The sequence below is a fragment of the Gallinula chloropus genome (assembly GCF_964237585.1).
Source record: "Gallinula chloropus genome assembly, chromosome: 13".
Taxonomy (NCBI): Eukaryota; Metazoa; Chordata; class Aves; order Gruiformes; family Rallidae; genus Gallinula; species Gallinula chloropus.
This window is the reverse complement of record NC_140098.1, coordinates 3,096,611-3,240,131: the sequence shown is the minus strand read 5'-3', so window position 1 is coordinate 3,240,131 and position 143,521 is coordinate 3,096,611. Positions and strand designations below refer to the sequence as shown.

At 40.6% G+C, this 143,521-nt stretch overlaps 6 protein-coding genes across 8 annotated transcripts; 4 read left to right on the top strand and 2 right to left on the bottom strand.

Annotated features, from left to right (window-relative positions):
• Nucleotides 1-5,342: 5,342 nt before the first annotated feature.
• Nucleotides 5,343-9,699, bottom strand: PDP2 (pyruvate dehydrogenase phosphatase catalytic subunit 2). The gene is made up of 3 exons (XM_084270221.1): nt 9,686-9,699; nt 9,012-9,066; nt 5,343-7,452 (listed from the first exon to the last, which is right to left on the bottom strand). The coding sequence occupies exon 3, from the start codon at nt 7,391-7,393 to the stop codon at nt 5,792-5,794; it is 1,602 nt and encodes a 533-aa protein (XP_084126347.1). The 5' UTR covers nt 7,394-7,452; nt 9,012-9,066; nt 9,686-9,699; the 3' UTR covers nt 5,343-5,791.
• An 8,696-nt stretch (nt 9,700-18,395) lies between these two features.
• On the bottom strand, nt 18,396-26,521 carry CA7 (carbonic anhydrase 7; the record flags this gene model as incomplete). The annotated part of the gene is made up of 7 exons (XM_084270182.1): nt 18,396-18,518; nt 18,847-19,002; nt 20,419-20,481; nt 20,728-20,823; nt 21,686-21,804; nt 24,294-24,491; nt 26,482-26,521. The coding sequence occupies 7 exons, from the start codon at nt 26,519-26,521 to the stop codon at nt 18,396-18,398; spliced, it is 795 nt and encodes a 264-aa protein (XP_084126308.1).
• Nucleotides 26,522-31,059: 4,538 nt separating this feature from the next.
• On the top strand, nt 31,060-43,856 carry NAE1 (NEDD8 activating enzyme E1 subunit 1). Its single transcript, XM_084270368.1, has 20 exons — nt 31,060-31,131; nt 32,162-32,265; nt 32,345-32,405; nt 33,250-33,280; nt 33,917-33,988; nt 34,285-34,364; nt 35,498-35,607; nt 35,953-36,062; nt 36,601-36,663; nt 36,906-36,969; nt 37,697-37,788; nt 38,990-39,049; nt 39,138-39,271; nt 39,993-40,068; nt 40,255-40,294; nt 40,706-40,792; nt 41,788-41,880; nt 42,279-42,393; nt 42,485-42,534; nt 43,568-43,856. The coding sequence occupies exons 1-20, from the start codon at nt 31,076-31,078 to the stop codon at nt 43,675-43,677; spliced, it is 1,608 nt and encodes a 535-aa protein (XP_084126494.1). The 5' UTR covers nt 31,060-31,075; the 3' UTR covers nt 43,678-43,856.
• A 2,706-nt stretch (nt 43,857-46,562) lies between these two features.
• On the top strand, nt 46,563-65,217 carry TERB1 (telomere repeat binding bouquet formation protein 1; the record flags this gene model as incomplete). The annotated part of the gene is given in 23 exon segments (XM_084270043.1): nt 46,563-46,596; nt 47,357-47,467; nt 47,647-47,775; nt 48,103-48,234; nt 48,689-48,749; nt 48,847-48,962; nt 49,082-49,204; nt 49,747-49,899; nt 51,020-51,151; nt 52,546-52,671; nt 53,694-53,851; nt 54,616-54,974; nt 56,188-56,191; nt 56,193-56,214; nt 56,217-56,282; nt 57,542-57,634; nt 58,932-59,105; nt 59,837-59,917; nt 61,217-61,330; nt 61,711-61,823; nt 62,353-62,565; nt 62,988-63,048; nt 64,913-65,217. Coding segments are annotated over 23 exon segments (2,880 nt in total).
• A 158-nt stretch (nt 65,218-65,375) lies between these two features.
• On the top strand, nt 65,376-91,363 carry DYNC1LI2 (dynein cytoplasmic 1 light intermediate chain 2; the record flags this gene model as incomplete). Of its 3 annotated transcripts, XM_084270136.1 has the most annotated exons (13): nt 65,376-65,485; nt 66,347-66,420; nt 66,822-66,938; nt 72,612-72,842; nt 78,346-78,512; nt 78,847-78,940; nt 79,470-79,605; nt 79,972-80,083; nt 80,681-80,740; nt 81,447-81,488; nt 81,884-82,001; nt 82,975-83,091; nt 88,365-91,363. In XM_084270136.1, the coding sequence occupies 13 exons, from the start codon at nt 65,391-65,393 to the stop codon at nt 88,469-88,471; spliced, it is 1,470 nt and encodes a 489-aa protein (XP_084126262.1). In that variant the 3' UTR covers nt 88,472-91,363. The 3 variants fall into 3 exon arrangements, with proteins under 3 accessions (XP_084126262.1, XP_084126260.1, XP_084126261.1); XM_084270134.1 differs by lacking the exon at nt 66,822-66,938 and having other exon boundaries at nt 65,391-65,485; XM_084270135.1 differs by lacking the exon at nt 72,612-72,842 and having other exon boundaries at nt 65,391-65,485.
• An 11,012-nt stretch (nt 91,364-102,375) lies between these two features.
• Nucleotides 102,376-132,769, top strand: CMTM4 (CKLF like MARVEL transmembrane domain containing 4; the record flags this gene model as incomplete). The annotated part of the gene is made up of 4 exons (XM_084270160.1): nt 102,376-102,561; nt 121,064-121,240; nt 131,580-131,678; nt 132,596-132,769. 4 exons carry the CDS (start codon nt 102,376-102,378, stop codon nt 132,767-132,769), a joined length of 636 nt encoding a protein of 211 aa, XP_084126286.1.
• Between the last annotated feature and the right edge of the window lie 10,752 nt (nt 132,770-143,521).

Sequence of the window (143,521 nt, the reverse complement as noted above, 5' to 3'; positions counted from 1 at the left end):
CAGGGAGGATGCATTACTTCTATCTGTGGCAACAAAGGACAACAAAACTACTCTGTATCACCCAGCACCCAGATCCGTGTTCCTTACCGTGCTAGACGGCATTGGTGTAACAGCAGCAAACAATTGGAAAGGCTTTTCTACAGGACTGCAGGGTCACTTACCTACATGGCTGTCTGAAAGCACATCCTGGCACTCTCCAGAATTCCTTCCCTCACCTGCTGCGTGTGGGAGAAAGCCACATGCCCCTTCTCACGTGGCTCTTAAACACGCCATGTTGCCCCTTTTTCCTTAAAGGAGTTGTCCAGAGCAATAAATAGAAAATGGAACACCATGAAGGCATGGGGAAAAGAGAGAGGGGGTGGAAAGAGCAAGAGTAAGAACATGCAGGAGACGCGAGTTTTGATAAGCTGTGTCCAGTACAAGGATCTATGTCCAGAAGAGCTGCAGTTACAGGCAAAGAAAAAAACAACCAATAAACCAAAGAACCCCCTAGCAAAAAAAAACCAAACCATCAAAAATAACCCACCCCAAAAAGCCCACCAATAAAACAACAAAAGTAATCCAAACTTTAAAATGGAGGAGGACAAAAAAACCTCCACCACTAAATAAACCAAGCTTTGATTTCTCTGTCAAACCCTCATCTTCCTCAAGAATCCCAACTGGCAAAGAGGTTGAACCAAGATACCTCTGTGATCTTCTAGACTGAAGAGCAGATCTCCATTGCCTCACAGCAGCAAGCTCCCCCAGAAATGTTTCAATGTAATTTCCAGACCAGAAATTTGTCCAAATAAAATCAACTAACCTGAGCAGTAGCATAGCATGGGGCAGTTTCTGAGCCACACCACAGCAGGAGATAGACATGTGAGTAACAGCTGGAAGATATCCTCAGTGTAGGAAGAATCTTTTCTTCTTGTGCAATTGAAGAGTTTTCACGAAACTCAGATAGGTGCCTCTTGGCTTCACTTTCATGTTCTTGGGATCCTGGGGTGTATCAGGAGGACTACAGCCAGCAGGTCAAAGGAGGTGATCCTCCCCCTCTACTCTGCCCTGGTCAGGCCCCACCTGGAGTATTGTGTCCAGTTCTGGGCTCCCTGGTATAAAAAGGACAGGGATCTCCTGGAGAGAGTCCAGAGAAGGGCTACGAAGATGATTAAGGGCCTGGAGCATCTCCCCTATGATGAGAGGCTGAATAAGCTGGGGCTGTTCAGCCTTGAGAAGAGAAGACTAAAGGGGGTTCTAATTAATGTGTATAACTATCTGAAGCAGGGGATGCAGGGGGAATCAGCCAGCCCCTTTTCAGTGACTGTGGGGACAGGACAAGGGGCAATGGCTGCAAGTTGGAGCACAGGAAGTTCTGCACCAACATGTGGAAGAACTTTTTCCCAGTGAGGGTGACAGAGCCCTGGGACAGGCTGCCCAGGGAGGTGGTGGATTCTCCTTCACTGGAGATATTCAAGACCCGTCTGGACACCTGTCTGAGTGATATGTCCTAGGGAGCTGCTTTGGCAGGGGGGTTGGACCCGATGATCTCTTGAGGTCCCTTCCAACCCCTGTGATAATGTGATTCTTGTGCCCAGCAGTACCAGGACAAGGAGACTGCTTTCCACAAAGCTGAACCACCTGGGCCATTAAAGCTTGGTTTGGGCAAAAGAATTCATCAAACTCTTGCTCAGATTACCCAATTCCTAAGTTGCAATTGGTGTCTTTTGGGGTTTTTTTCTCCCTCGATTTTTCAACAGCACCCGAAATTTATGTTATGATAAGAGACTGAAGTGATAACACAGCTCTCCTCTTGCAAACCTCACATGACATCTTCTGGCCACCCTTGGTTCTGCAGGCACGAAATCCAAGATGCATCCAGCAACACCACGGAACTGTGAACGTGCAGTAGTGCTGTAAGAGCCACCTGGAAGCAACAAAGGCCATTCCAGGGGAGACGAACCGAAGCACGTGGAACAAAACCAGAAGAGAGCATGTTAAAAGCCCCAACATTTGAGCTCAGGACTCCCCTGAGCTGACTGTAAGCCACTGGCTTCTAACGCACTTCAGCAGCCTGCAGCCAGGAAAAAACATTTCCATAGCGAGCGTCTTTTGGCTGATTTGAGAAGTATGAAGTCACAGTCTAAACTAACCAACCCACTCAAGAACAAGTCCCTCTAGGGTTGGCTCCAAACTTTCAGCAGGGCAGCATGAGAAGTATGCTTTATGACCCACTTAGCTGCTGACTAGGGTTCCAGTACCCTTTTAAGCTCTGTTCATTGACCATATTTTCATCTCTGCAGTCACTAACTCAAAAAACCTTGCCAGAAGGCAAACAAAGAACAAAAAAAAAGATTTTTTTCATCTTTAAGAAATGAAATGCACCTACTTAAGTTGCTTAACCCAACTAGAAACCATAACTCAGTTTCCCTTCCACAGCTGCTTGGCTGTCATTCATCTTCTTTTCTTTCAAATTGTTAAAGATCTTCAGCCAAACTGTGGTTCAGGCTCAAAGTAGATTCCCCACCACTTGTTGGCATGGCACTGTAGTGCAGGCCAATAGGTTGTAGAGTCAGAGAATCTCTGTTCAACTAAAATACCACAAAAAATCATCTCCCTCAAAGAGACAGATCCCAAATGACTTTCTTTTCTCTTCACCACCCCAAAGAGACAAACACTTGGAATTCATGGAAATATGAGCTGCAAAGATTGAGAACAGCATCATTTGTCTTGCTCCTGGTCTGTTGTAATTCAAGGGTTGTAGCAATGCTTCCTTCTAGGGATGTTGTATTTGTAGAGGGGTTTTGCATATTTTTTTTTTGAGAGACAGAACTTGAGTGATTTTTTTACTGTTGCTTCCCTGGGCTGCTATGGAAATAAAGAAAACAAATGTCCAGCAGAACTATCTAAGCTAAACCAAGCAGACTGTCTGCAAAGGTGTCTGTTCAACGTTACAGCACTTGCATCTAAACGTGCTATGAAATCTCCACATCACAGTGCCTGCAGGACCTAATTTGCTGCTGTAAGCTCTGTGGTGTGGAGATTTGATAGAATTCAGTTTGCTCATTTAGAAGTTGATTCTCTAAGTCTCAAAATATTAATATCATGAGTGCCTATTAGCTGTGTTCACAATTAGAGAGGAAAATGTCTATGATCCAATTCAGACAGGTAGAAACATTCTTTTCCTTACCACAGGTTTTGGAAGGTCACCTCCATTGGTGTGCAGTGAATTCCAGGCAGCGTGCAGTTAGGTCCATGATTTGCATTAAAAAACCCAAACCAACCTCTAACTAGTTTAACATTATCCTTTCCCACTGTCAGATAATTATAGCACTGCATGTTAAACTGAGCAAAACTAACATGAAATTAGAAATAGTACTTTTACTTGCTGTCAAACACGTTCCCCAAAACAATCATTATCAATTCCCAGTTACAACAACCCACATGCAATAACAGATCTAGGAGTAACAATTTAGATGACAATGCCACAATGACTCTTTCAAAAGACAACTTAAGATTTCACCACTGGGTGGTAGAAAAACCAAACCAGGTTATTTTTATTTCACAACTAGCTGGTTTGCTATGTTACTTTTGCAGTGGCAGGTTTGCTCTACATCAGAAGTTTTCCTGAATACCTTCATAAAAAAATGCATCACTTCCTATCAGCTCTATGTGTTTTAGCCCCTGTGTTCCTCTAGCTACACAACAGGTCATTTCTCTATTGAGAGGTAGCCTAGAAATGCCTTCTTTTCCAGCTTTCTGTCTAAATAGTAAGCAATGAATCATGTAACTAGCCACACAAAAGTATTCGGAGCAGTAAATGGAAACAGCCCACTCCAAGCCAAATGGGTTCAGGGATATTGTGAAAGAACTCTCCTCTCCTCACTTGGTAGCCTCATAGACAGACCCCTTCCACAGTTAACCAGTTAAAACTGGGCCTGACCTTTGCTGCTTGCCCTTCTCTGGCAGATGAAAGCTCAGTCTCCACAGTCCCAGCCTCAAAGATGAGGGCACACTTTAAAGTGAATTTCAGCAACCTCTGTAACACCTTGCACGTACCTGAAGTCTTCTTGCAGTCCCTGTCACCAAGGTTTAAGTGTCAGGTTTCTTGAGCCAACCCTGTCTTCTTAATATCTAAGAGAAGAGGCCAACTCATTTTATCTGACCAACAGGGCTACCTGCCTCCAGACTGAATTGCTGTAGATAAGCCAGCATGTACTAAATGAAAAAGCCCTTGAGTAAACTGGCTTTCCAGAACAGAGATTTTTCTAAGGATGCAACCAGTGACTGCAGCTGTAGCACTGAATTATAGGTCACTCCTGAAGAGTCAAAATCATTAGTATTTTTTAAACTGCTTAAATTACCTTCTAATCAATCTTTAAAACAAATTCTTTAAATGCCTGGAAAGCACTGAGAAGTTTTTATCTAGAGGATGAGTTCACAAAAAGCCACAGATCCACAGCTGCTACCAGCTTACGGGCCAAGATTTTACCTACTTAAGATCTTGAGAAAAACCTAAGTACTTTTTCATCTGGTGAACTGCAGAAGGAAAACACTTAAGTGAAACTCAGGGGAGAAAAAAAAAAGCAGTATTTGTATCTGCTCTGCTGCACCCACATGAGCTCTTACTCAGTGGAAACAGTAGCAAACAGTCCTATATTCCCAGTAGGCACATTTGTGCAGGCAACAGTTACTGCTGTGCACAAACAAGGAAAAGAGTCACTAGAGAATGCCATATGGAAATATAAAAAAACCCCAACAGTTAATTTGCAAGCTTAGTTCTCTAGAAAGCACGGTATAAAACCACCGTAAAACGCACAGAATATAGGTTCAGAGATTAAAACAGACATTAATTAAATAACTCTGCACCTATAAGGAAAAGCTTATGTTCAAAGGCAGGAATAAAATCAATATTAAACATATTTTGGTAAAATATCAACAGTATTGTGTCTCTCCAAGTTAAATCTGAAGACAGAGAATATTTGAACTTCTGGATCTGTCAAACTTCATTTAAGGTACAGATGGAGGATTTGACGTGCAGTACTTTACAGCTCAACAGTTAATAAAACGGTACATTCTTTAATCAAGTTGGATACTAAAATGCTTAAGTCAAGTACAGTTAATTCCTGAATAGAAAGTCAGGAAGTCCCTCGTGTGTTTGAGCTTAGCTGTCACGAGTCCACACACAGAGTTTAGAGAATATGCACTCACACTTCAAAATCACTGTGGAAGAAAATATGATTGTTTCCTAGCTTTAAAAAAGCAAAGGGAAAAAAAAGTCTGACAATCCCAGGGCTCTTTGAACAGCCTTCTTTGACTTCACCTATTCATTAAAGTATCTGACACTGTTACATCAAATAAAGGTTTAGTAGTTTGTTTATTTAATTCAGTTACAGTGCTTCAGCAGGATGCTAGTCATTTTCCACAAGAGAGGAGCCTTTCTTACACTCTAGGCAGCTACAAGTATTATCAGTCTCTATTAAATTGTACCAGTCAGTGAAATTTGTCTCATTTGTTCATTTGGGGAAGTTTTACTGGTGGGTCCCCTGGAATCAGAACTAGGTCAATCTTAAATTCAGTTACATTTCAGTGATCTTTTATCAAAACATTTTTCTTCAGCATGTACAGACTTGGAAAACCAGGGAACTTGAACTTTCTAGAAGTGAGTTTGGTGAATTTCAAGACTAGCAAGTAACCAAAAGATTTAGGATCTTCCAGACCATAACACTGGTAACAGCTTTACTATCAGAGAACAGTAATAGCTTCAGTACCAAAGTTGGCTAGTGATATAGAACAGCAGCAGTGCCAGACTCTATGCATTGTTTCTGTAGTAACTTTCAATTGTTTCCGAATTGAAATACACCACAGTCACTGTGATATCATCTCTGTACATTCTCGCAAGGTCTTCGGGCAGTGTCAGCATTGCAGCAAGTTTCTCTTGGTCCACCTCCCCATACTCGTTGCTCCCAATCGCATGCCTTATCAAATGAGTAGCTATGTTCTGGTCAAGCGAGGCGATACCTCTGTTTTTCCTCTGAAGCAACAAGCTGTGCATGTAACCCAAGTTAACTGGTTTCTCAAAAGCCAGTTGTGGTTTCTGCATATTCAGCTCTGTGAGGTGTCCAGCAACAAGCTTTACAACTTTCTCATTACTTAACATCTCCCATAGTCCATCTGAAGCAATAACTAGAAACTTATCCTTGCTTCTTAATTTGTGGTATGTGACTTCAGGCTCTGCAGTTAAATAAGGGGGGGTGTGGTAGTTTGGAGGAACATACTGATAAATATTTAAAGCCTCAACATCACAGCTGTTCTCAAGAACACTGTGTTGCAATTCTTTACTCCATTTTAATTGCACATCTCCAAAAGCTCTGGAAGGCATGAGAATTCCCAGTAATCTGTCGTTCACAAACAGGGTTTTCTCCTCAGATCTAGGATGCTCTCTCTTTAACCTTCTAATTTCAAATTCATCAAAGGCATTGTGATCTCGGGTTAGAGGGAGAGTAGACCACGTTCCATCTTCTTCCTGAACCCCTAAAACTGCTCTGCAATCACCAGTATTCGCAACATGTAAGTGAACACCGTCAACGTGAGCGACACAAGCTGTTGCACCAGAAAAAGCTACTTGAAGAGCAATGTTTCTCATCAATTCATTTTCCTGGGGAGCCTGAACTTCCAGCGATATGTCCGAGTCCAACCTCTTGAAAGCACATATCATGGCTTCTTCTAAACTAAATCCTGGCTCACTGTCTAGGTCCAGTAAGTGCTGCCAATAAACCCGAAGGTTTTCAAAATATTGTGAAGTTATTTCGCGATACTCGACATCGTTTGGATGCTTGTGCCACTGCAGAATAGGCAGAGCTGGTTTCATGCACTCCACAGCAAGCTCGATCTCTTCCAAGGTCTGCCGAGACATGAGGGAAACCGCTATGTAATGAAGCAGCCTCTCACTCACTGCCTGGGCGCAGGCAGAACCTGCGTGCCCATCGAAGACTCCAAACATCATCCCTCTGGTCTGCAAGCAAGTGGCTGCACTTCTGCGGTCTTCAATAGGGGTGTTGGATGCCAACTGGTTACTCTCAAACCTCAACACAGAACTTGCATCTTTACTGTTCAACGCCAGTATTTTATGGGATAATTCACCTGCTCTGAGTATATCATTGATCTGCGATGGAGACAGCTGGAAAGAAAAGTGTTCTTCTTCCGTGGAGGTGTGTCGGAATGCTTTCTTTAAGGAGAAAGTATGGTCTAAGCTGCAGCTCCCAGCAGGGTAGAGAGGCGTTTTGGAGAGAACAAGCTTCCATCTTAGCTTGTTTTTATTTGGGATACAGATTGAGTACAGGCGTCCTTTTCCTTGTAAAATGACGCTGTTTCTTGCTGAGTTTAAGATCCAAGATGATACAGTTCTTGACATTGTAAGTGACCCCACAAATAGGAGCACCTTCCTTCAGTAACAGAGAACGTCCTTATAGCCTGGAATATAAGAAGAGGAAAGGTATAAAACTGAGAAGTTTCACAATAAGGTTTTCATACAGCAATACAAAAGGCTCAAAGAAACATTCTAAACTTTTTTCTAAAAAGGTCCACTCTAGATAGAGACATCCCAAAAGTGATACAGTTTTCATCACTTAATTATCACCTTGGTGAATTTAGCCTAGGATATGATTGTCCTCTGGTTAACTAAGGAAGAAATTTAAAATACACAAACCAATAAACCCCAGCTAATCTTTATTTTCCAGACATATTTCTTGTCACTGCACCAAGGCTAAGAGGAAATTCCAAGATTACAGGAATTTTTATCTCAAACTCTTCACTGAAAAGCCTCGTCAAACATGAGACAGAAGAAACAGATCCAATGAGTTAGAAAATATGAACATAAGTAACAACCAACACATAGCTGCTTTAAAAAAAGCCTGCTAGAGTACAACTCCACTACTACACTCTGAATATCAAAACCAAGAGAAGATCAGCAATCAAACTGTACAGGAAAAAAAGATGCAGAAAAAAGAAAAGATGTAGCAAATTAATGCTTTACATGAGTTTCCATGATCCTCATATCTAGAGCAAGCTAATCTATCTTTCCAATTCTGTTCCAGCTTATAAACTCAATTTTTTTTTTTTTACTTTCAAGGTCTTAATCAACTTTCACACAGACAGGATTTTTTACCAACCGAAGGCAGATCCCTCTGCTGGTTAATTACTGCATTTATCACAGCATTGTGCACTTTGATGCAGCAAAAGTTATAGCACAGTTACATGGACAACTATCATAGGTTTACACTTTGGCTTGTTCATTGCTGGTTCAATTAGAACAAGTAGCTGTGAAGAGCTCTACTGCCAACAGCACTAAGACCTAGAGCACCTGAACTGCTGAAGCCCTCCAGTTGCCATGGGGGAGGTCCATCACATTGTCTGTACTTTGAGTAAGTTATTGCAACTGTGGTAAATTGCTAAGTACAACCAGATGCATACTCCACAACAGAGTTTTGCCCAGTGAGTTTAAAAGCTAACTGTATAGTGGCACTTCAAGTACAATTACTCCCAAAAGATCATGTTAGCAGCCAGTTAGAAAAATAGGTTTTGAACTCTGAGCCACTTTCAAATGGCCTGTAGCACTGTGTGCTCTAGGTCTCAGAACAGCAATGTTACATAGTACTGCCATACTGTTTTCTTAGCAGGGCACTTAATGAGAATTAACAACAAGCCAGCCTGGCTAGTTGCATAACGATTGTTTTAAGAAATCATCAGAAACTGAAAACAAACTTCAACTATCCTAACAAAAGGCCAACTGATACAACCCAAGGACTTCACTGAAATCCTGTTTGGAAAACAAAAGCAACAGTGTCACAAAACATTTCTGAAGAGTACCAGCCATTCTCAAAAACAGAAAAGAGCAGACAAACCCTCACTAACAAGGACAACACCGTTGTAATTCCAGGGACTCTTTGATAACAAGGGCAGAGGGTTATTTTACTGGCGATGTCTGGAGAACAGATGGACAAGACAATGCCAGTTCATTGATTGAGGCTTACCTGCAGCCACCTGGGACACCAGCATCTCCCAACACAACCAACAGCTTTTGTTGTACTGCAGGGAGAACACAACCAAAGTAAAGCTAACAGGAAAACGTCTGACACTACTAATTCTAGCATCAGCTAAACCCTAAAGCACCAGCAGTACAAGACAAGCATTTGTGTTTGCCAACCTTTCCCAGGCCACTCCCCATCCTGGTTTTATTTCTTTCTCCTCCCATCCCTCTGAGCCACATGAGATTGAAACAATGACAACTTTCATTTTCTTGACTAAAAGAAGACAGGAGCAGTGTTTCACACAGGCCTGGCCTGCTGGCCTCAGCTGGCCAACAGACACAGCAGCGAACTGGTGTTTTCCAGCGTAACAGCAGAGTTGCCCAATACCGTTTAGACCTGTGTTTGCCTAAGGTCAGGTAGCACAGATCAGCCCTGGAGCACACTGCTGAAGCTCCCTACTCACTGCCCCTGAGCATTCACATCCATCCTCGGGCTCCTGCCCAGTCACGGTGCGCAGAGTCCGCTGCTTCTGCCCAGGACACCCACCCACAGGCATCACCCACTCCAGCCCGGGTCACACTAAAACACGGTGGCAGTGCTAATAAAAGCAATATCCCAAAGCCCATTATGTAAGAGCCAATTACATAAGCCCGACACTCCCCGCGTGGCACACCTACCGCTCCAGCACCGAACGCAGCGCTTCCTCCTCAGGTGGATTCGCGCAATGGGCGAGACGCGAGGCGGCCCGCGGGCGAGGCAGAGCACGCACGGGGGCACCGAGGAACACCTGCTTTGTACAACGAAAGGGCACACATCCACCCATCCATCCATCCACCCACCGCGCCCTGCCGCCTCGCCCCGCGCTCCCCTCACGCATGCTCCCGCCGCTCCCGCCCCACACACCCAAGCCCGTCCCACGCAGACTAACCCCTACCCCACCGCCTCCCCCGCGAGCTGCCCAGCCCCTACCCCGCAGGGCCCCTCGCTGGCCCCTCACGCCCCGCCACACACGCAGCCCTTACCCCGCAGCGACCCCTCACGCAGCCCCCCAGGCCTTTCCTCACAGAGCCGCCTCACGACCTTCCCGCCCCCACGGCTCCGTCCTCCCTCTGCCAAGAGGGCTCGTCGAGTCAAGCCCGGCACCACTCCCGCCGCCGCCCCGCGGCACCGCCCCCTGCCCGGCCCGGCCGGCACCACGGCGGAAGGGCCGGCGGCCACCGCCCAGACGAGCCCCCGGCGGCGCTCCCCTGCGCGACTCACCCGCAGGCGGCCGACGCGCCCCTCGGGCGGCGGCGCTTTCTTCCCGCGCAGGCGGCTGCCTCCGCGTTCCACCCCGAACCGCACCCACGGGCCGCGGCCGCCACGCGACCACCGCCGCCGCCTGCAGGTTCCGGGCTCGCCGGCGCAGCGCGGGCGGGGGGCGCTGACTGACAACCCCGAGACCCAACCCGCGCCTCTGACGCCAGAGCCGCCCTCGGAGCCCCGCCCCGAGTAACTGCCAGGCCGGGGGCGGTGCGAGGGTTCCTGTCAAGACGCGGCCGGGCAGACGAAGCGCATGGAGCCGAGCCCGGCCTCCCTCCCGCCTCTCCGCCATGTTCTCCTCAGCGCCTGCCTGTGCCCGCCTAAGCCCCTCCGCCGGGAGGCTCGGGTACAGCTGCGGAGAGGCGAGGGAAAGCTCGCTCCGGAGCTGCCGCCAGGCCCAGGGTGAGGAGAGATGCCGGGGGCGGGGCCCCGGAGCCTCCCGTCACCTCAGCTGCCCCGCGCTGGGTCAATAGAGCCGTGTCCTTGGCTGCCTCACAGCTCTGGTGAGCTGCTGAGGGAGGGTCAGGCAGCCGCGACCTTCTGCTCCTCGCCTCCCTGCGCATTTTTAAGCAGGAGTAATAACCCGAGGGATAAAAGCAATCAGGAAAATAAAATAAAACTTAAACCCCCCATACCCAGCACCGGCAAAGGGTTTTTTCCTCCATTAATACCGTCACAAAACGTTATTCTGAATGAGCGTCCTCAGGATTTTCGGGTGGTTGGTTTGGGACTTTTAAGTACAATTTCAAGCTCTTCAGTGCTGAGGCCTCCAGCTAATGAGGCTCAAAGTTGCAAAGCCCTTCTGAAAACGCTTGGACACCTAAATTACTGAGAACAGAAATGCTCCTTTTGCTGCCCCCCCATTTTTTTTTGTTAGGTCCATGGGTCTGCTTGTCTTGGTTAAAATTTCCACTGAGTGGTTTTATACTGTGTAGCAAGACAAGGAATGGGCCCAAAGTGCAGGGTGGTTAATCAGTAGGTAATGTGTATTTTGGATTGGTTACTAAGTAGTCCTTGCTTTAACCTGTAATAGTGACTTTACAGAAACAGAGGCTCACGAGTCATAAGGGGCTTTGGTATTACCACTGCATTTTTTATTATTCTTCTGGCTTCTTGTATTGAAGCATTTTCCATTTAAATAATGTGTTGCAGGTATCCTAGATGAGATAAATGTGTTCCCAGATTATTTCAAGTGGAAGGATGTGCCATCATCTTTGTGAGTGTGAGCTTTCATTGTTTCTTGGTTTTAATAACAAAATGAAACATTGTTTCATGTCAAATGGGAGTCCAAACCAAGAAAAAACTAGAATTTCAGTATATTAGTACAAATGAAAACAATTATCTTAAATTTGACACAATTATTTTGTCTGACAAATCTGCTGAACTGGAAGAGGTGGCCTCACCTACCTCTCTCTGCTTTGCTCCACTGTCAGGGTATATCAGCAGGAGTTTCTGGGTCTCAAGGGACTCTCCATTCTGACCTATCATTTTTTCCATCTTTTGTACCATTTACAACAATGATAAAACCTCATACAGCAGCCTGAAAAGTAGCTTGGCTGCTCTCTGAGTTTCCTGTGCTCCCTGAAAGCTATACCTTACTGCATGTGTACATGCAGTAATTTCAGAAAATCCTATGCATAAACTGAGGCTATTTGAAAAATGTGTAAATAAAGGTGAAACAATTAACAGTCCTGCAGAAGAAGGTGTTGCTTTCAAAGCAACAAAGAGGAATACTGTATTTTGAGAAATTTAATGTTTTTCAGTGTGAATATCCAGGACTTGACAGGACTAGATATTAAGTTGAATTGAGATTTAGACTCTGCTTTGTTACACAGATGAACCAAAATTATATATATATAGTTAAAAAAATAGCAATGCTAAACTGATATGATTTCTGGAAAGAAACAGTATTGCTAAGGCTTGCAATATTTTTGCCTTCAGGAATATCTAATTAAAATGGCAAATTTCTGTGGCAACAGTGGCTTGGTTGCCATAGTGCTCTGTCTTGTTAATTTGCATTGAAAAAGATGTAACTCAAGTTTCTCTAAATAAAGCTAAGATTTGGTTTTGACGTCCCTGTTTATAGGTGAGCTAAAGCTCAGAATCAAGTGTCCTTTGCCAGGAGAGAGTTCTTACTGCTATTTATAAGCAATTGAGTGTAATTCCAGGGGCATTGTATTACAGTGCAATGGTAGGTTACAATGCAGCAAATACTATATTTAGGCTTTTTCAAGGTATAATTTTATCTGTTGACTTGTACAATCAACAACGCTGACATTTTCTTTGCAAATATACATTTTTATGCTGCTTGTTTAGGCCATGGTCCAGCTCCCATTAATGTCAATGACAGTTTCAGCAAACTTCAGTAGGTTTCAGGCAAAGTGAAGTGCTTATTTGAGAAGAAAAGGTCAGCCTGAGAAGGGCTGTTGCATGAGACAGGTTGTGATGAGGCCACACGAGTCAGACTGTGCCTCAGGTGGTTTGGGGGAACGACGATTGAACCTGTATCCTTAGGCTGCCCGTTTCTGGATATGGGATACACAGGATGGGAAAATTACTGCCCCCTTCTGCTCCCCCGGTGTATCTTACACAGACTTCTGGAGTTAGGGTACCACTTATTGGATGCCTATTGGAAAATTAGGGTTCCAAGACTGAAGGAAACAGAGATGTATTTTTATAAGCACTTTTGGGGATTACCAAAATATTTTAAAATTGCTTTATTTCTGTTTCTATTGCATACCTGCCATTGCAAACAAAAAACTACCCTATGAACGAGACTGGGAAAAATAAATCTCCTCTAGATCTGTTAAGGGAACTGCATTTCACATTTTCCTAGTTTGGTTGCAGCAAATTCCAGTCTTTGGTCTCCCTGTATAATCTAAAACAAATACTCAAGTGCTAGGAAAGCAAACAAGCTGCAAGAAATGTCAGTGAACAGGGGTAAACACAATGCAAAACCATAGGAAAAATGCCATTCCAGCTCTCCAACTTCATTTAACCCCTGGTGACACAGCTCAGGCTAAGCAGTGTGTGTAGGCAGTTGCAGTGATGCAGTTGATATGACCTAACAGTGATCACATCAACTGAAGTTGCAGGGGTTAAACTGAAGATCCAGTTAAAGTTAATGTAATCAGAATGGTGCAAAGGCCTATCTAGTCCCTGTAATCAGATCTAAACTCCAAATATATCATTTTTACCACAGGTTGCTTACAAACTGCTTTTGAAGTACTTGTTCAGTTAAGGTTCTGTACCAATGTAAAGGTGAGTTTATATTTCTTGGGGACAGCTTATAAGTGCAGGGAAGTCTTCTGGCTTGGTATGAAGAGCTCGTGTAGTAATTCTATTCTTTTTCTCCCTCTCCTCCTTCTACCTTCTTCCCCTCCAAGAGATGAACAGGCTGAGCTGACTCCTAAATTACTGCATTTAATATTCCATTATATTAATGTGAAATGCAATGAAATGCAATGCTGGTTAGTATTACTGTGTTGCTGTTCACAACCTAGAGTGAGGGCCTGTAATTTTACTAAAATTCAAATGTAATGCAAGTGGCAGCATAAATGGAAAATTAGAGGTATAAATTTCTCTGCATTACAGCCATGCAAACTGGGAATAATTCTATTAAAGTCAGTCACATTTCATCAGTATTCTGTAGTTTCCTCAGGGCGAGAAAACCTTTAGACCGTACAGGCAGTGTAGAGCAACGTGCTGTGATACTCAGTGTCTTTGCTAAATGGTCACTTTTGCCTGCAGAGGGGACTCAGAGAGGAAACCAGCTTACCAGAGGTGATATCTAATTTTTTTCAGGGTTATCTCTGCTTTTTTCCTGAAATGCTCCCTTTTATCTTTGACCTTTGAACACCAAAAAAAGTACTGTCTGGTGACAAGGTACCTTTCAACACTTTTCCTGAGTCTTATATTAGGGTTAGTTTACACTCACCATAAAATTTGCCATTATAAATCACTGGTAGATCATATCAACTGCATCACTGAAACTACCTAAAAATCTCTGTTTGCAGAGGATGGTAAAAAAAACCAAAATCCTAAGCTGAACCTTAACTATAGCTATTAAAGTTAAAGTTAAGATAGTACACAGTTTACCAAGCAAAGAATATCTCCATTCTGTCAGTGAAAAGAGGAACAAAAAAATTGTAACTAATTTAATTAGATTCTTTTGTAATAGTGATTTTTGTCTCTTAAAGGAGTTTCAAGGGTGACCTATGTACAGACAGCACGGGGATTTCAATCACACCCATCCATTCCTTCAAAAGTAATGACTGTCAAAGTTAAATTCTCTCATCTGTTGCATTTTGACTGAATTGGCCTTTCAATTGTTTCTAGTGTTGTGGTAAGAAATGGAAACAGACATCCACTAGATGGCATTTTTAGTCCGGCTCACTGTCCTGAGCGAGAGGCACTGTGTTCTCTCAGGACTGCGATCCTATTCCAAGGAGAGGGAATTCCTGCTGGAGTAGTTAGGCTGAACTGCTCTTTTGCCTTCAACATAGTAGAAGATCAGGATAGCACAAGAATTTGGATGACCTTGATGGAGAAGTTTTGATGAGTAATTTGTCTTCAGAGGAAGACAAGGAAAACAGATACAGTTAAGTTTCTGCAGATCTTTGAAGAGTGCTGATGCGTAGCTCAGGTATTTGGCCTTATGAATTGCCTGTGAGTGGGGCACCTGTACCAGAGGCAGCAGCTAGAATATTGTTAGGACTGCAGACAAGCAAGCTGGTAATAATGGATTGGTTCCTACCATCATACAAAACACAGCACTGGGTAAATTTATGGTCATGCCTGTGTTCACAAGCCACAAAGCATAGTTCAGGCCAAAAGTGAAATTATTAAATAGCAAGTTTGTACTCTTATAGCCAGGATCTTCTGAGGGTGTCAAAGCATATTATCACAGCAGTACATAGTCCTTGGGTTTGGTTATCCTTGTGTCATTGATAACAGGATAAAATAATGTTGGTAAAAGAAATAAAGGAGTTCTTACTGTAAGGTTATCAAGATAATTCTGTTTCAACCAATACATTAGCAAGTTAAGAATCTTTATAGCCAATACATATTAATATGGTTTCTTGTACCCCAGAATATTGTTACTAGGAGAACTTTGCTAAATGAAAAAGAATCATCTGTGAAGCTCTTCATGCTACCCTTTCTGAAAAATAGCTTTGGTGGAGAACAATCAGTTTTATGGTTACTATTTCTGCTATGTTTTCCTGGGGTATTATATTTCTAGTTACAGGGAATAGACAGTACAGCAAAGCTTAATCTATCTGAGTTTTATACCTTCATCATACTGTTTACATTACAGCATACAATAAAATTCACTAATTCATACAAGGTTTGATATGTCTTTTTGCAGTTTGTTTTTATACTCTCACAATCAGTGAAGTGCATTAAGTTGTGGAATGTAGTTTATAGCTTTAAAACCATACAAAATGAAGTATTTATGCCTTTTTAGTGAATGGCCAGGGTTTCAAGAAACAAGAAGTTATATTTTGCTTCACCATGGAAAAACTAGATCAGGTTTAGTCCAATAACTGGGAAAATTCTGTACACAAGGTTTCTTTCTGAAGGAAGCAATTGTTCAATTTCTCTTAGGAATGGAACACCTTTAGGGATTCAGCATTTAAAGCTCTTTACAGTAGCTAAGCTTTTACAATAACCTTGTGAGCTAAACATTGTCCTTCTGCTGTTCGTAAGTAAACTACCCTTAAAGAAGCTTAAGTACTGTGTTCAAGGTCACAGAAACAGAGTCTGTGGGTAAGTCTAATACAATAAAAACCTAAGTGGTTGTAGCTGGGGGAAAACTGAATAAAGCTTTGATATACAAGCTGCCTTTACCTTTTGTGGGAGACTGACAGAGCAGATTACATGCCCAGAATGAGATCAGTGACCTTCTCCGAAGGTGTGTAATACTGATGCAGTACTGCGGTAGCTTGATTAAGCCACATACGGTAAGCAATAGTGGTTAATTTTTAGTCAGGAAAGTATTTTAATTTACCCCTAATAAAATATTATTTGGTCTATCCAATATTGAAGGTTCTTTTTAAAGAGTTTTTACATTTCAAAATTAGTCTCTTCATGTAGGTTGAAATTATTAGAATCTTATGTCTCCTAAAATTAAACTGACTGGGCAGCAAGAAGTTTAAAAAAGTTAAAAAAAATCAGAATTCAAGTGAAAGGATGTAAGAGTGTAGTCCCAGAAGATAAGAATTGTGATACAGGTTAAAAAAAAAAAAAAAAAAGAGAGAGGCAGGCTTTCTAGAACTACAAAGAAAGCCCAGGAACTTGGAAAGGATAACTCATCTGTACTTATTCTACTGTACCATAACCATTTTTTCTATGAAAATGAAGGTAAACAATCAAATCATTCCTTCATCCAAAATAGATTAATCAATTGAAGACACCAAACAGCATTACTGTTCATGAAAGTCAAAAGAAAAACAGTGCTGTATGTAGGGAAAGATAGGTCTGTTCAAAATAAAGGACAGAGAAGCACATTTGACTTCAAAGACTCATTTATTTAATCTTTACATTAAATAGATTTTCTGCAGTGCCAGTTCTCATTACTAGCAAAGTTACATTCATAATAGCTAAAACCATTGCATTTTGTAATGATTTTCTGTCTGCTGTGTAAGAATTTCACATCTACGACAGTGTTAAATTAGCCCTCACAACACCCCTGTGAGGTAGGTTAGTGTTACCCTCATTTAAGAGGAAACTGAGGAACAGGAAGTTTTAGTCAATGTACCAGAAGAACTGTAGAAGAGTTAAGTCTAGAATTCTGTCTTCCTTTCCCTGTTCTGTGCCTCACATGTAGTGTTTTCCCTCCCTTACTGAGAGCAGCCCACAGTAGCTACTGCTCTCCCCCTACACACACACACTTTCCTCTACATTGTACATCCTGGATGATTTCTCTATCTAAGCTGATGAAAACTGATAAACATCAGCAATTTCTATCTGAACTATAGAGATGAAGTAGTGTTTGAAGCCCAGAATTGAAGTAACTGAAAATAGACTGTGGGTAGTTGCAGATAACATTGCTATATTTAGTACCAGAGACACGAGTCTGAATTTTGTCACTAAGCTGCAGAAGCAGTAATACCAACACATGCCTTTTCTAAAGCAACTCTTCTCAAGAGGTAAGAGGACTCAGGACTGATGACATCTGGTATCTGCAGGGAGCGTCCCTGACAGACTGCCACAGGGAGGGGGCCATTTGTGCAGCAATGTACACTCAGTGCAATCAAGGTCTGCCCAAGTTAGGTCCCAAGAGTAAACAAAATATCTATTTCAGAGCAGACAGAAGTCTTATATCAGAGCAAGTCACTTAGCTGAGGTAGAATTTGAACAACTGAGAACCACAAAACATACCTGAATTGCTATAGATGGTCTTTTCAACAAACTTGACAAAGGCATTATAGTTGTATATTATATGGGCTGAAATGTCTGTACACTGTGCAATAAAACAGCCTGCTTTTAAACACAGCCTTTATGCTTATTTTAAATTAGTTATCAAATACCATCTTAGTAACCTCACACTACATATATGTATGTAGTTTTCATACCAGTGCCTACTTGAGGTGAATAAAGAACTTTTTTCTAGTGCTACTCATGTGCACTGTGTCACAGTCAGCAAGAACACAGCAAAAGCAGTCTTCAAATCAGAGCTCAGCAAGCACTAAGAAGAGATCAGTAAGGACTACCTAGGTCAAATTTGTACAAAATTCTTGGCTACTGGACCATCATGTATTAAATCAGAGTATTAGAAGTTATCTACTAGCACTGATGACTACTACATAATGTCTTCAGATAAAATAAGCGGAATTTAAATTTCATTTTAAACACTCTAGTTGAGTATCCCTTATATTAAAAGTGCTAGTTAAGGATCCCATGCTCAAAAGAATGAGCAATTAAAATACAAAAATCAAAATATTGTGTGTCCCCCACCCCATAGAGTGTTTATGGAAATTCCCATCTCATGTGTTCCATGAGTGATCTGAAGACCAGAGTTTTTGTTCTTCGTATCCTAGATGTGGAAGCTCTTGGATATCTTGGGGTCATTATCAGTTTTCTTCAGGCTTTGAAGGAAGCTCGAACTACTCGCCCCTTAAGAGGCTGAGGGGGTCGAAAATTATTCACCATTTGGATCCTCTGGTCTTCCTCACCGGTGAAGAGGAGCATGCGGAATTTCTCCAGCTGTAAATCCAGGTGAAATAGTTTACTGCTCAAGAATCACAGAACTGTAGGGGTTGGAAGAGACCTCAAGAGATCGAGTCCAACCCCTAAAGAAGGTAATCAATACTAGTGTTTTTAAAGAAGGACCCAAGGAAAGGATCCAGTACATTTTAATCTGTCAACAGATCCGGTTCAAGCAAAGATTCTGGAGTATTAACAGAAAAAAGAATCCCTGATTATTGAACAGGCTGACTTCTCACAGGCTAATGATCCTTGAACTCACACCATTACAAATCAATTTTTTTCAGTGTTGAATCCTACAAGAACTTGGACAGTATCAAAAGTTTACCTGTTTCTCAGAAATTCCGATGGGTTCTTTCAGAACTATCCATGTTACGCTCTCATTAAGGGGTGGTGTTGTCAAAGAACCAAGGTAGGTCCAGTAATCTAGACTCAGAGGCAGGAGACATTTGGGGTTGAAGCTTCTAAATTGAGCTTTTGATCCCTAAAAAAAAAAAAAGATACTTAAAATAACCTTCACTTAAAAATTAAAAGGTAAATAACTTTTTGAAAGAGAAAAACTTAAAATACTATTAAAAAGTAGGGGAAAGGAAAAGTTAAAGGTTTGGCTGCCTTGTCACAACTTTTATCTAAGAGCATCAGGGCAAGCATGATGCCTGCTGCTAGCTTACTGGACTTTGGTAGAGGCAATGCAGCAAGAACTCAAAGTTCTTATCACAAAAGGTCTAAAAATAATTCAGTAAGTATATTCTGTTTAGAGAATTTAGTATGAGCTACAGTAAGGAATTCTGTCATGCTACTGTCTCATTACTTGCCACTTTCTATGCTTCCCATCTATTTCAGCAGAAAATTTGGAACTACGGAAAACTTGGCCCCAAACAGTCATTGTCTGCTAGTACAAACATTGTCTTTAAAAATCAAATGTTAAGTCTAAAATTAGAGGACGGTAGATCCAGCAAAAAACAGAAATAAAAGGAAGTGCTGCTTGAAATAATGATTGCCGTAACTGCCACAATCTAGGCCAAGATTTTTCAGCCTGTAGAAATACCTGAAAAGTACTTAGTCATTCAGAAAGCATTGTCTAATTGTCTGTGAAATTGCTGGTAAGGAACAGAATGAGCAGCTTATCCCCAGTGGCAAACCTGCAGACCTTCCATCCGTGCAGCTGAGGAGTAGCTACTGCTTTCCTGCAAGTGGAAGAAATCCCTTAAAGTGTCATTCACTGTGCCTGAAGCCTACATATTGCTGTGTAACTGCCTTCACCTCCTGTCTTTTACAAGCATGTATAGAGGAGCAAGGAGTAACATTTCCACTCAATTATTAGTTAGAGTTTGTTTTGCATAGTAGAACGCATGCATGCTATAGAATGCATTAACCTCATGTAAATCCAGTAAGGCTAACACCTGTAGTGGTCCAATCAGTCTGCACTTGAAGTGGAGCAGGTGTAAATCTTCAGCAAAGATCACAGATACATCTGGTTAGAGACCACCTGCAGGTATCACCATAAGAACAGACTAGCTCAAGACTTCATTAAGATGCTCCCCTGACAGACCTGCACAGCAGGAGACTAAAAGCCAACTCCTACTTGTTCAATGCTAAACTCAATGGGAAAGGATGGTTTTGCTGCATCTAGTTCTGAGCCTGAAGGGTCACAGAGCTTTTGATTTTAGATACTCTGGGAAAGGCAGAACCTCTGAATGGCCCATGGGGCCAGCCCAGCCTTGGGAGGCACCTGAGATTAGGCAAATAAACTGATTTTGGAAGAACACTACAGTGATGTTCCAATGATGGAAGGTTTTGTGGTGGGTGATTTTCCATTTTTGTCTCAAACATGTACACAAGCTTGCCTTTTTAAAGGATATCCCAGAAACATTTAAAATATGATGATCTTAAAACTTACTTTGAATTTTACCATGTACAAAGCATCAGTGAGTCTGTTCATATTGGCATGTTCTTTCCCAATCTAAAACAATGGAATAGACAGGTTAAGAATGACTGTAAATATGCTTTGAATAGGTGGTGGGGTTTTTTTTGATCTGAATCTCAACATTCCTACTAGAGCAAGTTTAACAGCAATTGGAAGCAATAACTCATTGCAAATAAGTCATCTGTTTTCCTCAAGCACTTGTTAAATACGTGGCTTGGTTCTCAAACACTTGACAGCAAAATGCTTTTCATCATGTAAACATGCTATTTTTGTGATTCTTACCTCCAAGAACACACCAACTACTGCCAAGCCATCTGGAGCTGCTGCTGCTTCTCCAAATGTTGCATATTTTCTGGCATTCCAGTGAACTAAGTGGAGCTTTAAAAAGAAAAAAAATAAAAAGCAAGAACTAAACAAATCAGCAACAGAAGCAGTGAACATAGGTTGACATATGTTAACGTGCATTAATCATTGTTAGCAACAGAACATGGATTTAACAGCATCTTTGGAAAGATGAGCAAGTTCAATCTTTCAGACCAGCCCTTACATACAAACAAACACTAAAAGGTTTTGTGTGTCAACCTTCACTAGAAGCAAACCAGGCATTATCCTGTGACTCAACTTCCCTGGTATAGCGCTTCACGGGATGAAGGCCCTTGCTCCACTGCTCACTGGTGGAGTCCTGGATGCTACACTACTCCAACATTTGGGATACACCGTGCTGGGAAAGGCCTGTGCCTTGTCCTATCTTTGCAGATGAAGCCATTTCTAAGCTCTGGAGAGCACCAGCATGGTAGCTTGACTGGTGATCATCAGCTGAAGCGTAAGGTGACTGTGCCAGGTAGTACACACGGCTGCACAGCACCATGCTTGCTACTATATCCTTCCCATCCACATAAGCGACAGGATGTAATCAGTTGTGTGCAGCAGCCTGAACCACACAAAGGACTGCAGTGTAAGCACAGCAGCTAAGCTGTGTCCTGTTGACTAGGGTAAGGTGACTGAGAACCTTGGAGAAAGGGCTGCACTGGAGGGATAAATTTTGCATTCTAAGAACAAAGGTGATCAACAGATAATACAACCTCAGTGTTTGGAATAGAATTCTTTAAAGTCTGTGCTGACCCAACCACGGCGAGTGAGCAATTGGAATCCCAGGGGACATGCAGTTCCCACTGTAAACACAGCCATTTTTCAACAGCATTCACATGAATTAATCCCATCTCTAAAGACACATCTTTACCTCACATGGAAAAGGCTTGCCGTCAACTGTATGCTCCGATCCCTCAGTGTGCTTCATCCCCCAGTGAAAGTGAAACTGCTTTAGCCTAAAGGCATTTTCAAAGGGACCACCACTGATTGCTAGGCAGAAAAAAATTTGAAAAAGAGGAAAAAGGTTAAGCATTTTGTCTTTTTTGCTTTCTTTTAGTAAAAACTAGTGATTGGTGGCACAACAGTGGAAAAGAACCTGCAGCATCTTACACTCACCAATACCAAAGATATGCATCATCCATGCACTTAGAAGGGCTGGAATTCTCAAAGGAAAGCATGTGAACTAATGTAAAAGTTTAATTTAAAAAACATGGAGTGGCTACCTGTACATAATTTTGTAGCTCTGTTGGAAAACTATTTGGCATATGAAGATATGGTAGTTATAGTTAAAACACAAGAACTCAAAGTTCAATATTAAAATTTATAACCCCCACAATTCGAAACTCATTTGCCTAAAGCACTGTGACAGTGCTACTTGAGATTTTGTCCAAAGGTATCTACACTCCATGAGCACGAGGTAGACAAGTCAGCTGAGTATTTCTTCTTTAGAGTGTCTTTTCTTCCTGTGGAGGCTATCTATACTCTGCTTCCTTTAAATACCTGATCTCGATGAGGTAATATAATAGTTTGTACTTCACGTGACACCATTCGGCATCAACTCACCTTATAAAGATGAGGAAATGCTACAGAGAAACTTCATACATCATTCAGAAATAACACTTAAGAACAGATGAAGGTTTAAGGTGCCACCTATAGAAGATCCTTTATCAATAGCATCAGTAATTCTCCTGTAATTTCACATGGCAATAAGCCAAATAAGTTTCGCCAAAAAGATGTGAAAATTTTATCAGTCTTATACTAAGAAAATTAAAATTGCATTTAGTATCTGTAAAACACTTATCCTTTGTGTAGTCAATAACATTTGATTAAAAATAGCTAGGGCTTGCACAGTGGTACCACGTGTGCATAGTTCCAGCTGGCCTTTATGCAGGAAATTAGCCCTGCCAAAGCAAAGGTTTTAGTATTAATTAAGAATCTAAGTACCCCCTAATGTGGTTTTCTGAACTTAGCACTGGAATGCACCACCTGTGTCAAACAATTTTAAGAAATTCTGTTGTACCATTTATGCTGAGCTGTGAGTCACCAGATCTATTTCAGCACAACTGAAAACACTTTAAACCATGTTTTCAACTCCTAGCAGTCTTCTTCCTTGAAAGTGTTATTAAAATAAGGCTGTTCTTACTGTAGAAAGGGTGGAGGTCTCATTCCTGCATGTGCTCGGAATCTATATCTCTAAATGCAGAGCAATAGATGTCCTTAACATTATAAAGCTAGACAAAGTTCACTGTTACGCAGCTACAGTTCAGATTAGGATTGCAGGGAAGTCATTAGCAAGCCAAGGCAATACAGCTGATACATTTTCCAGTTTCTCTTTTTAGGGTGACATGCTTAACTTGTACAGTAAGACTTTGGAAAAATGCACATCCAGTTTTTGAATCCAACAAAATTGTTTCAAACCCTGACCATTCAGTTGGGCCATTTTAGATTCATTCCAGAGGACACATTTTAAAACAAAGTGGCTGGAATTTTAATCCCCAGCCCTTATTTAAAAGGGCTACCAGCATACACAAGTCCCTATGAGAAAAAAAACAAGTTAACTTGTTTTGAGTTCTTAGGATATCCTTTTTATCTATGATCAATAAACACATCTAAATGGAAGATGAAATCAGTTCACAGGTTTAAAAATTTAGAGCATTTTTTAAACGCACTCATTCCATTTATCAGCCACATCATCTCCAATTGAATGTTCTTCCTCCGCCCTGAGAGGTAAACACAAGGTCTAGCATGGAAGTAGAATTAACAGAAGTAATCAATCACTTATAGCATTTGTCTTCTCTGCCAAGAAACAAGAATAGTACACAGTTGCAGATAGTTCAACATCCACAGGCTGCTACCAACTCTGAATTAGCTGAAGTTGTGTAATTTCTGAAGAAACTAAACTGCAGTGAGGCAGGGTAGAAAAAATAATGCAAGGTATCAGTTAGTGGCTATTCCAGACACAACTTGCTGTAGGGGATTATGACGACTACACTCTATGACCTGATCTCCCCTAATCCTCTTCTCTTCCCCACTCCTCTGGATGGAAACTGGGAAGTGAGCCAGACAGAGCTGGCTTTGTTAGTATCTCTGATTTGGGTGATCCTGGAAGCAGGGCAGTGAGGAGCATATGTATCTACTCTGCATGCTGGATGTGGTCTAGGAGCACATGGATTCCCAGTCAAACAGTCTGGCTATCCCTATTTCAAAGGGAAGTACTGATAAATTCTGATTTTCCTGATACAAGACCTTTACCTAATGCAGAAACACCATCCTGCTGTGCAGTATTGCATTGCTAGAGACACTTAAATGAAGATAAGAAATGCAAAGCTCAAGACAAAGTGTGAAGAGCTCTGGTCATATGCCTGGTTCAGCACTGAACTGACACATCACACAGAACATAATACAGAATGCACTTCACTGTTTGCCTCACCAAGTCACCAAACAGAATTGCAAGGTAGTTGGCTGTATGTTGTCCTCACCTGTCTTGTCATCAGTATCTTCAAACTCAACCATGACCGAATGGCCATTGTTGGAGATGTTGAGAGATGTACACGATTCATAGGAGATAACAAGTGGCTTCAGATTAGGGTCGTAAATTGCTCTTGAAGAAACTATATCAATAGGTGACTGGCGGTTCCCTTTGGCAACAGGATAAGACTTGTGCCACTCTGAGGGTCCTTCAAAAGGAAGGAAAGAGAAGCACCGTTATTTTCTTCCTTCCATACACAAAATAATCATTGCAGGTTTTCAAGAGGCTTGAAAAAAAGCTTGCTGAAGAGTGACTTGAAAGTTTGGTTTGAGAAGCTCAGTATAATTCTAAGCTGGTGTTTTTATTCGCACAAACAGGCTGCAACAAGCTGGGGAATTCAAATGTCTTGTACAAAACACTGAGCAAGTGACAGCACTTCAGACTGCTGCATCTTCAGTTACTTGTGCCAATGATTTTCTACAGTTTGCAGTTACATTGCTAAGATAGCAAAAGAGGTTTCAAGGTCGATGCAGGTGGAAGCACATATACATTCCCCCAAAGAAACAACATTTAATTATTCCTAGGAAGGATAGTGTAAAAGCTCCAGTGATTCAAATTAGATGATGATGACTCAATTTCTTAGCGACTGACTATGCAGTTATTTTTAAAACCATTTTATGACTGCAGTAAATCTTTGAGGCAGCTTCATTCTATACTCTTGCTCATTATGGTATATCTCTATCCTGAGTAAAGGGTACAGTGTGATAATTAACATTTTTGGACTTCCTGACCCAAATAGGGTGGGGAGAAAGGCCAATTTAATAACACAGCTTTCCGCTGCCAGAGCTGGAACATTCCTATGCTATTTGAGATAAAACCTTATCTGCACAACAGAATTATTATTACCACTAATTTTTCTACTTTGGTATGGTAGTAGAAGAAGCAATTAAATTCCTGTACTGCTCATGTCCGTGAAGTACTAGCAGTAACAATTCCACACTGGGTTTCCAAGAAGCACATTTTTAATTCTGGCATTCTCACATACATTCACAAGTGAAAACTTTAAATCAAGCACAGGTATTTACCCTCAACTTTACATAACAAAAACAGTGATCTATTATACTCTTACTTATTTCTGGCATTTTCTGAAAATGCTAAGCTTATAAAATAGCATCTTTTCTCAGCCTGCCTATAAAGCAGATTTAGGACTTAAACGCTGTTACACAGGCTTAGGCAATATAATTTGTCTCTTACGAGCTTTGTAAGCATATACTTGGCTTTATTGCTACTACCTATATATTCAAACCCAATACTACTAGCATCTGCCAGCTTCACTTAGCGTTCAACTGGCTTTTGGACTCACAGAAACTAAAACAATTGCTAGTGAGACAGAGAGGCTGGCTCCTGAAGGTTATGCAGAAGACTTCTGTTGGCTATTCAGCAGCTAAAACAATTGCTGTCCAAATAAAGAGACTCCTAAAGGTTATGCAAAAGACTGTCATATTGGAACAGCATATGACACTCATCCATCCTTCTCCATAAGGCACGCAGGTGCTATAAAACAGTATTGTGGGAATTTTTCAGTAGCTTCACATATTCTCTCACTCTGTGACACACATTCTTGGAGGTGGGAAGCAAAGGAGGATGACTAAATTAAAATCTGTCAAATCAGAAAGCATAAGTTGTTCTGTAAGAGATCTCTGATACTGATCTGTACAATTTATTGATGTTCTAGAAATATAGAACATATGCCTTATTTTATTCACTTCCATGGAAGCACAGATATCACATTTCAACAGCCACACAGGATCAGAAGATCTATTACTGCTCTACTAAATCCTTACTTTAAAGAATTGCTCTTGGAAAGAGACAGACTCAGTCCTTTTCATAACAGCTTTTTGGAAAGGGACCCATCTGTAATATCTGCAGCCTGAACAAACCCCACTCAGTACTGCTCACCTCAGCTTAGGAACACTGACTGCAACGGTGAAAGGCAGAAGGGAGAAGTTTGCACATCTCTTAAGTGCCACTTTCTGAGTGCTACTTATTATCAAGGAAGTAATTAATTACCTGCTGTATATACTTGACGCTTGCAGATATCAAAATGCAGGCAGCTCTGCAGGGCTCAGGCAACAGTTCTAGAGAGAAAACGAGTGGGGGAAGATAGAGAGATGCAGCATGGAAACGCTGTAACCTACCGTCATCCTGCCCATATCCCCAACTGTGCTGGCCAGTCATTATAGGGGAGCTGCGCCCTGCCTTGCTCTCAGCTCTGTGCCTGGGGCACTGCTGCTTACCTGCCTTTATAACGGCTCACCGTGGGATAGGGTCAGCCCCTTAAAGATACAGAGCAACGAAAGCAGTTTCTACAGGACGAGGGAAGCACCCACGTTCCTCCTGCTCCCAGCTTTGCCGCTCCTGCTGCCGCTCACGCTGTTTGCTAACTCAGCCCAGGAGAAGGAAAAGCTGAAACTGCGATAACTCAAGTCCCAGAACTGAGGGAGGAACCGAGACTATCTACGTAGCAGGGGGACGAAATTTAGGGGGGAAAAGTAGTAGTATTTTTTCATTCTACACCACAAGGAAGCAGAGCTGTAACCTGCTCTGAGCATCGGGGAGCAGTAAGTAACCTGTGCGGTTTGTAACGGGAACGGCACTTCTCGCACTTGTGTTCTGCAGGGGGAAACACCATCTAGTTACTGCCTCTTTCCTTCCTCCAGCTGGGAAAAAAGAAGAAAAAAAAAAAGTTTCCACTTGATTTGTAAGTAAAGCTTCAGCAGCAGTGTTTAGCTGAGATGGGGAACATTCTCACCTCAGAAAAATAAGTAATTGTGCTGTTTTTAAACAAGGTAAAATCACAGCAATTAAGGATAAATTAGCAATCTGATTGTTTGGTTTTTTTTTTTCCCAACTCTAAAGAAACTTTTTCAAAATACAAAAATAAAAGTGTGGTGATGATAGGGAACACAACACAGCAGACTAGAATGAGAAGTGGATCTGTAAGGCCTCAGTTATCTGATATGATCCAGTTGCCTTCACCCCGCTAATCCCATGAAGAAGCTACAATGAGATACCCAATCTGCAGCTGAAAAATGTCCTGAGACATCTTTGTGGCAAGAAAAATGGCCCATTGGTAGTGATTTTGTTAGCTCTGAGGAAGCTACATTTTACAAACATTGATTTTCACAAAGACAACAGCACACAGAAATGAGGATTCTTCCATCAAGAAAATGGAAGGGAAAAAAATCAATGAAAGCATCTTATGCAACTTTTACATCATGGTATTGCCTTGTAGGAATTCATTTCCTTTTTCAGGGGCTTTCCATAGGAGTCAGCTAGAAAACCTTTGAGATTCACTGTTGCAAGCTAAATCACTCAATAAGGGATGTAAAGGGCTGTAAAGGTGTCTGCAGAATAGTTCTACAATGACTTACTCGGGTCAATTTCTCAGTTAATTTCTGTTAAACTGCAGTGATCTGCTCAGGTTCCTGCACAGACCCGATACAGGCACCGGGCACTGGCACAGCAGGTAGGTCTGTGGCCAGACAGTCTGCACACACAGGTCCTGGTGCTGACTCAAATCCTGGAAGTCATACAGCAATGCTGCCATTGGGATAAAATACTTTGCTGCTCAGCAGGAAAAATGAATTATGAGAAGCTGTGATGCTTTGGTTCATATCCCTGTGGGGCTCTGTGCTGTATTTGTAACAAGGAAGCCAGATGTAGGCAGAGTCTGTAAGGTGCAAATAGTCAGGAAAACTCTTCTAGACCATGGGGGAAAGTACAAAAAATACCAACATCAGCTAGTCAAAGGAATTAATGGAAGAAGGATTTTGTATATTAAAAAGAGTGGACTACAGATTGGGGAAAACCGTATGCAAGATAGAGAAGACTAATCAAGTGTTTCCAAGAGAAACTTAAAAACTCTTTCCCAGTCTCAGTATTTAGTTTTATTACTCTTTGACAGTAATGAGGAGTGAACAGAGCAGCAGTCTAGGACAAATACATGGGTTCTTCTGAACCTGTCACTATCTTGTGATGCAGAACTAACAACAAATGACTCTGTTTTTCCATCCCTACAAATGGAATAATTTTCTTTAGTATTTAATTTAAGCTTCCTTTGTTAACATTGCTGCACAAGAAATAACCATTATAGTTAGAAAGCTCCAAGTGAGACTGTAATGCCAAATAGATGTTGAGCCTATTAAGGAAAGGTTTAAGCAAATTCTGTTTTTTAATATCCGAGGCAAGTTGTCGCTATAATGCAGGTCTGGAGTCACTGGGAGGTATTTGACAAGGAGATCATGTCACTTGAGGATAATGCTTTTGGTATATATTGCTACATCACAGTAGAGGGGCAGAGTTGCATTTCAGAAGACATAAAATTAAAGAATATTCATTTGGTTCCAAGGTGTGAATGGCTAAAGGACACTGTAAATATATTTATTTAAGTAACTGAGCAGATATCTTTGCTGAGCATCTTCAATAATGGCAGCATACATTTGAACAGGGTGTCATGTGCCTTCTTTAGGCATATGAGTGCATCTGAGATGTCACTGCCTATTAACAAAAATATGGCAGAAATACAAACGGTTTGGGTACAGGCTGCTCACTCTGGAGTCTCTGAAGTACAACAGATGGGAGCAGACTAAATGTTAAAACATTCATCACTCCAGAGCTTGCCTGCACCTCAGGTTCTTGAAAGAGTATCTGGTTTATCCAGACAGCTCATCTCTCCTCTTACATTGCACTACCAATGCTGGCAATTTCCAAATGGGAGTTACACTAAGGTGACATCTGTGTGTGTGTTAAATAGTTCATAATGAATCCAGAAGATACTTCACAAGGTAAATACAAACAGGAAGGTGTACTGCCAACACTAAACATTAAAAAGCAGATTGATTGCAGATTTATTTTGTGTATTTTTTTATTTTAAAAGTGACTGTCCACATTTGCTGATTGACAACAGAAATTTCAGATTTTATATTCTCAAGTTTTTCTTTGCAAACACAAGATGATGACTGTATATTGAGATTCTCATGCATCCAGTGTGACTTCAGGAGCTGAAAGTAGCAATCCTTCTCCCCCAGCTACATCGTGAGATTCACAAGATTTACAGGGGAAAGAACTAAAGATTTATGTACTGGGAAACTCTTCCTGGCATTAAAAAAACCCAAACAAAACACAACATTTCTAAGTAAAGAAGTGACTGAGAGGAAAAGGACAAAAAGGACATGCAAAAACCGGACAATTTTGCACTAGAAACAATTAAAATAAAATAGGGGCCAGGAGGATAGGAGGAATTTGTTTGGAACATTCCTGGGGAAGTGGGACAGAAAGAGAGGAACTGGGTACCTGGTCCCTTTGAGCTTCCCGGCCTTCACATGCCTTTTTGTGTCATTACCTGGCTTTGGAAGCGAGCCACACCTGGCTGCGTTACACCAGAAACGGGGACTGTTTTTTGGAACTGAGTCTGAAATAGTAATTCTTACAATTGACAGTTCGTCCAGTTGAAACGGTCCAATTGTGGCAGATAGCAAGCACAGGAGGAGACAACAGAACATTCCGACAAATATTGCAGCAGCCACTGACATTTCACCAGCCGGGAGGATTTACTGTGACATAGCGGACACCAAGCCTGCGGAAAGCCGGCTTTGGAGGAGATACTGTGTCTGGGAGAACAGAAGAGGAAGCGTAATACTGTGCTACAGTGTCACCTGCAAGGTATGAAATGCTAAATTGTCATTCACTGTAGTAGGCTGGATTCCAGAAGATGGGTGGCAAGTCAAGTTATCACTAAAGGGAAGCAGATTAAGAGGATAGCACAGCAGCCCTTTGTGGGCTGGATGGGTGCAGACACCTCAGGGCCTGCCTTTCGCTGTTGGAATCTAGTGCCAGGAATGCTGGGTGCAGACCTTTAAAGATGTGAAAGCTTTCCTGCTGTGGACATTTTTATAGTACCAACCGTACTGATCTGATGTGGGAAGTTTTCTTGTAACATGAGTACACAGCTGCAACAGATGTGGGATTCTACTGTCTCCATACCGAGAGAGTAACCGTAGTAAGGAAAGGTACCCAAAGTGGTTTGTCCGAACGTGGGCATCTGCGGGGCTCCTGACTGCTGGGAAAACTCCCTGTCAGGAAGCGTGCTGAGGGGAAGGGAAGTACTGATTTGTAATTAATTTAATTCATACTAATTTGTAATTAATTTCCTGACGGAAACAGCATCCCGCGTTCCCCGCTCGCGTGTCACCCCCAGACAGCAAGGGCTGCCTTCTCGGCAGAACGCTTTCCTATCGTCTTCCAAGCTGCGGGTCAGGCTGTTCCCACACCCCGCCTGCCCCCGGTGAAACCGCGTGACACCCGCTCGAAGCGCCGCCCGCCGCTCGCGCGCGAAGCCGAGGGCGGCTCCCGCAGCCTGAAGCGACCCGCGATACCGGCCGGCAGCCTCAGCTCCGGTGCGGCAGATCGCCCGGCCCCGGCTGGGAGCACTCTGGCAGCCGCAGGACCGCGTTTAATGGCACCACGTAGGGCGCAGGCCGCTGGCCCCGAGCTCCGCGGGCGAGGCGGGGCCCGCAGGGCGCTACCTGAGCCTCGCCGAGGCGGATGCGGGGGAAAGGCAGCGGCGGAGCGCGGGAAGGGCGGGGCCTGACCCAGTCCCGCCCCGCCCACCCGCACGACCCGCGCCTCCGCCTCCCGCCCCCACGGCGCCCCCCAGCGGCCTCGCGGCTCTGCGCTCGCCCCGCGCATGCGTCCGCTTGCGCTGCGCCTGACGCTGGGGCGCGTGCGGCAATGGCGCAGCCGGGCAGAGCCAGCCTCAAGGAGCAGAGATACGACCGGCAGCTGAGGTAGCGCTGTGAGGCGGCTGCGTGCCGCGGGCTCGGGCTGGCGGGGCCGCTCCGAGTTCTGCGGGGCTCCCGCCGTCCTGCCTCGTCCTGGCTGGGCGGAGAGCGGGCGCCTGGCCCTGCCTCTTGCTGCAGGCCGTTCAGGCGGCGGTCTCCTTGTTCTGCGCTTGTCAGCAGCGGCGCGGCGGGCGGCAGAGCCCCCGGCTCCGGCCGCGCATCGCGGCTGCTCGGAGAGGCCCGGCGAGGCCGTGTCGGAGCCGGTCGGGCTGTTCGCCGAGCAGCTGCGGGAGCGTTTGGGCCGGCGTGGGGAAAGGAGGCGGAAAGGGGCGAAGCTAAGTGAGGAAAGGGCGGCTTGTGCTGCAGCCCGGCCGTGTTTGCGGCGCGGCGCGGGTTAATTGTCCTCTGCTTCCGCACACTGGAGAGCCCGAGTAGCGGTCACAGTGGCTTGCTGTGGCTTGAGGAGCTGCCTTTTCTGCAGCTGAAGAGAGTAAGATTACCGCCCATGTGAAGGCGGTGGGGCAGCTGTGGCTGAGTGCTGCCGAGTCCCGACTTCAGCATGTTGCTGTATGGGTGTCTTAAATACGTTGCCAGACTCGTCAAGCCTGATTTCCCCGTGTTCGTGTCCTTACGTGTCTTGCACTGTAAATGACAAAAAACCCCCATTGTGTTATTTATAATAAAAGCTATGAAAAGAGTGCAGTTCTAGGACAAAAATTGCGTAGGGAGTGTTTTGACCCATGCTGATTTTTAAGAGGTTAAATGTGTTTCAGCAGAAAGATGTGCACGTTTGTATGGTGTGAAGATGGGACCCAGTAAACTCAGGTTCCTTTTCAGAAAGTTTCGAGCTTGTCACGGTAAATTTTCTTAAGGAAAGCTTATTTTGCTTAGTGCTATTTAGCCCCTCTCAACAGTAGATGGAGAGTTACACAGTAGCCTCCGTTTCTGATTAAGGGTTTTTTTTCATTTCTTTAAGTTTCCTTTATAATCTGAGATGAAGTAATCTCACGATGTTGTGTTTTCTATCCCAATGTAGACTGTGGGGTGACCATGGACAAGAAGCGTTAGAATCTGCCCATGTTTGTGTGATAAATGCAACTGCAACGGGGACCGAAATACTCAAAAACTTAGTGCTACCAGGTGAGTAGATCCCTCGTCTGTGATGTCTCTCATAACTTCATAATGTCTAGTAATTAATGGTAATTTTCTTCCCTCCAAGGCATTGGTTCATTTACAATCGTCGATGGGAATCGGGTCTCTGGAGAAGATATTGGAAATAAGTAGGTTTGTTACTGATTTCTGTTACAAATTGAAGTAACAGGGTTTTATAAGCACTTCCATTTTTATATTTGTTAAGAAATGCTCTACAGTTCTTTTAGAGGCCTCTGTATGTAATTTCTCTAAGTCCTTTGTGGTTTTGGATGTAGGTGACATACACAGCATGCATTGTCAGTTTGATATTAGCTGCTACATTTGACATATTTGGGTTTTGTTGCTGTTTCTGCCCTTTACAAGTCTACATAAAAGTATTTAAGAACGTTGCTTGCTGTAATTTTGAGATATGACAGTGCCAGACTTTCTTGCCTTTCAGTGTGGCTGAATATATTTTCTGTAGTTCTGTTGACGAAGTAACTTCTCGTTAGTTTATCATTGTGAAACTGCCTGATAGGCATTTATTAGCTTTCATAGCTTTGAAAGGCTGTCTGCAGCAGGGGAAAGGATAAGAAACTCAGGTTCAGGTAGATATCTACAAATACCTGTCTGCTTACAGGGGTTATATGAGGTGAAAGGGTATTCCATTACATGAAGAAATTAGAATTAATGAGTCTTTAATTATCTTAGTGGAAAAGAATCTGCAGTATGATCCTAGAGACTCCTGGTCTCTAGTGGAGTTTGTCCTGCCTTATTTTTCAGATCTGTGACTTGGGCATTGATAAGTTTTCTTAAGAAACTGATCATGAGGAAAATGGAACAGTGTTGGGGAGAAGAAAAGCAGATTTTAAAGGGAACTCAGTTTGTTCTATATGAGAGTCAACAACACATTCTGCAGTACAAAATCTAGCTTTAATGTTGTTCTTCTTCACAATAAAAACTCACATGTAACTCTTTCTCCCTCCTTTTCAGTTTCTTTCTACAAAGAAGTCATATTGGTCAGGTAAAGAGATGATTTCACTTTAGGTGTATTGAAAGCATGAAAGTATTGAGTAACTACTCAAATGTAGTATTATGAGTAAAGCTAAAAACATGCATTTATAGGTTAAAGTCTGTTTATTCTTTGACAAAATTGCCCATCTATAGTTTTTAGTTGCTTGTGAGTGAGGGGTTAAGCTCAATTTTGGCAAGATTGAGTGGGGAATAAAAAAAACAGGATGTGGTTAAGAAAATCTTTGGAAGGATAAGGTGGAAGAGAATTGTGGTTGAAGGAGTAAAGGTAAGAGTAGAGAGGCGAATGGGAAGAGATCAAAACCAGGAGAATACAAAATGCATAGTTAGCTCCTGGATATTCCCCAGTAATGGGGGAAATTAATAGCTGACACATATTATTTGCTTTTAAAATATTACTAAAAATGGTATCAAACCAGTGCCTGATGTTATGGGAATTAATCTTTCTTTAGATTAGCAAGGTTTGGAGTAAGAAGCCCTAGCTATGGTAAAGTTCTGTTGGGTTTTTTGCATGAAGAGTTTGTTGGGTTGAGGTTTGGGTTTTTTGGCATGTGGCATGTGTAGTGCTGATATAATGTATACGTTACATTTCAAGAGGTTAAATGTTGTTTTGATTGTTTTGAAACAGAATCGTGCCCAGAGTGCCACTGAGCTCTTGCAAGAATTGAATAATGATGTTTCTGGAAACTTTGTTGAAGAGGTTTGTTTTCTTAAATTGGTTGTATAGTTCTTGTTATACAATGTGATAAGAATGTGAAATAATTTGTATGTCTCTGCTGTAATGTTGTGGTTTAAGTAGCTTCATGATAAAACAGCATCTGAGGAGAAAAAGCTTAAGTTACTTGCCAGAGGTCAAGTTATGTATTTTGAACATTATTTTGTAACTTCATATTTTTATAACTTTTGCTTAACTCCTTTATATTCAATGTTGAACAGAGTTGCTGTGTAGTCAGAAATTTTCTATGTTTCCTGACTTTTCTTTTTTCTCTTGTTTAGAGTGCAGAAAAACTTCTAGACAATGACCCTTCCTTTTTTAGTCGGTTTAACTTAGTGGTTGCAACACAACTACCAGAAAGGTAAAGAATCATCTAAACTTGTTTGTTTTCTTTCAGTCATAAAAGGAGGTTTCAACTGCAGGCATATTCTTGCATGAAAACTTATGCAAAGCAGAACTCTGACTGCGAAGGAAAGTTAAGAGTAAAGAATGGCATGAGGACGTTTTTCTGTGGACCTTTTCATGGGTTGATATATAGTTTTAAAAGCCTGCCAGATCCATACCTAACTCCCAGGTGCTGTTTCTAGGTGTATTTGTCTATGTCAAGTACTCTTCTGATAGCAAAAATTGCTTCTGATCCAAAATTGCTGTAAGAAGTATCCTCCTTATGTAAGACCTAATGGATAGGTATCTCTGATACCGTATAGATTTTTCTAAATGTATTTTACTTGTATAGCTCTTTCCAGTTTACCCATGTCCATGACTGTATTTCCATCTAAACTGTCAAGACCAGAAGGGGTGTTTTTTTAAATTTTTTACCCTTTTCCTGCTGAGAGGCCTCTTGCATGCTGCCTTCCAATGAGAGGTGCAGATGGAAAAATGTCAGCTCAGTATTGAGAGCATGTGGTTAGAAGAATGTGCTTCAGCTTTAGTAGACAGGCTGCCTCTGCAGAGGCAAGAGGTAGTGGATGGATGAATACTTAAAGCTTACTTTTGTAAGGAAGTAGCTGTTATTCATGCTTCTTATGTATTTCTCCCTCTCCCTACTTAGAGAGGAGATGGAGATACTGTCTCATATAGAAAAGAGAGCTGCTTTGAAGTGGTGATTCCCTTGTGGGTCCTTGAATAGGGTATTTATCATCTGCTGTTCAAAAACCTCCAGTTGGGATTGCCTCTACTGGAACTTACCTCTGTGCAACACAGATTTTTCTTTTTTGCAATTTTTCTTTCTTTCATGAGTCATTGAAAAGTCTGTTTGATTTTAGGAGTATTTGGGAGGATGGAGTGAAATGCGAGTAAGCCAATAGATAGATGTATTTCAAAGCTAATGTATATTAACATACCACATTTTATCTGCTTATACCCACCATAATATTAGAGTTCTCTCAGAAAACTTCTGCTTCATAAGTAACTTCATTAAGAGTTTACTTGCAATTAACTGTTGTCCTCTTGTACATCTGAAAAAAACCAATAAAAAAATGTTTTTCCTAACAGTACGTTGATGCGCTTGGCTGAACTTCTCTGGAATTGTAACGTTCCTCTGCTGGTCTGCAGGACTTATGGACTGGTTGGTTACATGAGAGTCATCATTAAAGAACATACAGGTTAGAGGGTTTTCTGAGAGACTTTCCCAAAAGGTTTAAAGCTTCAATACGCAATGTCACTTTATTTTTTTCTTGGTTTGTTTCTTTCTTTCATGATGTATTTAGTATTTTAAGTCTTGTAGTTTTCAGTTTGTCACCAGGAGCATTTTTTGAGAAATGCATAGAAATTATGGACTGGCAAATAGTAAAATTGGAGATTATGCTGGCATGATTTTGTGTAAGTTAACTTTATTTTGAGAGTCAAGCAGTTAAATGAGCAGGTGATGTGCTGCATTTGATGGATAACTGCTTTGAAGGCTGGATGTAAAAAAACCCTGAAATGCATTGTGTCTTACCCCTTCCCAGTTGTTGAATCTCATCCTGACAATACGTTGGAAGATCTGAGACTGGACAAACCATTTCCAGAACTGAAAGAACATATACAGTCTTATGACTTAGATCATATGGACAAAAAGGTTGGTATGTGGGTTGCACTATGTTCTTGAAGACAGATGCAGACAGGGATTCTATGAAGGTGACTCTTCACAGATAACCATTGGTCCCAAGTCTCATCTGAACAGAGGGAACTGTAGAATCACTTGCGAGGTACTGCTTTTGGCCTCTGCCCCAAATATTTTGCCCTGTATTTAAATTCTAAGCAATTTGAGGCCTTGGGAAGTAAGGAATGTTCTTGGACAACTTGATCTTTTGTAAGCTTGATTTTCCCTGTACCCTCCCCGCTTTGCAGTGTGGGTATCTGTGTACAGCATAAGTTCTACTCCAGAAAAATATTGGAGAATGTGGCTCTGACACCCTTTAAGTGGAGGAATAATAATTCAATAATTTGGTTTATAGCAGTTAGGGAATGTTACTTCTCAATAAAAATTTGGACTATGACCCGTGTCTTTATGATAGTGGAAAGATGTTAAGAGCTAAAAAATGAGACCTATTTTAAATGTACCCTGGTTTATATTTTCTCAACTTGCCAAAGATTTCTTTGCTGTTCAATTACAGGACCACAGCCACACTCCATGGATTGTGATTGTAGCCAAGTATCTGACAAAATGGTTCAGCGAGGTATGCTGGAAAGCTGGATAAGTCATCTGTCTATTACTACTACTTTACATATGTCTTTTCTAAACTAGTTATTTGGGCAATGTGTAATAAACAAGGTGGAATCATAAAAAACCCCAAACAACTAATTGAAATACAAAGAATGTATGTGAGCAATAACAGACCTTAGAGATCAGCAGTCTGAACACAATGAGGTTAGTCATAAGTATTTTAAAGACAAAATCTTTTTGTGCTTTTAAATTTAGAAAAGTGAACAGTTGCCTAAGAGTTACAAAGAAAAAGAAGCCTTCAGACAACTGATTCGGCAAGGTAAGCTATGTCCAAGGAGTCACCCATACTGGCAGAAATAGGGCAGTATTTGAAGAATAATCCCAGTTCTCTCAGGCTTAATTTATGAAAATTTGCTGGCATATGCAGTACATTTCTTCTGCTAAATGATTGTTTCATACAGGTGGATCTTAAGATGCCAGATTTATAAATGCATTTCAGCGGTGTTTTCATACTGTTTAAAACCAAGTGTATGTTTTGATTTGGGTGGAATAGAAAATTCTGTAGAAAATGTTGATATTTAGCCTGGAAGATGTGGTAAAAAGGGAAGCAATTGGCTTTTGACAATGAGATTTTTGTTAAGTACAGTTATTTGATTGGTCAGTTGACACATCAAACTGCTGGTAATCATTACATCTTTAAATGAGCAGTCTAGGGAGAGAAAGGTTTCATTTTTACTGCCATCTACATAAAGTTTCAGAGTTTCACTAAGTTGATTATCTTTTTCTTACACAAGTAAACTGTGGGTTTTGTGATAAATTACTTCTATTTAACATCTCAGGAAAATGAATCATACTGCTGAATATGTATGTAGTTAGATTAACCAGTATATCTTACTGATAATTCCTGGGTTTGCTGATTAGCTATTACCCCACAAATGCATCCAAAGCCAGTTTGCACTGTTGGCAAGACCTAAATGATGAGATGTGATTCAAGGGATTGTGTGGGTTTTGGTGTTTTTTTTCTTTCTTTCTTTCTTTTCAATAAGGTATCTTAAAAAATGAAAATGGGACCCCAGAAGATGAGGAGAACTTTGAAGAAGCTATAAAAAACGTGAACACAGCGTTAAATACTACAGAGGTGAGATGAAATTTATATGCTGAATTTAAAGAAATTTCCATTGTCTCTCTATTTCTGAATGTATTATGCACTTTTAGGACAGGAATTCCATTTGTACTATTTATATTTAGGTAAAACAAGATCAGTACAGTTCTAAAAATTGAAATCATATGTAGTAAAACAGACCTAGAATTGGTAGCACTGCAGTTTATGGAAATCCTTTTTACTTCCTTCCTGAAGCCCTGGATTCGAATACAGAATGAGTTGGTGTCTGGAATTTGTTGGTAGTTAGACTTTTACAGCTCAGTTTGTAGACGATTATCAGTTAAGTGGTTGGTTCAGCTATAAATAATTAGCAGTGACTGGTGTGGATGATGTCTGATCTAATCACATTGCTGTGAGAGAGACTTGGAAAACATTTATTGAAATTGTGCTATATTGAAGCTGGTGGCTGTAGTATTTGTTCTGTATAGAAATGAAAGGCTGCAAGGCACATTGGACTTGGCAAAATCAGTGCTTTCCTCTTGAAGAAACATGCTTAAAGGTCCATAAACTGATCAAGCTTAGAAACAAAAAGTGGACTTAAATAATTGTGAATTAGTAACACAGTTTAGAATTGAGCTCTGATTTTGTAACCTCTCATCCATGGTGAACTGCAAAAAGCTGCTTGGGGCATAAAAGCACGTGCTGTGATTCTTTCTGTATTGCATTCTACTTCTGTTCGAGCTGTGCTTGTCCTTGCTTGCACAGTCATGTTGAGTCTTCCAAGAAAGCAGCAGGTAAAACTTAGTGCTGTCATCAGAGTCACTCCAAGCTGTGTCCCAGGATATTAGTGATTTATTCATGTGCCAGACTGAACTGCAGCAGCTAAGGAGGCAAAACACTCTCAACTTTGCTCTCTGCCTCTAGCAGGTAGGATGGGCAGATGGGGCTTGTACCTTTTGCTGATCCTGCTACAGTTTTTGTTTTGTGGGATTTTTTTAAAATCTTCTATGTAGAAGGTGGAAATAAGGTGAGATTTTGCTTGTAACATTGATCTCTGTGAGAAGCATCTGCCTTGTTCTCAGGCAGTGCTACTACTTGAAATGTGTATGAGAAGCACTATGTAAGATTCAGAGATCTTGGTATGAAACTCTGAGGTCACTTAGAGTTGGCTCAGTGAATGTTGAGTTCATTCAAGAAATTGAAAGTCAAACACAAACTTAGTTTATTCTTTTCATAGATTCCAAGATGCATTGAAGAAATTTTCAATGATGATTGCTGCATAAATCTCACAGAGCAGGTAATGAGCAATTAAGGGTAAGATTTAAAGGTAGCAAAAGCATCATAAGGAATATCTGTGTACCTGACTGTCTCTTCTGCATTTGCAGTCACCCTCCTTCTGGATTTTGGTTCGAGCTGTAAAGGAATTTGTGGCAAATGAGGGGCAAGGAAGCTTGCCTGTCCGGGGCACTATTCCTGATATGATAGCAGACTCCAATAAATTTATCAAATTGCAAAATGTGTAAGTATAATTTTGTTTTCTCCCATGGTTACTTAACAGGCCTTTTGAAGGTGTGGCAGGCTGGGACTTTTCGCTCTCTGTATAGATGCTATCTGCTCTTTGGAACTGGGGCCTGAACCTTCATAGCCTCCCAGTTTCCTAAGGTTGGGTAGTAAGTGGTCATTTTTCCTAATTTCAGACGTAGTAAAGACCTTCCTATAGATAGTACAGGCTTTAACTCAGCTTTTGTGTTTTCTCCTGAATATGTATGTTAGTTCCAGAAATTCTAGTTTCCTAGGTATTTAATTCAAAATACTTAATTCTAATAAATGCCCTTTGAAGGGATTGTTTTGGTAGACAAGGAAAGGTGTGAATGAACTTTTAACTGCAAATTCCAAACAGCATTGGTGAAATGAATATAATATGGCCTTCACTGGGATTATAATATGGCTGTTGCTCTGAAACTGCTTAATATTCTGCCCATGACTGTAGTAGTGTTCATTTTAATTTTAACTGGTTTCTAGAAAACTGCATGTAAGTTTTAAGCCACACGTGTAGTGGGCAGCTCAGCCATGCCAAGCAGTTGTATGGGGAGGTAAGTGCATTCATGGCCTTGAGGTAGCTCACTTGCATTTACATGGCTTGTATTTTGTCTTTATAATATAAAACAAAAGGAAATGGTCTTCACTGTGTATTTGATGGCTTTATGCTGTAATTATTAAGGCTTGTTTATTATTAACAGATACCGTGAAAAGGCCAAGAAGGATATTGCTGCTGTGGGTAACCATGCTGCTAAGTTGTTACAATCCCTAGGCAAGGTAATTACAAACAGACTGCCTTCTGGTTTGGTGATACAAAAGGCATACAGGGACATATTACTTACATTTAAGATCTTTTTTTTTTCTCAATAACGGGTTATTTCACAATGAATATATGAATATCTCTGAAAACATAAATCCTCTGCTCATTGTGTTTAACTTGAATGGGCATATTCTGTCTTGTAGGCGCCCGAGTCTATATCGGAGAGAGAATTAAAATTGCTTTGTGAGTATGCTTTGATTCTGTTGATGTTGTTATGCAAATGAGCAAATAATCAAAGACTTCTGAATGATAATGTAGCTATTAATCAGTAGCTCAGTATTTGAGGTTTTTCGGAGTAAGTGCTTAGTACCTTCAGTGGAAGTAACAAATGTTCAGCATCTCTTGCTAGATACGATCAGACTCTGGAAGTAAATAAGCAGAAAGTGTTCACTCAAATACTTGTGCTTGTAGACCTAAATGTAGTCCAATAGATTATATTGCTCCAAGCCACTGGAAGAAACAAAGAGTGTTAAATGAAATTACAAGTTTTAGTCCTTTTGTGTTTAACACATCAGAGATGAAGACTTACAAAGATTTGGTAATTTGACATGCATTCCAAAAGGTAATGCTATCCTTTTTGCATCTTCTGCTTAGGCAGCAACTCTGCTTTTCTCAGAGTAGTACGATGTAGATCTCTCTCTGAAGAATATGGTTTAAACACTTTTAACAAGGATGAAATAAGTAAGTACTCCTTTTTGGCATATACTTTAATTGCATTTTTGACTTGAAATGGTTTTGTGATCAAAAAGGAATGGTATGTTTGTCTCTATTTCATTAGGCAGTTTTATAATTCCATGTCAGCTAGAAGCATGTTTTTTTAAGTCTAGAATGTTGGATTCAATTTGTTTTTTAAAGTTCTATAGTGAACTTACAGGTCGTATATTTCAGGGTTGGGTATTTTTCATACTTTATTTTTGATGTAAGTAAAACATGGCTTTTTTCAAACTTCTTTTTTCTGTACCTCAGTTATTTCTGACAGAACTGGAAAGGTTCTTTCACCTGACTGAAGGTGAGAGTGAGATTGTCGTCAAACTAATTTTCAAACTGATTTTCAGCAAACTAATTACTTAATACAGCATTTTATTTTTTTCAACTTTCATGAATTTAGAAAAGCTGGAAATACTTTGGTAAAAAGTCTAAGCTTATACTGGTCCTCTGAAGGTTTTGGACAAAATATGTATACATTTTGTGTATACGTATGTTCTGTAATATTTATTACTTAAGTGAAAGCTCCTTTAATTACTTGGTAGTGTGCAAGGTGATTTAAATGGTATCAATATTTAGAAAGACTACTGAGCTGTACGTCAAGGGATTTAAGAGCTGTTGCGTAATTGCAGTTATATATGAAGGATGTGTTTCAAATCCTGAAATCAGAACTAAGGAGTATCCCTTTCAATGTTACAGCAACTGTCAGAGTTGAAATGTCAACATCTTCATTGAGCAGTTGATGCCAAATATGTACTGTGTGTTTTTTTCATACATGATTTTGACTCTAGAGTCTTATCTGACAGGTGACTTGATGAAATCCTCAGTTGCAGGTTGTTTTCATTAAGGTTTATTCTTACTGCAGGTTTTACAGTTCCAGTGTATGGGCAATACTTGATTTGAAGTCATTCCAAGTCTGTCTTTTTTCCATTTCACCTGTACCAGCTAACCAGTTCTCTTCCTGTTTTCAGTTTCCCATATGGACAACCCGGACAGCGAAGTCGTGCTGTACTTGATGCTGCGGGCTGTAGATAGATTTTATAAGCAGCATGGTAGATACCCAGGTATGTTACCTAAAGTCAGAAGAAGAAAATCAAAGACCCAACAGTTACTATAATACTAGTTATAAACTGCAAATAGAACATTAGTTGTGCTTTTATTTTCATATCAATGTAACTATAAGAATGTGAAAACTGAAGTGATAATTTTTAATGTGTTGGGAACTGAAGGAATTGATCTGAATTGGTACCACTGAAATGGGTTGTGTGTTATGAATCAGTTCTGCTATACAGCAATTGGTCATCAGGAATAGCATCAACAGAATATTAGTTTATTATTAGTCTATTATATTAATATATTCATTGGCTTAGAAACTTGACAGAAAAATATGCTGCCATTTAAACCTGTTAACTTTGAATGTGGTGTTACAGTTCTGTGGTGAAATAGTTACCTTATTTTCCAGGTGTCTATAACTACCAGGTAGAAGACGACATCGGAAAACTCAAATCATGCCTTACTGGTTTCTTACAAGAACATGGTCTGTCTGTAGTGGTGAAAGATGACTATGTTCATGAGTTGTAAGTATTGTCTCTTTTGTAACTACTGTCTTAAGTGTGGCTTTGTCGGTAAAACTGACCTGAAAATACTGACTGTTACTTTGCTCTCCAGTTGTCGCTACGGAGCTGCTGAGCCACATGCTATTGCTGCCTTCATGGGAGGTAAGAATGCCACAGTATTTCTAAGGTCTGTGCAAACAAACCAACATGCTGTAGTATATACATGAGTCAGTCTCCATTGTTTAAATTACTTTGTATTGTCAAAGAAAAGGCAGTAATTGCAGACTGTAGTCAAAGACAGTATTAGAAGACAATCCTCCCTCTTCATTCTTAAGATGTGATCTTGTGTGGTATAGAGAAAAAGTGTACTCAGCAAGGGTTTGAAACCAAATAAATTAAAATAATCTCAGTAGATCAGTTCCAGTAGCTTAAAAATGCATTTAAAAATAAAATGCTTGAAAGAGGCTTTGAGTTCCAAAACCAAATAAATAACTGTAGTAATATTAAAAATCACACAGTATGCAGCTGCCTTTAGCACAATACACTTATGTATCGATTACATATAAATAGCCTTGATTGCTTACCTCAATTCATCCTGCTGGTGTCATCACAAGTGTGTTTTAATGGATTCTCAAAATTGTTCTGTCATTTAACTTAACTTCTTTATCTGGCTTCGTACAATGCTAAAGGTAGTTCTGTATTAAATACTATCTGAATGTAGGAATCTTTTCTCATTAACCTAAACTTAGTATGTGCAGTGCTTTAGATTTAAAGGTAACGTGAAGAAATGACTATTTCATACTGCAGGAGAACACAAAGGGACCACAGTGAAATGGCAATTTATTTTACACTTTAACTGTTCACAGTTGTTTCGTTGAACTTTTCAGTTACATTTTAGAGAGGTTCCAACTTGCATGACTGCTCACACTTTATTACACTCTCTGTGTGTATGTACATGGAGAGAGAATGTATATGCAGCATACATACGTATATGTAAAGCTAATGTTTGCAGTAACAGCATTGTGAGTCTCTCTGGAAAGTACTAAAAGGCATTTTTTTTTGCCTAGGAGTTACATCAGGTACTTCCCAAATAAGTCCAACATAGTGAGCTCTAGATAAATAACATTCTTATGCTGGTTTTTAAAACACAGCCTGCTAACTAAAACCTGTGTTGTGTTTTGTTTTCCTTTTACAGGAGCTGCTGCACAGGAGGTTATCAAAGTCATCACAGGGCAGTTTGTAATTTTTAACAACACCTACATATACAGTGGGATGTCACAGACTTCAGCTACTTTCCAGCTGTAATGATTTCCAGTTGCTGCTACCCGGCGCTGCTGCTGCCTTCTGTAAATACTGTGGTGGTCTGCCATCGACTGGACTGTTCTGCATTCCCTGCATTACCTGCAAATTTGAGTTCCTTTATTTGTAATGATTTTATCTTTTTTTTTTCCCCCCTGAGGATAAATAAACCGATAACATCCTGACTTTTTTCAAACAATCTGGGTGTTTCTGTGTTGCGGCAGCGGGCTGTTGGCAGGGTGAGCTGTGTGGACAGCCTGGCTGCCGGGCTTGCAGCAGAGCTGGCTTTGTGTCACTGAAGCAGCTCTTGGGAGCAGGCAGGGCGCGGGGGGCCTGCGGAAGGCTGCAGGCTATGGACCTCTGATGGTCTGAGGCTCTAACGGCGGAAGAGCCAGGGAGAGCTGAGGTAATGCATGTCATTGTGTTCAGGGGCGTTAGGAAGGGGGCTGTGTGCCTGCAGGCGCGGTTCTTTCCGCGGTATCCACCTGCGGGAGGGTCTCTTGGTGCAGCCTTGGTGCCTGGAACCGTCAGTCACTTGGTGACTGGCGCCGTGGCGGTGCCGCTGCCCAAGCGCCGCGTGTGGGGCCTGGGCAGCGTGGCGAGCGCCGTGTGCCCCCCCGCAGCTGGGCCGGGGCCGCGGGTGGCCGCCGAGGGGGCGGGGCAAGGGGCTCAGGGCCGCGCGCCGCGGCTGGGCGGGAAGGGCGCGCGGGCAGGGCGGTGGCGTCTCGTGCGCCTGAGGCCGCGGGAGGGACCGGCGGCGAGGGCGCCTTGGTGGCTGAGCAGAACCGCTCCCGCTGCCGCATCAGCAGGTACCTGGCCGGGGCCCTGCTTCCATCCTCTCGATGTTCCGCCCCCGCCACAAGATGTCAGAAAACGCGCTGGCTGTTTCATCCCCGGGCTGTTGTTTGGGTTGGTTCTTGTTTTTTTAAACCTTTTATCTGGGTTTGTTTTTTGTGTTTGGGATGATCTGTGACGTGCTTCTTAAGGCTTCAAAGTCAAACTCCGATAACGAGCCATAAATCATTCGTGGCTCATCTGAGAGGGAGGAGAGATGGGTTGAATCCTTAAATAGCACCGGGAGACTTCAGAGGTCTCAAAAGCTGGCGGACACTTCCTTGGCTGCTGCTGTGAATTTTGATTTCAGTAGGACACCAGCAGTCCAGGCTTCTTCCAACGTACAGCAACGTACCACTGGGTTTTAAGAGAAAAGTACCCTTGAGGCTGGTTGTTTCTGTCCTGCTGTGGAGGGAGAGTCTGGCAGCACAGGCCCTGACTGACTGACTGACTGACTGACTGACTGACTGGCTGGGGATGTTCCCATCAGCCTCCCTCCATGTGAGCTCCCCTAACCTCCCGTGTCATCATCTTGAACATTCAAACTGTGTGCTCTCATGCTGCCGAACACATCAGTATATCTGTGCTTTTTAAAGAGTGTTTGCTTGGTTTTTTGGTTTGTTTGTTGAGGTTTGCAGGATTGTTACTGGGTTATTTTCCATAACTGAGGGGAAGAAATAATCTATTTGCTTTTATAGGCAGTACTTGCTAGAAGTCTGTTGCAGCAAACCCTGTTACTTATATTTAATCTCTGCCCTGCGATGCAATAAAAGAGCTATTTTCATTTTCATGTAGACTGGCTTGTAAGTATTATTTTTTGTACCTTCTACATCTTGCAAAAGAAAAAGAGTTAAGGCCAAGATATATCTCCCTATAGTGTTCGAAAAACCCTGCTTCTTTTATTAAAGGCTTTCAAATTGTATAAATGTGTATTTAATTAAACTTTGCTCACTCTGTTTTTACAGCCTTTGTGTTGTTCAGGAATACAGGTAGCTTTTGTTTTCTCATAAGTTAGCAAGGTGGTATCAGTTGGGGCGAAGAGAGGTGAGGCATGCTTGCAGCCTTCCCACCCTTGTAGCAGGGTTAGATCAGCAAGAAAACAAAATGCACTTAGATAACCATTTCTGAAAGGTAAAGAAAATGAACAGTTTTTAAACATTCTCTTTCAAAACACATGCTTCACCAATGCTACTGTAAGGATGTATATGGAGCCTTTGAATTCATGGAAGGAGCAAAGGAATATGGGGGAAATCAGTAACTCTAAAAGGAAAGCAGGGCTGGCTGTCCTCGTTAAGATGACACCAGCATTTTTTAGAGACTTTGCTCTACTTTGAGAAGGATAACTAATCCATTATTAAGTAAGTTTCTTCCTGGAGCTACATCAGTTTTGAGAGCTTGAAATAGGTTACTATGATGGTTGCATCAGCCTTTATTTGTGGTTGGGACTTGAGGCATGGTTAAGGGACTGTCTTTCTACTTCCAAACTTGAAATTCATTCTGAATGCTGCTCAACTAACCCTCAGATGCTGAGACATTAGGCTTGTTAGGTAGAATCAATACTGTGGGTTTTTCTGGTTTACATCATGTGATTGTTTATTTGTCAAACTAAAATAAATTATTAGTTTAAGAAATAACATCTCAGTTCATGCTTATTGTCTCTGGTTTTGATCAGTACCAGCAAAACCTCCTAGTTACAGGTTAGTAGCAGGTTTACTGTGATAAATTTCAGAGATAGGTATATTTTCACTGTCTGCTTCATCACAATGGTAACATGGAATCACCTGATTTCTGCAAAATGATAATTTTCAAAGCATAACACAGTAGTTATAAAGCAGTATTACTCTAAAATGCTGTATTTCCAAAGCAAGTCTTTTGCCAGGCAGGATGATGTTAAACTGTGTGTGTCAGATGATAGTGCAAAAACAGAAAATAGGAAAGAGTGGATTTTGAGAAAACAATATTTAATTATACTGCATACAACATTATGAGCATAGCCAGTCTAAACAGAAAGCAATTTTTCTTTGCTATTGTAGCGTAAGAACGGAGATACAACCAAAATGGAAAACCAAGAAGTGCAGAAAAACCAGTGTGGTAAGATACTGAATGCAACTTGGCACTTACTATCTGCATCAATTTTACAGAGTTCTAGTAGACTCTGATAGGCCTGTCATGGGACCTATTGGGAAATGTTCTTTTCCCTTGTTGCCAAATTTTTGGTTCCTGTACTGGATAGCTAAAGGGCAAATCTAATGACAAACTTTCAAATAGTAAATAATGCCACCACAAAGTAATATTTTTTTGCTAACATTTACCTACAGTTTAATTGTATTTTAACTTCTCTAAGAAACTACAATCCTTACAAGTATTTTAAATATACAATATCTGTTGGTACCATTGCAAATAATTATCATTAATAATATTTGATACGTGATTTAAGTATCCCATAGGAAGCCTTGCTTTGTTGATTCACACTGTACATTATCAATTGTGCTTCCACTCAGAATGTTTTCATGGTTCTCTGCTATTCCCTTAAATACAGTTTCTAAATACTTAACTCACAATGGCAAGGTGCATTAATTTACATCACATTTACAAGAGTTACTAGTAAGTAAAGGCCAGAAATATTAAAAGGGGGCTGTTGCTTCAGTAGGGGAAGTCATGCTCAAATAACAAACCATGAAGTAGTATGTTTTTAGGTTAACAATGTTTATTATTTATAGGTGGATGCAGATGATATAACTTTTACATACATATAAATGCTGCATTTTTGACAGGTTTATTGTAATACTAAATAGATTATTATTACAGAAAAGATAATTGTTTTAATGAAGTTTTCTTTGTTTACTCTTAGATGTAAAAACAGATCTGAACTTACTGCTTGAATGCCTTAAATACCAGATGGACTGCCCTGTGTCTCAGAAAGAGGCATTGATCACTATTTATTCAATTTGTCAACAAAACAGTAAGAAATGTTTTTCCTTAGAAACAACACAACCCTTTATGTTCACAATATATGTTAAAAGCTGTCTGTCTCTGTCAAAAAGCTTCTGAAGGATAACTGAGAAGTTATAAAATCTTAGACTGTTTTAATTTTGCAGAGAAACAAAAGCAAAACTTTAATTTTTGTTCTTTTTGTTGCAGGTGAAGCAAGTGAATATTTTCGGGAAATTGGTGGTTTGATGTTTATAAATGACCTCGCCAAGTCGAGTGTTCATTGCATAGTAAAGGAAGCAGCTTTATTTACTTTAGGAATTATAATTGAGAGTAATGGTAATAATAAGTAATATTATTTGTATTTCCAAGTGAATTATGATAGCATGTTATTACTTCTGTTTGTGCTCTGTCTCCATTATTTTTAAAATCAGATTAGTGAGGGGCAGTAAATGTGCCACTGTTTCACTGTCCATCCCCAGATGTTCCAAAGTTTGCCTAGGAGCTGGTTGGTTTAGAACTAACTCAGTTACTTTATAGTCCCATTTTGTCTTCACTAACCACATATTGGATGCAGCTGAGACTCCAGTTGCTAGATTACAAAAATAAGTTAGAGTTAGGAATGGCTTGCTCTAGGACTTAATGATTTTTACTTTCTGGTTTCAGTTTATTGTCAGCAAACTTTATGTACTTCTTCATTCTTTGAAGACCTCATTTTATTTTTAATTAATGAAGATTCTGGTGTGAACTTGAAAAGAATATCTGTTTATGTCATCTTAGTACTCGTTTCAAATAATAGTAAGTTGGGTTTTTCTCCTGTGCTATGACACCAATTTTTTATATTTGCCAGTCTGCAGAACAGAAATTTGGAACACTCAATAAGTAATGTTTTAGTAAAGTTAATTTATATAAAATGAATGGTTATGTGTAACTGAACCTGAATTGTGCAAGTAGATCATTCCTCACTGGGATTTTCTTAAGTAGCAGGAAGTGGTTTAGTTCTAAAAATGAAATTACAGTTTAAGAAAAAAAGAAAACCAGTAGTTTCTGTTGATGTATAGAAAAAAATTAGACATAGAAATAAACATATCATTTTTGTCAAAATGTCAGTGTTATTTAGTATTTGTTTTTTTTGGGGGGATGTATCCTTATGAAATTGAAATAGAATGTAAATATATAACATAAAATTGCCATTAAGATTTTTGTCTCAAGTTGAATGTGTCTTCGGAGTCTTGTATGTGTTCATTTGTAGAAAGTGGGCAAGCCTATGTCAGAGATACAGGCTGCATTAGTCTTCTGCTACAGTTATTCAGGTAAAGCCACAGTTGCAATTCAAACAGAAAAATAATGGACTACTTGGGACTTCAGCTTGCTTGACTACTTGGGATTTGTTTGCATTGTTCCTAACAGAACCACTCTTTCCACATCGGACAGGAATCTGTCAGATGAAAATACTCATCAGTGCTATCAGCTGTGGTCTTCAGTCTGCAGTACTCTCTGTGCCTGTGTGAACAATCCTCAGAATGGTAAGGGTTATGGTTGACATTGTGAAAATGTTTGAACTGATAACAACTTGTTTTCATTTTTACTATTAAACTGGAATTTCATATTGCATTTTGATTTGAGGTTGATTTTACTTTTACAGAAGATAATCAAAACATTTGCTCTTCAGTGTTTCCATATGCCAAAGAGTGGCTTGAAAATTGCACAGAGCCTGAGATAATTCGTCCTATTTGTTCATTTGTTGGTCTCACAGTTGCAAGTAACTGTAAGTGCACCTCAAGCTTTAAACAGTTTTTCTTTAATAAAAGTAAATTTAATATGACAGTTGATCATTTGATTTCTATTTGTCAGTCTCTACAAATTCATTTGCCGTTCTTCCAACTTTTACTCTGAAAACTGCACTTCATCATCTTGAATTACACTGCCTTGTGCTGAAGTTCACAAATAGCCAGAAACTGACTACTTTCAGTAAAGTCAGTAAAAAATGTTTGGAAGCTGTTTTGATTAAAGTATTTTACAAATTCCAAGTCATTGTTACGTGTTTGAAAACAATGACTTAGGTAGAACACAGGCACAATGATTGCTGTTTGTATGCATGTATTAGGGCCATCTGGTTTCTGTGTAACTATTTTATAAGATAATTACTGCATTTTTGAGATGAATATATATCCAACTTCAGTTCTGTTTTATGGGCAGTAACATAATGATTGAGACATGAACAGAAAACTTGTGATGTGCCCAATTGTTAAAATGCTAAAACAATCTGCAACCCGTATTAAAGACCATTTTTTCTTTCTTTTCACTAAGCATATGTGCAGAAATATTTTGTTTCTGTTGGAGGATTGGATACATTAGCTAAAGTTCTCATCAAGCTGATGCATGATTCCTCTGAGAGTCACTCAAGCACAAAACTTGCAGTTGTAGTAACAAAGACTCTAGACGCCTGCATTGCTAATGACTGTGAGTGAAAAGATTGCTACTGTTTTTTACATATGGTAATCTTAAAATGCAACTTTCCAAGTCTGGTTTTGGTGGAGAAGCCATATGGATGCTAAAAGGCAATTATGCCATATACACCACAGTTGATAATGCAGATTTTTGAAAAAATTCAAACCTTAGCTCATCTGTGGTGGGTTACATTCCCATCATTGCTAAAATAAGCATAATGAAATTTAAACTAAACTGAAAATACTAGGGACAGTTTTGTGTAGGTAAAGCTTAGAACTGGGAATGGCAGTCATCTTGGATCCTGGAGTCAGAGCTGTGTTTCTGTAGGCCTATACCTCAGCTAATAAGCTTTGCAAGCTTTAGGAAGATTTACTAACTCAGGTGTGGAGCTGAGCCATTGTGATATGACTGTATAACACATCTTTACTCTGATTTACTGCCTGGACAGTGCTATCCTTATTGAGATGGGTGTGTATTTCAGAAGAAAATTTCAAGAAACCCATGAGCCTGATGAATCTGCTGTTAGCCACAATTATTATACTTTACACTTCTGCCACTGCTCTGAAAGTTAAAAAAAGTTTAAAATTACACACCTGCACTATTTTGGAGCCAAGTTTCAAAGAGATTGGTATGTGACAGGATTAGGTTTCAGCATGTACGTACTAGCAGTGGTGTTCCTAGTTCCACAAAGGGGTTGGCCTCTACCAGAAACATTCCTGGCTCTTTTAGTGGCAGATAGACTATGTATCAAACCTTATTCTGCACTTTCTTTCTGTATTCTTGAACAGTAAAGGATGTGGAGAAATTTGGCAGAGGTCTATAAAGTGTGTACGTTGCAAAGCCCTTGATTATCAGATCTGTGGCCACATCCCTGTACAGCACAGTCTGGGGAAAAGGGTGGTGTTGGACATGGGGAGAGTGGCATGGGCAGAGTTGCTGTGGCAGGGGGTGAGGGGGCAGGGGAGCGGGGTGTGTGTGTGAAATATGGTAATTTTACAGAATAGAAGGACTATGCATGCCTAAGACTTTGAGGGCTGTAGACCTCCCTTGAAAAATGGTGGTTTATGCTTAGTAAGCATACAGGCATCATACATCTACTGACTTATTCTTCAAATTATTTTTAACATAATAGCTACCATGGGTGTTGTCTTGACAAAGTATCACACTGTGTCACAGCTACTGAAGCTGCTGTCCAATGACACTCTGGATATAGGAGAAAAAATTAGTATTATTCTAGCAATTGGACACTGCACTGAAGTTTGCGGTAAGATCTTTTGTTTTTCTTTCAGTTTCTACCACATTCTCATGCACTAACTGCTTCAGCAATGTCATTTCATCAAGACTGGAATATGAGGGATAGTTGTATTAAATAATGTAATAATAAATGTCTTCTATAATGTTCCTTCTTTAAATTTTAAAACCTGTCAACAGATAGTATCTTCATGATCTTAGAAAAAAGTAGACTATTACTTGCAAAAAATCAGAGCTGGGTTTAGGTACCACATGGTAAAATTCATCCAGAGCTGGAAACTACTACAGTACATTCATACATACCAAACATGTCTGAGCTCTACTTGAATGGCCCTTAATACATACAGCTTCTGTCCATTGTTTGCATAGCTATTATTTTTTTTAAAAGGCAATTTAGCAGTATTGTTTTTGAAGTAATATAAGCAGCCGATAACCCTGAAGTGTTTTTGCAAGGCTCCTCAGGGCTCTCCCAAGCACATCTGGTAAAAAGATAACACTTAAGTTGATGTTTTATGGTAGTACAAGCAAACAGAATGGGAAGTTGTGAGGGTACTGATTGTTGTTTGCTTATACTACTGCTTTTTCTCATGTATGTTTAGAAAGGCAAGAAAAAGGGACTAATTTTAAAAGGTCTGATTGATTAGCATTTAAATTTCAATATCTAGTTCAGTAGTTCATAAATCTGATATTTAAAAAGATATTTTTTTACAAAGAAGCAATCAAAACAAAGCCTAATGGAAAATGTCTTTCAAATAGAAATATAATAAAACCAGCAGAATAGAAGTTTCTCTTAAAACGCCATCACTGACAAAAATAATCGTATTTCATCTTCTGTTGATTTGCTTTATCATAAACTTGATAAAAACCAACAAATAAATATTTTTAGAAAGATGTCAGTCTTACAAGTACATACTGCAAATGAGAACACAATTAAAAATTTTAGCTAATTACACAGTTAACGAAGAGGAACAGATTGAATTACTAATTTTACTAGAGTTTTGTCGATTATAAACATCAAGCTTTGATATTTCTGCATCTCAAGCCTTACATAAATGTAGCATATATACTTTCAGAGTATATACCAGAGGAAAAGAAATACAGAAGCCATAATTCAAATATTTTAGGTGACAATTAAATGAGTTTGGATCTCTGTCCTACAATTTGTCACAGTTCTCTTTCAGTTTTTGTACAAGAACTTTGATCTATGTTCAGATCATCTTGTGTGATCTAGAGCCTTTCTGCTGCAAATTGAGTAGTAGGTAATTACAGCAGGCTTGGATCCATTGTGAAAATCTCTTTTTCAGAATTTCCCTGAAAGTTACTAGTATTAGTTTCTAAAATTACTGTATGATTAATTGTCTATGAGGTTGAAACCAATCTATTTTCCTTTACAATGTCCTATTTTAGAAGAAAACCAGTGTGAACTGCTTCAGAACAATGGTCTTCCACTTATGATTCAGGTATTAACCGAATCTCAGGATGAGGAACTAAACAAAGCTGCTACTTTTGTGCTGCAAAACTGCAAACAAATGAGTAAGCTTACTGTTACCACTTTAAAAATCACAAGGATTATTTTAATCTTTAATTTCTGTTGACTTTTTAAATTCTTTTAACTGTAGCAGCTTTGTACTTCTGTGTACTCCAAGGGATGATCGTTTTCTGCACAGAAATTGCCCATTTGCCACCATGGACTGATCATGGCATTTATGCAGGAAAAAAAAGTAAAAAATTCCAACCATGTTGCAATAATGTGTCTGTGAAACCTATATATATAGCCCCAGTTCTTAAAAGCCTTCCCATCTGTGGATCATGTGCAGCACATTTACATTGCCAGTTAATGTGCAATTGGCACTCCCTTCCTGGGGATGCACCATTGGATATAGAGACTAAACCAGTAGATAATCAAGCCTGAAATCACCATGACTGCAATTATTTTGCAATATTAAAATACCTTGATCTTTATTTTTAAAGTAAGGTGTATTTTAAAGTATCCTTGGTTTGGTTTGATTTTTTTAAATTAACTGTATAATACTACCAATGAAAGAGAAAGTCACCTTGTCCTTTAATCTTAAAACATGCAAGGTATTATGCAATTGATAATTAGTAAAAAGCATGTCTCTCCATTTTTTTTTTTTAATTGAAAACATAACTGTGACTTTTGTTTAAAGACTGAGGAGGCATAGTGTGCCCATTAATGTGGAGTGGTTTTTTTAAAAAAAAAAACAAAACAGAGCCCCATATGGGTAAGGGACTTACGGAGTTAGGATGATGTCCATGATAAAAGTAGTTACTTCAGAGCACAGCATCACTGTGTAAACAGATTATAGTAACTGTAATTGCAAGCTGGCCTCTTGTAACTGCAGTCTGTATTTGAAGTATATTAACATTTATGTGTATGCTTAACAACTATATAAAAATTGCTATTAAGAGGCTATATTTTGCATTAAATTACTGTGATGGTGACTAAAACATAATAAATACTTAAGGTGTTCATTTTACTTAAGGTGTTTATTGATAAAATTTGGAATATTAATATAATTTTATATTTTACAAAGCTAAACAATTGTCCCTGAAAATACATGATAATTCATTAAACAAGAACGATGCAGAAGCGATGGATGTGCCAGTCAGAAAAAGAAGTCTCCAAGACTACTGGAAGAAAGCAAAAGAAATTTTATACAGAATAAACTTGATTGAAAAAGAACACAATGAGGTTGGCCTATTTACCAAAGTGGGGTAAAAATAAGTAAATTTTTCCAGAGTTTAGGCGAGAAATAGAAAGTAAACTCTTAAAGTAATTTCAGTGTGAGCTAGAAAACATTGATTGCATGTGAAACTACAATGTGCTGTTTTTACCATTACTGTATATCATACAAAATCAGAACTATGTGGGGCAATCAGAATGCAGGCATCTGTCTTTTTTATGAGAATATTTTAGTTTATTATAAAGCCAGATTTTCTACAAGATTTAGATCAGTTAAATTGGAGAAATAAGAGTTGGATTTTTTTTTTAATTGCCTATCATTTGAGCCTATAATTTTAGTGTTTGCATACACAAAATGCCTGTGATTGTGCAGCTGTGTGGGATTGATGATAATGGAGAAATATGAGCATAAACTGAAATAAAGTTATTTCATGTTTTCCTTGTGCTCTGTAACTACTTTGTATCTCTGGGTGTGGAATAGCAAGTTTCTATTTAGCTGGCTCTTAAGTTAATTCTTTTCATTTCTAGATGTGACTTGTATTAGTAGCAAATCCATAGCTTCAACCTGAACTATCATTTAGTAACTATTCCTTTAACACCTTCAGCAGCATTGCTGTCTTGCTGGCTCTCAACTCAGTCAAGGGTTTTTGAAGCTTCTCTGGATTTGCTTTACCTTTAGAGTTAGACTGGTCTTTCCTAGTTAATCTTGTTACTACATTTATTTAATATTTTAAAAAGCTCATATAGTTGCTAACCAGTATTTTTCAATGCAGGAAGAAGTGCGAGGAAGATTATCTGTAGACAGATTTTCAGAAGCCAATATTGAAGCATCAAAATACCATGAAGTGAATCCTGCTGATCCAAAAAATTATATAGAAAGAATACATAAAAAAGTACATTGTCCACAGTTGACCTCTAAGTTGGATGATCAGGTTCTTGCTCGATCTGTAAATTCTCTACTGAAAAATGAAATAGTGAAAACTATGGATCCAGTAAATGCTTCTACCAGACAAAATTACTGGACTAATATTCCATGTTCAGTTAACAAAATGCAAGCAAGCAGTGCACTTCAAAGTCAGAGTATAAAAGGAAAAACTGCTTGTGTAAAAAATCAGTCTAATCTTCAAGTAAGGTAAGTATCTTATACCAGAGCAATGTACAGTTCCTTTGCTTCAGTAATTTCCAAACAGAAACTCAGCCTTTTAAATTACGATGTTTTTTTCTCCTAGTGAAAAGATACAGCCTTTTGGTGGCTTACTAGTGAGTATTCTGAGGAAGTGTTTTTGACATCACAGATCAAAGATTACAGATGTCATAATAATAGAAGTTTCTGATCTTGTTCTCTGAATGACAGGCTTCTGATGGGTTGTATGGAGAGCCTGTTACAAGCCATGTTCTAATGCCTTCAACATTGTGATTAAAAAGCATCCACAGTTTTTGCCTCAAAATTCTCACTGATTCAGTAGGTCAAGATTTGACCCATAGGTTTGGATGAAATGTCAAAGATGTCTGTAATATTTACTTACTAGGAAAACAGCAGTTACAAAACTGTTCTGCAAAAAATTGGAGTGCCTACCAACTAGAGGAAAAAGCTCCTGGTCATCCCCCTTCACTTTCCTCCCCTCATGTTCAATTGCTTCCCTGCATAGGAAGAAAAAGGCACAGCCTTTTCTAGTCAGTCACTGTTCTCCTCTCGTCCCACTCATACAAATGCTTGTTTTCCTCTTTCTTTTGCTGCTTATGATTATCTTGCCTCTTGATAAAAGAATTAATTATAGGCAACTTGGAAGGATAAGTACAGATTCCATTGTCTTGAATTTATATCTGGAATATCCCTCTAGAGACACAGTGAGAGCATGAACTAAACTTTTTCATTTGAATTCCATGTTTTATTGTGCTTTTTGATGTGGTTGGCTGGGTTATGCTTCTGTGTGGTTTCCTTGCATGCATTACATTGTAAGTCAGGATCAAGAGCACAGAATATTTTCCATGGTTCCTTCAAGTAAAATTTGCATTTCTACTGATTGACATAATTTCACACAGCTTCTTTATTTGAAATCAATTAAAAGAAATCACATTTTAAAAAGTGCTCTCCTTGCTATATGTATCTGTGTACAAACAAAAGCTACTCGAGCATAACCATGGATGAGAATCCTTGCTCCAGCAGCATTCCAAGGTAGCCAGTGACACAAGAAAATGCATGATCACCATAGCACAGGAGTATGTTGATTGCACAGAAGAAAATCAATTACCTTTTAGTGAAATTGCGACATCTTGTAAAGGCTACAGTATTCTGAAGTCTGTGTGGAAGTTTCATATGCACCAAGTAATCCTTAGGTGAACAGGAATTGCAAATGACTCTGGAAACCAGCACCCCATTCCAAATGCTGGAGCAGACATGCTGAACATCACTGGAAGGAATGCCCATCACAGGTGTCTGGTAAACAGATTTCTGACCCTACATTCTACATGCTCAGTAACTTGGGATAATGAGAAATTATTTTTCTTTAGTTTTACATATTGAATGTGGGTTTTGTTTTGCCTTTGGAATGTGTGTATTAATTTGCAGGTAAACGTATGTTGTGAAGCTTGATTTTTATTAATTTGTTCATGTTTTGGTCTTGCCAGTGAACACTTACTTAAACAACCAGCAGAGATTGTTAAAAATAAGAAACAGATATGCACATCAGGTACAAATATCTAAACATATTTCTTTCTTAGATAATTTTTGCTCTAATGAAATTTTAATTAGGCTTGTGTACTTTTATGCTATTTTAAAATCAGAAATTATACATAATTAGATGACAGAGGACATTATACATAATATACTTTAACTGTTTGCATGTGTTGGTTTTTTGGGTTTTTTTACATTACATAGAATTTTACCTGGAGAATATTTATTCTGCCCCTAATAAATATTTTAGCTTTTCAAAATTTATTTTAGTTATTCAAATTCATGTATCACAGATAAATATTGTAAGTTTACTCTGAGTGCAATCTGTACAGAACAATTCAGGCCATTAACAGAAAATGCATAAGGATGCTGCATTTGTTCTGCACCTGTAAGATTGGGGATAGAACCTACCTGAGAGAGTGAGCTTTGCCTGAAGCTATTCCTACATGCTGAAGGTGTGTTTAAGATAAATGTTTTTCAGATTTGTATTCATCTTCTTGGCCTGATATATTTATTGCAGAATTGGCAACTGTATCAAATCTTTAGTCATAATTTAGTTTCCTGTTAATTTATAACATTTATATTTATTTGTTAGATTAGTATTTGCCAGAATGGTAGCTTTACTGGTGACCAAGCTGGTCTCCAGGTTATGCCTATTTAAATGGAGAATAAGTATTATTCCATTACATCATGTTTTTCAGCACCTGATTCCAAATAGAAATAGTGTTTATAGGGTGTAGTTAGGAATGTAAGTTTACAGGGTTATTTTGCTGTGTTGAAGTATTGTGCTTTGGGAGAGTGAAGAAAAAGCACTAAGCTAAATGTAATTATTCTGGATTGAGAAAAATGTAAATACAACCCACTTCAGGAATTTCATTTGGATTTTCTGCTACTATGAAATTTCAACTTTAATAATGTACACCTATATAGGTATACTGGAATATAGGTATGCTGATGCAGGATTGCCAGGGCAAAAGATGTGTTGCGTTTTCTGAAGTCTTTTTTTTTTTTCCTTTCTAATTTAGATCAACACTCATTCTACTCAGAGAGAGCGAGGAAAGAAAAACCTACTTTGACTACATCTGTATCCCCTAAAGCAGCAAATTTAAGGTGTTTGGGTAAATATTATCTTAGGTCTTTCTTTCCTGGGTCCTTCAAAGAAGCCTTGAGGAATCAGCAATGCAGTGAACAGGCATTGCAAGAATTTTAAACATTTATTGGACTACCTATTATGTGATTCTTAACTGCTTCCTTTTCTACTCCTAAAATAAGGCATAAATATTGAAATGAAGCTTACATATTTTGGTCTAAATATCTTTTATTAATATGGTTTTACTAACAGAATATACAACAACTTAAAAGATGACACACTACCTACAAGAATATGTAAGAGCAGATGTTTTCCTACATAGAAATCAGAGAAAGCTCTGGAAACAGGGAGGAAAAACATTTAGCCCTGCCCTACTATTTTGCAGCCCTTCTGTTTTCTCTGCCTTACTGCTATGAAATACAGGCAGTCAGTAATATAGGAATCCATGATTGCAGCCCTCAGTTACCCCATCTATGTTATGGGTATGGTCTGTCAGTAGGTTATAAGAATGCTGCTGAGAGTCAGGGTTTGTATGTAGATTTTGTAATGAAGCCTGTGTCTCTTTTTATTAAACAAACAAACCAACCCCCAAAACTTCCACCAAAAGAAAAAAAAATCATTTAGACTTATGAACTCAAGTTGTCAAGCTAACTTCAACCCAAGCTTTAGCACTGTTTTATCTTGGGCTACAATATTGCAGATATGTATCAGTGCCCTTACAGCTCCTCAAAGTGCAGAATTTCTTCAGCTGACAAGGAACTGTGATAACACCCCAGAGTAAACCATAAATTACCCTGGGGATGTCCTCAGAAGCAGGAAGGCTTCCTTTAAGGAAATTCATACCCAAGCTAGACTTCTTATTTATTCAGGTTTAATACAGATTTAACTGTTACAACACAGAAAACCTTTCAAAGCATAGGAAAGACTTAAGTTATATTTTGGGTCCTGGATAAATGTGCAAAAGGAACTGAGGTCTCTTTCTTTCCATCCCACTTATATTTTTACTTCTGTAGAGTATCTGTGCCTCATTTAGTACAAGTGCAGTATAAGTTGGTCCCACAGGTCAACTAGAAAATACTTTGCGTTGTGGGGGTTGTTTGTTGTTGTTTGGCTTTGAGTTTTTGTTTTGTTTTTTAGAGAGCAATACAAAAGGAATGAGTCTGTTCAAGAAGATTCCTAACAGTGTAGCCTCTTTTGAGATGTGTATATGAAACGCTGGGGGTGAAATTGTAGATCATAGTGTGCAAAATCAAACACTGGAGTTCATGATGGCTTCTGTAGCATTTGTGTTTGCTGTTTCTACAATATCCTGTTCTTTTTTCCAGGTTGTACAGCAGGAGGACTGTCTTTCAATAGTATAACTTTTACTAAGATGTTGCAGAGTTGTCCATACCAGTGTGAGCACCACAAAGTCATTCTGGAGGCTGAAGAAAGATATAAAAAGGAACTTCGCAAATGGGCTGCTTGTAACAACAGTAAATACACAACTCCTATTGAGAGTAATTATAATTATTTGAATTTTTTTTAGTAGTTGCAACTTACAGTTTTAAATTGCATTTAAAATTCTGAACTTTTTTGGTCTGATTCTGATTGTCCTGCTCTTGTAAAGTCACTCATTTAATTTGTTATACCAGCGATTTGTACTATGTCTGATGACAAATAGCCACTTGTGCTTTGAGGATCTTGTGTATTTCTTGTCAGTAGTGATAAATCCTCACTACAGGCTTTGATAAGGCTGTTCTGTTTGCCATGGTTGGTCAAGTGCTAATAGAAGGGAATATATTAAGTTGAAATAATTGCGAATGGATATATGACATCATAAGATAAAGATATTAGGGAGAAGTTCTTTACAGAGAGAGTGGTGAGGTGCTGGAACAGGCTGCCCAGAGAAGTGGTGGATGCCCCATCCCTGGGGGTGTTCAAGGCCAGGTTGGATGGGGCCCTGGGCAGCCTTGTGTAGATCCAGGCCTGGAGGTTGGTGGCCCTGCCTGTGGCAGGGGGGGTTGGAACTCTATGATCCTTGGGATCCCTTCCAACCCAGGCCATTCTATGATTCTATGGTAACAATGTCACTTTGTTCTGGTGTTGCATACTTAAGGATGTTAGAGACTCCTAATTCTTAATGAATTAAAAGTGCATCCTATATTTCTCTGGTTTAAGGGAAGCATTTTGAAAAATAAAAATTAGTAATAACTGACATAAGTACTGGTGTCCATCCTGTATTTTCCAGAAATACTGCTAACCCCAGTGAAGAAAGGAAGGCTGCATACAGAAAAATCAACTTCTGGGATCAAAAAGGATAGTTTCCAAAGTAAGGATTGGTTTGGAACTTAATGCAAAAGGCCTTACTGTTTAAGTAATTCTTTCACTGGGCTTCCCTTATGCACAGCTTTCCATGGCAGTTAAGTGTTTTTTCTGTGAAACATCTGTATAAAAAATGTATATCCTGTAATAATGAAATTTTGTTGGCATATTAGTTCACAGTGATGATATCTGGCACTTGCTTTGTAGATCCTGCTTAGAATCCTGCCAGGGGTACTTTCATGCCATCTGCTATTTTCTCAGTTTTGTGGAATTGATGTTTCAAGTGGAGAGGTATAGTTAGGATCACAACACAGCGTGCTTGCCTGTTCCTGGACTCAGCAATATTAGAGTCACTAGCTGAGAATAACCTATCAGAACATTAAGTAGAGGAGATTTATTTACCTGTCCTGTATTACAACAGGTTGAGTAAGATGTTATTAACCAGGTAGAGATGGAAAAGTGAAGCTTAAGTTCCATCAGTTTCTGCAGTGCAGTTTAGGAACCCGCCGTTGACAGCACCATCAGCTGCATTGTAACACAGAACACTTGTCCATTTGTAAATAGCAGAGTAGATATCTTCTGAAGTATTTTATTCTGTAATATAGCAAAAAAGTTTAATGGTTGTATTTTTTTACTTACACTGCAAATATATGTATTTTATAATTCATAAGGAATTTTCTTCAAAATGTGATGTTAGTGGATACATCCCACAGGGCTCCAAATACAGTCATACACTGCTACATTCATCAACTAGTAACCACTACTGTTTCTTATGAATGATGACCAGAAGTTTTAAAGTAGGCTGAAGCATCTCTCTAAATCAGTATTTATATTCTAAAGCACAATATTACTTTAAAAAACATTCCTTTTTGGAAAGTCAACCCACCTATCAGGAATTGCATTTTCAGTCTCCTATTTCCAAAAACCTCGTTTACATCATTATTTTATTAATTTCTGACAAAAGCTACTAGATTGGGGGTTTTCTTTTATTTTTTTCTCCTTCACATTCAGAAATTAATTAATTTGACTATGATAGACACAGAGGTCTCTTTTTAGAAATAAATCAAACCAACAACAAACCCCAAAACTTTATTTCGTATCAAGATCCCGTTGCGCTGATATATTACCTTTCAGCAAGTGAACACTTTCTGAAGTAACCTGAATTTTCCAGTCTTTCTTCCAAGACCAGATAGAAGCATGGCTCAAAAGATGGTTTTCTCCCTTAAATTTTCATTCCTAAAAGTTTACTTGGTGTTTTTTTAAATGAAAAATACATAATATTGTCATTTTTTTTTGTTTTTTCAAGGTATTCTTCTGACTCCATTTAGAAAAAGCAAATCTAATATTTTAAATAGAGATGAACATAATACAAATACTAGGTTGACTGATGACTATAACTTGATACCTACGTATGCAAAGTGTGAGTATAACCAGAAAATTAATTCTGTAATAAGGATAATGGAGAGATCAAGTTTTGCATTGAGAAAAGCACCTGTGCTTGCTTTTACAGAGAAATGGGTAAGAATTTAGGGAGAGATGTTCTTGTACCTTTAATCATAGTAGTACTGATGTTTGAGTTAATTCACCTTATTTGCTAGTTGCTCCCAATGCACAAATAGTCATCATATGCTGGTGTAAATGATGAGAAAAAGATCTGATGAAAAGGAGATATTACCAATAAAATGACATTTACATATTCAAGCTCGTTAGAAAAAAATGTTCCTTGACAACAGTATATTGAGTTTTATAGTAGATTTCAGTTGAGCAAGGCTGCTTCTTAATTGGTTTATGATTTTATAGCTTTCCAGAAAAAACAAAATGTGAACTTGAAGAAACAAAGACTTGAAGAAATGTGCAACCAGCAACCTCAGTGCTTAAAAGAAAAATGCATACACTCACTTGACACAGATGAGGTTAGTTACACAAACCCTAATCTCACGCTTGCATATTTATCAATGTCCAAATCACTATGAATTGCATCATTTCTTTTAAAGTCACTTTTAACAAGAGCCTAGTAGCAAAGTGACTCTTACCAAAAAGATATTACTCTGTTGATCCTACTCTAGTTGAACTAATTTATCCCTGAAATGAGTTAAGCATTTTTCAACTGACAGTCCTTTCTGAACAATTGATGTGGAGGTACACTTTCTCTTGCACTTGTGAAAATTTGTATAATATAGAAATAACAGAAAGGAATTCCTAAAGGAATAAACAAACTAAAGGTATAAAGTGGGTAGGCAGAAAAATTAAGGTAAGGGCTGTGCAAAGAAAGTAAGTGAGCGACAGTGAAGGAATCTTTAAGAACCATTGTTATCTTCTCAAAGAAGTAACTTCTTTAGTACAACCTCAGATTGTGTTGTCAGTAGTAATGCATGACTTCCAAATGTGAAATAGTATGTGAATTTACAAAATTTTTAATTATACCAAAATAAATACTTGCAGAATAATGAAAGATGTTCCCTGGACATGAACACAAGAACTTTAAACAAGAGAAGAAGGATCCGAAAGGATTTCACAGCTGAAGAAGTTAACTACCTTTTGAGTGGAGTAAAAAAAATGGGTAACCACTGGAATTTAATTTTGTGGTCTTATCCATTTCAGAAAGGACGGACAGGTGTAGATCTCTCCAAGAAATACTACCGGTTACAGCTGCAAGTAATCATCATTTTATTTTCTACTGTTCTTATATTCTGTTATCAGCTCAGTTATCAGCTTTTGCCTCTGTACTGGCTTGCAAAAAAAAAAAAAAAGCCTTCAGAACATGCAGATTGTGCTTTGTGTCAGTTCAGTGCTGTGCACTCTAAGCACTGCAGTGGTCTCCAATGTCATTTAATCAGGGCTTGTGCTCAGAGAGACAGAACCAAACCGGGTAAGTATTAGAGACCCTTTGAACCTGCCAGTGCTGCCACCTGACAGGATACAGAAAGGGTTAACATTTCAGTTGGTGTGGACTCTAAATCAATCCCGACACTTATTAGGAACTTGGTGTTTTCTCTGTTCAGGCTCCTTCCCCATGATGGTTTGTGACAACCTCTCTGGCAGTTTTCACTGGTTTAACTGTTATGCTCCTTACACAGAGATGCTCCTTGGAGGGAGTAGATGCTGCTGTGCTCGGGGTACAAGTGGGAGTGGTTAGTGGCTAGGGTTTTCCTGCAGAAGTGTTTGCTAAAATTGTGTAGTGTTTTGTGCCACTGTTTGTCTTGATACTTTCTCTTTTATCTCTATTTTATCAAGGCAAGAAAAAACCAAAGATGATCAATAACATCTTTCAAGAGTATTTGGATTTTGTTGCGGAATGTTGAACAACAGCATTTTTAACAGTGAGGTATTGTCACAACAGTATGAGCATTTGGAGAATCTAGATTGTCCTGGACTCATGGGTTTCAGTGATAACATTTACTGACAGCTATGTTTTGTAAATCTAGATTACATGCAGTTTGATAGTTTGGGGTTTTTTTAAATAAAGCTAACATAGCCAAGAATCAGTAAAATTTACAGGGTTGTCTTTAACTTCATTTAACCTTGAGCATGATTTATGTAACATTTGGTTTGGCTTTCTGTTTGCATCTTAGGCTTTGCTTTATGTACCATTTGTCAGAAAAGGCTATATTGCTAGAATTACTATTTTATGTCTGAGAATGAGAAATGTTAATGCTGGACACTTCCTCTCAATCAGTGAAATGTTTAAGGCAGGTTTTTTCATGTATTTATTGTGCTGTATGGGCAGAAAAACGTATCTATGACAGAAACCACCAAATGTATGGTTGAACGCTGCTGCATGTAGGCAAATCTTACGTTGGTACAGGAAGTAAATTGAAACAGAAAGCTTGTGGAAATGTCAGAACTTCTGGGGAGAAAACTTAGCCTGTGGTTCAGGTGCATCACTGTGTTTCTTGACTGGCATCAATGACAGAGAAAACAGTCCTGGACCTACATGAAATACTTTGGTGTGAAACCATGTTGAACACAGGTACTGTTCAAACTTGGCTTCTCTTTAGAGTTGAACATGTTTTGGTGTATTATTCCAGTAAGCAAGTAGAACCACTATTTCTGCTAATTACACAATTTTTAGAGAAAGCTTTAGTTGAAAGCCTTAGTAACTTGTTTTTTTCAGTGATAACCTTAGAATTTAATTTGTATTTATCTCTTCTGAGAAAGGAATGCTTGATGGTTAATTTATTATGGAAAAAGTGTAGTTATCTTATTAGCACTAGGTTTTCACTATGATGTAGCTTAAATGCTTAAAAACAGGCACAATGACAAAAACATGAGAGCTTTCAGTAAAGAGGATGCCAATGGTATAACAAATAGGTTCTCTAGTATTTTCAGCTGTTGCAATTTAACTTTTTAACTATTAAAATCTTCTGGCATTGATGTTCAAAGCAGTGTAGTTCAATGTTGGCTTCTGTATTTGCAGAGTCTGAGCCAAAAGAGCTACCGAGGGCCAGGATGACAACGGGGAGCTGTTGTCTGGTACACACTTTGCATTTTTCCAAGGGGTCAAAAATTGGTTGGGACCAGCTGGTGTGTCAGTATTCCATATTATACCGGCCTAAACATATTTCCAAGGCAGAGAATTTGTAAGGCATAGATCTTTACTTGACGTGATATCAGAATGTCACAGTAGTGACAGTTTACCTAATCTTAGGTGTAACTTGGGCTGGAAAGGACCTCTTGAGGTCCAAGTTGGTCAAGTTGCTCAGTGCCTTGTCAGGGTCTGGGAATCTTCCTTTGCCAGTGAAAGTCTGGCAGCCTCTTCTGGTGCTCTAACTACTCGCAATGCGAGTTGCTGCTCAAGACATGGTGGCACCATTCTGGTGTGCTCCTGCAGGGCAGAGCCAGGGCTAGAAGCGAGCAGAAACCCCTGGTGTGAATTCGAGCAACTCAGTTACCCTTCGTTTCTCCTTTGGGCTGACTCTACACTCTCCATCATCTTGTTCTATTGCATACAAAGCTTTTAAGGCCACGCGTAACAGCCACCATCAAACTCTACTCGCCTAAGAACAACTGGGCGAGGCCGAACTGACCGATCGCACAGGAACAAGTGTTTCCAAGACTTCTCGAAGCTGCGGGCCGAGCCGGGGCCGCGCCGCCAGACCCAGCTCCGCCCGGCAGCGCCCCGGCCCCGCCGCGCGCAAGGCACCGCGCGCCGCGCTGCAGCTGTCGGGCCGGGCGCGCTGCGCTGGGCGTAGCGTCCAGCGTCTCGGGCGGGGGCAGCAGGGGGCGCTGCCGGCGGCGGCCACACCCGCCGCGGAAGGCACCGCCCAGGGCGGGGAGCGCTGCCGGGGGTGCCCGAGCGCCGCCTGATCGGAAAACGGCGCGGCCGCGAGTGGCGTGGCGGCGGCGAGGGGCGGGGGGAGGCGGCGAGCCGCGGCGGGGCGGTCGGCGCTGGGCGCCTGCACCGGCCGGCCGGGGAAAGGGAGGAGCGGGGTCCTCGGCGGGCCCGGGTGAGGTCACTCTTTGTGGCTGCAGTTGGCAAGATGGCGCCGGTGCTGGTGGAGAAGAAGCTGCTGGGGCCGGACGGGCCCGGCGGCGCCGAGCTCCCCAGCGAGGAGGAGGAGGGACAGAACCTCTGGTGAGCGCGGGTGGGGAGCGCCGGAGCGGTACCCCGCGGGCCGCCGCACCCCGGCGGCAGAGCTGCTCCCTGGAGTCCCGCGCCTGTCACGGCGGGGTCTGCGCGCTCTGCCCAGCCGCCGCGGCTCTCCCGCGCTGGGCGCGAGCCCCTGCCTCGGCAGCGCTGGAGCGGAGCCTGCGCTCCCCGCGGCCTGGGCGGGGGCGGCGGGTGCCGGCTGCGGGGCCGCGCTCGGGCCCCGCTGACAGGAGCGGTGGGTGGCGGCGCCGCGGCACGCAGCTGCCTGGGGCGGGGGCCGGCCAGGCCGGGGCCGGTAGGGAACGCTGCTCTTCCCTGGTCCGGAGGGGCTCGTGGGGTGCGTGAGGGGAGCCCCAGCGCCGCGGAGCTGAGGCAGAGCAGGTGTGCGGAGCCCGAGAGAGGGGTCGGCGCGGGAGGTCTGCGGGATGGGCTCCGGGAGACTCGTTTGCCCGTCGCTTACCTCTGAGTAACGCTGACGGCGGCAGGAGAAATCGCGCGTGGAATACAGTGATGGATCGGGGAAAGAGTTAGTCATCAGTTGAAAAGGAGTGCTTTGCAGCCACGGGTCTCTCCTAAGGGGGAAGAACTTAAGGTCTTACTGCCAGTCTCCTAAAAATTCGGAAAGCTTTTCGTAAAAAGGTGGCTGCTTTGGTCTTTTAAAATCAATTTAAGTCTTTAACATCGTATCGGGTTTGTGAATAGAACGAGCGTAGCTGGATTGGTGGGCGCGGATCTGCTGAGCTCACCGGTGCTGTCAGATGGGCAGTGTGTGGGCTGTGTGTGTGTGTGTGTGTGTGCGTGGCGTGCCTGTGCGCCCGCCTGACCAGAGCCCTGCTGGTTTTCCAGGTCCTCCATACTCAGTGAAGTCTCTACCCGGTCGAGATCTAAATTGCCGTCGGGCAAGAATATTCTCGTTTTTGGTAAGTAGCACATGCAGGTGGGGGTGGGGGGGAAGGGTTGGGGTTCTTTTGTAGAACCAAATCGTGTTTAAAGAAGTGACGTGCAAGAACTGATGCATCAGTTTGCCAAGGTGATGTTATGTAATGTGATCTGTGGTGGTGGTGTTTTCAAGATGATAGACTTACTTTCTGTTTGCTGTGCTAGATCTATAACTTACATTTAAACAGAGTGGTTAAATACTTTGTTCTTATTGGCATGCTATAACACTTTGATTTAGCTGGAATACTTGACAGAAAACAACAAATAAGTATGGTCCAGAAATGTGCAAGGATTCTTCTTATTACCTAAACGTGTTTTGAAAAAGCTTTTCAACAAAGTTAATTCTGAAAGTGTCTTTTTTCCTGTAAAAACTTACTGGCAGGTGATGATGGTTCAGGCAAAACCACGCTTATGGCTAAAATACAGGGAGCAGAGCACGGCAAGAAAGGAAGGGGGCTGGAATACTTGTACCTAAATATTCACGATGAAGACAGAGATGGTAAGTTCATTCTGTACATAATCTCTTTGCTGTAATTAAGTAGCTGACACAGGGACTTTTATAACTCTGGTTTCATCAGTGTATTTTGGGTTACACCCAAGTATCTGATTCCCGCATTGTTCTGAATGTTTTAGGAGCTGTATCAATTTCCTAAAAGTGAAATGCACTTTACATTCAGTGTACATTCTGCCTCTTGCCCTTCTTACAGCCTGACCTGTCTATGAGGAAAAAGTACACTTGAGAAGCTCTCGGGATCCATTTACTTCTAGGGCAGATATATCTGCTGATGTTGACTTACTAGCAGATATATTGTCATTTGGTATGACCACTTAATAACTATGGAAAGTAAGTGATATATCCAGAAGAATTTGTCTTAGTATGGATTTCTGGGTTTTGGTGGGGGGTTTTTTTGGGGGGGGGAGGAGGACTATGTGCAGTACTTTGGTTAACTATAACCAAGATGTTTTGTTAGAGTTGAATCAGTGAAGAACAGAACTTAAAGTCTTGTTGCTGTTTTCCCTTCCCTACTGTATGGGAGGGAAGAGACCATTTAAATGCAGGTGTAATGTTCAGAATTGCCCTACTTTTAGGAAGGTTAGGGACAACAGGAAGAGATGAGGACTGAGTTTGTTATCCTTGATCCTAAATCTACCTCTGCTTGTCTCATGTTGGGCAAACTCATGGACCTCTTTGTGTTAGTTTCCTCTGTGTTAGTTTCCTCTCCTCAAAAGTGTGGGACGACAGTCCTCTTATGCATGAGTTTTCAGTTCAGAAGAGGGAAGCAATGAGGGTTTTTCATCCATGTTCCTGAAAGCAAGTGGACTAGGCAGATCCTATATGGTATTTTTGAAATGTACTGAAGGCTTGCACGAGTCATTAAGTACTGTATGTGACTGGTTGTTATGGAGATGTGAGCACAGGACACATGGTAATAAACTGTCTTTGGATACTAAGTTAAGCACAATTAAAGGATGAGGATGTTGCCTGTGTCTTTAATGGCCACCTAATCGTGCAGTTCCTAAAACTCTTTTGTGCTGTATTTTTAAGTGTTAAGATATTTTTGTCTTCTTGAGATTCTTGGTGTAAGTGCTTTTTCACCATGCACAATCTTCTTCAGTACTGCATAATTACTTTAGGGCGGGGAAAAACCTCATATGATGAGGAGTGTTGAGAGAGCCGGTGACAGCAGGCTTCTTGCAACATCAAAGGAGATAGTATTATAAGCAGAAAAATGTTTGGTGTGCTATTTTTGCTGGTGCTGTCTCTCAAACCTCAAGTGTGTTCCTACTTTGAAAATATTTTGGGGCTATTCCTGAGTATCTGGAAGTGATAAGTATTTGAGGTGATGAGGAGAAGCCTGTCCTAAGAGCTCTGGCATCACTAGCCAGAGAGACCTTTTTTGACTACCAGACTCAGCTGGAGAATTCAGGTCTTTGTGAATCCCTGTAATGGATGTGTTAGGATCTAGCAATACATGCCTTTTCTCTCTGTCTCATTAGTGTCATCAGCAAGCAAAATACAATAGCAAAGTGGGTCAGGACCTCCCAGAAGGCGAAGATAACACGCTTCCTTCTCTAGGGCAGGTTTGGGTTTGTTTCTTTCAACTCTGCACGCTATAGATGTGTGTATTCTCTGATTTGGGAACAAAGCCTTTAAAATTGCCCCATGATTCTTGAAAGCTGTAAAGAAAGTGAAGATTCAGGAGTTTACTTTCATGTATCTTTGAGAGTATCTGCTTTTTATTGTGCTGTAACCTATTTGAGACCAGCAAACCACAAGGATTTCCAGGTGTGTCAAATCAACACTGGTAACTGAAACTGTAGTGGAGCAAGAAGATCTTTTCACCTTCTTTCCCAGGTACTGGAAGATTTCTTTGCTGTCTTTGCCTTTTTTCTTCTTCATTTCAGAGGAGTTTATTCTTTCCAGGAGAAATATTTTGGTCGTTGTGCCGAGTCATTATCTACCTCCCACCTCCCTTTGGAAATCTAAGGAAAATCTTACGTGTCGCTTCTTATTCCCCCCGCCCCTCTCTTCCTTAAGGGATGTTTGAATCTGGCTCTTAGGGTGCATCCCAAATTCCACCTAGGCTAAGGCATTTGCTCGAGAAGAGGATTGGGGATGCCTGAGAAGCAGTTCTGAGAGAGAGGGGGAATTCTCTTAGCTCATTAGCCCTGGTTACAGCATCTTGAGAGCACGTGGCTTCTGCATAGATGACACCCTGGTTCGTCTGGGTGGTGGCACTCACAGCACTAGCTGTGAAGTTAACTCAGAACATTAAACGACCCAGCAGAATTTCTCAGGGACTCTGTCCAGCTCTAATTTTTTGCCTTTCTTTCTGGTGAGCAGATGTTTTGCACCTATGTTGGTTAGTCTGCTTTTGAGAGCTGAGAATTTTAATTCCTAGAAGAGAGGCTCTGCATAATTCTGTTAAGATGCAAATATTTCTAGAGTGGTTTTGAGAGCCTCTTGTAGTGACAGGGCACAGTTAAAGCGAGGATGTGCAGCAGGTCAAACTACATCTGGTTTTGTAGCTGTGCTGTGTGGGTTAGCTGGCAGTTCTAGACACCACAGAGAACTTTGAGTTGCGCTGCCTCAGATTACAAATGCAAGTACAATTCTCCTGACTGTGCCAGATGTGCCAGTGAAGTAGTGCCATTCTGCTGTTGCATTCTTACTCATACCAAAATCAAGTAGTCCTGGTTTTTCGCCTCAGGTTTGGACTGGCTTCAGTCATATCATATACATATTCCAGTTGAACTGGTTGTTCCAGACTGAGCCAAGTGCTGCAGGTACAGTGGTTTCTAATGGGAAAATTGTAGTTCTCCTGAAAATTATTTTTCTCTGTTTTGCTTCTTTTCATAGCCTGGACAAGGGATATCTAATTGCCACAGATACCTTTTTAATAAATGCAGGAGATGGCTGATTCAATGAACTGCAGCTACATCTGCAGTAACATTAAAGCTGGAAAACATTTTTCATGGCTAAAGGGATAACAAAATACTAACAAGACTTAGAAATGTAGTTTTAGCAGTTATTGTAATAGTCTAGTAATTAGCACCAGTGTTTCCAACAGAATCTACTAATCGTTTGCTGTGTTTTGGTGTCCCATGTCATGGCCATTATGAAAGGTCCAGTTAACATTCATATCGTATGACTAACTAGGAGCTTGATGTGGTGCTGACAAAGGTGAATGTGCCATCGAGTCCTTGCCAGATTGCAAACCGCCCGTACTGTGTTTTTCAGTGTGGTTTATGTTTGTGGTAAGGAAAATCACAAGCCAGACCCCTCTACTGTAAGGAGGAAAACCTTTCATTTTCAGATAATATTAACTTTTTTTAAAAAAACCCAAAACATTTCAGTGTGAGTGCTAGGCTTCCAGCCTTCCTAGCAGATGCATTTCGTTTGAATGATAGTCCCAACTGCTCTCTAGTTCCACCTCTATTCTAGTTCCAGTCTGTATTCTAGATGTTAAGCAGAAACTAAATCCTTAAGTAGGACAAAAGTGTTAAGCAACAAAACCTTTGTGACCTTTAGATATTGGCTTTAAAAGGTGACTTAGAAGCAGTGACTTAGGATATTTACTGATTTTTGTTGCTTGCTAAGGTGTGAAAGCCTTTCCTGCAGTTGAAGCACTTTCCGCAGGAAAAGCTGTGACAGTTCTGATGCCAGCTGTAAACTTCCATGGACTTGTTAGGTTCTTAAAACTTTGATGTTTGCCTCAAGGAGAGTGTTGTGCATAGACACAGTTAGTACATGTTGATAGCCTTTAACTCACAGGGTGTTGATTCACTGGTAGGTTTCTGCTTTTGGGGATGTACAAAGGATGCCCCTGGAATGCAGAGGATGAGAGTCCTGCGTAGATGGTTCACTTACTGTTGTGTAATAGTGGATGTGTGACACTGTTCACATTTTGTCCTAGCTTCCTTTCTGTTTTTCAGGCTTTTGCCAGGCTCTCCCTCTGTCTCCTGATAGCTTTAGGTTCGTACGTCCAGCGCTGTGAGAATCCTGTGTGGTATCAGTGACAGTTTCCTGAAGTGGGGAGGGGGGGGAAACAGCTGCTCAATATGCAGAGGTGCATTTCTTAGACACACAGTGGTTGTTGTTGCTGTGTACTGTAAAGCAGAGCTCTGGCACGCACAGTTGGAAGTGAGGGCTTTAAATTAAAAGCTTAACTGTCTGCTATTTGTGTGATGACTGATGTTTGAATGTCTTGTGACACCCTAACAGTACTCAAGTGGGAGCATAACAACTGCTAAATGAAGACTGCCCACGTATAGCATCTTGATGTAATCTGTAACTTGGCTGTTCAGAAATTTTATCCAGTACCTGATTAGAAGGGTAGTATGTTTATCTTGTAGGTCTTTCTCCTTACAGTTTCCCTAGTCAAGTTTTTGCCTTTTTTTAGAGCTAGTGTTTTTGATCCTGATGGATTCTTTCCGGTAGCAAAGTTACAATAGCCACAGCAACTGGATTTATTTTATGAAATTTAAAGATTGGGAGCACAGGGCAGTGAGGCAGAGTGATTATGAAGCTCGGTAGCTGTTCTGAAAGTCCAGGCTCTGTGGTGTTTTGCTGATCAATGGATTTCAGAATTCATGTATCTTGTACGTAGTACTGATAGAGACCCACTCTTGTTCCCACTGGCCAGCCTTAGTAGGATAGGGAATACTTTGGAAGAGGTGCTAGGAATGCTAGTAAGAGTCTAGAAGATGGAAACAAATGGAGTTGCTCCTTTTCAGGAGGAAGTTCTGAGGATAATGTAATTTTTAATTGTTTGGGGTTTTTTTTTCTATTTGGACAGTACTGGTTGTTCAGAGTCCCTGATAGAGCACTCCTCAGTGATGCTCCATTTTCAGTTTCTTCTGTTCTTGCTGGAGCTCATGTTTGGTGTAAAACTTCTCATGCCAGCTGTCTGTTCCAGTTGATAATACACACACACATCCCTCCCCCCTGCCCTGTATTTCAACAAAAAAGTGTCCAATTGCTATCAGAATACCAGGGCAGGGGGAACACAAAACTAAACAGCAATTTTTTTTGACCAATCCTCATTCTGTAAGGAGCCTGCAAGTCGAAGCCAACACTAAGTCAATGTGAATGAAGAGCAGGTAGCACAACTTCAGTTTGTTAGGTTGTAAGTTTGCCCTGTGTTTGCTCCTCCTACTCCTGTGCTAGAAACCTAAGCTGCTTATTGCTTGTATCTTGTTTGCAGCTTATTTCTGTTGTGAGATGTCTTTAGTATTTTAAACCAGCTTATGTGTCTGAGGGACACCTCAGGCTTCCCTGCAGGACTCAGCTGTAACCACCCCCTTTTGAACTTGGAGTTACATGTGTGTCACAGGCATTCTAGTTTTACTTGGAATATACATATTTCAAATTAGCAACGCTGTGCAGTATCTAAAAACTCTAGTGTCACCTGTCCTTTGTAAAAGAGAAGGAACATACAGTATTTCTTAAGTTAAAAGATTGTGAACCAAGAAAATACCCTGTTAAATGAAAGCATCTGCCAAGTAATGTAGGTATTTACACATACACCCATGTTAAAAACAGGCAAGAACTGCTGGTAACTGGATTTTGGTCTTTCATTTAACACTTAAGTATTCACCTGTCTGCTTGTGGACCAGTGGAGGAAAACGCTGGCACCTGCTGAGTTACAGTTGTACCTTTTCCTTTCAGATCACACCCGCTGTAACGTCTGGATTCTGGATGGAGACTTGTACCATAAAGGGCTGTTGAAGTTTGCTGTTTCTGCAGAATCCCTGCAAGACACCATTGTGGTCTTTGTGGCAGATATGTCTAGACCTTGGACTGTAATGGAGTCTTTACAGAAGTGGGCCAGTGTCTTGCAGGAACATATTGATAAGATGAAAATTCCTCCAGAGGAGATGAGAGACATGGAACAGAAGTGTAAGTCTTTGTACATCCATACATTCTTGTCCTTTTTTTTTTAATGACTATTAATCTTGTAATGATAAATTTCTTCAGATCAGTGTTTTGAGAATGGGTTGGATATGAATTACTTTGAAGTTGTGATTACAACACTAATTCAAACAGACTATTAAGCTTTAAGAAATTCAAACAGACTATTAAGCTTTAAGACAACTGTTTTAAAGTTCTGCTGTGCTAACAAAACATCAGGTGAATTGATGGTCTAATTGCTTTGCAATAAGAAGATTTTGTTAATTTGATTTTTTAAAAACTAACCCCATAGAGTGACATTTTTTTAAAACAGTGATGAAATTCAGTAATGGAAGTGAGCTGTCTGCTTTTCCATCAGGGAAAAAAGCCAGGGCCCATTCCCTACTATGTTTGTCTTCCACTAGGTCTCTTTGCCCTTGTTTATCACGAGGCTCAGGCTGTGATCCTGGTACATCTAATTGTCTCTCACTGCAGCCATTCCTACCCTGTGACTTTAGGAATGCTGTATAAATTAACTTACTTTCCTGGCATATCTGTGGCAGGAAAGAATCTGGCACTGGCAGGCTGTCATCGCTGCAGTATTGTTTCCTGCAGCTTCTTCTCTTTCCTAAAATACTTTTGAGTGCTGCTTGAGAGTTTTTCTGTTTTCCTATTGAATTATTCCAAAATAAATTTCTTCACTGGAAAAGACTGTAGCAATGTGCGTTCCTTCTCAGCTGGAGTATAGAGTGAGACTGATCCTTGATGGTTGCTAGCTGTCCTGGAGTGTTTAGACCTTGCAAATACTGTCTAGTGGCTTCCTTAGATTCACTTTAGGGAGCAGTGTAATCTGTTTGGCATGCGAGCATTCAGCTGTACTTGTACAGCTGATCTTCTGAGTGTTAAATGCTACTTTCCCCAAAGGCTTATGCCTGTGGCATACTAGGTAGAGTTTTAACTTCATGGTTGTAACCACCTGGTTATATTTTTTTTAAAAAAAAGTAAACAGCACATTCTTTTTTTGTATGTGTGAGGGATTTCTTAGGAATGGGAGATGGCAAGGCAGTTCTAGCCTCAAAATACAGCAGCTGTCCTGATTTGTGCTTTTCTGAGACACATGAAGTTTTATGGCAATACAAATAAATGTGGAATCTGTGCACTGAAATTGTACTTCAGAAGAGAGAAGTGTTTTCAGGCGTCACTAAGCGTGTACTGTGTTTGGGGAACTTAAAAGGCATTCCAGTAGCATTGTGTTAGAGGTTTCTAGATTACAGTATCGCAGGAATTTCTGGTGTGTCTTGCATTTTAATAGGCAGCTCGCAAGATTTCCCTCCCTTCACACGTTGCAGGACTCTGCTGCCATCCGATGGCTGAGCAGGGAGCTTCAGCCCGTAGCAGCACGCAGGTAAAACAGGGGCTGCCATCACCACCCCATCCAGACTTCCATCGTGTGCGTTCTCTAGGGCCCTGTGCGGGACACCTGTCATCTGGCAGACTTGTCTTCTGAGTTCTCGCGGGCTGTCCCTGAGGCCAGAGCTGTGTTCAGACTTGTGGCCACCACAGCTTGTAATTCTCTTATCAGCACATTGTGCAAAAAGGAATTCCTGCTATAACTGCAGCTCTGTTCCTGTAGCTGCTCCATGTGGAGCACACAGAATGCTTGGTGGCTGTAGTCCCTCAATAAAGCCATACCAGAGAAGTTTTCCTTACTAAAATCTTGCTGTGTGTCCTTCCCAAGACAAGCTGCTGCTTGGGAAGTGTAGAGTCACTGTGTTGCAGTAGTGCAGGTATGTAAAATCAGGGGTAAGAAAGCTCATATGTAAAACAGACAGTCATCAACTTGGAAGCAGGGTGCAGAGTGAAGAGATATGCTAAATTCATTCCAGTAAAGCCCCACTGCTGCATAATGTCACATGGATGTCTGTGTTGCCTGACTCCCTTACTCTTGCTTCTGGATGTAACTGGGGCATGCGGACCGAGCTGAACATCTGCAGCGCTTTCCCTAGCTGCTGCTCTCAGTACCAGTAGTTCTTGTTGACCCTGGGGGAACATTTTTGAGTGTTATGCCACTAGTGTACCTTTAAATGCTGATGTTCTTTCTCCATTACTAGGATCTTATTACCAGTTTCCAGAAATCCTTTTGTTAGCTCACCATTCTCAATGGAATTGAACTTTGGACTGCTTGTCTTTGCCCTCTGGACTGCTTGTCTTTGCTCTCAAGGTTTTTGTGGCCTTTCTCCACCCAGCCTTTTGTCTTGTGTTTGCTCTGTGTGATACTGACTCTTGGCTCTACTGGGTGGATGACGTGAGACTCCATCTGGTATATGAGAAGCTTTCCTTTTGTGTTAAAGAGCTTCCAGAATGGGAGGCAGGACACACATATGGAAGCAACAGGCTGCCTTGAAAGAAATTGAATTATTCAGAGTATTCCAAGAGCATTGCTTGTCTGCATTCACTCCTAGCTCTGAGCTGCCCAGGAATCGGTTGCTAAAGGCTTGGCTAGTGGGGATTCGGGTAATTCAGGCTCCCTTGCCATAAATCATTGCTTAAAGAATACACATTTGACTAATTATTTCAGGAAAGATCTAAATTTTGCCTCCTTGATTATGATGCCAAAGCAGGAAAGAATATTATCAAGAAAGGCAGAAAGGAAGTATGTTAGTAAAATGGCTATTGTGTTAGCATCCTCTGGAGGGCTTGGAGCTAAAGACTTGAAACATGAACAAGTTTTTCTGAAGATCAGGTAGTGTCTCAAGCTGAATTAGTTTCAGGTTTTCTGCCTTTTATTTTGGTCTGACATGCAGCTGAAAGAATTCTTAAGCTAAAAGATAAAAGAAACTTGCTCTTTGCCCAGACATCTTTTGCCTAGGAATTCTTTCCACAAGCATAAATTTATGATCAGCACACAAGAAAGCTAAAAGCTGTGTAATTGATTGTGAAAACATAATAAAGTACAAAAAAGGAGTTATTGTTGTGCAAAGTTTTTCTGCACTGTTCTTGATCAGCTTTCAGTGTGTTTGTGAACAATCTAGCTAAGTGAGTTGCAGTGTTGGTCTGCTGTTTCCACATGGCAGTTAAACAGTACTCCAAGACTGAGGACTTTTTTTGTTACTAGAACAATCAAAGCTAAGAATAATTGTGGATTGCTTTCTGGGTGGTACTTCCAGTCAGTTGCTCACATCTGTTCCCATTATAGTTAACTTTCTGTAGCTTGTGTAAATAAGAGTTAAGGTGAGAACAAACCAGTTAACCAAAGTTTAAAGTTCGTTTGCTGTAATAAATGTAGAAGTCTAAATAGAAAGCTTTTTAGCTAGACAAGCCACAAGTTTGGCAGATAAATCAGAACATGTGCATCATGTTATCTGTAGTTCCTGTTCAAAAATATTAAACCAAATTAGTATTTCCCTACTAGATAAAGAAAAAAGTTATTTCCTATACCATATATACTGTGATTCATTAATATAAGCTAAGTGGAGGAAAAATATTCCTAGCTTGCAAAAAGTGAAGATACATGCAAGTTCTTTGTGCCCATGATGAACTTGATGTCCATTAAAAGTTTGAGGTGGAAGTCAAGTGAGAAGCAGATACAGGAGGTAAGGAAGAAATGTTCAATTGCTGTGCAACAAAGAAGCACTTAAACCAGTGTCCTTTTTTATCTGCTCTGGAATGCAGCTTGTTCCTAGGAGGCAGTTTGACAGCACTTGTGATCCAGGTTTACTTGGATTTAACAAGACTAAATTTTGAATGGGAGTGTGGGTTGAGTGAGAATCTTTAAAAGATGTTTGCCTATCACTACAGGCACTTGTATTGTTTCTGAATTGAAGTGGTTTATCTATGTTCAAGATAGAGTAGTTGGCAAAAGCTGTACCCTGAACTGCTTTTGTTTACCTCTAGTAGTTACTTGTTCAGCAGACGCCCTTGTTAACTAAAGCTGAGCGTTTTCAGTGGCTTTTCTGTCTCTAGTCAGGGATTAATGCCAGGCCATCTGCATTATTAATCCACAACAAATCTCCACCACGAAGTTTTTTCTCCCCTCATGCATGGATCAGACAGAGTGAGATGGGCTGTGATGGGTGGTGTTTGGTACTGCTTACTCTTGGGGCGAGGGAAGAGCTGGGAGTCTCAGCTGCCCGGGATTGTGGTCTTCATTCCCACTCAGCAGACCTTCATGAGGATGTGCATCAGATTTCTGAAGTCTGTTTCATTTCCTAGTATTTATATTACTAAGATTATTGGGCTATCCTAAATAATAATTTGTATAATAGTGTCTTGTATTGTCAAAGTCTTTCTGTTTTCCAGACAAACTCCCCCATCCCTTTTTTAACATCAAAATTTGAAGGGGGTTATACTAATATGTATCTTAGTAAAGGAATGGGTTTTTTTGCTTTGATATGAAAAAAACATAGGGAGCTAACATTGTCTGACTATAATGACGTAGTAAATTGATAGCAGCACTGTCAAATACTCTTTTACATCTGATTAAATCAGAGGGGCTTATCTGAATGTTTGGTGTGGCTGTAAATGTTATTCTTTTAAGTGCTGTAATACACGTGTTTTCTTGGATCCTGAGCTGAGTACTTTTTAAAGCCCCTTTTCTAGATAAATGCTGTGGAGTTAATTTGCTTTATGTGAGATAGTCAGTAAACATATTTAACATGCAGAATTTATAATGGAATTTTGATTTCCAGTTGCTGAATATGAAACAGGAAAGCATCTCTGAAAGCATTGTTGTTTCCTCTCCACCAGAAGGCACTGCCTCCCCAAGTTTAAAAGTAACTGCATTCCAATTTTTTTCCCCCCTTTGGAATATATTGAATTGGTGATTGAAAGTCTTGTGGTCTGTAATCAATGGATTTTTTAAAAAGCTTTTCTCTTATCTAGAGCTCTTGGTTTTTCACAACAGTCACATGATTCTGTTTCTGGTAGGAATTGTAGATTGTGCAGCTTTGAACAGAAGCATTTTTCTGATTTGCTCTTCCTTCCACGTGCCTGTTGTATTGCAGGTTCCTATTTTGAAAAGGTACAGTGACCTCATTTTACACAATTTGTACTATAAACTTTTCCTGAGGTCTTACCACCTTCTAAACCTCCCAAGTAAGAGATGGCCTGCAGTACAGTTGCAGTTCCTGCCCTATCACATGGATGAACGTGCTGAACAACACTCTCTTTGTGAGTGTGCTGGGAGCTTTTTTGAAGAGGTTTCCTTTCTGTACATAGAGCCAGCCTGCTCCCTGTTTCTAAATAAGATGCCTCATGGGAGCAAATCATGAAACTTTGCTTGCCTCTTCCCTGGGGCTCCTCGTGACTGAGTGAGGTGGTGGCTTCAGGGTGGGATTGTCATGTGGGGAGAGCCCTGGGAGCGAACACATCCTGTAGGCAGATGTATCTGGACTGTGACTTTCCACCTGAAGAAAAGATTTAAAAGCTGTAGGTTGTGACCCAGTTTTGATAAAGCTTCCTTTGTTGTACCTTGAGAGGGTATTGATCTTTCTCTACCTCTCTCCCTTAACAGTTATAAAGGAGTTTCAAGAGTATGTAGAACCTGAAGAAGGCTACCAAGGATCACCTCAGAGAAGAGGCCCTTCTTCTGGCCAAGAGGATGAACATGTTTCTTTGCCACTTGGAGAAAATGTGCTGACTCACAACCTTGGTATTCCTGTGCTGGTAGTTTGTACAAAAGTGAGTTTCTGCTTCTGTTTGTTACTATGGAAAAGTTTAATTACTTTTCTTATGGAAGGCATGCTTTATACAGGTGTGCAGAATGAATTCTGTATGAAGAGTCAAGGGATTGGTTTGTTTTTTAAGTGAGTGTCTGCAGTCAGTGTCAATTGTAAATTCTGCTGAAGTGTAAAAGCCTTATCAACTACTTTACCTTTAGATGCATTGCTGGCATTTTCAAACCAAAAGCTTAAAGTAAATGAGATGTGTGTGTAATATTAGGGGAGATGTTTTAAGATGTGCTGGCATTAAATGACAGTGTTTTTCTGGTTTTGTTTATCTCCCTTTCTTCCAGTGTGATGCAGTGAGTGTACTGGAGAAGGAGCATGATTACAGAGAAGAACACTTTGACTTCATTCAGTCACACATTCGTAGATTCTGCTTACAGTGTATCCTTTCCTGCACTGAATGGATTTGCTGTAATCTGGAAGCAAGAAAATATGTTTTGGTGTTTAATGGCACATAAAGTTAATCTGAGAAATTGCCCATCAAGATTGTTTGGTGTGTTATTTACTATGTAGCATTTGTGTTTCAAAAATGTTGAGATGTATAAAACTTTGTATTTTTTTTTAATTGTGCCTGTGATTTGGGGCTTTTATTCTTTTACAAAGGAATTTTGTAAGGTGGTTTTTCTTGGTTTTCCTCTCAGAACTCGCAATTTCCATGTAAACCAGAGATCTGAGCTGTCTCTTAAGTTTCTTACGTTTCTAAATTTAAATGCCTGGGAGGGTAGGTAATGTTTCTGAATGTGGAAGAGAAGTATCATGAGTCTTCTGTTATATGACCACCTTCTCCCCAAATATTACATGGCTGTAGCTTTTGCCTTCTCAAAGTCAGGTCCACTAGCTCCTGTTTTGAATTTCTTGATACAATTTTAAAACTTATGTCTCACATCACTTTCCTTAAATAAATTATCAGATGGGGCTGCCTTGATTTATACATCAGTTAAGGAGGAAAAGAACCTTGATCTGTTGTATAAGTACATTGTACATAAAACATACGGTTTTCAGTTTACCACACCTGCCTTAGTGGTAGAAAAGGATGCAGTTTTTATGTAAGTCAAGTGTATAAGTATAACATACTTGTGAATTGTTTTCTATTAAGTGCTACGTTTTACGTTACACCCATGGTTGTTTTATATTAAAAAACCAAACTTGAATGGTTTGTGTAGTTCAAACTCTTAGTATGTGACTCTTCTGAAGTCCTGAACTGAAAAAACGACTTACTGTGTATTACTTGGGTTACTCGTCTGAGAGTATACCATGCCAGCTTGTAGTGTCTGTGGAGTTTAGCTGAGAGTTAGGACTGACCTGTAGTAAAATTGCCTTATTTGGGTAGAGGGCAATAAATAAATGGTCTCTGTAGAAGTGCTTTTTGTAACTGAAAAGGCAAAAGTTTCCTTTATTTTTATTTTTAATAGACCTGCTGGTTGGGACAACGAAAAGAAAATTGCCATTTTACATGAAAACTTCACAACAGTGAAACCAGAAGATGCATATGAGGACTTCATTGTAAAACCTCCTGTAAGAAAGGTAAAAAAGGGTAAACTTTTCCCTGTCCCCCGACAAATAAGTGCATTCTGCTTGAATAGCTGCTAGTAACGATTAATGTTGAAGAACTAAATATATATATATATATATATACAGGTTTTTTTCTGTACCCACATATATGAAACATCAGGCTTTCATTTTCCAGTTGTTTAAAATACTGTAAGCGAACACCTTTGTGAATAAAAGGCAGTCAAAAAATAACCATTTCACATGAACCTTTTTGAAAATGGGCAATACTGTGGTAGGACTTGAGCAGTTTGCATCTGTACATGCATGGCACTGAGATTACCATGTAAAGGCAAATCTTGTAAAAGGAGACAGTGTATCACCTTGCATGAACATATCATTAATAGAAGATGTAAGGCAAGAGCAGTAAATAATTAATGTCATTTCTGTAGATTACTGATGTTTTGTGATTATAGGCACACAGGAGTAGGATGTCTAAAATGAGTAATTGTAGATTTTTTTTGTTGCTTTATTTTTTTAAAAATGGTATTAAAGATTTATCTGTTTTTCTTGATCACTAAACCATAAACAGTGACAGTTATTTCAGTTTCTACTTCTTAATTTGTTTAACAGTTAGTCCATGATAAAGAGCTGGCAGCAGAAGATGAACAAGTATTTCTTATGAAGCAGCAGGTAAGAATGGAAGAATGGAAATAACTCCTTACTAAATAAGAGTTCACTTTAAGTTGTCCACTGTTTTTGCCTTCAGGATTTCATTCCTCATTTAAATCACTAGTCAGCCACTTTGCAGCTTCAGAAATTCAGAGGTAATTGTTAAATAGGACTTTTATTTATTTTTAACAAATATCAGTAGAAAATATGGCCACTTATCTTGGCAAGTTGAAAGGAAAATATGCTGAGAACAGAGGTAATTTACATTTCAAAGGACAAAAGCAAGAAGATAATTTAAAACTTCGCAGCATAGATGTGTTGATCTTTGATACTTTTAAGACGTAACATCTTAGTGTTGCAAATGTGTTAGTCAGAGGCTTGAAAATCTTGAAGGTACGAAATTTCACTATGCTGTGTCTTGTTTACTGCTCGGTTGCTTAAAAATCCCCTCTGATAATGTTTTCCTGTATAGTTGATGATAAATATCATAGAGGTTACAGGCTTTGGTGTCTGTGGTTCTGGCTTGTAGTTCTGCAACGGCTGTTTAAGACAAAGGATTGAAGTTTGTTTATGCATTTTAACACTGTTCTCTAGTGGTAAAATCTGGAAGTATATAAATACAAAAGAGGAAGCCTGTAAATATCAGAAATAAATTGTCAGCTTCACTGCATTTTATTCCTTTGTATTTTCTGACATACATTTAATATTCTTGATGTTGTTTTTGCAGTCATTCCTTGCCAAACAGCCAGCAACGCCTACAAGAGCATCGGTAAGTAAATCCAGGGGAAGAGCAGAAGGTGTTTGATTTCTTTCTGGGGGAGAGAGAATGATTCTGACCTGGGGAGGCCCATTTTGTACATGTGAAATCTGCAATCGCCCCAAACTGCAAAAAGTAAATAAAAAAAAAAAAGCATTTTAAAATGTGACTTCATTCTAATTGGCTGTGAAAACAGAAGTATCTGATGATTATTGAACTGAGAATTTTCTACCGTAATTAATCCTTTCTTTTAGCAGAGGCACACGCCCAAATTAACTGTTACTGTTTTGTTTGGCTTTTTCCCCCAGTGTGCATACACTCCAGTGCCAGTTTAAAGGTTTAAAAAGTAATTTGTGTAAGAAATCCATTTGAATTCTCTGATTTGTGTGCTTTGGACTTTTTTTAAGGAATCTCCTGCAAGAGGACCTGCAGGATCCCCAAGAACTCAAGGCAGAGCTGGTCCCGCCAACGTACCCAGTGCCTCACCAATAACATCCGTTAAGAAACCAGATCCAAATATTAAAAGTATGAATAAGCATTTTACTGGTTTTATCATGTGTTACTTCCCTTAAGAAAATCCTCTTTTGGAGAAAGATGTTGGAATTTATTCACAAGTGGTATGGTTAGTTGAATAACAGAAGGCAGTTTAGGTTTGATTTTCTTTTTCTCAATTTTTTTGTTTTTCCTTTTTTGAGATAGAGCTTGAAGTAGAGCTCTGCTACTGCCAACCAGTCAGTCAGAGTTCAAATATATTATTCCCTTAAGTTGCCTACATACATTTATTATGCATCAGTTGGATTATTACAGTGAGGATTGCTTTAAACTACATGCAGTTTTGCACTTCATATCACTTATTCTGGAATCCCCAGTGAAACCTGTTGTTCTGCTGAGCGCTCCTAGAGTGTCACTTTGCATGAAGTAACTCGGGAACTACACCCTTTCCCCTCCCTCAGCCCTAACAAGGAGCTCCATGTAGAGCGATTTCTTTCTCTTCTCTGTATGAAGGTAGTTGGTGGGGCTGGTATTGTTTTTAATTAGGCTCTGCAGTGCCATACCTCATGTGGTTCTGGATCGTGTCTCGTTGCTGTGTGTCCAAGCTCTGATTTATGAAAAGTAGTGTGGCGTGAAAGGCTGCACTAAAACGTCTGGGCAGTTCCTTAATGGACTTATAAATCTTTGAATTGCACATCCATACGTGATACTTTTTCTTGGCTTCTACATTTAGAAAAAACAAAAGCATACAAATATTTAGATTAAAATTTTGTGACCGTCCCCTCATTCCAGAAGAGCAGTAATATGCTTTCAGTGATCTCTGACTTTGCCAAAGAATGCAAAAGACTAGTGTCTTTAAATGGAGCAAGAAGACACTCTTTTATATTTGAGGTTTATTTCCTTGATTGGTAAGAGAGTGATATATGTATGTAAAAAATAAGTTCTGTAATTTACTGTCCATTACTAATCTGTTACATATATGTGTGTGTGCTTGTTTTTTATTTAGATAATGCTGCAAGCGAAGGTGTCTTGGCTAGTTTCTTTAACAGTCTTTTGAGCAAAAAGACTGGCTCTCCTGGGAGTCCTGGTGCTGGAGGCGTGCAAAGTACAGCCAAGAAATCAGGTATTGGACTTGTTATTGCAGGCTGCTTTGCATATTTCTAGTATTTTATTTGGCCTGTGCTGGTCTAACTGTGTAAATCTTAAGTAAGTCAGTAAAGTGACAGACCCTGACAGATGACAGTGCCAAAACATGAAGTCTTTATAAAAGAACTAAACCACTGCAACTTCACAAATCCAGGGCTTCTATTGAGCCTGTCATAACGTGGTTCTTTGGGTGAAGTTCCACTGCTGGGATATAAGTAACATTTGAGCCTTGATCATGTTCAGAAAGTGATTTTTAATTTTTTTTCCCTTTCCTTTAGAATTCCTTCCTTTCTTGACACTTAACTGTTGCTTGAAGGAAAAGCAGTTTCTTGTGTTTGAACTGTAGTTTCCAGTCAAACTATTGAAATATCTCCAGAGTTCAGGTTTAAATGAATTACTACTTATGGCAGCTTGCAGTTATTCTCACAATATGTAATAAGTTATTGTTACCCAACACAACTGATAACACTGATCAAGTGGATTCGTTCTCTGTGTGTGCCTGTGACTTCATTGCATGGCTGATAAGTAACTGCACTAGTTTGGGGGAAAATAAAAGAAACCTGTCAGAATACCTGGTACTTATTCAAAATCCAGTGTTGTAAAATGGGTGGTTGTTCCACCTGATATTAGAATTACTACTTTGATTATTTCTTTTTGATACTGGTGTTCCTGTAACACATTCAGCAGCTTTCTTCCAGAATTATTTCCCTCTTAAATTATTGATAAGTTTTCTACTTCTGATCCCAGACTTGTGCAACCACGTAAAATTTAATGGTGATGCCAAACCCATGATTTCTGATGAGGGTTTAAGGCCCAGATGTTCTGAACTGGGAATGAAAAACATTAGATGCTAGGCAGTGATGGTAATTGCTGGTAAGAGAAACAGAGCAGTTGTTGGCATGTGGATATTTGACCTGAAGCTATTCCTGGAGAGGGGAAGTAAGGATGCTTTTTTTTTTTAATTGGGAAGGAGTTTATGTGACATTCCAAATGAGAAATGGCTAGAGTTTGACTTACAGTAAGTCAGTCTTCTGTGGGGTTTTTGTTTGATTTAGTGAGGTGAATTCTGTAATTTATCTTTATTGTAACTATAACAATAAAGGAACTTTAAAAAATTTTACATATTGTTTCTGCAGTATAAAAATTTAATCAATTCTTTCTTAATCCAGACACTCTCTTCAGTTAACAGGGAAGGGTGTTCCCTGCTTCATCAGGTGCAGCCTCGTGCTGTTACTGACCATAATGTCAAATTAACTTTTTGGAGAAATAGGACTAGAAATCACTTTTAGGGATTGTTTCTTTCTGCTCTTTATCTAAAGCAGATGCAGTTGGGAGTTTCTGGCTGGTGATTAAAAAGCAAACAAATGCTGAAATAAAAGATGTAATGTCATCTCTCCAGGAAGCCTATTCCAGTATTTAATTTCTTCATTATTGTTTCTCTTGTACAGTCATTATTTCTTAATCCCAGTACTATTTGTCTTGTTTGAGTGGAGACAGAGATCAGAGCAAGCCCTTCGTCTTTGCAGCCATCTTCTGCATGTTTGAAAGCTGTTACACTTGCTGTGACTTTTGTCTGGACTACAAAAACACACTTCTGTTGGCCTTTCCTCACAGGACGTGTTTTTATACTCTGATACTTCTTACTGTTCTCCTTGGTACTGTCTGCACAGATGACCTGTTTCTTTTGGTGCTCAGAAATGAATGCAGTGTGTCAGACAAGGCTTTGCTTTAAGGAGGGGTTACTTAATCTGTGTTACCTATTGTGCTTCTGTTTAGATGTCTGGGTGTGATGCTAGGTTTTTTTCATCTGTTTGACATTGGTCAGGATTTGTTATAACAATGCAGCCAGTTTAATACAATTTCTGCCTGCTAGTAGGAGATTTTTCTTGTCTGTATCAAATTACCTTAGTATTTCAAAAGGTTGTGCATCTGCCTCATCATTGCTTTCTATTTTTATGCACCACTTTGGTAATTTTTATAAATAACTTTTCAGCTCAAATCCTGTCTCTCATAGTCCTTTGTAGTGTGCTTGCCTAGATATCTGGCATTTTCAACAGTTGGAGATGGGAAATTGCTGAATAAAATATTGACTAGTATTATGGATAACTAATGGGTGCCTTTATGAATTACAATATATTATTTTTTCTGAAATATCAAGACTTGTTTGTCTAGTTTGTTTATGTGAAGGTGATGTGAGATGTGATACCGACCGCTTCTCCCTTTCCCACAGGACCTGTTATCCTATCGTAGAAAGAAATTTGGTTGGCTTGACACCACTTGTTGGTAACAGATCCATGTTGATTGTTGTGCTAGTAGGCTGTTTGTAAGAACCTAAAACATAATTGCAATTTCTGGAAAAAATATTAGAGTAAAAACTAACTAGTCTGTAATGGGCTTTACACTCTTTCAGTCTTCTAGAACATCATTTGCCTTTCAGGAGTTTTCAAAGATAACAGATGGCTACATGTACCTTTTTGTGTGAGCATTAACTTCTAATTTAAATAGATTGTTTCTCTCATGAAACATTTAGAAGCAGCAGTCATCCTTTCTTAACTTTCTTGTTTGTTAGACTAAATTAGACAAGTTCTCTTCTAGTCTTCTGTTAGTGGTTGAGCTGTTTTCCCTACTAGTTTTTTCTTCATTAGTACCCATCACTGGCTTACCTTTCTCTTCATCATGAGTGATTAGAATTGTGTGCAGCACTCCAGCTATATCTCATTGTAGTGCCTGGTACAGCAGTTCTCTCTCTTTGGTGGAAGTACTCCTCCTGAGTGATCCCAAGATTGCAGCTGGCTTTTCTTGGCTGCATCGAGTTGGCAGCTCACATTCATTCCCTGACTTTCGGAACAGAACAGTCGGCTTTCACTCACAAGAGAATATGCCTGTTCCTTCTCAGCTGATGTGCTCACATCTTACATGCAGCCAATATATAATTAAACTTCACTGAGAAGGTAAGGGCTCCTAACACTGGTATCTGAAAAGCTCTTGTGGAGTTTATAAGGTAGCTGGTGCTGCTGATAAGAGAAAAGATGGCTTGCTCTTTTGTGAAGAGTTGAGAATATCTTGGAGGGAGTCTTGTTTACAGCAGCATTCTCTGTGTGAGTAAATGTGCTGAAATGATCTTTGTGGGCATTTTAAATGTCTGAACTGTTCACAGAGCCCTAAGTTTTCAGAAAGTTGACACTAAGAATATGTAGGTTTAAAGAGACCATCTGTTTCTCCCACTGCTGTGATTATCCTGTGGCTGAAATGTTGAGTTTCTGTCACAGGATGAGGGGGGCGTTGTGGATCTCAACATACTGGTCAGCCTGGTGCAGTGATTGGTTTCTGCTGTGTGAACTCTTACTTGGAAGAACTCTCTCATCTGGGCAGATGCTGTAATGTCATGTCCATTTTTCATGCTGTGTAATTCCTCACACATCTTACTTGTGTTTTTGTTTCTGGACTGCCTTTCTTCCATGTGTAGACCATGGTATTTCAAAGAACTTCAATTGCTGGTTTCTGTGGTGGATAATTTTTCTTTGCAAGGGCTTCCAGACTTAAAAAGTTACTTCACTTATATCCACAAGAAGGTTCTTGCGAATTCTAAGATTTGCCTTCACCCTTCTATTCCTGTGCAGTAGATAAGGAACAGGAGTTCCCTGCTCTCACTGTAACCTAGAGAGGAGAATGCTTGTGATTGTGTAGAACACATCTAAACGACTGAGGTCATTACCATCATTGACAATATTTTTGTAGGACAATGAAAGCAAGAGCTCACTGAATTCATAACAGAGAGCAAAATTGTGTTTTCCTAAAAAATAGCTCCTTGTATTTCTTTTCCTTTGAAACATGGGGGGAGTGAAGGGGAGTTTCTAAACCTGCACGTCACTGAACAGCTTTGCATTGTGTTTACTGTCCAGTATGATGGAGCTGCAGGAGACAGCTGCTTGGTATTATTTTGGAGGCTTATGGATCCAGTTCATCTAGCATAACAAGCACAAAAAAGCCACAGTTTCATTTAGACCTATTTTTGTCTAAGCAAGAATTTTATGGCGATTTTATTGTCTTAGGGTTTGGGGATTGATTTTTAGTTCCCAGGTACCATCATCTACATGTAACTGTTTTGTACTGTAAGTCATAAAACAGTTAATGTACTAATTTTTAGTTTTTGTTTAAATACTTATGCCTTGAGAAGATACTTCTAAGAGTACTGTAGCTTACAACTAGTGCTTAAACCTAAAACCTTTGTAGTGATTAAAGGTAACCTTTTAACTTGGTTATGTCTTTGTACTTTGGAAAAAACCCGCTTAAATCTCTAACAGTCAGATCTTCCCTTCTTAATGTTTTCAGCATGTACCCTGGAAAAAATCCACCTAATATTTCACACACATTTGAGCTGGAAAACAGATGCTTGTTAAATTCTTTGGCTATGTAAGGAAGCTGTACATGGTTATATAATCTACTTTTTGTCTAAAAATATAGCTTTGTAATCTTAAATGCTTGTATGCTCTATGCATTAGAATGTATTGTTCCAATTTTAGTGATTAATTTGTCCATGGGTTTATCATTTTCAGAATGAGAGAATTAAACTGATGGTTCAGTTAAAGAATTGTTAAAAAGTTTTGAGTCTAATATAAAAATGTAAGATATGCTTTTCCATGAAATACTTTGGTGTGTCTGTTTCCAATTGAAGAAGTCCTTTGAAATGACTGCTCTGAGATATTACATGAATATGCAATTCATGTCCCCTTTTTTTTAAAGGAAACCTTGTCTACAGACATAAAAGTGATCTTTCTGCTAGTTGTTTAATATTGAAACACAGCAAGCGTAAGTGTGACCAAACAAACCTGATTCTTGTAGCAGGTGTCTGAGGTACTTTGGAAAACTTGTGGTTTGAAACCTGGGTCTAAATGAAGTCCTTGCTATCAGTGCTAATAATAGAACTGGGTACAGTTGATTTTCATAGAAAACTCCAAATGTGGTTGTTTTTAAAATGTTAGTTGCTGTAAAATATATCACGGATAAGTTGCTTTTATGCTGCTGTATGACTCAGCACTTCATCTCTCTAAAGTGAGTCAAACCTGAGTTTCTTGCAGTCTTTATGTAGGAATTACCTTGCGTTATGTCAGGCCCTGAGTTCTTGCATTGGTGGTGAAATAATGAGGAAATGAAATAACAAATTGTCAGACAGGAGTGATTTTTCAAATACCTGTTCTTACCAGCTAAAACATCTCAGCTTTCTTTAACCTTGTCCTTCTTTCTTTTTAGGACAAAAAACAGTTTTAACAAATGTTCAAGAGGAATTGGATAGGATGACTCGCAAGCCAGACTCTATGGTAACAACAAACTCTCCTCCAACAGAGAATGAAGCTTGATAGCGCATAAGAAATGCATATGTAAATGACCAAATAACTATGTATATTGATCTGATAAGACCAGGAATTTTCTGCTATGGCAGATGCTATCAGTTTTCTTGGGGCAGGGGAAATGAGCTTAGTACATCATTGCCTTGTCCCAGTAAAAAGTGCACATTCAGGAAGTTTGCATATAAAATCCCTCTGTATAAGATAACCATTTAGAGTTTATATAGGGCAATTCTTTTGGTTTTGGAGGTAAGCAGGTGCGGCTGCATTTCCTGTTGGGGAGAACACAGAGAAGCAAAATGGAGAATTCTTACTAAAATACTACTACTGACTGCACACAAGGCGAGAAAGAGAAATGAAATCCTCTTTCAGAGTTACTGGAATTGGCTACTTGTACGTTTGCAAATGCATTATGTTCTTGGAAAGGTGGTGGTGGTGTAACAGAGCATTAATTAGGTGACAGAAGCCTAGGTAGGGAGTGGAGCCCTAAAAGGGGAAACGGATTTGGGACAGTGAGAAACTAGAATGTTGGGTTGGCTGGAGAGGAGCAAAGTTGTGAAATCCTGTGTTTCACATAGGGTAAATAATCACTGTTTTAAAAAGACTACTTTACATTGGAGAATTCCAGGCCAAACACTAAGCACCATGGGAATTTATTCTTGTTAAAAATCTCGTTTTAGTTTTTAAAAACGTCTTTAAGAGTGTGGATGCCCTTTCTGGTGTAGCTGACAAAGGGAGAAACTATAACTTGTTTAGATCCAAGTGCCTGGCACAGTGTGTGATGTGTCTTTAGAAGGTGCTTGAACTTATTGTGCACTGTAGTACAAACAGTCACTGTTTGGTTTTATTTTAAAATCGGTAGTTTGGCGATTTGTATTTAATTTTAAATCCTGTTTTCTGATAGCTTCTGCCTTTTTTTATGCCAAGAGGCTAGCCTATGAAGAATGGTGGGTGACGTATCATTTTCCCATAATGAAATGTGCTACACAACACTCAGTATTTTTTTGGTAACAATATTAGCTACCAAGCTCAAACGGATTCCTGCCTTACACCTGTGGAGGTTTTGAAAACAAAAACTTTCAAGACCCTAGTTCCAACCACACCTGCTGCAGGTGCAGCCAACTCCAGTTCTGGAGGTAACCTAAAAAGTCTGAATGTGCATATGATGAACACTCAAGAACTCGCTTTGTATTTTCTTTGATGTAGCATTTCATGTGGAAAGATGGGTTGTGGTTGTCCCCTTTGCTCAAATGGAGCTCTGTCCATGGTCACATAAAACCATCATTCTCTACAGACAAACAAAACTGCTATGGTTACTGAAACAGCACTTTGATTTTATATACAGTATGCTTGTTTTACATGTACACACTACCATAAATTAAAAATACCAAGCATATTCTGTGCTCTTAATGCTGAAGGGAAAAAAACCACATTTTGAATTATGCAGAGTTTACTTTTTATTGATATGAACTTGTTGTACTAAATCTGATGTCTGGATATAACTTCCCTAATATATATTGTTACTTAAATATACAGAATTAGATTGACCACTAACACAGTACTGGATGTTAACTTCAAATCCTATGTTACATCAAGAGGCTGTTCTTGTAAGTCTGTCTAAACATTATCTAGAAAGCTAAGAGTATTTACTTGCCTCTTTGACAAACATTAACACAAGTATGTTATTTGTGCCAGTTTTTTTGTTGAAAATACTATATTTTTCTCTTTTTTTTACTTTTTTTTAATAAACGGTATGACCTGAAGTTATACAGTTGTCTAGATAACAGTTAGACTACGACTGTAGATGGCTGATGGGTAAGGTGGGTGTGCGTCCTGGCGGCGTGGGTGCCAGTTGCAAGTTACCACACCAGAAGTGATTACACACTGTCCTCCTGACACTGAGGATTCAGATTGGAGAGTAAAACATGGAAAACTCGACAGACAAACTGAAAAGGTGTGTGATTGCTTGGGATATAGTCTGAAAACCTCAGTCTGAAACAGCATTTTTTGTCATCTAACCTGATAAGCACTTTCTCTAGCAATGTGGGTAAAACTTCAATTGAAGTACTTTCCAGTTGGATAAAAATGTTACATGTACTAAAACTGATCCACACTGTTACTGTAAGGTAACTTCCTGGCTTTGCAGAAAGATGCTTCTGACTAAACAGAAACACATCTCCCGTTTCTAGTTGCAAGTGAGTGCTCCTAGTGTACTGAAAGAGAGTTGTAAGTAATGTAGCATCCCGTGGTTGCCAAAGTCTGTCAACTTTGGTGAGCTGCACAGTTGTTATTCTGGTGTCTTCAAGCATTGGAACCAAAGGCCAAATTGCAAACAGCCTTTACATTTTCAAGTGAAACATCATTTTATTTGCAGATACACTTGTATGGTAGACTGTTTAAACTGTTATATGACTATATTTATATGCATTATAGTGACTGCATCTACTGTTCATGTTTAAACTGAGAAAACAAAAGATGAAAGCATTCAACTTGAAGCAAATAGAAGAGTTTAAAGATTGGCCCTCCATAAAAATGCTGTGGTTATGCTGCTTGATTTTACGTTTGCACTTTTTTTTATTGGCATTTAAAACAAAAGGCCTGTTTAAACTGAACAGAATTTTGTATTTTATTTAATTTAACTACGTTGGAGGTGACTGCTCTGTACATCACGAAGTTAACAATATACATGCTGTAAATGAAAGTTCACTGTCCTGTATACAAAGTTCATTGTTTTTTTTTCCAACTTACAATTAGGACTGCAAATGTATGAAACAAACCTTAGTCCAGTTGTATGGCTTTAACCAGGTGCAGTATGCAGTCATGTGGAATCTTGCTTTCTAGTGCTGGCAAAATGAGGACGTCTTTAATTACTGGCTTCAATAAACACGAATCCAGACTGCTTTATGCTGTGCTTTGTTGTTGTTTTTAAGATCCTCCTCCTAGAGCTGTTTCTGTGGGAGCAGAATACTAGTGAGTTCTGTGAACAGGAGAAGTAAGTTGGCTTGTGTGGTTGTGTACCTTGACGATTTCCTCCTTGAGAGTTCTTGTACCAGCCTTTGCTACTGCAGCTCCTTTCTGGAGTTCAGAGTCTGCACCATGCGTAAGTGAAGTGACGTTGTAGTGAGGTTTGCAGGGAGGGGTGTGCTCACCAGTGCTGACACACCAACAGGGATGCCAGGAGAACTGGATTTGATGCAAAGTAATATATTTCATGAGAATGAAGAGACAGTTGCAGGTTTTCAGGAGGGGTGTGGGGGGGGTGTGTGTGTGTACTTTCGGATATGCATTGTGGAATACTGTCTCCAAGCAGACCACTGGTCCTAAATCTGTAGGATTAAAATCCAGGTTATGGGATGTTTAAGGAGTAAATTGCTCAAGTGGTGCAAATGCCTCTACTCTGCCAATGGCAAGGCAAAGTTCTCTCCCTTCGGTGGGTGTAACAAGTTCTGCCTAGTAAGCATAGAAAAAGTAGACTGATTTAATTGGGATTGTACTGGTTTACTTTGTTGTTACTTTACTGGATATCTATATATTCCCCTGCATAGGCTGAAGTGCTGGTTATTCATGTTTCTTGAGTCACTCTGCCTCTGAAATACAAATGAGCTAAGTTTTTGTTTTCTAAAATACATAGCTTCTGTAGAAGTGCACCCTTCTGAAGCCATGAAACAATCACCATTTTAGAATTGCCATAATGCTTCATGTTTTAATGAGTTCATTAATGTAAAGAATTAATTTTGGTCCTTTAGATGGGGTCTAGAAAATACTTTTGAATGTGGTAAGAGAATTATCTATTAATTGGGGAGGAAACTAAATGAAGAGTTCATCTTTTGAGGTGCCACAGCTAGAAGTGACTAATGGTGGGTTGAAACAGAACACCTTTGTAACTCTTGTGTTTACTTTGCTGCTGTTCAACTGTATTTTTTTAAGCAAAATGTCTCCAAATTTAAAAAAAAAAATGGGATATTACGGTTTTGGTGTGGAAAGTACCTTGCTGGAGGCTCCAAGCAGCTCTTGCAAGATGACTCTTGCAGTGCCTGTGCTGTTCCAGACAGCGGTGGTAACCCCTCTGGCTCTTCAGCCAGGGCAGGATTTCGTTAGGGTATTAACTTCTCAGGTGAGACCCCGTGCTTGAATAAAATCATCATTTTATGAGCCTTTGTTGTTTGTAAAAGGGAAAGGCTGTTAGATTGTTAGGTTGTTACTGAAGACCTAAACCAGATTCTGCTTGTTCAGGTCTGTGTGTAGAGCTGCGTGGAGTGTGCACATTGAATATTTGGTACCAAAAGCAGAACTTGTCTGTTGCTTGGTCTTTTTATTTAGAAAATAAATAATACATTCATAGGATAGAGGCAGTTTAATTCCAAAAGCATTCAGTTTCAGTACTGTTACAGAACTTCCAGCCTGTTCTATTACAGCCTTGATAATAATGAATTACTACTTCTCTGATCCACTCAGATTGTGTGGAGAAGATGATGTAAGCACCAATAATTAAAGCCAACAGTCTAAACTGATGCTTTGGGACACCACATGGCTCTGGTTGCACAAACACCTGAGGCTTCTGCAGTCAGGTGTAACAGTAGTTAATAAACAGCCGTTCCGTGTCACGGGAGGTGCAGGTGAGGATGACCGATGCCGAGGATTGGACTCGGTGCTGTAAGCTGATCTGTAGCGTTGCTGCCCTCTGAAACAGCTGGGCAATGGCTTTGGCTGGCACCGGGGTATTCAGCCACAGACCTCTGAGTTACACTGAAACCCTGCTCCCAGTCACCCACAAGCAGCCCGTGAGATACTGTTGCAAACAAGGGAAGCAGTTCCTTCCCTCGGTTGCCTTTGTTTGCGGGCTCCTTCACGTGGCGGAATCAACAAAGGTAGTCGCAACCTTTTATCTGAAGATCCGTGACTCCCCTGTCCCTGACATGACAGTTCCTTACCGTGGTTCTGCAGGTTTGTGCAGGCGAGATGTGCCAAGCCCAGAAGGTGGCAGACGTGGGATCGGTGCCTGGAGGTGCGGCTGCTCGGTGCCATTGCACGACTCCTGGTGCTCCCTTAGGAACTCTTGTTTGTTAGTGTGGGTTAGATGCATTTTTCAACTGCTGATTTTGAGATGTCTTAATGAAGACTCTCGTGCCTTTCTTTCAGAACAAAAGCTGGAAAAGCCATGTCCAGCACTAAAAGAGCTGACCCAGGCTGCACAAAGTCACTGATGAAACGGTTGGTGTGTGCTTGGATGTAACACTCGGTGTAGCTTTATGACACGTGTGGAAATGTCATCCTTTTCTCAGACTTATCAGCACTTAAAACAAAAAATTCCTTAAAGTATGCCAGAAAGGTGTTTGCAACCAAAAGGTCTGAGGAGGAGTCTAGTAGGAATATTCACAGGAATGAACAGGAGAGTATTGCAGCCCCTGAGAAAAGAAAACCTGCCACTCTAAGTCCCTGGCACTCAGTTTACCAGATTGACAGTGCTCCAACAACCAGGGACTTTCCTTTTAGAGAGGAAATGAAATGACAGCTTGAGATTTGAGTGAATTGACAGAACAGAGGGACTAAGAGAAGTGAAAAGATTATGGATATAGATGGCTACTGGGCTTGCACCAGGTAAAGTCTGTGTATTGCTCACTGGACTTGCACTCTGAGTCCTAGAGGACAGTACTTTGACTTGTGGGTGTTGGCCCAATTGACTGGCTACGATTCCTGTCTTGCCCTGTGCTGTCCATTTCCCTCTGTGACAGCCCACCCAGACTGTGGTCTGACAGCTGCTTGTTGGCTTCCTGCAAGACAGCCCAGGGTAGGCAGTAAAGCCTCAGCCAGGTACAGAGAATTCACCACAGGGTCACAGGGCAAATAGGAGTGGTGACACATGTTTGGAGGGGGGGTGATACATGCCTGGGCAGAGGCCTGGTAAATAGAGGCTGTATCTCAACAGAGACTTACCCCACGTTTCAGTTGCAGGGCAAGCTTGGATGTTGGTTGCATTTGCTTAAATGGCCGTATCAATCATCTGTGTCTTAAATGTTAGGATAAAGGTGGAGATGTGTGTTACTTGCTGTGGTTAGGTAATAAAAACTGGTTTATATTGATCATGACTAGTATCAAATTAAAATCTCTCAGGAGGAATCAAATTATTATCCATTAAGGAGTTGGCATACTGACTATGCTCTGGGGATTATTAGGAAGTGAAGATGTTCAGAATTTCGGATGGTCTGAAAAACTTGAGTTACTGTGCCCATAGGCAGAGAGGGAGAAGCAGGGAAAAAATCCATTTTATTGAAGATCAGTCACTGGCTGCACAGAAAAATCTCTTAAACCCAAAAGAAAGGCAGAAGGCTGGGAGGAGAGCTCTTGGTACTTCCAGCCACAACCAGAACTGGATTTGACTGGTTTAGGTGTGGAGGTCAGTAAGAAGAGTGATAGAGATTCTTACCATCTGTGCTGTAATCTCACTGTGTTACTCCACTCACAGGTACTCAACAGCTGTCAGCTGACAATATCCTTTGTAATAAGTGATAGTTTCTGTTGGAAAAAAGCAAGTGGTGTATTAGAATCCCAGATCGGTTTGTGTTGGGAGCGACCTCAAAGCTCATCCAGTTCCACACCCTGCCACAGGCAAGGACACCCTCCACCAGCCCAGGCTGCCCAAAGCCCCATCCAACCCGGCCTTGACCCCTGCCAGGGAGGGGGAAATACCCTTTAAATATATGAGAGATTTGGGTTCCTGAGTTGATACTGAAATTTGTGTATGATGTAAACCTGGATTGTTACACAGGTTTATTTTCCTGGGAAAAGCATACATGCCCCATAAGAATACTGGATTGTCAGCAGGAAACTATAATTAGCAACTGCTTAACTAACTGTAGTAAGATGTTTTGACCAGTACCTTGCAAAGCTGTTTTGCTGGGCTGAGAAATTGTCAGTGAAATAGGCAGGACCTGAAATATTTCAAATTTAGCAAAAGCCTGTCAAAGATCTCCCCAAGTCTCCTTTTAGCTGAACAGAAGTACAACACAACTATTAAGAGAATGCTGTCATATTTAAAATACTTCTAGCATGGTTTCCTCTGCCTTTGCCTTTGTGCTCTGTCCTGTTCTACCCCACCTCAAAATAATTTGCATCCTTTGGCCAGCCTTGGTAACAAGAAAGATCTCAGATAGCTGACTTAATACCAGTTGCATGAAAATTAGTGGCTTGGTGGAGATGATAAATCCAAAGATTTCCTCTGCTTTAGACAGGGATTGCCAACTAAGTTTGGCTATTCCACAGGCGAGACAGGCCAAACAAAAATCTGCACACATGGAACCTGGCATAGCACTTGCTTCCTTTAGCTCAAGCAGTAGTTTGAGGACATAAATAGGAGCTAAGCCTGCTGTGTGTGAAAAGGGACCCTCGGGAGGGTGCTGGGTCACTGGGCTCAGTGGGAGGGGTGAGGTGGGGAGGGTAGGAGGAGAAGACAGGAGTCTGCAAGGAATGGGGATTTATTAGTTCCGCTGCGTACAGCTTTGTAGAGTTGGGGCCATATGCCTGCCTGGAGTTCACAGCCAGTGATGGAAGACTTGAAATTATTTTTCCTGTTTAAAAAAAAAAATAAATAAATAAAGCCAAAACCTTCCCCTGCACGTGGAAGACCCACGTAACTGAAGAAACCCTCTGCAGGGGAATGAGCCAAATTAGCTGAACATAAACTTCTGTCCTATGGAGGAACTAAGGGCTGTTGAGAAAAAGGAATATTTGAGCTGTTGTCACGTTAGCTAACGTTAGCAATAAGCTAATTTAGCTGTAAGAAAAACAAATTCAGAAGGGTAATTAAAACATGACCCTTTTTAAGGCTGGTGGGTCCCTGCAGAAGAGCCGGGACCGGGGGCTGGGTTACGTCACGGCACACACACCGTATTAAAGCAGCTGAGGTCAGTTGTTTTCACTGGCCCATTTCGTCCGTGGAAAGAAAGAATGTAGTGAGTGTACTTCATCTTTCTTTAAGCCTGCTAAGGGACCTTTAAAACTTTGCTTATAAAACACGGTTTATACAATTTTTTCATCCTCCCCTTCAGCTTCCCACGTCCCCAAAAAATAAAACTCAGCTCTTTCCTCTCCCTGCACCCCGCGTGCTCCCTCTCCATATACAAATAGTGGCTGTCACTGGGGCAGCGTGCCCTTGCCCACGCAGTCAGAGGGAACTCGTGGTTTCTGACCTCCTGCTCTAGCCCCATGTGTTTTTATGGTGTTATTGGAAGAAGATTACCTTTTTTCTCAGTTCAGGGCTTTCTTTTTTTCCCCCTTCCCTTCTGTTCCCTGAATAAATGTAGTGCCATGAATAAAATAAACACTGCTGTCAGTCTCTCTGCATATTTTTCAGTGTGCTTCATTATACAGGATTCTTTCAGAAGAAATATAAGCCACGGTCTTGGCTGGGTCCCAGCACCATTAAAGGCCTACTGGCACTTTTCTTAAGAATATGGGGTTTTGCTTCCATTTTTTTGTAGAAATTCATTTCACCTCCCCGCTCTGTCAAATGTCTGCTGCCCGTCAGCCCAGCGGGTGGTTGGAAGGTGACCCCTCCCTGGCACTTAGAGATGTCCTTAAACATTGTTGAAGGTGAAAGGAGTTGGTGCCGACTTCATCAGTGACGAAGGCAGGGGGAGGAAAAAACCCAAACCTGGGCCAGTAGATAATAGTGAGGGAGATGTCAATCTCTAGTCCTGCAGTGAAAAAACCCAACAGGTTGCTCTGTGAATGGCTCATTGTTAATAGCTTACACAGTCATGCTCAAAAGTCTACGAAGTAACAAATTTAATTGGCAGTGTTGCCTTTTTTTCCTTTTTGTTTTGTTTTGTTTTGTTTTTTCCTTTGGGTTGGTTTGGTTTTGAAGGGGAAATGCTGTTTCCTGGGAGTGATGGTAAAACTCCAGGAATGACGCTTGTACCTGTCCCCTTAAAAGGCGAAGCGAACCCCATGCAGCTCCTTGGGATGGGTCCTGTGGCAGCTTCCAGCCGCTGCTGCCTTCTGGTCCAGCGGTGAGACCCAGCGCTGCGCCGCGGTGCTCATGGCGGAGGGGCCCGTCACGCGGGCTCAGGCCTCGCGGAGCTGCTTTGTCTCCGAAGCGCAGGGGCTGGAGCACAGGCCTAGGTGTCCAAAGTGTGCCTGGGCTCGTGCTGCAGCACAGCTGCAGGGCAGGAACAGGAGCCACTGCCGCTTTCTGTTGCTCCAGCTGCAGGTTTGCACCCAGCGCACAGCCAGGCGTCCCTCACCGCGCTGTGTCAGTACGTGCCCAAGAGCCCCTGACCAAACCATGGGGTGTGAGAAGCAGGCGCTGTGCTGCCGCCTGGGAAACCTCTCTGGCGCTTCAGTGGAAGAAGCTTTTATAGGTTGACCTGTAAAATTAGTTTGTTCTTGTCCTCCTCTCTGCATCTCTTGGCGCTCTCCTCAGCTGACAGGACTGTGCTTTGACTCCTAGCTGAGGGATTCAGTACTTATTGTTGCTCCTGAGGTGCCTTTTTGGTGAGTGGTCCTAACACTGGGAGGTCACACGGTGATCCTCCAGCTTTAGCTGGCTGTGGTGAAGAAGGAATTGTCATACCCTTCAGCACCAGTTACCCTCTACCAGTTAGAGACAACCAGTTATCCTCTATGAGTTGGAGATAACTGACTGTGACTCTGCTCCTTTCTGTCCAATTTTCCTTCTGACTAAAGTCCATGTCAGAACTTGGGCTTATTCCTGTTGTATTAATTCCTAACTCTGACTCAGCACAATAATTTGCCTGCTTCCCATGCTACTCGTGGCTACAGAATCAAAGTGTGCGTGCCACACACTCACGCTGTGAAAATGAACAATTTGCTGAACTAAGGCACGTACAACTACCAGATGTTTTCCTAAAGCAAGTTCTTTTTTAGCTTTTCAGGGTGGGGTGTGGGGTGGTTTTGGTTTTTGGGGTTTTTGTTTTGTTTTGTTTTTCCCAAATGCAAAGTTGAGAAAAAGCTTCAGCGTGTGTTACATTGAGAAATTCGAGGGGGAAAAAAGCCTCCCCCTCTGATGCCAGAGTTAAACTCTAATCACTGCTCAGCTCTCTTGGAATTTGGCAGCATACCAGTGCTCCTTCCCTTTGGTAGGTCATGTGGAAATACCGGAGCATTTTCTTAAAGAACCTCTCGGTTCTATTCAGGTACTTGCACAGATGTAGCTTCCCTGTTAGGTTCCTAATTCCTTCTGCACTTTTAGCTACATTTAAACACCATTCATAATAAGTGCCATTCTACGTATAAACTTTATGTATAAACATTAAAATACTTTGAAGTGTGTTAAAACTACATGAATGCAGCTTTAAAAATCTGGCCTTAAGTTGATACTTCTATTCAGTTGCAAGAGAGTCACACACTTTAACCTTGAAAATAAGTTGTGCTTCAGTTTGCAAATGTATTACAGGCTGTACGAGCAGCTGAGGTGGAAGTGGAGAGATGAGGGTTGTTTCGTTCAGTTTGATCAGTGATACTATTTAAGAGTCTCTCTCCACTGCTTTTTATGCCTGAATCACCAGTTGGTTTTAATTTATCACCACTGGTCTGGAGAGCCTTTCTGATGGGGAATCTTTAATTCTGCCGAAGCTGGCCTAGCTGTTCTGTGACGGTGCAGATCTTCGATCATTTCACTACAGTGGCTATGAATAGCACACTTGGATTTCCTCCTCTGGGCTGTTTCTTTCTTATTTTCCCTGTTCAGTCATATTTTAGCTGGATGTGAAGTCCTCCCTGATGGATTCCATGATCCGATCAGTGCGGCGGTGCCCGAGTGCGGGTTCCCCGGTCTGGGTAGGCAGGCACACATGGGGAATGGCAGGCTGTGCCTGAAAACCTTGTGAGAACACAGTCATCTGCAAGCACCGAGATCTGCCGCGGGTGAGTGCAGTGACCTTTTCACTGGGTCGATACCGTTATTGACATATTAAGCGCGGGCGGTTTCTTCCTTCAAGTGCCAGGGAGCGGCTGGAGAGGTGCCGCACCGGGCCCGCGCGCCTGTAAAGGATTCCTTTGTTAAACGCTGGCAGCAGCCTCAGGAGCCCGAGCCAAGTCTGTGCAGCCCACCCACCCACCCCGGAGGAGGCCAGAAAATCCCCCAGTGCGGCGCGGCCTTGGCGCTGGGCCACTTACAGCCCGGGGGGCGCGGGCTGCGCAGCCGGCGGTGCCGAGGGGAGCAGCGGGGCTGCGCAGGGCGGCAGGGCCGCGCCTGCTGACCGGGGGCTGCCCGGGGGCTGCCCGGGGCGCCGGCAGCACACCGCACCGCACCGCACCGCGCCGCCGCTCCGGCAGCGCCCGGGGGACAGCACAGGCAGCGCCTGACTCTGCTCTCCTCACCCAGGCGATGACCTCGCTAAGGACCAGAGGGGCTGCGGTGTGCCCGTACTGTGCGGCACTCTCAAGATGCTCTAACGATTTTAAACGCATTTAAACTCCGCATCCTGTACAGGACACACGGCGCTGTTAGAAGAGTGCTGCATGCTGCGCAGCAGGCAGCGCCTACTGCAAGATCCCTTATTGCCTGGGCTTTTCCTTCAATCTCTCAACCATCCCTCCCCTTGTCCTTCCTTTGCCTCCTGCAATGCCACCTTCTGATTCTCCTACAACACACTGATGGCTTTTGGCTACAGCTGCAAAAGATTTGTCAAAATAATGGTCATTAAACGTGTAAAACCCACTTTCATTATTTTGCTCAGGATGGTTTTCCAGAGCTGCTACAGCAGGTCCTCAAAACAAGTGTTAAATGCCTCTGTAGGTCAATGTGGGTAACCTGTGCTCCTGAAACAGCTGTGAGCCTTAGGGTAAAAAGAATCCAGGGAAGTGTTTGGAAGTGGCAACCACCTGCCCGTATTTCCTGCAAGAGAAGGAGTTTTGTGAGACTTCTGATTTCCCCAGGTTATGCAAGAACAGAAATAAGAGACTGTACAAACCTATTAGTTCATCATGGCCAATCCAGTGAAGGATTTCCCCTTATATCTGTGATTTTGTACTGTTTGGCTAGTTTCATGCGACCCAAGCACCAGTTTCCACCCTTCTCTGTCCCGAGAAGGAGGGGGTTTTGTGGTTGGTTTGTGGGGTTTTTTAAATTTTCCTGCATTTGCCCTTTACCAAAGGGCAATCTTTTTGTTTTCATAACCATGTCTCCTAACTCTTCAACTTGCTGGAGAATATCTTCCAGCACCAGGCTATGCCAGAGAAGCAATGAACAGACTTCTGTTGGCTACATACTGTCAATGAATTCCCCTGTTAATCGAGCAATGACTGTTCGTGGTAGACAAAACCCCAACCCTTTATCCATCCAGGGGTCCTGGTGTGGTCTCTCAGTCTGTCTCTTTGGCCCTACTTCTTAGGGTCTCTCTATAAAGAGGCCGAAGACAAGAAGAAAAACCTCCTGAAATTAAAAATCACGTGATATTAGGCAGAACCCTCTAAGAGGAGAAGGATTCAAGAGAACTGAAAGGGAGATGTGAAGCAAAACACAAAGGCACTGGAAGGACGGAAGTCACAAGGTTGATAATCCACAGTGTGCACGGAAAACAGCACAGCTGGAGCAGCAAAGACTCTTGAAGGCCAGAGGAAGATGAAGTGGAGTCCTGCACCGGTAATGTGAAAGGCTGTCAACGTGCAGACTGTCAGTGACAGGAGCAGGGACCTGGCTGATGGCGCATCACAGGATGCAGCACCGAACACCCGGGATTCCAGCTGGCCTGTGGCTCGCAGCCCGGCTGCCCCGGCGTGACAAAGAGCCGTCTGCGGCGGCACCGGACGCTCCGGTGTTTGCCAGCTCGTGCTGCGATCGCTCCTGGCTTATGAGGGGAGTCACACAGCAGGAGAAAAAGCGTCTCCAAAAAGCGATTCAGCGCCCGCCACCGCTCACCTGGGTCAGTCCCTGCCTAACGTTACGCTTCACAACATCTCCGGCACCGGCGGAGAAGCACCCCGGAGCTTCCCTGCATCCGACCTGCTGCGGGTGCAGCCTCCCAGCAGCTGGACAGCGTGGCTCCGGGCGGCGGGAGCTTGCCCCGCAGGGCTGCCCCGGAGCGCGGGTGCTGCTGACAGTGGCAGCTCGGCGGCGGCACCGGCGCCAGCGCGGACCCCTGACCCTCGCGGCAAGCAGCCGGCACGCCAGCCTAACGAGCGCCAATGCCTCCTGAGGCGCCGGGAAGCCGCCGCCGAGCAGGCTGCCCCCGCCGCCGCCTTCGCCCGCTTCACGCCCGGCTCGCCTCGGCGGGAGGCGGCCCGGGGGCAGGTGCTCGCCCCTCCCCTGCCCGGGCGGCTCCGCAGGCGGCCCGGCCCGAGGGCGGGGACGCGGCCGGGGGGCAGGTGCCGGCGGAGGGGGGGCGCGGAGGACCGCGGGCCGGTGGAGGCACCGCCCGGCCGCGGCGCGCCCTCCGGGGCGGGCTCTCTCCGCCCTTTCCGCTGAGCGCAGGGGGAGGAGCGGCGGCGTCCCCGGTCGGAGTGGAGTCGGCGCTGCAGGGACGGGGCTGCGAGCCGCGGGAGGGGGTGGCCGCGCTGCCGAGGGGGCTGCGGACGTGCCGGCCGCTCGTCCCGGCGAGGGCCCGGGCCGGGTGCACCGCGGCGGCCCCGGGCGCGGCGGTCCGCGCGCCCCTCCGCGGGGTCAGGGCGCCCCCGCGCGGCGGGGCGCTGAGCGGCGCTGAGGGCTGCCCGCGCGCCGCGCTCTCCTCCTCCTGCTGCCGCCGCTGCTGCCGCCGCGCGGGGCCGGGACTGAGGCGGCGGCCGGGCGGGACGCGGCACCATGCTGCCCTCGCTCTGCCCCCGCCGCGCCGCCTGACCGGGGACGGGGCGGGCCATGCAGCCGGCGCTCCGCTAGGTGAGCGTGGCTCGGCTCGGCTCGGGCCGGAGCTCCGCGGGCAGCCCCTCAGCAGCGCGGCGGCACCGGCACCACCGGCACCATGAGGAACGGCGACGACCTGGAGGGCTTCGACGGCGAGGCGTCCAGCACCTCCATGATGTCGGGGGCCAGCAGTCCCTACCAGCCCACCACGGAGCCCGTCAGCCAGCGCCGCGGGCTGGGCGGCCTCCGCTGCGACCTGGACTACCTGCGGGGCACCTTCGGCAGGATCAAGCTGGCTGAGGTGGTAGGTACCGCCGGCGGGGAGCGGGCCCGCGGCCGCCCGCGCTCGGGAGAAGTCGCGTCGTCCCCCCCCACCCCGGGCGGGGCTCCTTTCTCCGTGCCGGTGCGGGCGGGCAGCGGCGGCAGGCAGCCCGCGGCGGCGGGGCCGCGCCGCTCGCCTTGCCGGCCCGGCGGCTAGGTGCGTACCTGCGGGCGCGGCGCCTGGCGGCGGCCCAACCGTCCTCCATTTCAGGAGGCCGGGAAGCCGGGCGCGGGCTGGGAGCCGCTGCCGCCGGCCGGGAAGCTCCGTCTCACCGGCCGCTGCCGAGCTCGACGCTGGGGCGGGCGTTGTTTGAAGGGGTGACCCCCGTGGCTGCGAGGGGTTCTGTCAGCGGGGGGCGGGAGGTACGGTTCGGCCCGGCGGCGGCCGGACCCGGCGGCTGGAGGAAACGCTGCTGGAATTCGGGTGGCTTGAGGGGCGTCCGAGCTTGCTCCCGTCAGGTGAGGCGGCCTCCCCTCGCAGTGGAGAGCGGCCCGGGCTAGGCCCCCGCTGCAATAGGTTTCGTAGGGGTGTTCAGCTGTTCGAGCGGAAGGTTTTACCTCCGTGAGAACGCCGGGGCCTACCTGTGCCCGTCGATCGCCAGGGCGTTAAAATCCACCGCTGCGGGTTCCCTGGGGGCTGGAAAAAACCGAATGAGGCAACTTCTCAGTACTGAAATACTTGAATTGAAGCACGAAGTGCTCTTTCACTGGGGCAGGCTTACCGTTGGAGAGCAGTGTGGCTGCAGGCACGGGTCAGGCCCCGCCTGGGCCGCGTGCCGGGCATGAGGCGCGACGCCCTGGCCCCGACGGCTCAGGGCGAGGAGCCGCAGGCGTGAGCGGGCCCGCTTGGGCGCCTGCGAAGTGCTCGCGTCCCCGCTTCCCTTTAACGGGCTGGCGTCGTTCTTAAGTGCGTGGAGTAAAAATAAAACAAGCCTGGAAACAACCCCCTGCCCTGTTTTTCCGTTCTGAAATAAAATATAAGCTGTTCACGTTCGTTGAACAGCTAAACTGTTTAGTCTGAGGGAGCCCATGCAAGTCTCAGAGCACCATGGCAGCCAAACATGTAATAACACCCCAAGCGTTTTGTCAGCGTTGCTGTGGATGATGCTTCTCTTTGTCTGACCCGCTTTCGAAGTCACCTTAATATTTTTTTAATTCAACAAATGTGTTTTTCAGGATATTTTAAAATAGATGTTTTATGAAAACAAATTTTAAGTGGTTTCTTGCAGGGTAGTGCAGATGGCTTTCCTGTGAAATGGGTGACTCCTTTGAGGACTGGTGGAAGAAATATTTTAATGTTTTATAGATGTAATTTAAGCACTTAAACTCACTATTGGTTAGTACAAGACACAGCTTACATGTACAGGTTTTAGGTGAAATACCTTCAAAGTATGCTAGGTTCAACAGTGACACAAGTCTACAGAGGACTGTGATGATGAATACATAATAGTTTGTGGTTTTTTTCTGAATACCCAGTGAAATCCAAGATTAGGGATAGTGATTTGTTTCGCTCTCCTTTTCTCAATGTAGAATAGAATCTGTGCTCTGCAAGTGGTGCAGTGAGTATGTTACCTGAGTAGCGTAACAACAGGGAATAGCTGCATTGGCATTACATGTTTTCAGGACTGGAGCCAACGAATCTGTCATCGCTGTGCAACATCTACCTGTCTTTGAACTGGAAAAAACTTTAGTCGGTGTGGTAGAAATCCAGGGGTGGTGCTTCCTGACATGCTGAAATAATCTGCCCTTGGGATTTGTGTTTCTGTTCCTGCCGCTGATCCTTTCTGTAGTATGCTAATAACTGGCAAGTCATGTTAAAAGCATGTAACTAAAATGAGTGATTGCCGATCATGAGTAAGCTAATCCTTAATTCCTAAACTCCCATTTGCTTGGAACAACTTCCAAGGATGCATGTAGTACACCTCTTTATTTCTTAAGTCTTGTAAAGAAATATGTGGGGAAAACAATGCTGTGCTGGAGTTACAGATGGGGGAGGTGTATTCTTGTCCATTGTACAAAGACGTCACTACTTCCAGTGCATCATTAGGAAGATGTAGATGTGCAGATTAATATCCTCAGGGGAACTGAGTAATGCTTTGTGCCTTTAAAATGTGAGTGATCTGAGCTATTGTGCATGGTTCCTATGGAAGGCGTGAATCCAGTGTGGGTCAGAAGCTAACAAGAAATTAGATTAGCTAGAATAGGGTGGAAACCAGGGCACCATCTTGATGCCTTTTGTTTCTGCACAGCTGTACTCATGGAAGCTATACCTGATTCATGGTAATGACTGGTTGAGCAGACTACTGAAACTTGCAAACCAATGGAAAACTGAACTGTTTTGGAAAGGAGAGAACATGTTCCACAGTGCACTTAATTTGCTTATTTGCCAAGTACAATTATTTTACTTTTGATGCTTAGTAATAGCTTTACAAAAAGTAGGAACTAAAACTGTATTGAAGTCCATAGTATAGAATTCTAGCTTTAAAAACAAGGAGGAACTCCCTTTACTCCACACAAGAAAACTTCAACCTGGCAAGCCCCAAAAAACCCAATGACAAGTATTGGGTAAGCTAACAGCTATCTAAATACATTCTAGTAAAAATAATGCTACAGGAAAGGTGACATTGCATGTGCTTCATTTAGCATCAGGATTTGTGTTAAAATACATGAGTGACTGGCAGGCAGAAGTATCAGCTCAAAACAAATGTTGCTGTTTAATCTTTGGTTGAAGGACTTCCCACAAGTTTGTTTGTGGTGCTGTGAGTGAAGGATGGGTGTTGGGCACTGTGGCTTAAAGGGGTTTTCTTCCAGATGACCATTTTTGATTGTCAAAAGCAGAAGAAACAGGGAATGGGGAAAAGAAGCCCCACCACAAGTGATTGAAAAAATAGGTGACTGTGGGGTTCTATTACTTTATTGTAGATTTGTCTGTTACTGCTACAAAACATTGTTACAGGAGTTATTGCTAGATGGAAAGCAGCTTTAGGCATATGGAGTAATTTAGTTGCTGCGAAAGGGGAGAACAGTTTTAACTCACATATCTTGAATATGCCCTGAAACATCCTTTAAAAGGGCATTGACATAATGAGTTATGATAATAATTAAAGTATTGTGCTGCTTATTTCAGAGTTCTGTTTTGGCTTTCTTTCCTTTGACTCCCAGAAAAAGTTGAATAATGTTGTTGTTAATTTCAAATTTGGTATGCAAACTAGGAGAACTGTATTTTATTATTTTTTTTTTTATATTTAAAACTAAGTTGAACAGTTACATAGCACATACATCTGCCTACTAATGGTCAGTAATATTCAATATGAAGAACAGTGAGGAAGTAATAAAAAGGACCCATGTGGAACAGCTTAGGATTGAACAGATTTTCCTCTTGTTGGAAGTTTTTATTGTTAGATGGGTGAACTTTTCAGAAAGTGGATCTTTTGCCTGTATCTTATTGTTCTGTTGAAATAGGTGTGTGTGTGTGAGCATGTTTATTTGGGTTTGTGAGGAAACATCTGCTGTAACTGAGGCTGGAGCTGTAACCTTCTTGTAAAGAAGCCTGCAGGAAGGTGCTTAAGTGTTGGGTGGTAACAGGAACGGAGTTTTCAGGGCTACTGGGGTGGCCGAGACACCTCATCAGGTGTCATCAGGCAGGTGGGAAGTAAATAGTGTGAAGGGAAATGAATAGGGAGAGGGGGGAAGACATAAAGCAGTATGGAACTATGGATTTCTGATGCTTGGTTTTGTAGCCCCCTCCTCCCCCCCTTTTTTTTTAAAAAAAAAAAAAAAGAAAAAGAGGGTTTGAGCTTGCAATGGAAGTCAGGGAGAAGGCAGTACACTTGTGTATTTACTGAAGACATGCTTGTCCTTTGGTGAAGTTGAGATCTAGGGGGAAACTGTCTCAGCTGACTTTCCAGCATTTAGATGGAGCAGTACCTTGCCATATGGCATATGTGTGAGGTTAGACAGCTGTCCTTGGAGACCAGAGTAGAAAAAAAATCTTTAGAGTTTATTTTCATTACTCTCTGGCATGGCTTAATGTTTCTCATGCTTTTGGGGGCTTTAGTACTTCCCATAGAGATTATTGTACAATAATCAAAGTGATATCCCTGGAAAACTTTCCTGTGGACATCCTCAGATGATTGGTTTCGTTTTGGTACTTCTTCCCTGTTCCCTTGAATTTCCTAATGAGATACTCCTTTCTCTAGGTGTGCTTGCTGAAGAAAGGTGTTTACTACAGAGGGATTAGGAGGTGCCCATTGCTGTCATCTGAAAGAGACCTGATGGTTATCAGGTTCTCCTTGCTTGAAACTGTTTAACTTTAGATTGTCTGCTCCCCCTTCACCCTTAATTTTCTCTTTGGCTTTTCTAAATGCATTATTGCTCTTACCTTGAGTGTTACAATTCTGCACCTTGAGGGATCTTACTATGGTTTAAGTTAGGCACAGACATACATTTCCCTCTGAAATTGCCACAGTGAATCATGACTGCCTGTTGTCTGCCTCTTGGTTCCATTGAGAATGGTAGCTCTGGGTGGGCTGTTCATCAGGTCACCAGCTGAGTTATGAGGAAACCAGGCAGGATCCTGTTGGGAGCCTTGTTGGTTCTACAGGGGAACGTGCCAGGATTTTACACTTGGTTGATTAAAAGTAACGTGTGTCACCTTTAACAGTTGGGATAATCAATGTGAAGTATTGTGTCTGGCCAGTTCTTGTGACATTGGCGGTAGTTAGGGATGATTTAACTGGGGTGGGAAAATCACAGCAACCTTCTGATGGAAGTAGCAAATGCTAGAAAACCCTTATCACATGCTAGCTTAAAAGAGGGTGATATTTGTGGTGGTTAGTGATGGACTATGTGGCTCATGCAGCCCTAGACTTTCCTTTTGTCATTTGTCTGTTCCAAATGCTACAAAAGTCCATTAGAAACTCCTTTTAAAGAAGATAATACTTCTGCTTGGGAGGTCTCGGAGCTACAAGCTGCTGATGAGCACACTGGGAAGTATCACTGTGTGCTTGCTCTCATCTTGTTCTCTATAGCATATGCTATTGCCCGTCATTTGAGGCAAGATTTTGTGCTAAATGAAATCTGGTGGGAATAGTAGTTCATATGTTCACAATTTTCAGAATAAAAAATTCCATCTTCATTGGTGGAGAGTAGCTGGATGTTGGAAGTTGTTTTGCAGCTTACTGTCATACGTTTTCAGATCCAGGAATTGCTGGAGGCCAGGACTACAATAAAGTTCTTGGCTATCAGAAACTATTGCAACGAAAAAATAAACCAACCAAAATTCAGTAAGTCTGTAATATGTATTTACATGAGTAATAAGACTATTGAGATTTACTGCTGTTAATTATACAAAAAAGTTAGAGTAAAAAACTTTACGTTCAGAGGAGGCAGCTGATTGCCAATTAATAGAATCCAGTTGAAAACTGTTAGGAGGTGTTCAGATATTTAATTATCTCTGCTTTGTTGTGCCTTCAGCTCAGCATCTGATATCTTCTGGAGGGGAGGATTAGATAGGAGTCCCCAGCCTCCTATGCCAGTCCCATGTGTCACATCTAACATCCCATGTTAGACACATGCCTGTCTAACACTTTCCCGCCCCTTTCTCCCTGGTCTCTGCTGTACTCCTGTGTAGCTGCACAGCAGTGTGACTCCTTATCTGCTTTGTTTATGGGTTGTTAGAATGGGGAGCTGGGTGCTTTACAGGCAGTAGTCATGCTTTAAATCATAGAAGCTACCAGTTGGCCACCGAACACAATGAGAATAAATTGAGGGTTCTTTCACATGAGTTACTGTAAAGTTTGGTTTTAGGTAAATAGGGTGTTATCTAAGCTACAGACAGTTAGACTGTACCTAACAGAGGTCAGTGGATGACGTTCTCTGTGTGGTAAGGTCATTCTGCAGTGGTCAGGTCCTTGGTCCCAGCATTCAGTGTTCTTGGTGAGAAGCAGAGCACTGCAGGAGACATCTGAGCCTTCTAAGGCAGCTTTGGTGTCACAGGCAGCCCTGTACCTGATGGGTTTTTTTTCCTGTAAGTGATAGTTTCACCTTAAAGTTAGCTTTTGTTCACAACTTCTGTGCTTTGGCAGTATAGAGCCTCCTCATTTTTGGTGTGAACTTCATTCTAGCAAATTTATAGTTCTTGTGTTTAATGTTTTTGTTCTCTGTAACTGCTCCCTACCCCTTTGTGCACCTCACAGTGTCTGAGTGCACTTTCCTTGCTGCGCAAGGCAGGAGAAATTGTTTTGGTCTCTGGTCTCAGGATCGTCCAACGGCCCTTTCTGCACCACCTGAGGTAATCCTTTCTCAGCAGGCACATCCTGAGAAATAGGTAACCTTCCAAGTGTCTTACATATGTGTTACATGTATGATGTGTGTGATGACACATCGCTTTGCAAGCCTCTGCTGGGTATAACTCTCTTGGTACATCTTAGGATTGCATTGGTAATTTACATTGGTAACTTATAGACCGTGATTAACCACATCTTCCGTTTTTTATTCTCTTATGACTTCTAAACAGTAAGTGTGCATCTATGTAAGAAGTCCTTGTTGACTCTGTGTTGTATACTGAGCTTTGATTCTCAGTGGTATTTATGGTGAGTCTTTTGATGAGCCTCCCTAGTGATTTAATTATCTTGAGATAAGGAGACAAGGGGAAGGACTAGAAATTTAAGAGGTTCTGTTTTTCTTGTAACATAACCAGTACAGGAGGAATCTTATTTCTGATGCAAATTAATGTATTTTATTAAATTAACTTGCACACTTTTTGAGTCATCATCCTGTGCTGAAAATTGCATTTCAGAAATACTTACCTTGCTTCTAGACCTCAGCAAATACATTTGTACTGAAATTTTGTTTGTGTAGAGGGCTACATGTACAATGTAGTACGTGTACAATGTACCTTAGTAGTGGGGCAGCTGCCCAGCTGTAGTGGCAGTAGTTGCTACTTCTAAATTAGACTTGGATTAAAAATGTATTCTGTTTGGTGGTTTGGTATGGTTTTTTTTAATAAATCACCTAATAATCAGATTATTTGTGTAGCCAGTTACTTCCAAAAGACGGGAGGAATGTCTTAGGTTTCTCAGACGCTTGTACCTTCAGAATTTGGAAGGAGGAAAGCGAGAGGTGGGTAATGCTGACCTGATGTAAGAACATACAATCATGAATAGAGGAGAAATGGGCCAAAACTATTCCTGACCATGGGCAAAGGTGTCTTGGAGCTGGTGAAGCACTTGCCTGAGCTTGGAAGCCCACTCAGTACAGAGCAGCGTGGATCGAGTAATGCAGTCTTCACAGTGACAGGTCTCGAGTGTTGTTTTATTTAGTAGGTGTCCAGGGTGAAATCTGTACTCACGCTGCAGTGTTTTACTAGAGTAGTATCATGCCTGAAATATGGTTTCAGGTAAGCAGAGTAATTCTTAATGTTGTAATTTCACTGTGTGTAAATTAAACTGGGAATGATAACTCAAGAGTATCATGTTTCTGACTGTTGCGTTTAATTAATCCTAATTAAAGCTCTGCTATTTAATGCCTTAGCCTGTGGTAAAATATGATGTGTTTTTACCCCAGCAAGTATCTTCAGCATTGTCTGTAGCTGAACTACTTTAGGATGTAACTTGGTATTCAGGTGTAGATTGAATAATGTCTTGTTCAAGATACTTTTTTAAAGTTTTACATATGTTCACAAAGTGTTCAGTTCGCAAATGAGCTGAACTTGTTTGTCATACAGCTATACTCTAATGAAAGGAAGTATTACAGGCACAGCAACCACGTGCCTCATATGGTGAAATATGTGGTGCTTGGGCTGTAAAGTTCCCTTGAGCTAAGCATTATTTCCAAATGCTTTAAATGTGTCAGTGATACAGCACAACTCATAAGAGTTTTGGCTGTGTTTTGCAAAATTATTTTATGAATCAACAATGAGCGTTTCTGGATTAGTAATCTTCTGTACTTTTATCTTCTAAGCCAAAATGTTCGTGCAAGAAAGCAACAAGCATGTTTGTGAATACTATAAAATACTTAAGTTCTATGAGTTCAGTAGTAACTTTTGTCTTCTGATGTTATTTTCATGTTAGGAACTGATATTGGCGTTTGAATGTTGTGAATAAATGCAGTAATAGTTTGATCACATACTCTTCTAAAAGAAACTAATGGTTGTATTTAATGCCTAGAAGCTTTTTATGTAATGTAGATTAAACCTTTTATTAAATGTTAGGATCTTCTAATTTTAGATGATACAGTGATATTTTAGTAATAGCTTAGTATACATTTTAAAAGTATTTTGGAAAAAGTGCTCTTCTAGAATTACAGGATAGCATCCTGAGTCTTTGGGCTGTTCAGGAGGTTTAGTTCATGGTGGTAGTACAGTCAGAATGTGACTGAGAAGGCAAAGGCGTTGATCCCAGAGTCTTGGGGCTTCTGTGTTGTTAACAGCATTTGGTAGTTGTGTTTGCGGTATGCCCAGTTTGTTTGCCGTCCTTAGGCAGGGTTATAAAAGCCTGAGTAGGTGGATTTGTAGTTATGCAATGAAAGCTTGTGGGATCTTTTATTTTGGATGAGATACTACTGTATAACGCTTCTAAGACAGTCTAAATAGCGAGGCGGGCTTGAAGGTTTCATGCATTCCCCAGTACAGCTGGCAGTGCTCTTTAATGTTCTGGCCTACATCTATTTTTTTAATGTTCTGTTTTACCAGTCTGTCTAGACTGGTTTTGCCTTTTAAGGTATGGCATCTAAGGGGACCTTCAGATTGCAATCTTGGGAACCATGGGACTGCAAGGACATTTTGCACCATTTCCTTTAAACAAAAAATGTTAATAGATTCCTTAGGAGTACTTTTTTCTTGATTGTTTTCTCATTAAAATTCCTTTCTTGTTTTAGTATTTGTGGGATGTTTGATGTTTACTCATAATTTGGATTAAATGGGGTTTTAAAAGATACGGGCTGGTTCTGATAGTCTTAAAATAGAACTTTCACTTTTTAATATAGAGTAACAGGCTAGTTAAGCAGGAGGCTGTGTAGATCAAATACTCGGCAGAATTTGAGTGCACCTTTACTTCTTTAAACCAATTAGTTTATTCTACTGCTTGTTACAGATTTACAGTACTGGGTTTTAATACTGTTTTGACTACCCAGTTTTCCAGCACAGGTTGGCCTATGAACGTGAATGGGAACACAAAGCTAGGTCAAAAGTGTCAGAGCTTCTTTAAGAGCTGAGTAGAGAATTGTCAGAAGTGAAGTAATAGCCAAATTTTTTTACTTTGTTTAAAAATCATGCAAACACAATCTCAGTAACATAACTGCGTTCCAGCAGAGAATGTGTGTGAACCATACAGAATGCCTAAGTGCAGCCTGAAGACAAAAAACAGGGTAACTGTATTTATTAATTTTGTTTAAATAGCAAAGATACGATAAGTTATGAGTTCTTACAGCTTGACTGAATAGAAAATGCTAGGGAATGGACTGGAGAGGATGCCGTACCCTTGTGGGAAGATTGGGGGTGGAAAGCTGGACAATGTACTGAGAGGGACCTATCTCTTGAGCATCCTGCACAGTTGTAATGAACAAACTAATAAATGCCATTAGAAAAATACGGACTCTGAGTGATGCTAACTATTAAATCAGTCTTTAAGACAAATGGGAATTACTGATGACTTTTCAGGAAGCCGGGTTATAATTTACCATGCCTTGGTGACTGAAAGTGTTACCAAACTTTCGTGAACTCAGCTGTTTAAGCTGGATTCCTCCCTGCCTTTTGTTTCCTGTAGTCACTTTCTACTCTGTGTTACTATTCAACTAAAGCCTACATGAGTAGGATGCAAATGAAACTAGTGGAAAAATACTTTATTCTTCTCTCCTTTCTTGCCCTTCTCCCCCCACTACGTGCTCTGGCAGTGCCTGAGGAAGATGCAGAGGACTCAATATATACAAAATCATGTTTAGTGTAGCACTGGAAAAATGTATACTTTTCTGAACTGTTTTTACTTAGCTTGTCTAAGATGATGATATACAAATAGCAGTCAAATTGTGGAGTTGGACTTGAAGAAGCTTAGTTGAGTAGTTTTACTGTTTAAGAATTTCCACTTGTCGGTTGTGTGTAATTTAATTATGGGTTTTGCCAGCACATTAGAGTGCTGTTCTGAAGTCTGATGTGGACATTGTTGCAGTGGTTAGTTGGCAAGAGGTGCCTTTGCTTTGTGGCATGTCCATCTCCGCTCCTCTAGGAAGAGATGGGAATGCTGCGGTTTTGGGGGAAGGCTGTTGAGAGGATTTTCCTGTCTGACCTTGATGAGCTGTGCCTGAGGAACCTGCTGTGACTTGCAGGAGGCAGTATCATTTGAGGGAATAGCTTGTGGTGTTTGGAAGTTGAAGAAAGAGGTATGACTATAAGAAGCTATGCTTGCTTGTCTGACGAGAATGAGTATGAGACAATGAATGGGAAAATTAAACCTTGAAGATGAGGAAACGGTGAAAAGAGGGAATACACCCTCCTCCTCCCCCCCAGTTTACTGGTTTGTCTGCTCACTGAAGCCATTGCCCCAATTCAGTGTACTACAGATAAAGAATAAGTCTTTTGAACTGTTCATTTCTTTGGGTTGTGTGTGAGTGATACAGCATATAAACTGGAACCTTAGAAATGTGTAACTCTACATTGGGGCTGTGTTCACTGTCTCGCAGGGCCTGTTGCTTAAGAAAATACTTTGAATTACGACGCATGACTTGTTTCTGGGGACAGGAGGCACAGGTTCCTGTGGAAAGAAGTTGTTGGGAGAAACTGGTTATGTTACCTGTGTTTTGTTTACCTTGGGTTAAAGCATGGCATGCTGTATCATCTTCAGGTGAGCTTTCCTATAGGATGGGGTTGCTGCAAAACTAGTGATGGGTTTTGTTTATGGAACAGGTGGCATATTACAAACTTGAAGTCAGGTCCGCAAAATCATGCAGTAGTGATGGGCAGACCTGTCCAGGTGCCAGAATAACTGCAGGCTATGTACTGTTGGGTAGGAAGCCCATAGAGGTTGTGAAGTGACTCTTCGGTCCCAGTGGGCAGTGGTGTGAGGGGCCACCTACACAGTGATCCTGCTGTTACGGGGAGAAAAGGAGGAGAGGTGGTGGCCACTGCTGTGTTTGATGCTGTAGCCTGAGGCCTGAGGCCTTTGTACAGAGCAGAATGACATAGGGCTGGTCACTGGCAACTCCAGAATGAGCTGCATGTGAGTTGTGCAAACTAGTACTTCTCTCTGCGTGTTCAGTTATCACTTTGAATGTTAAAATAGATTTACTTTGAGGACAATATAAAAGTAATATAAAAAATCCACCTTAAATTATTTAGTAGTAACAGGAAGAACTGTGTTTGTCCTTTCTTCTAAAAAACACTGAACTGTAAAATATTTCCATACTATGAAATAGTATTTGCTTAATGGTATTTGAACTGGAAGTGTTTTTGCATTTATGTAACAGATAAGAATGTTTGTTATATAGGTGTGTGCAAGGAATAAGCAGAGCACTGTACTAATGAAGTTAGCAGCCACTACTACATGTCCAGCTTTTTTCATTCTGGACTAATAAAGTTCACTTTTAAAAATTGATGCATTTCTATTTTAGCCATGTAGGAATCTTGTTCACCTCAGTTCAGTCAAGTTAATTATTACCTCTTTTTAAGACTTAAGAGTTTGATGTACGTAATGTTGCAAAACAACTATCGTTACGTTGTTAACTTTGAGTGTTGATTAGCTTTGTTCTTAAATATGACCCTTTCTAATAATATGCTATTAAAATGTTTCTGGCCTCAGAAATATGTTCTGTATTTAGAATTGGTCTTTTGCCTAAGTTGAGAAAGGGAAGTCAGCAGTAGCTGGATCTTTTAAGGATTATAGAAAACTGCTGGTAGTGCCATAAGATCAGCTGATTTGATAAAAATTTCATAATATTTAATGTGCTGAAGTCTTGCCACATTATATCTAAAGCAACTAAGAGACAATGAAGACTTAAGGATTGCAGTTACATGTAAAACCCTAGAGATGCAGTGAAGATCTGAAACTTAAACATTCTGCTATTGTTTCTGTCATGACCACAGAAGCAGAATTGAATTTGGAGGTCTGGTTAGGTTTCTCAGGATTTGTTCAGTGTTTTATTTTGTGCTATTAGAGCATAATTCAGTTTATCCAGAGTGCTGAATCATTGGTGCTTCTAAATTTTCAATGTTGTAGGAAAAGTTTAATACTTACTTGTGATTTAAGGCTCCTTGCAGTCTAATCACCAGAGTTAATAACACATTTCTTTTAGTCTTAAAGATGCAGACTAGGAACAGGCGGGAAATCAGTCATTCTTCTGCTTAGGGTAAAAGATGGTTTCCTGCTGGAGAAGCAGGACTGTGTTTAAGCCATATGATCCCAAATATTCGTATCTGTGCCAGCTGTTTTAGATGTGGGAAATGCATGTGCTTTGCAAGGAATGAGACCCACTTGGTTTCATACGTTAAATTGGGGCTGCTGGGCCAAGTAAATGAGAACAATAAATCTAGATTTTAATTCAAGAAAGTTTGATGTCTTCAGATACTTCAAGTGGTGTAAAAGCAATTTATTTCTTCTCTATTTTGTGCATATGTATTCTGCTGTACCATTAATTTAAACAGTCTGGATGTAAAAATGTCTTGGTAGTGTGACATTCTTACTGAAATTCTGTGGGTATTTTTCAGGCAGAAAAAATGCTGACCATTTTGTGGTTTTCTGGAAATCATGCGTAATTATGTCATTTAACCACACAATAAGGCTTTCTGTGGTAAGGTTTTAGATAAACAGGAAAACTAATTTTTTAGTTTGTTTTCATTGCAGAACTGTCTTTTTTATTTTTAGTGCAAAGTTGTTTGATTATTTTCTTCAAAAATAAAACACAACATGTTCTGACAGGAAAAGTACACCATTAGCAACCTCCTAAAAAGCTCGCTTTCAGCACTGGTGCCTGTCATAGCACATTTTCTCCATTTTGGGAAAATACAGTGTTTTATGTCTGATGTGTCTGTGTTGCCAAGAAAGTGATGTAAATACACGCCATTTACATAGGCCTAAGGCAGATGATTTCTTCATTAAGGGCCCTTCTCCAGGGGAATTTACAGGAAAGTTGAGATGAATACAATAATGGTAGGAGGCTAATGTGGCTAATTCAAAGGACATTGGATCCCAGTATAGAGTCTCTGTTTCAGGAATTAAATGGCCTTAAAATGAGGTTGCTTCATTCCCTTCCAGCGAAGGGCTGCTGCGCTCTGAATGGAGCCTTTATGTGGGGTTCAGTACTCTTTAATGCAAGGGTGATAGCCTTGCAGGGTGTGAGTTATCTTAGCACTTCTAAACGTCCCGAACAATAAAAGTGGGTAATAGTTTGCCAGACAAAAACCACCCCACTCCATGCCCCCCCAAAGTCATTATTGGGAAACACATCTCCTACTTAATCCTCTACTTGGAGATTTTGTTCTTTTTCCCTTTGCATTGTGTGGTGGTGGGAGATAATTGATGGAGAGCAGCAGGATGTTTGCTCCATGGCTCCTAGAGCTATATTGCACACGTTGGGCTGCAAGTCTGAGCAGGCACAGACTTTTTCTCACGTTACCCTATAGCTCATTCTTGTTGATACGGCATTGTTGAACAGACTCTTGCATCTCCTTTGTTCAAGAAAAAGATGGTGTTGCTGGTAGCCTAGGATGCCTCTGCACAGACCTGAGCGTTCAGAGGAACAAGCATATGGTTCTATCATGGTGAAGTTGCGTATCAACACAATGTCCACTGTACTTCAAAAAGTGTGGCAGTAGAAGGGAAACTAAAAGCAACTGTTAGAAACAAGAAAGATTATAGGAGAGTTATACAAACCTTAAGGTACTGTGTGAATTAGGGTGGAATTCTCCAAAGTACTTGGTGCAGAGAAAAACAGATGAAAAGGTTTGATTCATCCGTCAAAGGAAACTTATTCTGTTGACTGTGCCCAAGAAAGCTGTAGCCATGTCATTTGTGGGAGAGAGCAATAATTCATGTAAGAGGAGATCTCCACCACATTCAGCTTCTCATTTTTTGTTAAACCAACCTTGAAACTTCTGCTTGTGGAAAAACTTGTTAGAACTCATCACCCTAAACTGATGTGCGACTCAAAAGTGAGGATCATGGCCTGGCTTTGACAAATGACAGCTTGCTCTTTGTTGGCTGAGGCCTGTGCTCTGGTACAGTGCTGGGGTGGTTTTGGGGGGGATTTTTCTGATTTGTTTGTCTTGTGCTGTAACTTCAGTCATGGGAGGCAGACACAGGCCTAGACAGATCCTGTCTTCTGGCTTTTTGAGGTAGTGTTGGTGACTTGTGTTACAAAGCCAAGCTGGGGAGTGAGGGTTTTTATCTGCTGTGGTTTTGTGCCTCAGTCACCCACCTGGGACAGTGTTAAGTCTCTGCATCCTCAGGTGGTGTCTGGATGGAGCATGGAGGCTTACCAGGGAGGTTGGACGATCTTTGTCCTTCCTCTCTCTTCCCAAGGGAAGTGTGTATAGCCAATGTGGTGTAAGGCAAGGCACCAGTTTTATCTTGAGCATGTAGAGGGGCAAAGGAAAGAGCATAGGAAGCTCCGGAGAAGTGACTTTTAGGTCTTTGAGCCTTAATGAACTCTGAACAGTGTGTAGGTTAGCTAATTCAGGAGGCAGTGATGGGTGGTAGACAGGCAATGTAGATAAACATAGGCTAGAAAGAAGGTGTATTATTATAGTTCCAGAGCTCTGTGAGTGAATAGGAGAGAATGGTTAGTGCTAAACCTGCACTGAAATCCCTCAGGAAATAAATGGAGTAGCAGAGACAAAGACTGACTTTTGGTCTGTCAGCAGTTTGCAGTGGGACACTCTTGGGCTGTGCTTATGATCACATCAGTCTTTTTTATGGCCATGTCAATCAAGTGGCAAAATAGTATTAACTCACTACTTGATTTATATAGCCTGCCTCATAAGTTATTTATTTCATAAAGTTAAAGCAGAGAAGGTGGAACATGGAAGGTTTTTCTTACAATGTTAACACATTCATCGTGGGGGTTTTGTTTGGTTTTTTGTTTGGTTTGGTGGCTTTTTTTTAACGAACTTGATCACTGGGTGAGCCATGGCCTTAGACAAGCTGCATTGGCTCATGTTGCAGCATTTACATAACACTTTTAAATAATGTAGTGAAGTCATGGGTTTGATTCTGTAATGTATTTCACTTTCATTTCATGTGTGAAGGGTAGTTTGCTGTTTTATTAGAAAGAAAATTAGATTAATCTTAGAGTAGAATGGTCACTGAAAGCAGGACTGGTGTGTTTTTCTAGAAAATTCACGTTACTTGTAGTTAATTGGGAAGTTGCTTCTGGCAAGTTTATAAATGTGTGGGAGGAGAAGATTGCTCTGTTTCAAAGAGAAAATATTTTGTATTAAAGACTGAGATTTTTATTATGTTGACGCAAGGGAAGTTTCTGTGGGAGGATAACTTTTTCTGATGTGATGATTAATCCAGGTTTCATTTTTTTTTTGTCATGGCATTAACTGTGAGACAAATAGCAGTCAGTTAAGAGGAAGGTATCTGTAGCTCCAGTAGGATTGATGATCGTTGAGAAGGGTGAAATATAAAAATAGATAGTAACACATTTAGTTGGACTCTTACTTGAAGTACATGTTGCAAATAAATTGTATGCATGGGGACATTCCCCTTGCCTTGTCCCCTATACCAACAAGTGTTCACGTGTTCAGATCTATTTTGTGATCATAATCACTCTGTGGCCAGAATCTCTATCATAACCTGAAACAATTGAGGTTTTCTCCCAGCCTTTCTGATAAATGTGTTAGAAGACTTGGGTTGCCACAACCCAGACCACTGTAGAGTAATGCTGCTGCTACACATTACATAAACTGTTGGTACATCTTGCATGTGAAATGGCATGGGTTAAGTCAAACTGAAGTGTATGCAAGTAACACCTTTTTACTCGTAAGGGTGCATCACAGGGGAATGTATTTTATAATTTCCTAAGGATAAAATGAAGTCTTAAGGTAGAATTTCTCTGAAGTTTATTAATTATTAGTTCTGTACTTGGAAGTATAAAAGTAACATGTGATGACTAGAGTTCATTGCTCCAAGTGCCTCCTGGGTGCATCATCAATTTGCAATCCCCTTTTGCAAGAAACTCGTCTTTTTTGAGCTTTGACTTCTCAGATGACAGCATTAGCCTTGAAGAAGCAATGATGTCTGGTGTGGAGTAGTGTAGGGCTTCTGTCAGCAAAACAGGCATTCCCTATGCCAAGTAGCAGTTGCCCAGCGTAGCAGTCGGTGTGCCACAGCTGCTGGCTCCTTGAGCCTGATGTTGGTGGCACAATTCAGAGCGGTTCATATTTTTAGAAAATGAACCTAATATTGTTTGGGCTTGTGCTTTGTAGAGAATATTGCAGAACCATTTATTTTGAAAGAAAAAAATTTCAGACCTCTCATACCAAAAATAGTGGGAAGAACAATGAAGGCTTTATTATCCTGGAGCATCTACAAGTTAAGGTTTTGTCAGCTAAATTAGTACAGGATACTGAACCTGCTTCAAATGGCTGAAATTTGAGTGCTTTACAGCTATTTTTTTTTTTAAATTGTATTCGGTGACACCTTCAGTTATGAGGCTTCTGTTCAGTGAAAAGGCAGACTTCATTACATGCTAATGCTGTAAAATGAAGCTATGTTCTGGACAGTATTTTTTTTGTGTGTCGTTATTCCAAGTGCAGTTCGATTTTGGTTTTTTGAATATTCTATTTCACTAGATGATATTTCCTTTTTTTTTTTTTCCAAAGCTATTTAATGTCAAAGATAAAACCCCAAGGTGTTTAGTCACTGGGTATCCATTGAGAATTTTTGATGTGAATTGGCTTGATCTTTTAGCTGGCAAACACTAGTGTGGTGTGTGCTGTCTCATAGAGAGCGTGCCAAGTGAACTGTGAGAGCCTTTTTACCCAAGTGGGAGTTTTTGATTATGACTGTTGTGCTTTGTTTTAATCTATTTTAAAATCTCAATTAGCTACTGTATTGTGAGGTATGTGACAAGCAAAGCATGTGGAGTCCTTTACTTAAAATTATTGTTGGTGTTAGTGACAAAAATAGAATTTTTTTCCAAATGCTTTTTCTTCATTTGGCCAGTTCTGTTGTAGGACACAGACAAACTGATGGCTGAAGCATAAAAAGTGCTGAAAGAAATGATCTGCAAAACATTATTGAAACTGGCAAAGATGGATTTAGCAAAAATGGATTTGTTTTGTTTAGTGGCTTCTGTCAATCTCTTAAATTTTTGTTTGTTCAAAACCTTAAAATTCTGTCATATTTAACTCTGAGGAGGCTATCCCCCAAGATCTTCATCCTCAAATTGAAGTGACTTACTATGGTCTCATTAGCATTTTGTGGCAGAGCGAAAAAGCGAATTCCTTCTGAAAAATGTAAGTGGGTGGGTGAGGGGTTGTTGTCTTGAAAACCAAAGCAAAAACACTTAAGACATTCCTTGCTTGCCAGTGAAAATAGAAAACAACCCACAACAAAACAAAACTGTCCATGTAACTGCTTTTTCTTTGACCAGTTATATTTAAAGAGGAATCAGTTGGAAACATAGAATGACGTATGCGAGTTATATACTCTGTGGTAGCTAATCAGTGATATCCAAGTGGTAGCAAATATTAGTTATGGTTTTATATATTTTAGTTTTGCCTGTTGGGCAGAGTTTTTTGGAAATATATTGAATTTCACTGCTTTATCCTGAATAGTTAAAGTCTCATCTTGTAAAGGTTTGCATTTGTATTAACTCTACCTCATTATCTCTCAACTTAGTGTGACTAACCCAGTTAGATGTGCTTGCAGCAGCAGGGGTTTTTCCTTCATCTGGTAGCTACTTGTGTTGCCTTATAAGGGAATGATGATAAAATATGTTTTTGTATGAGAAATAGCATATTGGTGGTGATAAACATGAGAGAGGCAGACATTTTTGGAGCCTGTTCTATTTTGAATTGAGGTAGCTCTCCAATTTCAAGGAATAGTTTTATCAAAACGTCTTTCACAATCTCAGTACGTTAATACTGTGTCATTGAGCTTGAGGTTGGCCCAATAGACAATGCATTCCATCTTCAAGTTTTGGAATAGCATATCATGAGTGAAAAATGAAATAAAATGTTTGAGGTGCTGTTTGCATATTAAGCAATGGCCTGAAGGGGTTTCATGCCTTTCTGGGTGTCTCGACTGTTTTAGTGTTAGACTCCTTGCAATTTTGCTAAAATATACTTTGTTGAACAGGAGATATTCAGAAAGTCTTGCATTAATTTGCTTTTGTTTTTGCTCTTTAGGCAGTGCCCTGTTATAAACCAAAATCACACATTCCTGAGTGTAAACTGATCATGTTCCCAATGGAAATTTCAGGAATACTTGTGGCTACTTTCAAAATGTGGAGATCTATTTATATTTTTTTCCACTTGTTTTTCTTCCTAGGTTTTGGCACTGATTGCATTCATCTGCATAGAGACCATCATGGAATGCTCCCCTTGTGAAGGCCTTTATTTCTTCGAGTTTGTGAGCTGTAGTGCATTGGTGGTTACTGGAGTTCTGTTGCTTATGTTCAGTCTAAATCTTCACACAAGAATACCACAGATCAACTGGAATCTTACTGTAAGTTAATGAAAATCCTCCTTCTGGTCGAGATAGTTGCAAATCTGTGTTTAAGTTTGGTCTTTGAATTTTGCTTTCTACTGTGTTCTTTATGCTGAGTATATATTTTACTTATATTCTATGGTTTATTTTAACTACTAACAGCAGAACAAGCTTTAAAATGTAGAAAGATTGAACTACATTAAACAGAACTAAAACTGTCCTCTGGTAGCTTCTCTGTAAAAGGAAAAAGCTTCCTTCTAATGCCAGCAGTTACTCTTTGTGGATGAAGTGAATAAAAATGCAGCCTGTATTGACAGATGCTGTATTTACAGTAGTCTGTTCTTCTCTCAAGCTATTTTTTAAATGTTAGGACAGTTGTGCTACATATATCTCCTTACATAGATAAATACAATCACTGGGTAGTAGTGTAAAAAAATGTGCTTTCTGTAAAAATCAAGTGTTTTGAATACTTACACAACTATTAGACATTGACTGGCAATGCTTAATGAGTTCTCTTCCTCAAAGTTTTCATACTAGAAGTGCTGGCAGTGTGCATTCCTTTTGTACAAGTCTCTATTTCCATGCTGTACTGTGAGTTAAACTCAGATTGCGTTGCGTAAACACAGGTCACAAAACCAATGTTAGTCACTCTAGCAAAAGATCTGTCAACTTCAAGGAGAATATTTATATCAAATTCTTTGGGCAGTATGGATACATATGTGCCTATGTTCTGTTTTAGTTCATAACAGTAACTGAATAAATACTGTTGGAGACAAGTGCCAGAGGTTTCCAGGCTTTTCTGATTATTTTTTTTAAATTTGTTTTTAATGTAATTTATTAATGTTGCAATTTGCACACTTGCAGTAACTGTTTATAAGCCTAAATTACTTGTCTGTTATTAGATTGAAATGTGGAATTAGATGATCCTTTGTACCCTGGGGATGCATGATCTATTGAGAAACTCTTAAGAAGAGTACTTGATAGATGAATTAGATGGGGAACTGACTCATAACTGTAGGTGTGGGAGATCCAGATGGCTTTCAAAACAAAACCAGTGGAACCACTGGAATGTTACTGTTTTGTTTTTTTTTTTTTTTTGCCTTTGCTCCTTTTGTCTCTGTTCTGTTGTTTTTGTCATCCCTTACCTTCGTAGCAAGCTGAATAGCAGCAAGCTGAATAGCAGCCAGCAGCTGCATGAAGAAGGTAGTCTCTGTTTCTGTTGCCAGCTTGGTTGTTTAATGAGCATCACAACAGCCTGACAGCCAGTAACAGCAATTGAAGACTGTCTTTTGACACCACACAGCTCTGTACATGTAAGATACACAAGAGCATGATAACAAGTGTATGCATGTGCACTGGTTTCACATAATGATACATGATGGTTTTGCTGGTGTGATGTGACTACTAGATGTAACTTATGGTCAAAGTAAGTTTGACCATGACATCTTATCAAGAGACCTCAATGTGGTACACATGGTGTCTGTAACTGAGCTGACGTTTATCTCTGCAACAGTCAGTTTAACAACTTCACACATCTGTACCTTTATTTTTTCCCTGTGGTTGAGCCCTGTGGCACACTTTTGCTGCCTAATGGAAGACTGGGAATGTGTTGAACTTACATAAGTATAGAAGCCTAAATGCATCTCTCTTTCTCCACAAATAACACAGTAGATATCAGGGTGTAACTGATAGTGGCTGAAAGGACCTGACTTGTAAAAGTATTTGAGTGATGTGAATTGCCACTTTGAGTGCAGTGTTACTTGTCTGCATAGCATTCTGTTTGAGATCTTCAGAGAGAAAAGAGCTTAAAAAATCCATCCAGATGTGGTTTGTTGGTTGGTTTTTTTTTTTAAGTAATGTATTTGGGTTTTTAGGGCAATGGTCACTCTTTGAACCCTCTACCTAAACAACATGGGGCAACATGACATGGTCAGAGTTCAACCTGCAGGGCAAATGGAATAATATGCTGGAAGGGCTTTTGCTTTAGTTCATATTGCCAGATCAATAGAGGTAGAAGTAAATTGTCATGATCTTGTAAGTCTCATTCTTTTAGTTATGTAGTGAAGATGAAACACTGTTTCCATTGTTATATGGAGGATCTCTAACAGAAGTGAGAACTGGATGCTTCTGACTTCCATTTCTGATTTTAACAGTCTTCAGTCTGATGGGATTTTTAGTCTGAGAGGAGTGTTGGACTATCTTCATTACTCAGATAGGTGTAGTCTACTATTGTATGTATGGAGTGGGAGATTGAAAGCTGCTGATAAAACACCTATTGGACATGAATTTAGCAATGTTAGTGGGAAAGTTATAAATGTAGAGTTGTGGCTGAATGTTGGGTTTTTGGGTGTGGAGTTTTTATTATTTTGACGTTTTATTCTTAGAAATTTAGATGCATATTCTTACACTATTTGACCTTTCAATATTTAGTTTTCTCCTCTGTTCTGGTGGTTATTTTAATAACTTTGTAGCCTCTGTATGTGACACAGTTCCTATCACAGGAGTTGCTTTCTGAACAACAGAAACAGAATTCCATGCTCCTGAATGCTTTAAGATGAAGTCATGTCTGCATGTGTATAAAATCATTCATATATGTGCTTTTAAAAAAGTATGACTTCTTTCATGAGGGAAGTACTCATTATAGTTTCTCAAAATTTGCTTTTAGAAGCTGTATGAGGAGATTGTTACAGTGCTTGAAAGAATCTAGTAGTGTTATATTTAGTAAGAAGTCCACAAAATTCCTAAGTATTTGAAACCATTTCTTTTCAAGTGATGCTATATATTAGAAAGCATCATAGTCTAACACAGAATTGTTTCCTTCCATACTTTATTAAAATTAGAGTTCTTAATGTATCGTGGATATTATTTAATGTCTTCTATTCCTAGTTGGAATGAAAATGTGGATCTAACAGTAATTTTTTTAATATAGATTTTTTTAGCCATGTGGGGAAAGTATCTTTGTTTTGATCCTAATTAGAGACTTTTCCATCTTCATGCTTTGTGAGGTAGAGATGAAAGAAATGTGGAGATGGTGAGGCTAGAAAGCTTGGCTGTTTTGGAAGGAGGCAGGTCTGCTGCAGTAACATGAAAGAGCAGTCACTTGTCTGTGTTGTGCAGCACCATCAATATTATGCAAAAATGCAAAAACTGGGGAACCTGTCAGTGGAAATTTGCATTTTCTTTATGCTTCAAAGTTCAAAGGGAACCTGTTCTGCAAGGAGACTAGCAAGTGGCATAGGGGAATGAGGAGCACACCACAGCAGAGATTCCCACTTAACCATTGAGCTGCTGCTTTGAAATGTTTGTTTTCAGAATTAACTAATAATGGGATGTCTGGTATAATGTTGTGGTTGGCTAACTTCTCCTTTTAAAAAAACCATAAAAATTTTGAGTCTCATATGATCTGCAGGGAACACTTAAGATTCTGCTGCGAAGCTGTGTGCATGCCATGCCCCTCTAGAAGTAGATATGGGGTAGGAAAGTTAATGGTTTGTAGTAACTTTGGTGGTGTGGTGAATTTATCTGTGGTTTGCCAAGCTTTCTAAAAATTACTGTTACTGCAGAGTGTATCCACTGTAATGCTGCCATACCTTTATTTCAGGGATGAGAACTGAGATGACTTGGGGAAGCGGAGAAGTGATGTCAGCTGAGAATACTGGGATTTGACAGCGTGTCTTGGATAAGAATTTGTACAATTAGAGACATCTGAGTAGCTAGTGATGTAAATAACTGCATAATCACCCAGTAGAATGGACTCTTTTTGACTGGGGGTGGGTAGGAATCTTCTGTTTTGACCATTGATATTTTTTTTTAAAAAAAGAAACATCTCAAAGAGCTCTTAGATATTTTCTGTTTGAGCACAGTTCTGAACATGGAGGTTTTCAGCCTAGAGCAGCCTCAAAGATGAAGCACAGAACTGAGCACAGCACGTTAGAGCTCATCTAGCCTAGATGCAGTCCCTGGGAAGCACTGATGTGAGGCAGAAACGTGAGGAGTCAGGTGTCTCTCTTAAACACCAGATTAGCGGTTATATTTGCTGCTGCCTGAAAACTTATTTCATCATCTTTGTGGTGCTGATGTGTGTTTCAGTTGTTGCAGCAATGAAACCTTGTGTGTGAGCAACTGACACTTGAAGTAGTTGGCAGAAAAATTGATGCGGTGCCAGAATGACAAACTGTCTTATGCCAGCCTTGGCTCTGAGGAGTGCAGTTACAAAGCTGTAGTTCAGAGGCCTTCACAGGGCAATCTTGACCTTTTTTTAAAAAAAAAAAGTTTCCCTTCTGTTTCTTTCAAAACATCTTGGTTTTCTTTGGCTGGCCTAGCTGTAGAATGAGAAATGAAATCAGTCATTCTTCACTCTTATGTTTGCTGCTGCCAAAACAGCAATATCTGTTTAAGTATAAAAATGCAGATTTTATAAATGTAATAAAATTGTCAGAATTAATTTTCTCTGGGCTGGTGCTGTTTGTGGACAGCTCTCCTTTAGTGGTGTAAACGATGCATTATTTTCTAAGGAATACAAGCACAAGCTGTTTTTTAAACACTGGTGTTCAGGGTGTTTTACGTATTTTGCTTGGGGTGCTGGAAATAGAACTGATTTGAAGCAAGAGCTGCACACCTGGGACCGGATCAAAGCACCTGAGCAGATGTATGCTGGAGACCTTTGGGGCCTGCCCTGTGCGACGTGGCACCGTGGGAACCTTCAGCCCTGCGTAGGGGCCAGGCAGCACAGCCCCATGCTGTGAGATGGGCACTGGGATACCCCTGCTGGCACGGTGTGGGTGTGGATTCAGCCCTCTGCCTTGTGAGTGTGAAACAGTTGGTCACGGATCATTGTACTGCGGAAGCGATGCTTGTGTGAGCCTTGGAGTAGTAGAACCCAGTGTCTGAATAAAGGCTCCTCTACCTTTGTAAACCTAAACAAATGTGGGGAAAAACAAGATGGGAACTAATGCTCAAACCGTTAATTTGGTTCTTTCTACCTATGACTGACTTTGGCCTGAGGAACCATGTTGCCGTTTTAAGTAATGGCACAGAATAAGCACACAAAGTTTAATAATATCATTAGAAAGTAAGATTATGGGAGTTCGACCAGAGGTGCTTGATTTAGTGGGCTGACTGTAATGTTTGTAATCATCAAATTGATAGCTTCATATAGAAACAAGGAAAAAAGTTCCCGAAGTTCCTAAACATTGTGAGTATAGTTCTGGTTGGAGGAGAAAACATTAGGGAAACTGTGAAGAAAAAAAAAAAAATCAGTAACCACACTTCCCCTCCCTTCCCCTGCCAACTGAAAAACAAACCACCAAAACCTGAACAGAGTCAAAAAGAAATATTAGACCTGTGTCTTTTGTGAAAAATAACCAGGACAGCAGCACACCACTAACTTCTGCTGCCTTTTGTAACAAAGTGAAGCAGGAATCTTTTCCAGATGCATTGATGTAGCTACTTCATCTAAATGTAAACTTTTGGATTTCAGAAAGCAAAGGACAAAAGCAACTACCAGTTTAAATGCCATACTTTTGTTTATAAAATATGCATTTGCAATAGGGCAGTTTCCCTTTTAAATAGTACCTGGTCACTTGTGCAGTCTCTTCCTTCACCACAAAATGCAGGATAAAAGGGCAGAGCATGTATTTTGATTAAATGTCTCTTAAAGGCTTGCATGTGTGGAGTCATGGAGAGTGATGGATAATGGCATGTGGATACTACTGAGGAGTCTTGAGAGTCAGAGAGGACTCCTGGTAACTGAAGGACTAAACAGAAGCTTTGAGAGCTGATGTGGCTTGTAACTTTCAGGAGTAACTTAATAGTTTTCAGGTCTGTTAAGAGACCTCTCATTTGTAGCACTAGTTCAGCTTCTCCATCCACATGAATCCAGGAACCATACCTGCCCAGCCTCTTGAAAACAAGGCTGTAGGATGCTGACCACTTTTCTAGAGTTTCCCACCTTTACAGCATAATCAACAGAACAAAAGCCTCACCCCTTTATTAGTGTAAAATACTGTCTTGGCATAAGCCCCTCTTTATCCACAAGTCAAGGTGCTTCCTCTGCCTTACGCCCCTTCTCAGTGGGACAGATGCATGGTGATGGCAGTAACAAATATTTGTCCTTTGGACTGATAGGACCGTGGGTGAGTGAGCAGAATGACTTGCAAATAACTAGCAAGTGCCCAGAAGTCAGTCTTCCGTTTTAAATAATTTTGTGAAGGAGAAGGGGAACAGCAGCAGTCCAGAGTGGATTTGATTCAGCTCATAGATTTTATTCTCTGTTATGGATGGCAGCTTTGTACAGTATTTTATGGCACAGCATACTGTCTCATGAGGTTGCTGTAATTTCAGCAGACATTCTTCTATCTTTGTGATGTGGTTTTTACTTTGTCTATAAATATAATGGCAAGAACTTCAGCTACATCATGGCCAGATTTGAAATGGCACATCTTTTTTCAATTAGTTTATTCTTTTTATTGTCACGATTATTCATTTTCTCTTACGTGGAAAAAAGTTACAGTATTTTAGGGAGTGTCCTTTACTTCTTGAATTCTCGCTGTAGTTCATTCTCTTTTGTTTGTACTCTGACTTTGTCCAAAACCATCACATTTTTTCTTATCTTTCTGCTCTAAGTACTAAGTACCGAGTTTTGGATTAAGAAACCTCTACTGATATTTGAGGCTGTGGTATTACCCTTCCATATCTTTATGACAATGTTATTGATAAGTGTCATTGCTGCTTAAGTTCCAAGCAATCTCATTTATGCATATGAAAGATTGTTTTAGTGTTAGCTTTTCAGGAAACCAGACTTTTTATATGAATGTGAATGAATAATTAATTGCACTAGACAGTTTTGACCTAAGCAGGGAAAATAAAATTGCACAAATGAATAAATTGAAGCCTGAAGACGCAAATAAATTATTTAGATTTGAATTGTTGGATTCTTTGCAAGGACAAATTTGATATGTGCTCTTTGCAAAGAGTACAGTGAAACGAAATGCAAGTCATCGTGACCAAAGTTTCTACCATATTTATATCTTTGGTTTTATGGAAAAATTGCCAAAGGCACCAACAGTCTCATTTCAGCAGTATTTCACATTCTGCAGTATCTCAACCTTACAAGAAGCCTTCAAGTGGAGAACGATGGTAATGTCTGTCATGTTGTGGATAGGTCTAGCTATCTAGTTTATACTATTCTCCTTTGGCAAGATGATCAAGTTGACATTCAAAAAGTCAGAGGTCAGCAGGATAAATTAATATGCACATATCATCCTATAAATCGTAGAACGTATCATCCACTCGCTTTTAAGTTCTAAGGAAGTGCAAAATGTGTGTCTGAAAAAACAGGATCTGGGTTATAAGTAGTGACAAGGTCAATGTTAAGGACACCTCTGGTTGTTCTGAGGGTTAGTTCCCTTACAATTAAAACTTGATTTTGAATGACACTTACTTAACTTTGCAGCTGTTAATTTTGTTATACTACTAATTTTGTTGTACTTCTCTATGCTAAACTTAGCAAAAATACTAGCTGTTTTAAAATTGAGCACTGGAGTCATCATGTGCGCACAGCTCTATCACTTCAATGCTCAAAGCAGTGTAGGTTCTTTGATTCATAGTATGAGAAAGTTTCTTCTCCTCTTAAATAACTTCTGTGGCTCTTCTCTGTACCCTGTCCAATATTTCAACATACTTTTAAAAATGTGGATACCGGAACAGGATGCAGCATTCCAGTGTCCCTTGCAAAGGTAAGATGACCACCTCAAACCTATTGTGTCCCTATGTCCCAAGGAGTGTGTACTTTTCCCTCTCCTTCCTTTTTTTTTTTTTTTTTTTTTTGTGGCATCACATCTTGAGATGCTTACCTACTGTAATTGCTAAGTTCTTCTGAGCTGTTTCTGCTAGGATTTTGTCTCCATTCTGTAGGTCATTCGTGTAGGTGGCCAATGTGCTCTGATAGTAAAATGCACAATTTGACCTTGGTTTGAACTAATTTTATTATTTTTATTTTCTAATAAATTATTCAAGAACTTAAGGTGTCCTCTCCTCAGTATTTAGTTTCAGCACTCATGGTGACATGTACGCTTACTTTGGAGACTTGATAAAAGCATAGCATGCTTTTGAGTCTGGTATCTGTTGTCATATACAGTGAGACTTCCCTCCTGGTAAGGTTTGTGCAGATGAGAACCACAGCTCTTGTTGACAGCTCGTAAAGCACAGTTAGAGCTGCTAAACTTGAAGTTGGAGAGGAGGATACTTTGAGAAATTGTGAAATGCCATTTATTTTCTACTGCCCCTATTTCCTAACTTTATCTCTGCAAAGCAAGAAGTTATTAATACTGCAATAACTATCTAATAAAATTCCTACTTTGGTGCTGTGAGTACCAGATAATATCTATCTCTCTTAGCTTGAACAGAGATAAAATTATGCAGTCTAATTATGTTCTCTAATTATACACTGGCAGATGAAAAGGTGGTAGGAGTTTGAGGCTCACAATTTGCTTTTGTTCCCTTAATGTTTGGTAAGACAATTTGGGTCTACGGGCTTAAGAAATCTGAACGTGTAGGTGGAAGTAGCAATGAGCAATGTAAGCCTCTTGAATTTCTAGGGCCAGTCCCCCTTTCAGTTGGGGAGCAGGCCACAGTGATACAATTACAGTTTATCTGCAGATACCCCTAACTTTGATAACCATCTGTCCCATAGTCAGTACCCTCAAAGTAGTTTTTCCTGTGAATAACGGTGCCAGAAACATTCGGTTTTTACTGTTACATTATCCAGGCACTGCTAGAAAAACAGATGTTTTGGGGGTGGCTGGATGACGACGGTCTCTTCAAAGTCTTTGTGCGATGTAGCTGGAACGTAGTCATGGGATTCATACACAGAGAATAGGGTTAGATTTATACCTTCAGTTTTCTAAGCCTAACTTCTTATGGCACTTCAAGATCCAATTTGGAGAAAAAATAAAATAAAATTTAAAAAAAAATGATCGTAAGTGGAGGAGTAGGGACAGGAAGTGAACCTGGCTGGCATGTGAAGGAAGAGTGAAGTAGAACAGATTTGTCTTTGAATTCGAATTAAAGAGTGGTGATAACCATTATTTTTTTTTAAATGGTGGGAGTTGACATGTTTAATGTATTCTTGTTAGTGTTGGGTTCTTTTTCCTTTGACTCAAAGCTAAGTTGTGCAGCAAATATGTATACAGGTCTGCTTTCCATACAGGAGTATTCACCTCTCACTGGTTTCATGGTCTTTCAGGATATTTGTGCTAAACTGCCATTCCCTGGTTCTTCCACACCTCTCCTTGCTCCTTGAATTTACCTTTCCTTCAGTTGTTACAACAGCCTGTTATATTCTACGTCTCTGGAGTGAATGTATAGCACAGTGTACGTGCATATCAAATGCTTCAAAACATTGTAAAAGATGCCCCAAGTGACACACTGAACTCTTAGTCCATAATGAATCTAGCACTGTTTTGTCTATTATTTTAAAGTACAAACTCTTGATGATTTTTTTTCCTGAAGTCTGATCAAACAGTCTTGTATTAATGTAATTAATGCTGGGCTAATACCTGCCATTCAGTATTCTTACTTACATTCCAGTGATACATTAATGACCCTGCTTTATGTAAGGATGGCAGCATGATCATCTGAACACTGACATCTGCAGCATTTATAGAACTGAATTGCTTGTTGCCTGTCATTTTTCTGTGCTTGGAGCAAAGCAAGAATTTGCCCTGAATGTAGGTGTCCCTGGGATGCTGCTGTACATGTGTTCTAAAATGTCTGCTTAAGACATCGATTCAATGCAACAAATATGTAAATCTGTGTATTCTCATAATATGGGCAGCTGTCATTCATAGAAATAGCATAGGACAGGTGGTTGTCTACAGTGAAGGCCTCAAAGAATTTATAGAAAAAAACATGGTAGTTATTGGGCAGTGTATGAAGCACTGTTGTGATGTGGAGGAGGACAAGGGGGTCCTGGCATGCTAAGTTTGGTATTTGGGTTATTTCAGTGCCAGCTGAGGTAGAACAATGAGGTTTTACTCATTGTTCATGCTCAACAATGTTTACTCATTCTTTACTGTCATAGTTATGGCAGGACTTGTCTAAAAAACCCAGTAGAAATGGAGGTAATCCATCCAGAATCTGCACTGGTGCTTCATGTGTACGTGCTATTTGACTTGGGTTCACAGGCGAAGGTGCACACATGCTGTGTTTCCTGTGTAACAAGATTTGCCGCCTTCTGTATGAGGGGTAAACTGCATAAAAAGTGGGAAGATATTTTAACTTTCTTCTGTTTCATCACATGCAATGAAAGCAAGCAAAGAATTGCTGTTTAGTAATGCTAATGAATTTATTTTTTTAGGATCTGGTCAACACTGGACTCAGCACTTTCTTCTTTTTCATTGCCTCTGTAGTACTTGCTGCTTTAAACCATAAAACTGGAGCAGAAATTGCTGCTGTGGTAAGAATTTGAGCTTCTTTATATTTGACTCTTACCTTCTATTAAAACTTTTTCCCTCGTTTGTTGAATACTCATGTTGCCATCATAATTTTCTTCTAATTTTACAGCTGGCTGTAAGATAATTGTGATTTAAAAGTATTGACATCCTTTGAGTTGTTTATCTTAAGGCTTCAGGCAAGAGCAAACAGAAAAATTACTTGCAGAGAACACTTTAACAGTTGAACTTGCCATGCTTCTTTCTTTCTAGCTAGCTTAGATGATACTGCTCTGTATTGCAGACCTGCTGGAAAGATAAAGCCAAAAATTCACAAGAGTTTGGAGCTGCTTACACATAGTTGCCGAATTCTTCTTGCTCATTACAGACAATTTTTGTTCTGTGGAGTGAGTATAGTAATATTTCAAGGTTCTAAGTCTAGAACAATAATGTAATGCAAATTAATTTTGTGCTTGAGTCGGCAACTTTTTTTTTTCCCCTCTTCCAAACCTGGACATTGAAAATCAGACAACAGTTCTGCAGAAGGATGTAGGAAGAACTGCAAATTATCTTTTTCTCCAGGCTGATGGTCTGGGCTGGTGATCTGTTCTCTTGTTATTCATTCCCTATTATGTGCACCCTGAGGAATGAACTATTGGATGAAGAGCTGTATTCTTCTTTACAAGAGGTTCTTCTACTGAAGTTGCATTGCAGGATTTAATTGTCATGTTTATAGTCAGAGAACTTTGTTTTCTGGGACCGTTGATCTTTAGTTGCTTTTTCAGATTCTCTAATTCATTGAAGAACAACATCAGTTTACACACCGTGATGATTTGTCAGTGCAAATAAAGTAGAAAACTAAGCTGCTGAGGAATTTATTGTGAAACTGCTATTGTTCTTGTTGTCAAAAATTGCCTTTGACAATTCTTTCTACTTCTTGTAGATATTTGGTTTCTTGGCAATGGCAGTGTATGCTGTGAACACATATTTAGCTATTAAAAAGTGGCGAATGAACAGCAGACAACAAAACAGTCGTCAGACCAGTGATTACATCCGTGCTCGGACAGAGTCCAGAGAAGTGGATCATCGCCCCGAGATTCAGCGGCTGGATGCGTGAAAGCGACATGGAAATGGGACTGCAAAGGGAAATGAAGTGCTTAACTCCATCGTGGAATAAAGGGTTTTTTCTGTATTTAAGGAAGAAAAGGAAGATCACATGGTGGCAAAGAATGCCCAGCCTCGCATATGTGCAGAGATGCATTGAGTCAGAAGCTGTTGACATGAAGGCAGTAAATGTTGGTCATTCAAAAGCAAGATCTGTTTTAAGATGTCCACATATATATAAATATATTATATAGTTTATATAATATATAATATATATATGTATTGAAGTGTGTTATTGTTTTGGATTAACTGCACAGTACTTCTTCCCTCTCCTGAGTGCAAGCTCTGAATATCCATGTTCTGTCACTGTTTCTTCGTCTATTCTAAACACTAAGACCAGCGCTACATTGGATGGTTAATATAGGAAAGAATTCCACCAAAAGTAAATTTAGCACATGCAAAAAGGAAGTGAGGGGCAAATAGCAATAACTTCAGCCATGTATCATGTCCAGCAAATTCTCTGTATCCATCTTCATGCAACCTTAGAAGTGCAGCTCGGTTCTCATCTGTAGGATCTCCTGCAGTTTCAATGTTGGTGCACTTAGCTGAAATGGACAATCACTTCACATTTTTTGTTTGGTGGATATATTGTTGAGGTACAGTTACCCTATAGGTTACTTTGAAATTGTAGTACTGAGTTCATGCATCACCTTGGCCAGATTTGACCTTATGCAAAGGTAGCATGTTTATGGAATGGTCACCATAATGCATCAGGTGCAAGAATGTGGTTGCCTGCTAATGTTGGGATAAATTTTATTTTTCATTCCAAAATGGAGACAAAAATTAGGTCAGGAGGTGGAGGGTGGAGAAAAGGGGGTTGAGAAGCACAGTAAAGAAGGGGTTGTCATCCAATAGGCTTGCATTCTGCTCATGGTGCTTTTATTTTTAAGGCTCAACCTTTCTGAGAAGCAAGAAGTAGCAAAAAATTATGATGTGTGTATAAAGTTGTTAAGGTTGCAATGTTGTGATTCATTTAAGAGAAATTTTTCCTTTTTGGAAGGCTGGTTGTTTCTTCTAAAATGGAAACTGTTGGGAGTAGGTAAAACTTTTTTTTAATTGATGTTTTTTTGGAAAACAAATTTAGCTAACTGCAGGATGATATGGTTGTACTGAATTGCTTAGAAATAGCTTTACCTAACTGAACTTTTCCTGTTGTAGCTATACTTCCAGTGAAGAGAAGCATATTTTTCTCTACTCAAAACTCAAATCTGGAGTAATTGGTTAGTATTATAATCTTGCTAGGAAGATCTCCTTTGATATTTTTGTTGATTTGATGTTTTTATCTAATCCATTATTTGTCATTCATAAAGAAAATGTGTGGGAGAAGATCTCTAGAGCAATCTCTGTACCCAGCTCTATGCCACATATGCCTGAATTTATCACCTTTGACTCAAACACTTTTTGCATTGTGTTCTTATGTAGTTGTACTCTTAAAGGGATAATGCAGTTCACTGGAGTGAGTCATAATAACCAATGGCAACATGTTGCAGATAGATCACCTTTAACTATGTAAAAGAGGTTATACTGAGCAGATGATGAATAGAAATTCCTGAGGGAATTCCAGAGGGAACTGGGATGGTGACCTAATGCTGATGCTGTTTGAATCAAGCAACAGAGAATTATTTCGACGTCTGAAAAACTGATGACAAAATTGATGTATTTTCCATTTACTGATGTCTACAGTGTGTTTCACCTTAGTGACGAAGATGGAGATTAAAATTCAGAAAGAGTTACTAATGATGTTGAAGAAAACTTGCATTTTCTTAATGAGTAGTGGTTTACCAGTTACTATAGTAACATATTACTGTGCTTCATTGCAAGTTAACACCAAAGGGAACAACACTTGAAAAAAGATCAAACTATATAAGCCAATCTCTGGTGTCTCACCAGGATAACTGTGTGATTCATGAGATGTAAATTACAGTTCCTTGTTTAATGTAGTATGGAATAACTAGGCTTGTTATTGCCAGTACAGTTGTTATAGCCCTGTTGTTTTTCAGCACTCTGCCTAGTATTGACAAAGTTTGCAAGGAGAGTTTGTAAATATTGGCAATTATTAAAAGAACCTTTTAAAGTAGCACAAGCATACTTAGACTGGAATTGTAAACTGGCTTTAAAGCAGTTTGTATAAAGATTGTAAACAAACAAAACACCAAAACCCCCACCAACCCCAAAACACAAACCAAACCACCACACCAGCAAAACAACTCCCCCTAATCAAATACAGAATGTTGTCTTCCAGAAGATCCACGCTTTGAGCAGAACCCTCATCTGAAATCCAAGAAATGGAAGTGAGGTGATACATCACAAAGTTCTTGAACTAGGAGCATATTCTGTTGGCTGGTTAAGGATGGGGAATGAAATAGTTATGCTCTCTGTAATCTCTCTGCTGATTCTGGGTTGGGTTTTTTTTTTAGAGGAGTGGGAAATCTACTGTGTCTGAAAGTGTATGAATTTGGTACCTTTCAAATCCCTACACTTTTCCTTACCTAAAAAAATAAAAGGATAACTTCACTGAGCTTCTTCTAGAGTGAGATCATGAAAAACTTTTTTTGTACCTTTTAGCTGGAATAACAAATGCAGAGTGATACAGTTATGCTTCTAATAGTGTATTACTTCATCATGTAGTGTAGTATACCTAAATGACCTTGAGTACTTTTACATAAGTATTCTTGAGCTGAGAACAGCATGCTGTTATTTATTACTCACATCATGACTTGAGCTTAGCACAGCTTTCAGGGTAGATTCAAAGAGAATAATAATTGAAGAAATACTATCTGATATACTCTGTAAAACAAAAACCATAAATTTACCATTTCCTTATTTTAGGGACCAAAGACAATTTTTGCATTGTACAATATAAACTTTCTAAAAATGTAAGTTAAGCATTTATTACTCTGCAGAGAAATTGCTTAGTATTTGGATTATATACAAGGGAAATAAAGTAGCTGTAAGACAACTAAATTTGAAACATTAAGATTATATGATATATATATGTTTGATTTGCCACCCCCCGACTCAATTTTACATGGTTTATTAAAGAAGTGGTAGTATAGATAATGGTAGACTGTTATCCAAACTGCAGTAATCATTAAAAAAAAAAAAAAGCTGCAGGAAGAAAATGGATAGAAAGGTTTTTTATTTAAACTTGCTTAGAAAAGTGACATTAAGTTGCTTCTCCCAGCCAGCATTGCCTGTAATTGCTGAGTGTATCGGGATAATTTCTTTTTGCCCTGAAGAGTGCTGTTTAGCTCCACAAAGGGACTCAAAGCCAACTGTAAATAATACTAAATTAATGCTAAACACTTGAACCATGTAGGTATGTGGTGCTCAAAACTGTAATGGTTCTGATTAGTCCTCTTTTGTCAAACTAAGCCCTCAGATATGCAATCTCCATGTATTTCTGCATGTAGAAATCATGGTGAATTTTGCGGCCTATGCACAGACATTAAAAGATTAAACAGTAAGATGTGATTGGAGCAGCAGCATAATAATTGTTGTATAGTGTTATAAGAATATATGTTTTCCTCTTACTGCTATGTATGCTCAGTTTTGTTAGCCCTAGTTCAAGTTTATTATATGTTCTTATGATGTGCAAACTGCCTACAATAGGAGTTTCTACAACCATAATAGAGCTGATTTGACAGTTTCATTGCTTCTTAAAGTTGATTCCTCCTTACTCTTCACTTCTTCCTTTCATTTATTCATGCCTCATCTGTCTTATGTTTTAATATTTAATTTTCATTAAGCCTTCTGCATTGATCTGCGTGGTGTCTGCTTCAGTGTAAGGGAGATAAGAAAGAGCACTGTTGCCAGCGCCCTTTAGCTTAAAGATGGTACTCTTCCCCGTTACTGTTGCTTATGATGTTTGGGCTGGATGCACAGGGGAAAATTTATCCTTTCCTCTAGGACTTTGGAAGCTAGCTGGCATGCTGCAAGCTTAGAGGTTGAGAGGATTAGAGATTAATCCACCTAGTTTTCTGAGACAAGGTATTGACTATAGACATTTGATGCCTATATTTCAGCCTGTGCTTTGTGTCCAGAAGCATGGCGTCAGTAATGAGCTGTGCCTTGGAAGCAGCTTCTCATCATTTGCTTAGAAGATGTCTCTTAGATATGAGTTTATATAAATCAGTAATTTGGGGTGCTGCTTCATAAGCTTTGTCATATGTTTCATTGTGCATCTCATGATACATTCTATTAATTCTCTTATCTGTTTGTATTTCACCGTTGCTGTTGATCCTAGAAAGAGGAGAGGAAAACTGGGGAAAGATGACTGTCTTCCTCAAGATAATCTTAGTTTACCTTCACCCTTCCCCCCCAATTATTTTGTACCATATGATGATTGCTCTATCCTAACGCAGCAAATTACTCGTTCTTAAATGCTGTGGAACACAGCAGGAGAACTGATCTGCTAGAAACTGCATGTGGACTGTTATGAATTAACCACTAGTTTTCTGTGGAAAAAGTCTGTAAACAAATTTGATAATTTGTCACCTTTGTGCTATTCTGGGGATATGCAGGCACAACAGATGCTTCTCTAATAGATAGTTTTATTAATACAACTAATTTTTTTACTCTCTCTTCCTTAGTTACTTGTCCTATATTTGTTATTTTCTGGTCTCATGACAACTTCAGAAACATTCCTAATTGTTGTATTTTGTAAGGGCAACCCCTAAATATATAAGAATCATGTTTTAGGACATAATTTTAAAACAAATCCAAAGTCCAACTTAATAGCAATTTAAATGCTGTAGAAGAAAATATCCTCTCTTACTCAGGTGAGATACTCAACAGCTTTGTACATTAAAATCACAGCATAAAGAACAAGTCTTAAGGTGAAAGTCCTGCAGCCAAACACCTTCAGCAGGTAGTTATATATTTTAGGTAGGCACAATCTGATCATGGATAAAGAGTGAGAAGCAGAGAGACCTAAACTTCCCCCTTAATAATCCAGTGCTTTCAAAATGGTATGTGAACATTAGTAATCCCCAGCCACAGAAGGATAGCTTGCTTCTGCACTTTGTAGAGGTGAGACAGACCTTGAATCAGTAGTAAAAGTAGGTGTAGAATTGTCTCTCTATTCCAGCTGTGCCGGCTGCAAAGTACGTTGGGGAGGTTCTAAACTTATGTTGTTAATGGTGCATCTGGAAAGCTGAGGCATGTTGACAGCTCAGTGTGATTATCAAGTAACTGCTGCTCAGCTGAAGTGTAGCAGTTGGTTGAGAGACCTGCGTGATGTAGATGTTTGCATCAGAAGGGCTGTATGTGTCTCTAGAAGAAATGATAACTGCAGACTAACTTCTGCTCAGTTCCACTGAAAGGAGTAAAGCCTTCATGTAGCACTTGTGGAAAAATGGTACTTAGTTGTTGTTTATAGCATAAAATAACAGATTGTGTGGAGAACCAAGAAAGCTCAAAAAGCTGCAGGTAGAGATGTGTGTGAGAATTGTAATGGCAACTAAAGAATTTAAAAATGCAAATGAAATAGGTACAGAACCCAGCAGAATGTTTGGAAATATTTTGTAGAAATTATACCATATACCTCTCTTTATTTTAGGAGAGGGAGTTTGTTAAAAATGAATTTGTACAAATTGTAAGGAGATCTTTGAATGACATTTTAATTTTTCCTGTTCTATTGTTTTTCCTGTTAGTCACTTGGTCACCTGGATGGATCTGTTTGACAGTGTCAGAGCAGTGCTGTCTAACCTGAAAAGGTTCCTTTGTTGTTTTGGTCTTGGTTTTGCTTGTCTCTTTAAAATCTGTCTATAGTTTAACCATTTTTATTATAAAAATAATCTTTTAAAAAAATCTGCTTACACTGTGATTTATGATAGCCTTTAATTTAGAGTATAGAACACAATCTAATTTTCTTTTGGGATATTCAGCTTTCAAAAGTGTTCTTATATGTGCCCAGAAATGAAAGTTGTCTATTTATCATGAAAATGTGATTAGGTAAAGTTACCTGTCCAGATTCCAGTGCAGTTCTTTCAGATGTGCTGGATGGATGAGCAAGTGAAATTGCCTTTTAATCTCTATGGGTTAATAAATATTTTTTTATAACTAGCCACAGATATTCCTTTTTAAATTATACTTGGCAAACAGAAGATATTTAATTTTATATACAATATACATAGTTACCTTGATTGACATATTTATAACATAGAGCTTTGTGTTTACTATGAAGGTTTTATCTGTATACCATGGACTTCATGGGTAAAATTTTAAAATGCCAGTTAGCATATATGGAAGGATATGGAAACTATTTTCTTGGATTCAGAATGAGGATGTAGGAACATTTCAAAAAGCAATAGCCAGATCATATTAATGGAGTATCTGGGTTCTTTCTTATTTTTTTTTGATCGGGGCTGGTCCCTACAGCTATTTTAATAACATCTGGATGTAAGTAACAGAATGAAATATGACCATCTGCCTCTTCTGACTGTCACAGACTATTGTCTAGAATATGGGAAATTTCAGGGTATTGTATTTGTTTTGCTTTGGACAGATGTCTCCATAGACATTTAATTAAAACCTTCATGTGTTTGAAAGAAAATACCTTCTCTTAACTAGGCTGATTTATCACTTTTGGTAACCTTTTAATCCCAAAAGTACTATTGTCTAAATATTTTCAGTAATATAACATTTATCCTGATGTCTACAGGTTGAAGTGGTTCTGGCTAGCACCCTTTTGTTGCAACAATTGCTACCTTCATTTTTCTACTGTTTATACTTCAACCTTGAATGTTTACCAGTTTCTACTTGTTGGATATTGTGGAGGGAGAGAGTCTATTTTAGCACTACAGTTCATCCAGCTTTAACTCACACATCACAGTCCTGGAGTAAGAAAATATTTTGATTTATACATTGTGGCCAATTCATTGCATTTTTAAATGATTTCTATACGTAAGACGCAACACATGGCATAAGATAACAAAGGAATTAGCTAATCAGTATATCTGTCTAGACTTACTCTCTTCTGTGTTAGTGTAATTTTGAAACTATTTGTATATGTTGAAGTTTGTAAGGGTTCAGGAACCCACAATAAAATAGTAAAGTATGTATTTATTTCTCATAATGCTCAATTTTGATTTGAAAGTTGACACTTTTTATGTCTTTTTCACAGAATTGTAAACAAATACCGAAAAACTGCTTCACCTAGTGTGCCTTCCATGTGTGGTATAAACACTTGTCACTCACAAAAACAGTTGTAAATTTAGTAAACCAGTAAACACTATTTTTTTTTTTTTTAAATGTGAGTCACTAAATGCATCTCTGGCTTCTTGTGCTTTGTTTCCACTAAGACCAGTTTTATGGCTACTGTAGTCATTGCTTTCCCTTTGTGAACTACATAGTAAATCTGGTATCGTGGCAAATGGAAAGATTGTACCAGTTCTGCTCTGCCTTTGGCTGCTACCTGAAAGGTGGTTGCTGATGTGAGCTGGAAGGTACTCTAAATGTCTTTCCTTGAGACTTGGGGAAAGAGATGCTCAGTGTAGGAGGTCTGTATCCTCAGTGCTGATTCTCAACCAGGCATAATCTAAACATTGTGATTCTGGCTTGTAATTTACGATGTCTGATGAAGGAGCATCCAGGCCTGATTGAAAGACTCTATCTCTTGGGGATCTAGATCCTATACTGACAGATTTGTAATTGTGAACAGCTCAGAAATATTAGTTGAATTCCATCTAGGGCTGAGCAAAGGATGCAATTTTCCTTTTATCATATGAGCACAAGTCTGCTGTGTAATACCCTTGGTATTTTGCTTTTGAAGTAAGAAAAACTGTAATGTTTTGCCAAGGAAAAACCTTACAAGCTTACTCTGTGTGTGAATGCAGAACCTGACTGCTGTCCTCTCTCAGGCAAAACTTCCCATTGACTTAGGGGACTGCAGATCTAGTACCCATTAATCACCAAATCCTGTTCAAGGATTTGAGGAATATTACAAGTAAGCAAATTTTCATGTAGAGAAAATTTACAGCCATGAAGCAATTTCACATTATTTGGTTAAGTGTTCTTGAAGTTCTGAAAACTGCACATGAGGCTAGCTGATAAAATAGATGCTTCTGCAGCGGTACCTACCAGCTGTTATCACTGTGCCCTCAGTATCGACAGCTGTGACTTACTGTGTCAGTGTAGCATCTTCCAGCTCTGTCTGTGACAGTTGTGCTGTTAATGCTTAACCAGGTTCAAAGGCAAGGTAACTCTACAAGAAGACGTAACCTACAATTGGGTTTTACACCAATAGTGATTATTCAGTATGTTGTGTGCTTCTTTTCTGTTGCTTTTTGTGTAAACAGAAAACACAAGCTGAAGAGTTGTAATGTCTTGCAATACAGGTAGCAGTCATGTTTTCAAAATCCAAACCATTCTAGCATAATTTAAACGGTGTATTTATCAGTTTTAAATGTCATTTTACTTTTCCAGTCTTTTGTATATGGGCACAATACTTTTTGTAAATTTTTTTAATTGTCTTTCTGTCTTTTTTTTTTCCTTTCTGATATTTGAAGATTTGAGCTCTCTGGATTTTCATGGTACTCTTCTGATCATGTCTTCATAGTGGTAAAAGTCTGTATTTTTGTATGTAGGGAAAATGGTAGTTTTCTAACACTTATCTTGATCAATATAGTATGGAATCATTTGTGAAGGACTTCCTGTTTAATAAATGGACATATTAAAGTACAAACCCCATTGTCTTCATCTGTAAAGGCACCAATATAAACTCGATATGCCAAGTATCGTGGCTGATCGGTTGATAATCCAGTAAGTGGAGTTGGTAAATGCCCTTGCTATGCAAGGCAATGGCACAGGGGTTAAACATCAAAGCAGCTGACCCTGTCTGAGTTCTTTGTGGCTATGTCTCTGACAAGGCAAACTTCATAGATGCAGGAGTTAATGAAAAACCATGTATGAGGAGGCCTTGATGAAAGGTTGCATGTAGCAGAAAGCACATGGAACTACTTTATTGCTAAGTGGTTGTGGTGTGTTGGCTCTTGTGGAGATTTCTCCCATCTGGTACGCTGTAATGGGCAGGAATGCCTTAAGCTGTGGTTTGCAGCATAGACTTCTGGACTGAAAAGGAATTTTAGAGCTGAAGTGTCAGAGTGGGTGGGTGATGCCCTGCCATGTCCTGAGCTGTAGGTTGTGAGTCTTACCTCGAGGCAATTGGTATATTTGGTATCCAGGTGCTTTAGGTGTGAGGTGAAAGCATGGAGTTAATAAAGGTAAGAACTGGGGAAAAGCACACATGGTTGAGTGAGTGTTGTGGGAAGATTTGGGAATATGGATGATGCTCTTAAGACATTGCTTAGGGATACCCTGTGTGTGGGGATGTGGACAAAGGTGGTGGTGAGATTGAGGTCTTACCAGAAGGACTCAGTAAGTGGCCATGTGCTTGTACTTTTCTGCCAGGAGATGGGCCAGTTCATTCTGTCTGTGTGGGGTTGTCAGTGGTAGTTGATTCTGATCTGTTGTAGTGTTGCATCCATTGAATCTGTTTAGAGATCAGGCTGTAATTAAATTAAAATTTCTCTTCTAGAAAACAAAGAGTTAAAGTGCTGCACTTAATGCCATATTCCTGTTGCTGATGTTACCAATGGTGTTTATCAAGAGAAATTTTGTCAGGTGTGGAATTAAAAAAAAAAAAAGGTCTGACTTTGAAATACTGAATCTTCTTTGATTCTCCTGGGAAGACTGTAAATGACACTGTTAGCCACATGATCCATTAAATACAACGTGGTGAGCAGCATCACAAATACATCCAATAGAAGCACAGGCATTACTTCACAAAAATTCATACTGGAATCCGTTTTCTTTTTCAAGGAAATAGAGTGGAAAAACTTTAAAAGTTAGGTTTAAGGGTTTGGTATGGTGTGGTTTTGGGTTTTTTTTAAATACAGAATTTTCTGGATAGCATTGTTTTGCCTTCTGGCCTAGAATTTCTACAAAACAGAATACTGTGAATTCTTCCAGTAAAGGAGGAATCAGTGTTGCACTGAGTGTTTTTTGATGCAGTCCTGTTTACTTAAAAACAGAGTCAGAAGATGATGTCTCCATCCTGACTCTTAAACAAATGCTCCATCCAAAAAGGTGTCTTGGATATCTTGTAAGAAAATTCACATTTTCAGTGTTTATCTAAATTTCTACTTGTTGATGTGTGTTCTCTCTCCGTGCTCAGAAAAGGATTCAAGAATGGCTAGGAGGAGCTTCTTCATGCATATGTTAAAATATAAAGTGATGTTTTTCTTGGATTTGCTCTTCAGGGTCAGTTTGGATCCTGAACTTCATTATGAAGCCACTTCATGTAATTGTTCTTAATCTCTTTATGAGGTTGTTACAAGCTGCCTACTGTGAGGTTTAGCTCAGACTAGTAGCAATATGTATGTCTTCTCTTTCCATTAGAAAGTACGGGTGTCAGAACCGTGCACTGTGGTAGTGTCTGGTTACAAGTAGGTGCTCACTTAATGATACAGGCTGCTGGTCTCCAAGCAGGGGAAGATGCAGCTGTAAAATTCAGGCTTAGCAATTTGACCAGTGATCTCTTACCAGGAGCATAATGAATGAAAAACATCTGCTTCCTATGCAGAGCATTAACTTGTCTTCTGCTTTCCAACACACTAGGCTGATCTCAAGTACCACATAGGCAGATACGCATCACTTCTCACTTTGTATCTTGGAAATGACTTTGTCAGTTGAAAATGGCACT

Coding starts and splice junctions, on each gene's coding strand:
- PDP2 (XM_084270221.1), bottom strand. CDS start 7,393: ATGTCAAGAACTGTATCATCTTGGATCTTAAACTCAGCAAGAAACAGC.
- NAE1 (XM_084270368.1), top strand. CDS start 31,076: ATGGCGCAGCCGGGCAGAGCCAGCCTCAAGGAGCAGAGATACGACCGG. Junction 39,272..39,992: donor TTTATCAAATTGCAAAATGT/GTAAGTATAATT, acceptor TATTATTAACAG/ATACCGTGAAAAGGCCAAGA. Junction 40,295..40,705: donor GAGAGAATTAAAATTGCTTT/GTGAGTATGCTT, acceptor TCTTCTGCTTAG/GCAGCAACTCTGCTTTTCTC.